Source organism: Lissotriton vulgaris, chromosome 3_1 (assembly GCF_964263255.1).
Source record: "Lissotriton vulgaris chromosome 3_1, aLisVul1.2, whole genome shotgun sequence".
Taxonomy (NCBI): domain Eukaryota; kingdom Metazoa; phylum Chordata; class Amphibia; order Caudata; family Salamandridae; genus Lissotriton; species Lissotriton vulgaris.
The window spans coordinates 1,626,673,811-1,626,817,989 of NC_141689.1; positions in this window are offsets into that span (position 1 = coordinate 1,626,673,811).

Consider the following 144,179-nt stretch of genomic DNA (forward strand, 5'->3'; position numbering starts at 1 on the left):
AGAGGCAAAAACTGATGAACCTGAACCTATGCAGATCGGTAGCATTAAAGGGCCCCTAAGTGAGTCCGAAAAACAGCATAGAAGAGAGAATAAGTTATGCTTATATTGTGGAAAAGCAGGACACTTTTTAAGAGAATGTCCTGTAAAACCCAGACAGTTTGGTAAGTCGGAAAACTAGTAGCCCCGAGGCTAGAGGAGACTGCGCCATTGGGTTATTCAGAACATATAGTCTCATCTTCGTTTTCACATAAAGGGCACTTCTTTACACTTGCACAATTACATTGGGATAAGAATACCATCAAAGTTCCTATTATGATAGACTCCGGAGCATCGGGTAATTTTGTAGACAAACAATGGGCTATCGAACACTCTATACCTGGCGTATCCAAAGAAGTCAGAGAAGAAGTATTTACCATCGATGGGAGTTCCCTGAAGTCAGGGCCTATTACCCATACCACCATTCTTTTAGAACTTTGTATCTCCTCCACTCATTGGGAAACCCTTACATTTGATTTGATTCAATCCCCACAATTCCCTGTAGTACTCGGGCTTCCGTGGTTAAGAAAACATAATCCTTGTATAGACTGGCAGCATTCACTAATCATGTTCAAACCTGAGAATTGTGTTAACCACATAAGAAGTAAATTAGACGAAAGTAAAAGGGTTGAGACAGTTGCTATGATTGCAACAAGCACTCCTGAGATAAAAGCACAGGAAAGGATTATGAACACGCTTCCCCCTATTTCTGATAGTCTCACTCTAGAGGAACCAGACACTGTATTACCTGCAGAGTATCAATCTTTTCAGTCTGTGTTTGATGAAGAACAAGCTACTAGCTACTAGTCTACCCCCTCACAGGGTGTATGACTGCCGTATGGATTTACAAGCTGGAGCACGCATACCTACAAGTAGGGTGTATTCCTTAACTGAGAAAGAAAACATCTATTTAAGAGAATATCTTGATAAAATGCTTGATTTGGGATTTATTCGTCCATCTAGGTCCCCTGCTTCATCAGCTCTCTTCTTTATTCCTACGAGGGAAGGTGGACTACGCTGTTGTATAGACTATAGATCACTTAACACTATTACCATCAAAAACAAATACCCATTACCACTCATCTCCTCTCTACTCAACCAGATTAAATATGCTAAATGGTTTACAAAATTGGATTTAAGGGGAGCATATCACCTTGTTAGAGTAAGAGAAGGAGATGAGTGGAAAATAGCATTCTGTACCAAGTACTGATTGTATGAATATCGTGATGCCCTTTGGGCTATGTAATGCTCCCGCCGCATTTCAACATTTCATCAACGAGGTATTGAAAGATCTCCTCGATAAATGCGTGATAGCTTACATTGATGACTTACTCATCTTTTCGAAATCATTGGAAGAACATATTTTGCAAGTACAGAGCGTTTTGAGTAAATTACAGAACAACCATTTGTTCTGTAAGTTAGACAAATATTTCTTCCACATACATCAAGTAGCCTTTTTAGGGTATATTGTTTCTGCTCAAGGTCTACAAATGGATCCTCAAAAGGTTACTGCCATACTGCAATGGCCCCCTCCTACAAATATTAAAGAAGTTCAGCGATTTATGGGTTCGCAAACTTCTACAGAAGATTCATCAGTCAATTTCCTGAAGTAGTTGCCCCAATTACCAAATTGTTACGTAAAGGTATACCTTTTCATTGGTCTAAAGAAGCTGACGAAGCCTTTGGGATATTGAAAACCGCTTTTACACAAGCACCGATTTTGAGACACCCTGATCCAAAAAGCCCTTTTGTAGTTGAGGTAGACGCTTCCCAGGTGGCAGTGGGGGTTGTACTTTCTAAAGCAGATTGAGATACAGGTGAATTACATCCTGTCGCCTATTATTCTCATAAACGTACTCCAGCAGAAACCAATTATGCAGTAGGAGAAATGGAACTTCTAGCCATTAAAAAGGTTTTGGAAGAATGGCGTCAGTATCTATTAGGCACCCACCATACCGTTACAATTCTCACAGACCATCAAAATCTGCAATATTTAAAGACTGCCAGAGCTTTATCAATGAGACAGTTACGATGGACTCAGTTTTTTAGTGAATACGACTTTGTCATCCATTTCAGAACAGGCAGAAAGAACGGAAAGGCTGACGCCTTATCCCGTATAGGGTTTGATCCTATCCCCGTTAATGAGCAGCCTCCTGTTATCATCAACTTCCAAAAGGTAATAGGTGCATTAACAGTGGAGGAACAGTTTATACAACAGACACAAATTGCACAACACGTCCCCTCAATGCAAACAATATTGGGGCAAAACACATCACAGATCAGAGATGGTTTAAATTATGTTCAAGGTGGGTTAGTCATTCCTACGCTACCATTACAACAGCAGGTGTTAGAGTGATGTCACACCGCTGGTGTAGCAGGTCATCCAGGCTACAAGAGAACTCTGGAACTAGTGAGAAGATATTGTTGGTGGCCTCATTTGGCTCATGATGTTCAACAATATGCGTGTACCTGCCATATATGCGCTCAAGGAAAAGCTTCTCATGAAGGACTCGTGGGATTGTTACAACCTATACCCACTCCTCCTACACCTTGGCACACTGTGTCCATGGATTTTATTATTGAACTACCATGTACCAAGGGAGGAAACAATACCCTTCTTGTTGTGGTGGAAATGTTCACAAAGACAGCCCATTGTATCCCCTTGAAAGGCCTTCCTTCTTCCGGCACCTTGGCAAACGTCGTCTTACAAAATATTGATAGGTTACATGGCCTACCCTCAGTGTTAATCACAGATAAAGGAACTCAATTTGTATAAAAATTCTGGAAATATTTATGTACACGCTTACATATTGAAGTACGGTTGTCATCTAGTCATCATCCGCAAACGGATGGACAGACTGAAAGAGTCAACCAAAGTCTTGAACAATTCCTCAGATGTCAAACACTGCAAACACTAACGGAATGGGATGAGTTGGTATGGCTTGCTGAATTATCTGACAACAATAGTCATCATTTCTCCACCCTCTACACACCCTTTTATGGGTCTCATGGTTTTCATCCTAGAGTTTTACCTATACCACTGTCAGTATCTTGTAACACCCCTCCTGTATCAGATCTTGTTAATCACATTCAAACCGTACTTTCAAGCATACATGATAACTTAGACAAAGCTAAGATTGAGTATAAAAAAAGACACTCGCAGAAAACCTGAACCCATCTATAAGCTTGGAGAGAAGGTATGGTTATCTACTAAATATCTCGCCTTGAAAGGATCCTGTAAATTTAAGCCCAAATTTGTAGGTCCCTTTGTCATTAGCAAAATAGTGAATTCTGTCGCTATGAAATTGACACTGCCACACTCCATGAAGATACATCCTGTGTTTCATGTTTCCCTCCTGAAACCTGTAGTACCTGGAACCCGTCTTCCTACTGTACCTGTTCCCACACTGATTGATGATAATGAAGAATAAGAAATGGGGGCTATAATTAATTCTAGAAGAGTAAGGCGTCACCTTCAATACTTGATCCATTGGAAAGGCTATGGCATCGAGGAACGCACTTGGGATCCTGCGAGTCAGGTACATGCTCCCCGTCTGGTTCGAGCCTTTCATAGGAGATATCCTCACAAGCCCAAACCGGTGGGAGGCATTGTGGGAGGGGTGTTCTGTCATGTCTGCAAACGCGGTTGGCAGGAAAGCCGTGGAAAGGGTTGGCAAAATCCCGACAGTGCCTCTGTAGTGCATGCACAAGGGTCAGCGCATGCGTTGGGAATAGAGAGCGAGATTTAAACCCGCCTCTCATCCACGGAAATGCTTTGCGTTCGTGTTAGGTTCCTGCGTCTTTGTCCGGGTCACGGTGGTGGCGTCCGAGGTGATACGGCGGCTGCGTTTTGTGAAGCGTTCGAGGATACTCGGCAGGCAGAGTTATTGTGAGTAACTTGCCTGGTGTCTGCTTGATACACCTATTTTTTGCATTAGTTTGTTCCGTTGTGCAGATGCTTCTAGTTTGGGGCATTGCTCTCTTGTTTATTGGCGCGCCCGTGATTGGACTTATGTTTGTATTCTTAAGGCAGGGATTGCTGCTTTGTACTTTATGGTGATTCCGATGTTAGGAAATCAGTGTACTTTTGTCGGGCGTTAGTTTTATGGTCTTTGTGATTTCGAATAGACCACGACCTTGAATTACTCATAGAGCGTTTTTGTGAATGTTGATGATAAGCATTCCTGGCTCATGCTCATTGATATTTGGATTCCTTTTGTATTCATTATTCCTTTTTCACAAGGTGAGCTAGAAATCGAGATCTGCAATAGATATATTTAATATGCTTTACTGCAAAGACACAACTAATTCCAAGTGATTTATTAAAGAGTCAGAGATCTCTCACATCCAGAAGATACTGTATATGCACAGTTGTACTAAAGAAAGAGAAAGATGAAAACCAACACAGTACACTAAGGTCTATATGAAATAGGCGAAACACACATTGTAGACTAGCTATAGGTAGGGACTGATATTAATTATTTGTTGTCTCTTTATGCAGTATCCTTCCCCCGAAGATTTGCAGGTATCCTGACCTTAGTGAAGAGCGAAGAATCCTTGTTTTCCCCTTCTATCCTGGTTATGTTTTCCCTCCTTCCCCCTATTCACCAGTAGATGTATCAGTTTCTACTCTGGCATGTGGTGGTGATAGGGTGAAGTTGTGGACCTAACTTCGAACTCCGTGACACTCCTGAGGCAACAAGGTGAGAGCATGACAGGTTCTGAGTCTTGTAAGGTTAAAGGATGGGAAGTTGCTAAATTATAATTATTCAATAAATGTTTTTTGGTTAATAAATAACTAAAATCGAAATAATTATTTATATAAAAATTATTTCTGTATTTTAGTTATAAAAACAATTGTAGGTATTTGTGATATGTATTTGGCATTGTAATATGTTTTTCTTTTAATATTATTTATATTTGTCTTTTTTCACAACATATTTATATTTTTCCTTATTGACTAAGTTTTGTAAATTTTTTTGTTTTGTTCAAGATTTTTTGTTTCTTTTTAATGTTGCATGAACTGGAGTGCGATTAGTAAATTTCACTTCTCTGCAATCCAACACTTTCCCTACTGCTGCACTGACTAGAGTAGGAATAGTACATTTTTCCCCACTGCTATCCAACATTTTCCCTACTGTTGTAGTGACTGGATTGGGAATAGCAATGTTACCCATCATCTAGCCAACATTTTCCCTACTGTTGTACTGATTGGAGTGGCAATAGTACATTTTCCCCTCTGCACTCTAATAGTTTATTTACTATTGTACTGGCTGGAATGGGTATAGTAAATACTATCTATCTGTAATCCAACACTTTCATTACTGTTGTATTTACTGGAGTTAGATTTGTAAATTTTAGTTAGTTTTATTATGTTTGCATTGTGTAAAGTGGGATTAGTACATTGTATATATATCTACTATGATTATTTTTGTAGTTTTGTTTAAATTGTAGTCACAATAGTACACATACTAAATATTATATTTAATCATGTATTTTAAATTGCAATAATTTCTAGTATGTTTTTGTTAATTTAAAATTATATATAACTTTTAATTAAATATGGTTTTAATGTGTAAAATAGGTGTCACTAAATGTTAAGATGTATAAGTGGTTTCCTTTTTAAATTTAGTTACAATGGTTTATTATTTAAAGATTAGGGCCTACGATGTCGGGCGGATGCTGTTTCGGTGTTTGAACTTACTGATCATAGGTCAGTGGTTCTGATCACTAAATTACAATGCGACCGCACATGGTGGCCCATTAGGATAGCGGGCGGATTGCCCCCACCAGGCTGGCGGTAGCTACCGCCAGCCTGGCGGGGGCAATCCGCCCGCCATCCGCACCTATATTCCCCCCGCCATAATAGTATGGCGGGGGACTGCGGCGGACGGAAAGGCCGTCCGCCGCTTTTCCACCCGGTCGCCTTGCGGCCGGGGTGGAAAAGTATTAATATGGTGGCGGTGTCTATTAGACACCGCCAGCCATGTTACAATATTACAATGGGCTTAGTTAGATGCTTTTCCGTGGAGGCATGCGGTCTTCAGTCTGTGGGCCCCCAGTGGGCCCCCAGAGTGAAGTAGAGGTGGGTGGTGCACACGGGGGGAACCGTGGTACCTGTGGTACCCCCCAGAATTTGCATACACGAAGCGGCAGGCACCGCGCGGTGCCTGCCGCTTCGTGTATGCAAATGCATACATGCATTTATAGCATTTCGGCGGGCGGTGCAGAGAACACCACATGACACAATGTTAAAAATGAGGGATGCGCCCGTCATTGTGGTGGGCACATCCTAATCCCCACCACAGGACCCCCGTCCTTATGGCTGGCGGTCCCAATCCCTGTGAGGATGGTGGGCGGGCAAAGTCCGCCCGCCATCCTAATGACCTCCATGGTGTGGTCGCAAACTCCCATTTCTCTATGGGAGCTTTTGCTGCCGGAGTTTTCCACCCGTAGCTCAAGCTCTCATAGATAAATGGGATTCTGCGTAAATCCTTGCACCATGTGGCATGCACCTCATGGTGCCTGCCACATGGTGCAGGGATTTAGGGGTACCAAAGGTGCCCCCTCTGCCCCCTCCCGGAGGCCACAGGAAGAAGGGGGCCCTGCTAGGGGCCCCCACAGTCACTTCTTTTCAGACTTTTCATATCAGAAATCCTGACATGAAAAGCCTGTCAGAAACCGACATCATAATTCCATGAACCAATCGAAAGCCAACCGGAACGACCGTCCGGTTTTACTTCTGACCGCCGTCATTATGATAAGATAAAGTAAAATAATTAGTTTTTAAGCAGATATATGTAAATATATATATTAATTATCATATATTTATGTTTAAACTTTTTAAATTAAGTTAATTTGTTATATTTGTTACAATATATATTAAATAAATATATTTTTCCAATTAATGTTACTATTTAATATTTAATATTTTATAGCTATATTAACGACATTGTTATTTTTATTCTATATTTTATGTACTTACCATTATAAGCATAGGATGTCGATATTTTTGTCACAAAGGGCCATATTATCAATAAAGGGCGATACATTATTGCCGCTTTTATTGGCAGGAAACTGCCGCTAAAGCGTCGATAATGAGCTTGATAATATGCCATTGTGAATTTCCATAGAAGCCCAGGTTCTGGTGTTAACCCTTTCTTGATAATATGGCCCAATATTTCTTTGGGGAAATATTTTATGTGTTGATATTCTATCAGTGAAACGTTTATTCTAGCCAAATACATTTGGTTCATTTAATTGGCCTCAAAAGGATAAAAACATAATTACACAAGTATTGCAGAAAGATCTCTGCACCATGCACATGCATCCACTTAGCAATACTGCCCAAGAGAGTACTGCTTGAAACTGAAAGATATGTTAGCAAATTAAGGATCAGTGCTGCTGTTTTATATATCTAGTATTATTTCCAGTTTTATAGAACATGGGGTTGTGTCGTTTTTTGTAAGTGACACAGTGGCCCCACGTGATAGAGAGAACATGTTTCAGGTGTCTCTCCGGTCCATGATCGACCTTCTTACTTCCATACCTCTGAGCTTTTTATTTCCCATTATCCACTGCTGAAAGTCCTGCTGTTTGAGGAAGGTATTTCAGCACCACCAAGTGGCAGCTGTTTGTCCTGAGTAGCAGAAGGGGAGGAGCCTTTTCTTAGGAGTAAATGCCCTGTAGCCTGATGTCCCAGACATCTTGGCAGGTACATCAGAGCATTAATCTTTTTCTCTTTGGAGATCTGTTATTTCGCCAAGTTCATTGGAGAAGCTTTAAATTAACTTCTCACCTCCTCCCCAATGAGCAGCTAGTTAGCCCTCTCAATACACATATCTTGGTAATGCTTTAGAAGTTAAAAAATGTCTGGTTTACATTAGTGCCAAGTTTTCACTCTCCAGACCATTACGAACATTTCGAAAAATGATTGCCAGGTATGTTGGTAATATCACACACCTCATGTAGTTTTTCTAAAATATTTCCAGAAAAGTTTCTAGCATTGCTGGCAGTCAATAACTGCCATTAGAGTTTTGTGTCTGTGCTTAATGATCAGCGATAACAAAGCTGCTGTTGGTTATTATGCCAACATTTTGGAGAGGTTCGAAACATGGCAGAAGTTACTGCTGATAAAGTTAATACAGGAACAGCCATATCCACCAAATTGAATGGAGACTGTCTGTTGTTTTAAGTAAAGAAGAGTTACTAAGAAAATCAAATCTGATCTTAATGTTCAATATGTAACAAAAAACGTCCAACTTCGGGGCATATTATCAAGCAAGGCATTAACATTATCGCCGGTTTAGAGGCAGAAAACTGCAGCTAAAGTGGCAATAATGGGCTTGATAATATGCCCTGGAGAATTCCAATAGAAGCCTATGTTCACACCAAAACATGGACTTCTATTGGAATTCTCAAGGGTGATCTCCAGGACCAACAATGGGCTGGGAGGGAGGTCACGCTGCCCCCTCCCTTTTTTTATTTAAGTTAGAAAAAAAAGAAGGCCGGGTCCTGGGGAATGGGGTCCCTGGGGCCCAAATTGGACTCAGGAGGGCGGCCACGCAGGCCCACTCCAAGATAAAAAAAAGACTGGGTATGCCAAACTTGGCCCAGGTAATGCAGAGAAGGGAGGCCACACAGCCCCCATTCCATAAAATAAAAAAGAAAAAAGAAACCGGCAACTTGCCGGAGGCCCCACCCCCTCCCTGCACGACTCTGCAAACATGCCTCCTGGTGCAGTCTGGGTTGGGGAATAAAGTCCTCATCGCTGCGGAGGGTCCGTGGGGGTGAACTAGGCCACCAGGGACCTCCTGTAAGCCCCACGCAGTGGGATTGCTGAGATGTGGTACGAGGCCATGCCCCTTTTTACACCACTCTGAAAATGTGCCTCTTGGCACACTGCTGGTGGGGAGATGAGGTCCTCTTGTGTCCTGAGGACCTCAGGGCTAAAGTGAACGTCTTGCCCAAACACAAGTGCAGTAGGAGGCATGTTTGCAGAGTAGTATAAAAAGGGGGCATGTCCTCGGACCACTCTCAGCAATCCAGCTGTTTGGGGCTTAATAGAGATAACAGGAGGGCTAGTTCGCCCCAGGAACCCTCAGGGGGCAAGGGGACTTCATCCCTCAACCAAGAGCACACCAGGAGGTGCGTTTGCAGAGTGGTGCAGAAAGGGGGCATGGGCTGTGTCCACCTCTCAGCAATCCCACTGTGTGGGGCTTACTGGAGATCTCAGGTAGGCTAGTTGGCCCCTAAGAACCCCCAGCATCGAGGGGGACTCTAATCCCCATCCATAAGCGCTCCAGAAGGTGCATTGTTGCAGAGTTCTGGGCAAAGGGGGCATGGTCTGCTATGAGTACTTACCAATGCTGCTGTGTGGGACTTACTGGAGGTAATACGAGGGGTAGTTGACCACCAAGGACGTCCTTGAGGTGCAACTACCCCTCCTGTTACCCCCAGTAAGTCCCACACAGTGGTAATGCTAAGAGGTCTTTGGAGGCCATGCCCCCTTTCTCCACCACTCTGCAAACGTGCCTCCTGGCACACTACAGGTTGGGAGATGAAGTCTGCTTTACTCCTGAGGGATTTTGGGAGCCAAGAAGTCCTCCTGGTACCTCCTGTAAGCCCTATGCAGTGGAATACCCGAGCGCTGGTTGGAGGCCCAGCCCACTTTCTCCACCACTTTCCAAATATGACTACTGGCTAAAAAAGCATTTTTAATGTAATAGGTCTTGCATTTTCAAGAGTTAGAGCTATTGGAATTGTAAATGTAAAAGTTTTTTGCAAATGTTTTTTGGAGTGGAGTGGATTACGTTGTGTGTAGTGGAATTATGTGGTATGTTGTGCAGTGAAATTATGTGGATAGGAAGTATGTGTTATTTAGTGTATAAGAATTATGTAGAGTGAGATTATGTGTTATGGAGAGTAAATATGTTGTATGGTGGTGTGTGTTGTGGAGCGGTAACTTCAGGTTTAGTCTTCCTCGTTTCCATAGAAGGTCAACTATAAAGTATAAATTGGTACCAATGGGGTGCAAGCCACTCTTGCTTCTTTCTGCACCTCTCTTGCCTCTTTATTCACCTCTGTTTCTCCTTTCTGCACTTCTTCTGTTTCTTTCTGCAGCTCTCTTGCTTCTTTCTGCACCCCTTGGCTCTTTCTCCGCCCATCTACCCTCTTTCTGCACCCTGTTGTCTCTTCCTGCACCTCTGTTCTTTCTTTCTGTACTTCTTTTGTTTCTTTCTGCACCTCTTGCTTCTTTCTGCACCCCTCGTGCCTCTTTCTGCACCCTTCTTCCCTCTTTTTGCACTCCTCTTACCTCTTTCCACACCTTTGTTGCTTCTTTTTCCACTATTCTTGTTTCTTTCTACACCTCTCTTGCTTCTTTCTGCACTACTCGTGCCTCTATCTGCACCCCTCATCCCTCTTTCTGCACCCCTCAAGCCTCTTTCTGCACCTCTGTTCGTTCTTTCGACACTTCTTTTGTTTCTTTCTTCACCTTTCTTGCTTTTTTCTGCACCTCTCTTGCCACTTTCTCCAACCCTGTTCCCCCTTTTTGCATCTCTGTTGAATCTTTCTGCATTACTCTTGCCTCATTCTCTATCCCTCATCTCTCTTCCTGTACCTCAGTTGCTTCTTTCTGCACTTCTCTTGCTTCTTTCTGCACATCTGTCCCTTCTTTCTGCAACGCTTGTGCCTCTTTCTGCACCCCTTTTTCCTTTTTCTGCACCCTTCTTTCCGCACCTGTATTCCTTCTTTCTGCACTTCTTTTATTTCTTTCTGCAATTTTCGTGCTTCTTTCTGCATCTCTCCTTCTTCTTTGTGCACCCCTCTTGCCTCTTTCTCCACCCTTCTTCCCTCTTTCTGCATATCTCTTGCTCCTCGGAAACTTGGAACGCTACATGTCGTGAGCACCGGCGTTTTTCATTTCACAGAGGCATGACGCTTTCCCCCTGAAGAAGAGCCCAGCTCGAAATGCATTGGGGTGACTTTCACAACGTTATGCCACTGTAGTAATTTCAACCATCGTGTTTGTACAATCATTTTGGAATTGTCTACAATCCTGATTCTGCATAGATCATATGAAATAATATGAGTCTATCTAAGGGGGGCACCTTGCCAAAACTGCATAACGCGCCGTGAGGGAAACGGCAGTCCTGTCATCGCCACCAGCACCCAGGCAGCTTCACTTGCCGTGAGGCAAACGGCAAACACCACCGGCACCGGCACCATACCGCTGGAAACTACATCTCCCAGCAGCACCGCGGCAGGCGTGGCGGGAGCAACGTCAGCAACGCGACAGGTGGCGCCTTAAGAGAAGGGCGCGCCTCCCATCCCGCGGGACGTGCGCAGGCAGCACCGGGCTGAACCCGGGCAGAGGGCGGGCCGTCTGTGTCCGTCAGTGGACTACAGAGGTCGGGCAGGCCACCCCTCTAACACTGTGACTGCGGTGAGTGAGTTAATACTTTTTAGCCATGGAATCAATTGACAAAATTGCTGGCCAGGACGATTTCCCATTTCCCCCTCCCACGTTGGAGACTTTACTCGAAAATGCCCTTAACCTGGTTACTAACAAAATTGCTGACAAGGAAAGAAGAATGTCTTTGAGCTGCACCAATATAACCACACAGTCTATATCTCCGCAAATAAACCCCAGAATCCCGCTATCGCCAACAGTTGTAATTTCCAAACCCGCATTAGTATCTATACTTTCTGAGCCTCTGTTGCCAGAGGCGGTTCCCACTATAACAATCAGTTCACAGGCTGACGTTACTGCTAACGGGACATTGGTAACTAACAATAAACTGGGTGGGGAAAAGCGCAAAAGAGGCACAGCTAAACCAAGCGCTAATAAAAGGAAACAACCGTCAATTAATAAGAGCCAGCCCACACCACAGAGCTTGTGGAACAAACAAAAATCATCTGGGGTAGAAATCATTCACATTGATGATAAAGTCGCAGCGGACATGGATGGCATCTCTACTGCAACCACTAGTAACCAAATGGGTAACTCTAATACGATATGGACACAGACTACATTAATGGGAGAAAATAATACCATATCGAAACTAAATAGTAACCTCATCGAGACTATAGTTGATACCATTTTTAACCGCTTAGAGAAGCAAATGATCAAACAGTTTAATAATGTTTTTAAAAGACTGGACAGATTAGAAAACCTGGTAAAAAACAAAGAGGCAAAAAGAAAGGGGTCTGTTACCCTGGATCAGATCAGGGCAGATCGCCTGTTGAAAGAACTTGAGACAGTTAGTAACACCTTATTGCAAGGAAAGAATGATGTTTGTTTTAAACCAGCCGGGGGTCATAGTATTCCCGGACCTAAACCACCCACTATACCACCTACTACCCTACCTAGTCGCACTAATGGTACGAATAATAAGGTATTAGCCAATCCACCATCTAAACCCCCTCCACCACCCATACCCACAAATCCGCCTCCACCAGCCACTGTTAATTCTAGTTTTAATAACCGGAACAGTGGCACTACGCAGCCAACTACGGCAGTAGGGTCCACCTCTGACAACAATAGGGGCGCGGGGCAATTTGGGCAGAATAGGCCATTTAAACATCAAGGGCCTGCCCTGCATTTACCACCTGACGCCTGCCCCTTTGTTCTGGTTCTAGCAGGCGTACCACCATTGAGGGAGGGTCAGGGAGAATCTTGGGTCCAACTGCACAATAAATGCATCGATTGGCTAACCAAGCACAAAGGGGTTGGAAATGATATCTCTAGAGAGATTCTATCAGCCGTAGGGTGTCTTGGGTGGGGCCGTTATTCAAAGACACAGAAGGTGACTGTATAGTGCTTAATTTCAAAAATCCTGGCACTGTAAGATTCTTGCTTAACAGAAATAACAACTGTTCTGGTATTTCTACTGTTGCAACTTTACTACCTTTAAGCTTTTTCTATAGACCACCAATAGGGCAATTCCAACCAGCTCCTTTCCCTCTCAAGATGTATAATAGGTTTGAACCCCTATCGGATTTGGACTTGCTAGACTGACCATCAGTGACCAATTCGGACATCACGAATATGGATGACCCACCCTTGGTACCCAATCTTGAATCATCACTGGACATTTTACCACCGTTTCCGCTTACTGTAACCAGTCAACAATCTTCCAACCAAAGAACTATTGTACAGGGCTCTGAACTATCCCTTGTGAGTTGGAATATAGCTGGGTCTAAGTTCTAAACTAAATATCAAAGAGTGGTCAGATTGGGTTAACACAAACTGTGATATACTGATGTTACAGGAGACTTGGTGCACGACCATGCCCACATTAGAGGGTTTCAGCTGCCATAATTTAATGGCATCTGCTTTATCTATGGGCCGCCCCAGTGGGGGCCTCTCCACTTGGGTCAAAATAAAAACAGGTGTACAAACTAAACTGATCCAGACCCAGGGCAAATGTTTTATGGCTGTAAAATACACTACAGGTTGAAATTATGTTTAATTAATTTTTATAATAATGATTTTGTGACCCACCCTAATAATAATTTTTTGACTTTATTTAACTTTATTGATGAAATTATAGTGGGGCAGAAACATGGAACCTTTGACGGAATCAGTATTGGAGGAGATTTCAATGCCCATATGTACCGTAATAATCCCCCATGTAGAAATGGCGTGGAACTGAGAGATTATTTAGCATCCAGAGACTTAGTGAATGCCATGGAAATCGCCGGAACAGGAGAAAATAACATGTTGACACCTACTTATATTGGCCAGGGGTGTGCCTCTACAATAGATTACATGTTTATTTCTCCCTCACTGAACGACATAACTTTAAAAGTGGAAGTTATTTGTTCTGTCTATAGTGACCACTACCCAATTAGAGTGCATATAAAAAACCTGGGGAATATAAAGGATGTGAAAAGTATTGAAACGGGGGTACGAAACCTAGAAGTATCCACTGACAGACTAAGACTGGTATGGAAAGGGGTCGAAAACAAAGATATTTTAGCAAGGGTCATCAACAAACATCCAACAGTAATTGATAATTGTCTGTCCCATGATAGATTGGCCCAAGTTGTGGTTGCTTCCTTTAGTACTCTCTGTTTGGCTATTAAAAGAGAATCTTCGAAACCTGCTCGGGCCAGCAAAGACTGTGGCCCCCGCTGGTTCGACTCTTCATGTTCTAGGGCAAATAGAGAACTGAGGGAGGCCCTAAAAACCAAACCAAGGGACTCGCAACTTGTAAGTGAAATGAGATCTAAGTATAAAACCACGCTACGTATTCGATCTGAGGCCTTAGTGATTGACCACTGGGAATCTCTAGCCCGTACCGCAGCACTGAAAGACACCACGGGATTCTGGAGAGAGGTTAAGTCTCTGAGATCCTTTGGTTCTAATATTAAACCAATCACTTGTAATATAACAGGAGAGGCCTGGGTGGAGCACTTTTCCAAAATGTATGCTGTATCAGGACCCCCCTCAGCCACTGTTTCTCCTGCTATGACTCCTAGACCCCTAAATATTGCATTATCCGAGGTCGAGTATGCCATAGTTGAAAGTGCGAGTAACAAAGCCCCCGGACCAGATGGTATTTCAATAGATCAAATTAAATTCGAAATTAACTTTTGGGCCCCTTTATTATGCAACCTATTTAATAATTTATCCGATAGCTCAATCCCCGAATCATGGTCAAATAGTGTTATCGTACCTATATTCAAAAAGGGTGACAGACTGGACCCTGCCTGTTATCGCCCGATATCACTGATTGACAATACATTAAAGGTTCTCGGGAGAGTAATTTTTAATAGGATTAGGAGCTGGGCAGAGGACAATAATGTCTTACACTGTTGTCAACTGGGTTTTAGAAGCCATGTGGGCACTGTTGAACAATGTTTGAATTTGAATCTGATAATGGCCAAGTACACTATTGTAAAAAAATCTCCGCTGTATCTTGGATTCATGGACTTAAGTTCAGCATTTGATTTCGTTAATCGTTCTAGTCTGTGGTCACTTTTGCTTAGTTATGGTTTGGATGATTTTTTGGTGTATTTTCTTTCTTATTTACATAGGGACTTAAAGGCCAGAGTACGCATCAATAATGAGGGTGAAGTCTCAGATGACATTTTAATCGGCAGGGGTGTTAGACAGGGCTGCGTACTCGCCCCTTTGCTTTTTATTTTATACATTAATGGGTTGAGCAGCAGCCTGAGTAAGGTAACTAAGGATGTTTCAATCATAAACGGCAACCCCATCACTGCTCTGCTGTATGCGGACGACGCAGTGCTAATAGGGCGTACTCCCAATGCACTGCGCATTTTAATTTCTGGGTTTGTCGATTTTATGTCAGATTTGGGCCTCAATACTAACTTTAAAAAATCATTCATTATGAATTGCGGACCCAAAAAACTATAATATCACCTCAATCAAGTCAGGTGAAAACATCCTAAAATGCACAAGCACTTTTCCCTATTTAGGACTGCTATTCTCTAATACAGGTTCATGGCAGCCGCATGTTGCTCAAGGAAGAAATAAAATTGGCAAATCTATCAATTCAATCTTATCACTTCGGCAACCCAAACAGGCTGATGTTGTTAGTTCTTTGTTAAACATCTACCGCACCCAATGTCAACCTACGGGAACCTACGGAGCTGAAGTGTGGGGCTATTCCAATTGTACACCCATCCAGATAGAGGAAAACAGATTTTGCAGAAAGGTTCTGGGGGGCACTCCTTGCGCCCCTACATTCATTTGTCATAACGAGCTAAAATTATTGTATGTTGAGGATTTTATCCGATCAAGGCCCGCCCTTTTTTGGTTAAAAATATGGCTAAACCCGGCAGCCCATCTAACCCGCAGCATAATATCCGACTGCCTACAAAGTGAAAGATCACACCTTGTACCATGGTTGAAAGCTGTTGAGAACAGCCTATCTAGTGTGGGCATGGGCCCTCTGTTTAGTTCCCCAAATACTATTGTCCATGGACACAAGAACATAGTTAAATGGGCCTTGTATGCCTTATATAGGGAGGAACAGATAAGATCAGAATATCTTAAAATCTCAGTTATTAAATACACTTCCCAAGTTGAACCTGGAAATGAAACTTTAATTTCACCACATAGATATCTGTTATTAACATTAGGAAGATGGAACAGGAGTCTCCTGTTCCGATTTCGGGATGGAAGTGTTGTAAACCTATTAGGCTTCCGCCTAGGTTATAATAAAAATGTGAAACAGTTGGCTTGTCCTTGTTCCAAGGGAGGTAAACAAGGTTTGATACATTACTTCTTTTTCTGCGGTTTTTATAAAATCTATACTCTTCAATATTTAATGCCGTATTGCCGCAAATATGACCTAAGAGATTTTAAACAGGCAATGAGAACTTTCCAAATGCTGCCCTCAGATGAGGTGATTTTTACTGTAAGCTGTTTCCTTAAAGCTAGTGTGCGATCAAGGAGGAGTATGGAATATGCTTGATGAACATTAGTATTCTGCACTTTCTGCACTTTATGCTCTTTGTATATTAGAGCACGGTTTATTTGCACGTAGACACTTGGACGTTTGGTTTGATGCAAATGATTTCTTTCGTGAAAACTATAAATTGTAAGTAAAATATTTATATATTGTAATTTTTTGTAGCACTGTAATTCGCACTTTCTCTGCTTTATATATGGCAGTTCCAACACTACTGGAAAATGTTATTTTAATGTAATAGTAAAATGAATGTTTTTATCAATTTTATTGTGATTTAACCTGTGTGTACTTTTATGGATGTATTAATTCCGAATAAAGATCATTTGACTTGACTTTGATATCTCTTGCTTCTTTCTGCACTTCTGTTGCTTCTTCTGTATTTTTCATACTTCTTTGTGCAGCACTCGTGCCTCTTTGTGCACCCCTTCTGCTTCTTTATGAACCCCTCTTCTCTCTTTCTGCACTCCTCTTGCTTTTTTCTGGACATCTGTTCCTTCTTTTTGCACTTCTTTTACTTCTTTCTGCACCTCTGTTCCTTCTTTCTGTACTCCCTTTGTTTCTTTCCACAGGTCTCTTGCTTCTTTCGACACCCCCTTGCCTCTTTCTCCACCCCTCTTCCCTCTTTCTGCACCCCTGTTGCCTCTCTGCAGCCCTGTTGCCTCTTTATGCACCTCTGTTCCTTCTTTCTGCACTTCTTTTGCTTCTTTCTGCACCTCTTTTGCTTCTCTCTGCTACCCTCTTGCTTCTTTCTCCATCCCTCTTCCCTCTTTCTGCATTTCTGTTACTTCTTTCTGCACTTCTCCTGCCCCTTTCTGCACCCCTCTTCCCTCTTTCTGTACCTTTGTTGCTTATTTCTGCACTTCTCTTGCTTCTTTCGACACCCGCTTGCCTCTTTCTCGACTCCTCTTTCTTCTTTCTGCACCCCTGTTGCCTTTCTGCAGCCCTGTTGCCTCTTTAAGCACCTCTGTTCCTTCTTTCTGCACTTCTTTGGTTTCTTTCTGAACCTCTCTTGCTTATTTCTGCACCCCTATGCCTCTTTCTGTATCCCTGTTGTTTCTTACTGCACTGCTCTTGCTTCTTTCTGTACCTCTCCTGCAAATTTCTACATCCCTCATACCGCTTTCTGTATCCCTCTTGCCTCCTGCCCATCTGTTGGTTCTTTTTGCAATGCTCTTGCTTCTTTCTGCACCTCTGTTCCACATTTCTACATACCTCTTGCCTCTTTCAGTACCCATGTTACCTATTTCTGCACTTCTCTTGCCTCTGTCTGTAGTACCCTGTTCCCGCTTTATGTACCTCTTTTGCCTGTTTCTACAACTCTCTTGCCTCTTTCTGCTGTTGTCTTGCCTCCTTCTGCATCTCAGTTGCTTCTCTCTGCAATTCTCTTGCCCCTTTCTGCCCCCCCTGTTGCATCATTCTGGACTTTCCATGCTTCTTTCGGTATGTTTTTTTCCTGTGTCTGTACCTCAATTGCCTCTTTCTGTACCACTCTTGCTTCTTATTGAACCTCTCTTGGTTCTTTCTGAACTGCTCTTGCCTCTTTCTGCACTCCTCTTGACTCCTTCTGTACCTCTGTTGTTTCATACTGCATTTCTCTTGCTTCTTGCTGCACCTCTTGCAAATTTCTGCACCCCCATACCTCTTTCTGCATCCCTCTTGCCTCCTTCTGTACCTCTGTTGGTTCTTTATGCACTGCTCTTGCTTCTTTCTGCACCTATTCTGCCTGTTTCCGTCACTCTCTTGCCTCTTTCTGCAATTTCCTTGCCTCTATCTGCACCTCTGTTGCTTAGTTCTGCACTTTTTATTCTTCTTTCTCCACCCCTCATGCTTCTTTGTGCACCCATTGTGCCTCTTTCTGCAACCCTCTTCTCTCTTTCTGCACTCCTCTTTCCTCTTTCTTCACATATTTTCCTTCTTTCTGCACTGCTTTTGTCTCTTTCTGCACCGCTCTTGCATCTCTCTCTGCTTCTCTCTTGCCTCTTTCGCCACCCTCTTCCTTCTTTCTGCATCTCTGTTACTTCTTCCTGCACTTCTCTTGCCCCTTTCTGCTCCCCTCTTCCCTCTTTCTGTACCACTCTTGCTTCTTATTGCACCTCTCTTGGTTCTTTCTGAACTGCTCTTGCCTCTTTCTGCACTTCTCTTGCCTCCTTCTGTACCTCTGTTGTTTCATACTTCACTGCTCTTGCTTCTTTCTGCACCTCTCTTGCCTCTTTCTGCATCCCTCTTACCACTTTCGCATTCCTTTTGCCTCCTTCTGCACCACTACTGGTTCTTTCTGCACTGCTCTTGCTTCTTTCTGCAGCTCTTTTGCCTGATTCTGTCACTCTCTTGCCTCTTTCTGCAATTCTCTTGCCTCCATCTGCACCTCTGTTGCTTCGTTCTGGATTTTTTATGCTTCTTTCTCCACCCCCCATGCCTCTTTGTGCACCCATTGTGCCTCTTTCTGTAACCCCCTTCTCTCTTTCTGCACTCCTCTTGCCTCTTTCTGCACATCTTTTCCTTATTTCTGCACTTCTTTTGTCTGTTTCTGCACCACTCTTGCTTCTTTCTGCTTCCTTCTTACCTCTTTCCCCACCCCTCTTCCCTCTCTCTGCATCTCTGTTACTTCTTTCTGCACTTCTCTTGCCCCTCTCTGCACCCCTCTTCACTCTTTCTGTACCACTCTTGCTTCTTATTGCACCTCTCTTGGTTCTTTCTGAACTGCTCTTGCCTCTTTCTGCACTCCACTTGCCTCCTTTAGTACCTCTGTTGTTTCATACTGCACTGCTCTTGCTTCTTTCTGCACCTCGCCTGCCTCTTTCTGCATCCCTCTTACCGCTTTCAGCATCCCTTTTGCCTCCTTCCGCAACTCTATTGGTTCTTTCTGCACTGCTCTTGCTTCTTTTTGCACCTCTTCTGCCTGTTTCTGTCACTCTCTTGCCTCTTTCTGCAATTCTCTTGCCTCCATCTGCACCTCTGTTGCTTCTTTCTGCTCTTTTTATACTTCTTTCTGCATCCCTTATGCCTCTTTGTGAACCCATTGTGCCTCTTTCTGTACCCCTCTTCTCTCTTTCTTCACTCCTCTTCCCTCTTTCAGCACTTCTTTTCCTTCTTTCTGTACTTCTTTTGTCTCTTTCTGCACCACTCTTGCTTCTCTCTGCTTCCTTCTTACCTCTTTCCCTACCCATCTTCACTCTTTCTGCATCTCTGTTACTTCTTTCTGCACTTCTCTTGCCCCTTTCTGCACCCTTCTTCCCTCTTTCTGCACCCCTGTTGCCTCTTTCTGGACCTCGTTGCCTCTTTATTCACCTCTGTTCCTTCTTTCTGCACTTCTTTGGTTTCTTTCAGCACTTCATTTGCTTCTTTCTGTACCCCTCTTGCATTTTTCTGCACGTCTGTTGGTTTTTTTCTGGACTGCTCCTTCCTCTTTCTGCACCTATGTTCCACATTTCTGCATCCCTCTTGCCTCTTTCTGTACCCATCTCATCTATTTCTGCATCTCTCTTGCCTCTGTCTGCACCCCTGTTCCCGCTTTATGTGCCTCTTGTGCTTGTTTCTACAACTCTCTTGCCTCTTTCTGCAGTTGTCTTGTCTCCTTAAACATCTCAGTTGCTTCCCTATGCAATTCTCTTCCCCCTTTCTGCACCCCTATTGCTTCATTCTGCACTTCCCATGCTTCCTTCTGCATGCCTCTCTCCTGTTTTTGTACCTCTCTTTACACTTTCTGTACCACTCTTTCTTCTTATTGTACCTCTCTTGCTTCCTTCTGCATGCCCTGTGCCTCTTTCTGCACTGTTCTTCTCTTTCCCTGCACATCTCTTGGTTCTTTCTGCACTGCTCTTGCCTCTTTCTGCACCCCACTTGCCTCCTTCTGAACCTCTGTTGTTTCTTACTGCACTGCTCTTGCTTCTTTCTGCACCTCTCTTGCCAATTTCTGCATCTCTCGTACCGCTTTTTGTATCCCTCTTGCCTCCTTCTGCACCTCTGTTGGTTCTTTCTGCACCACTCTTGCTTCTCTCTGCTTCCTTCTTACCTCTTTCCCCACCCCTCTTCCCTCTTTCTGCATCTCTGTTACTTCTTTCTGCACTTCTCTTGCCCCTTACTGCACCACTCTTCCCTCTTTCTGCAACTCTGTTGCTTCTTTCTGCCCTTCTCTTTCTTCTTTCTGCACCGGTCGAGCCTCTTTCTGCAACCCTGTTGCCTCTTTCTGCACCTTACTTGCTCTTTTGTTTCTTTCCACAGGTCTTTTGCTTCTTTTGACACCCCCTTGCCTCTTTCTCCACACCTCTTCCCTCTTTCTGCACCCCTGTTGCCTCTTTTTGAAGCCCTGTTGCCTCTTTATGCACCTTTGTTCCTTCTTTCTGCACTTCTTTGGTTTCTGCACCTCTCCTGCTTCTTTCTGCACCCCTCTGCTTCTTTCTGTACCCCTCATGCCTCTTTTTGCACCTCTTTTGGTTTTTTATGCACCTTTTTTGCTCTGTTCTGCACTACACGTGCCTCTTTCTGTATGCCTCCTGCATCTTTCTGCATCTCTGTTACTACTTTCTGCACTTCTCTTGCCCCTTTATGCACCCCTCTTCCCTCTTTTTGCACCCCTTTTACCTCTTTCTGAAGCCTTGTTGCCTCTTTATGCACCTCTGTTCCTTTTTTCTGCACTTTTTTGGTTTCTTTTAAGCCCTTCACTTGCTTCTTTCTGTACCCCTCTTGCATCTTTCTGCACATCTGTTAGTTTTTCTGCACTGCTCTTGCTTCTTTCTGCACCTATGTTCTACATTTCTGCATCCCTCTTGCCTCTTTTTGTACCCATCTTATCTATTTCTGCATCTCTATTGCCTCTGTCTGCACTCCTGTTCCCGCTTTGTGCCTCTTTAGCTTGTTTCTACAACTCTCTTGCCTCTTTCTGCAGTTGTCTTGTCTCCTTCTGCATCTCAGTTGCTTCCCTCTGCAATTCTCTTGCCCCTTTCTGCACCCCTATTGTTTCATTTTGCACTTCCCATGCTTCCTTCTGCGCGTCTCTTTCCTGTTTCTGTACCTCTCTTGCCACTTTCTGTACCACTCTTGCTTCTTATTGTACCTCTCTTGCTTCTTTCTGTACCCCTTGAGCCTCTTTCTGCACTGTTCTTCTCTTTACCTGCACATCTCTTGGTTCTTTCTGCACTGCTCTTGCCTCGTTCTGCACCGCTCTTGCCTCCTTCTGTACCTCTGTAGTTTCTTACTGCACTGCTCTTGCTTCTTTCTGCACCTCTCTTGCAAATTTCTACACCCCTCGTACCGCATTCTGTATCCCTCTTGCCTCCTTCTGCACCTCTGTTGGTTCTTTCTGCACTGACCTTGCTTCTTTCTATACCTCTTTTGCCTGTTTCTGTCACTCTCTTGCCTCTTTCCTCACTTCTCTTGCCTCCATCCGCACCTCTTTTGTTTTGTTCTGCACTTTTTATGCTTCTTTCTGCACCCCTCATGCCTCTTTGTGCACCCATTGTGCCTCTTTCTGCACCCCTTTACTCTCTTTCTGCACTCCTCTTGCCTCTTTCTACACATCTTATCCTTTTTTCTGCACTTCATTTGTCTCTTTCTGCATCACTCCTGCTTCTCTCTGCTTCCATCTTACCTCTCTCTCCACCCCTCTTCCCTCTTTCTGGATCTCTGTTACTTCTTTCTGCACTTCTCTTGCCCCTTTCTGCACCACTCTTCCCTCTTTCTGCAGCTCTGTTGCTTCTTTCTACCCTTCTCTTGCTTCTTTCTGCACCGGTCAAGCCTCTTTCTGCAACCCTGTTGCCTCTTTCTGCACCTTTCTTGCCTCTCTTTGCACCTCTGTTCCTTCGTTCTGCACTTCTTTTGTTTCTTTCCACAGGTCTTTTTCTTCTTTTGACACCCCCTTGCCTCTTTCCCTACCCCTCTTCCCTCTTTCTGCACCCCTGTTGCCTCTTTTGGAAGCCCTGTTGCCTCTTTATGCATCTTTTTTCCTTCTTTCTGTACTTCTTTGGTTTATTTCTGCACCTCTCTTGCTTCTTTCTGCACCCCTCTGCTTCTTTCTGTACCCCTCATGCCTCTTTTTGCACCTCTTTTGGTTCTTTATGCACCTTTTTTGCTTTGTTCTGCACTTCACTTGCCTCTTTCTGTTCCCCTCTTGCATCTTTCTGCACGTCTTTTGGTTCTTTCTGCACTGCTCTTGCTTCTTTCTGTGCCTATGTTCCACATTTCTGCATCTCTCTTGCCTCTTTCTGTACCCATTATATCTATTTCTGAATCTCTCTTTCCTCTGTCTGCACCCCTGTTCCCGCTTTATGTGTCTCTTTTGCTTGTTTCTACAACTCTCTTGCCTCTTTCTGCAGTTGTCTTGCCTCCTTCTGCATCTCGGTTGCTTCCCTCTGCAATTTTTTTGCCCCTTTCTGCACCCCTATTGCTTCATTCTGCACTTCCCATGCTTCCTTCTGCACGTCTCTTTCCTGTTTCTGTACCTCTCTTGCCACTTTCTGTACCACTCTTGCTTCTTATTGTACCTCTCTTGCTTCTTTCTGCACTTCTCTTCCTTCCTTCTGCACCCCTTGTGCCTCTTTCTGCACTCTTCGTCTCTTTTCCTGCATATCTTCTGGTTCTGGTTGGACTGCTCTTGCCTCTTTGTGTACCCCTGTTGCCTCCTTCTGTACCTCTGTTGTTTCTTACTGTACTGCTCTTGCTTCTTTCTGCACCTCTCTTGCACATTTCTGCACCCCTCGTACCTCTTTCTGCATCCCTCTTGCCTCCTTCTGCACCTCTGTTGGTTCTTTCTGCAGTGCTCTTGCTTCTTTCTGCACCTCTTTTGCTTGTTTCTGTCACTCTCTTGCCTCTTTCTGCAATTCTCTTGCCTCCATCTGCACCTCTGTTGCTTCGTTCTGCACTTTATATGCTTCTTTCTCCGCCCCTCATGCCTCTTTGTGCACCCATTGTGCCTCTTTCTGCAACCCTCCTCTCTTTCTGCACATCTTTTCCTTCTTTCTGTACTGCTTTTGTCTCTTTCTGCACCGCTCTTGCATCTCTCTCTGCTTCTCTCTTGCCTCTTTCTCCACCCCTCTTCCCTCCTTCTGCATCTCTGTTACTTCTTTCTGCACTTCTTTTGCCCCTTTCTGCACCCTCTTCCCTCTTTCTGCACCCCTGGTGCCTCTTTCTGCACCTTTGTTGCTTCTTTCTGCACTTTTTATACTTCTTTCTGTACCCCTCATGCCTCTTTGTGCATCCATTGTGCCTCTTTCTGTACCCCTCTTCTCTCTTTCTGCACTATACTTGCCTATTTCTGCAATCTGTTCCATCTTTCTGCACTTCTTTTGTCTCTTTCTGCACCGCTCTTGCATCACTCTCTGCTTCTCTCTTGCCTCTTTCTTCACCCCTCTTCCCTCTTTCTGCACCTCTGTTGCTTCTTTCAGCACTTCTCTTGCTTGTTTCTTCACCGGTCGTGCCTCTTTGTGCTCCCAGTTGCCTCTCTCTGCACCATTGTTGCTCCTTTCTGTACCTTTCTTGCCTCTCTCTGCACCTCTGTTCCTTCTTTCTGCACTTCCTTTGTTTCTTTCTACAGGCCTCTTGCTTATTTCTATACCCCCTTGCCTCTTTCTACACCCCCTTCCCTCTTTCTGCACCCCTGTTGGTTGTTTTCTGCAGCCCTGTTGCCTCTTTCTGTACCTCTGTTCTTTCTTTCTGCACTTCTTTGGTTCTTTCTGCACCTCTCTTGCTTCTTTCTGCATCCCCCCTGCCTCTTACTGTACCCCTCTTGCATCTTTATGCACATCTGTTGGCTCTTTCTGCACTGCTCTTGCTTCTTTCTGCACCTATGTTCCACATTTCTGCATCCCTCTTGCCTCTTTCTGTACTCATTATATCTATTTCTGCATCTCTCTTGCCTCTGTCTGCATGCCTGTTCCCACTTTATGTGCCTCTTTTGCTTGTTTCTACAACTCTTATGCCTCTTTCTGCAGTTGTCTTGCCTCCTTCTGCATCTCAGTTGCTTCCCTCTGCAATTCTCTTGCCCCTTTCTGCACCCCTATGGCTTCATTCTGCACTTCCCATGCTTCCTTCTGCACGCCTCCTTGCTGTTTCTGGACCTCTCCTGCCACTTTCTGTACCACTCTTGCTTCCTATTGTACCTCTCTTGCTTCTTTCTGCACTGCTCTTGCCTCTTTCTGTACCCTTCATGTCTCTTTCAGCACCACCGTTGCTTCTGTCTGCACTTCTCTTCCTTCCTTCTGTAGCCCTGGTGCCTCTTTCTGCACTCTTCTTCTCATTTCCTGCACATCTCTTGGTTCTTGCTGCACTGCTCTTGCCTCTTTCTGCACCCCTCTTGCCTCCTTCTGTACCTCTGTTGTTTCTTACTGCACTGCTCTTGCTTCTTTCAGCACCTCTCTTGCAAATTTCTGCACCCCTCGTACCGCTTTCTGCATCCCTCTTGCCTCCTTCTGGACTTCTGTTAGTTCTTTCTGCAATGCTCTTTCTTCTTTCTGCACCTCTTTTGCCTGTTTCTGTCAATCTCTTGCCTTTTCCTGCAATTTTCTTGCCTCCATCTGCACCTCTGTTGCTTCGTTCTGCACTTTTTATGCTTCTTTCACCACCCTTCATGCCTCTTGGTGCACCATTGTGTCTCTTTCTGCAACCCTGTTCTCTCTTTCTGCACGCCTCCTGCCTCTTTCTGCACATCTTTTCCTTCTTTCTGTACTGCTTTTGTCTCTTTCTGCACCGCTCCTGCATCTCTCTCTGCTTCTCTCTTGCCTCTTTCTCCACTCCTCTTCCCTCTTTCTGCATCTCTGTTACTTCTTTCTGCACTTCTTTTGCCCCTTTCTGCACCCTCTTCCCTCTTTCTGCACCCCTGGTGCCTCTTTGTGCACCTTTGTTGCTTCTTTCTGCACTTTTTATACTTCTTTCTGCACCCCTCATGCCTCTTTGTGCATCCATGGTGCCTCTTTCTGTACCCTTCTTTTCTCTTTCTGCACTACTCTTGCCTGTTTCTGCACATCTGTTCCTTCTTTCTGCATTCCTTTTGGCTCTTTTTGCACCACTCTTGCATCTCTCTCTGCTTCTTTCTTGCCTCTTTCTCCACCCCTCTCCCCTCTTTCTGCACCTCTGTTGCTTCTTTCTGCACTTCTCTTGCTTCATTCTGCACCAGTCATGCCTCTTTGTGCACCCCTCTTGCCTCTTTCTGCTCCTTTATTGCTACTTTCTGCACTTCTTTTGTTTCTTTCTATACCTCTCTTGCTTCTTTCTGCACCCCCTCATGTATCTTTTTGCACCCTTCTTTCTTTTTCCTGCAGGTCTCTTGCTTCTTTCTGTACTGCTCTTGCCTCTTTCTGCACCCCTATTGCCTCTTTCTGCACATCTCTTGCCTCTTTATGCACCCCTCTTGCTTCTTTCTGTACTTCTGTTGGTTCTTTCTGCACTGTTCATGCTTTTTTCTATACACCTCTTGCTTCTTTCTGTACCCCACTTGCCTCTTTCTGTGCCCTTCTTCCCTCTTTGTGCTCCTCTCTTGCCTCTTTCAGCATTTCTCTTGCCTCTAACTGCACTCCTCTAGCCTCTTTCCGCATCTCTTTTGTTTGTTTCTGGTCTTCTTTTACCTCTTTCAGCACCCTTCTTACCTCTTTCTGCACCCTTCTTCCCTCTTTCTGCACCACTCTTGAGTGGGGGCCAAGAAAAAAGGGGGGTCCCAACACGTGTTTTCCCCATGCAATTTTCCATAGGGACCTTTAGCCAGGGCTACAGCCCGAACGGCTGAACGAAATTACACCAAATTTGGTAGACAGGTACAGTTCGGTTCGCAGATTGTGCTTTTTGTTAAATGGTGTAAATCTGTTCAGTAGTTCCTGAGAAAATCATAGTGATATCTAGAGACAAAGTACTGCACGCGCACGGAAATTCGTACAATTACGAGCACGAGCTGCATGCTGATTGGATGTCAACACTCGAAACCAGAAAGTGTGGCAGCCATCTTGTGCCTCGGTAGAACCGAGGCACAAGAAAACAGTAAAACAAAGTTGAAAATAAGGAAAGGGGGCAGTTTAAAAACATCCTGACCTTCTAGGCCTGCTCAGGGGGTCCCACATCGATCTTTAGGCCCAAAATGTTTTCTTTTAAAAAAAATAAAAAATCACGGGGTATGCATATAGTACGCATGCACGGTTGAAAAAGGAAAAAAACTAGTAGTCCCTCCTATTCTTAATTAGCCCCCGGGATCAATTTATTTCCATAATGGGGGGCTTTTAAGGCCCCCTGCAGCCACGGGGACCGCCACCCCCTCGGGTATTTTTTTAAAGTATGTTTTCAGCTCCCCCTCCCCCTGTACACGCCCCGGGGACTGCCAAGTTCCTGGGGCAGTAATATGTAAAATGACCTTTCAGCCCCGGGGACCTGCACCCCCGGGGCTTTTTAATGTTGGGAGGGGGTCGTGCGGCCCCCCTCCTGTAGCCCTTGATGGCCCTGGGGATCACCGCCTCCCAGGGCCGGCTCCTGCAGTGTCTCGGGGTACCTACCCCCGGGACACTGCTGTTTGCTATGGTAGGGCGGGAGCGTCGCGGTTCCCACTTTACCACAGCAAACCGCTTTCCTGTTTGAAAGAGAGAGCAAGTTAATCTGCTCTCTCTTTCAAGTAGGAAAGCAGATTGCTTTTCGTTAGAGAGAGCAGCATGTAAGCTGCTCTCTCTGACGAAGCAATTCCTGCTCTCGAAGGACGCGGGGAGCCGTCTGGGATCATGGGGGTATTGGTGAACAAAAGAGCTATATTTCTATGATAGTATGTGAAACTTTCCGTTTTTGTGTGTACCAGTTGTACTCTCTATGCATGAGCAGCCTCGTTTCCAAGCCCATGTTTATTTCTTTTTCTTCAAGTTCGCCAAGCAAAGCTGTCCTCATTTCATGTATTAAATTTGCCGCTTTCTTTTCACGGGCTGTGTGTGCCATTTGTTGCTATACTTTTGTAATATATTAATAATTATTTTCTATCTATATTTATTTGAAACGTATTGCCGAGGCGCCAAACGTTGATTACATACTCCGTGCACCACCATATTAGTAGTTTTCCTCCGTTATTTTTTATTATACCTGTTACTTTCATTTTACCCTCCACCTATCTTCTCTGTGATCGATGAGATTTCCTGCCACAGACACCACGGTATTTGTCCTTGGCCTCCGATGTTATCAGACTTGGTCACACGCATACCTAAAAACTAATTTGAAGCACATAGGCCACAGCCGTTACAACGCGTGTCCGTCACCAGAAAGCCATTATCATGCTTATGCCTTTATCATGGGTGGTAAATGTATACTAGTTGTAAAAGCATGCGTGGTAAAGCCATTTGCGTGCTAATGGCTTCGGGGTGACGATCACACGTGCTTATGACAGCGTTGTAATGGCTGTTTACCCCCAATGGACACTGCAGCAACCCGGTCTGGGCGTCGTGGACTCCAGGGCACTAGGCGGAGGGCCGGGCAGCACCTCTCATACAAAATAGAAATCTTTTGGGGTTGATTTTTTCCGTGTTTTGAAGGGCGTTTTTGAGGCCCACACACTTAATTTTGTAGGGGGGTAGGTTTGCACGGGAAAATGTCGCAAGAGGTTTGTAACTGTGGTACACATTGTTATGTTTTAGTTTGATTTCTTTTCTAAGTTGTAGTCTATCCAGAGAAAAATAACTTATTGTACAGTTAGTACTTTTCAACCCTACTCTTGAACATTTTACTATAGTACTTCAAATTATAAATATAATTTTTATTGTGGACCGTCACCCCACCTCCCCCCAAAAAAGAAGTATGTCATTTTTTTTATTAACTTTTATTAAAACAACAATAACTGTAAATGTAACTTAATGCTAACAATATAATAAACAAGTACAAAAATAACTTTAATAAAACATTATAAACAAATTGTGATGTGGACTCCAAAAGACGTACAATAGGTAATCTGCAAAAAAAAAAGAAAATTTGAGTTTAAAATTATGTAGATGTGAGTAAATGAGGTGAAACATTACAAGTCAAGGTAACACTACGATTTTACGTATGCACTGTGCCTAGTACATTTCACTTCTGTTATAGTCCCAAGTTCAAGTGGTGTCTATATGGAAGTGCCTATAGTGTTACTGACACAAAAGTGGCACAACGGGTTTGTAAATACGCAGATGTATTTCTAATGCATTGCAGTGGAGGCATTGTATATGTAGGCCGCTGTGCTTACCTTGTATAAACACTGCGGCCACCAGAGTTCACAACTTCAATTCAACTCTGCTTCTGCACATCAAAGTAGACAGCAGTGTCTATAACTTTAAAAGAGAAAGAGAAATGATGTCACAGAGAGTGAGAGAGAGAAAGAGAGAGAAAACAACATTAAAACTGTCTTGCAGAGTCTGGAGTTGAGAGGTTTTTTAAAAAAGTTAGACGCAGATTAACAAGCTCCTTGCGCCACTTTTCCTATGTTAAAAGTGACACAAAAGTGGTACAATAAGCTTGTAGATCTGTTCCTCAGATTGTTGTAACCTATCTATTGTCACTGCTCTGTGGTAATTATACATTTCTACACAGTCAAGCTGCTGCACACTATATACTCTCTTGTTTCACAGATAATTTGTTGTTGTTTCGGAAACAAGTTTGTTTGCTCACCTAGTGTCATAGACATGATGAAAAGAGGGTGGAAGCAGGCTTCACTTTAGCCAAAAGAGTGCACCACTTAAACTCGGGTAAGGTTTTATACGGCACAGTGGAGACAGCAGCGTCCATAACTGTAAAAAAGAAAAGAAAACGATGTGAGAGACAGTAAGAAAGAGAGAGATAAAAGGACATTAAAACGTGGAAACAACACACACAGACGATGGGTGGGGGGGCTTAAGCCCCGTTGGCCTAATGGGTATTGCGCGCCTGCTGCATACTACATATTCTCTCCTTTGACAGATAACTTGTCGTTGTTTCGGAAACAAGCTTTACGTTCAACCATATACGATCAATTAGAATAGAGGCCTGGGAAGGCCACGTGAGGTAGCAATAAACATTAAAAGTTGCGGGAGGATTAGGAAGGAGCAAGTACGATGAAGCACAAAGCATATACCCCGCAAAAATAAAGTAAAACAGAGCTGGTAGGGGCACTTGACGCAGTAAAAAATAATACTATTATGAGCACACAATTTATAACAATACAGGCTAAATCACGTCAAAAATACGACACAGAAATTCATGCACACAGAATTTATTTTAAAAAGGCCTAGGAGGGCCCGGTGACGCAGTTGGAAATATTCCGATCAGCAATATACGATAAATTAGAATACAGGCCTGAGAAGGCCATATGAGGCAGTAATAAATATTAAAAGTCACGGGAGGATTAGGGGGGAGCAAATACGAAGAAGCACAAAGCATGTTGCGCACACAAATAAAGTAAAACAGAGCTGGGAGGGATACATGACGCAGTAAAAAAATAATACTATTATGAACGCACAATTTATAACAATACAGGCTAAATCACGTGACACAGTTAAAAAATACAACACAGAAATTCATGCATGCCCAATTTATTTAAAATAGGCCTAGGAGGGCCCTGTGACACAGTTGGAAATATTCCAATCAGCAATATACGATCAATTAGAATAGAGGCCTGGGAAGGCCATATGAGGCAGTAATAAATATTAAAAGTCATGGGAGGATTAGAGGGGAGCAAATACGAAGAAGCATAAAGCATGTTGCGCACAAAAAGAAAGTAAAACAGAGCTGGGAGGGGCACGTGACACAGTAAAAAAATAATATAATTATGAACGCACAATTTATAACAATACAGGCTAAATCACGTGACATAATTCAAAAATACGACACAGAAATTCATGCATGCACAATTTATTTAAAAATGGCCTAGGAGGGCCCCATGAGGCAGTTGGAAATATTCCGATCAGTAATGTACGATCAATAAGAATAGAGGCCTGGGAAGGGCACATGAGGTAGCAATAAATATTAAAAGTCATGGGAGGATTAGGAGGGAGCAAATACGATGAAGCACAAAGCATGTTGCGCACAAAAATAAAGCAAAACAGAGCTGAGAGGGCCACGTGACGCAGTAAAAAAAATACAATCATGCAGGTATAATTTACAGCGGATGCTGATGTTGTGACGGCTTCTCTTACCTTCGCTTCTGTCGTCTCTTGTCTTGTCTTCAAAGGTTGGGGCTTTGGCTGGGCCTGGATTGGGCTGGGCGCGGGCGCCGCCACCGCGCCTATGGTGGCCTGGCTGGGCAGCAGCAGCAGTGACACCACGTCGACTGTCACGAGTCCTCCTTCTTTTGAGCAAACAATTCGTAGTACAATCGACGATGACAGTATTTCTGTCATCGCAGCACAGGTAGGCAATAGAGAGCGTGCTCACGCTAGTGCCCGCATTATATGGGAACCACGGGGGCTGACCAACCAAGCCCAGGGCTGTCATTGGTAGCGTTTTCGCGCTCTACAAGAATGACGGCCCTGGGGGACCTCCCATTGGCTAATGTATTGGCTTCCAGGCTTAGTAATAGCAAGAAAGCTAGGAGGTGACATATGGGGAGTGTGGGCGGGCGTGCACCACGCATGTGCAAGTGTGAGTGTGTGCACCAAGAATTAATAGCAGAGAGAGACGGGATGGGGTTATCATGTGCGCAGAGGCAGGGCCAGAATCGGATCTCCAATGAGTGACCACTTGTAATCATTCTCGTAGCGTGCCCTGTGCTCTGATTTGACACTTAAAGGGTGATCGCACCATACTTTGTACTGCTAATGATACTCAGCGCGTACCTGAGCATATGCTACAAATACGCTTTGAGGTTACGCGTCGGATCAAATCTTCCATGTGACGTCATGTACGGCGCCCTGTACGCGAAAGGCGCCAATATTTTTAATTGTTTAAAAACATATATTTATGTATTATTAAATACTGAGGGTAGAAATTATCTGGGATAATTATGAAAACAGTTTTTAAAAACTTTTCACAATCGTATATTACTTTTAAAAACAATTGCACAAATTGCGGCGGATCGTCATGCGTACTCACATCGAAAGAGCACCATAAGAGCACAGTAAGCACACCGTAAGCGTATGCAAAGCCATGTTACATTAAAAGAAGAGATTTGATTGGTTCATAACACTTCCTATTCCAACTATTGAAAGTTCCGTCCAATTTTAATCATTCTATTTTGACTTTCTAAGAAGCATTTCTTCTGAGAATCCTGTCAAATAGAAGGAAGATCACCAAAATAATAGCAATGGAGTCATCTTCCGGCCATTCTTCAGAGGGAGATTTAATTCCTGAAGAACCTCCAAAGAAGAGGAAAGAAGCTCTAATTTGGAAGTTTTTTACTTTTCCTGAAGGGCAAAAAAAGGTGAATGCTCCAAAAGTAACCTGTAAAATTTGCCAAACAATTCTTTCAAGGTTTGATCCATCTAAAAAATACTCCTTTGGCACAGCAAATATGGTGCGACACGTGAAGAACTTGCACCCCAACAACTTTGCTCGAGCTGCAAGATGGAGGTTGCAGGACAACCCACCTGCTACTGCACCAAGTACATCAACTGCGGCAGCAGTATTTTCAGCAAGCAGTCCACGTCAACAAATTGATGCTGATTTTGGTGAAGTTAAAATTCTATGCATTTATTGCGATAAACTTTTTTGTTATGGGGAACAGTCTATTGACCTGATAAAACGCAGGAAGCCGGAACATCGCTGTCCTCAACATTAGTTTTTTTTTTCATTCTTTTGTACCTGTTGGACACTTTTTGGGTTCCAGTTTCATTTTTTTGGTTTTAAAAAAAAATTGTTGAAAAAACACAAAAACAAATAGAAAACTAAAAACACACAAAAAAAAGTTCTTCTCAGAACTACCTCCACTGGTCAAAGAAAGAGCTATATTTCTATGATAGTGTGTAAAACCTTGTCTGAATGAATGTGTAGTGCATAAATGAATTAATGAATACATTAATAGTGTATGGTGAATGTGAAAGTGCAGAACTATAAGGAACTGCTACAGCATAAATCTATCAGCAGTTTACCTATAGTATACTGTAGTACCTCCGAAGCACTTGAATGTAACATATGTACATAAATATGTTACAAGTCTATGCTTCAATTTGCACTGCTGGTGACACTGCTTGGATGAATTTCTATGTGTTACAGGTGGATTTACAACCCCCTTGTGCCTCTTTTAACACAGCCGTTGTGTCACTTTTGTGAAGCACTGGTGATGCAAAAGATGTGCCATGGTGTGTAGTATTTACAATGTGACACATGTGGGAGGTGCATCACATTATAAAGCCCTACGCCAGAAGGAGGTGATATCACAATACGCAATAACTGGCATATCTGTGGGGATGTACCACTTATTGTACATCTGCATATTAGTGTTTTAATGTCGTGAATGGATTCTTTTACAACAGTGTATAGATAAGCGCATAGTGCTGTATGGTCTCTACAATACTGAAACAGAAGTGTGATAGTGTTTACTGGAAGTGTAAGGATACAGATTGGGGAATTGTAGATATATAAGACAGGTTTCCTGGGGCATAGAACACTACATGCATAGTCTATAGGGGTTTTCTCAGGAACTACTGAACGGATTTACACCATTTAACAAAAAGCACAATCTGAGAACTGAACTCTACCTCTCTGCCAAATTTGGTGTAATTCCCTTACCGTACACGTACGGTACAATTACCAAAAAACCAATGAAAAAGGAATTATATAGAATGCAATTTTAATATATTGGGGAAAAAATAATCTAAAAAATAATTTGGAATTTAGTTTTGTTATTATTTTACAATAAGAATATGAAATATAATTTAAAAAATAAAATAAATATAAATATTTATATTAAAAATGTAAGAAATTAGTATAAAAAGAAAGAAATATAATAATTAATACAGTTAAAAATTTTCATTTATAAAACCTTTGAAATTCACTGAAAAAACCATAGGTTTCACACACGTTACAGTTAGGAATTAGCATTTATAGTTAGCTGGACATTTCACTCCTAAAAACCATTGAAAATCCCTTGTTATAGTTAGTTCAGCTAACTATAACTCGAGCGCCCGCAATGCACTGCTGATGATGTCACATATTATATCACTCATGACATGGTCAGTGACATCACTGATGACATCTCAAATGACATCACTGGTAACATCACTGATGACATCATCCTTGTGAAAGAGTGGCAGACCTCCTCTCGCCGTAATATAAACTTTGATACACACATTCAAAAATAGAAACTAAAATTTTCAAAAAAATTGAGATACCAATACCAGTTACAACAACCGATTCAGTAATTCCACCATCTACATACACATCCACTCATTCACCAACAGTTCTATATAGTCACTCATACATGTACTCACTCATCATATGTATTCATAAACCTATACATCCTGTTACACACCGACACTCATCCATAGAGTTACTCACACATGCAAATAAACTATCAAACATCCAATTACTTGCATATACAGCTATACACACACCACTACACTTACTTTTACAGAAACGTACACATACTTACTGTTTTCAAACAATCACTTATAGAAACACATACTTATTTATACAGGAACTCTTCCAATCTCTCACTCACACATATACTCACTTATATACATCAATACTCACATATACTAGATTAAAACATATGTAGTTACTCATAAAGATACTACTGAGACAGTCATTCACTCACTAACACACCCATACACACACTCATCCACCCATACAGTCCTGCACACATGCTGTCTTCAAAACACATACAAACAGTGAGTCACTCATTCATGCATCTATGCGCTAAGTAAAACCCCCACCAAACCATTCAGACACTCATACTGATACTAAAAAAAAACAACTAATAAACCCATATACACACTCATTCAGCTACTCACCAACCCATGTGGCCACTTATACACAAAGTGAGACACTGATACTGATATTTACATATTTAAACATTACTCGTGAATACATGTATTCACTAAGATACACTTAATAAGTCAGTATATACAATCAATTTTACAAAAAACATCCATTTAGGCAGTTATTTACCCATTTATTCTTCCATCGACCTTTAGATATACATATATAAAACATATTTATTTTTCAGAAAGACACACAGTCACCTGGTGATGTCATGTGTGATGTTATCAGTGATGTCATTTGAGATGTCATCAGTGATGTCATGAGTGATGCCACTGACCATGTCATGAGTGATGTAATATGTGACATCATCAGCAGTGCATTGTTGGTGCGCGAGTTATAGTTAGCTGAACTAACTATAACGAGGGAATTTCAATGTTTTGTATGAGTGAAATGTCCAGCTAACTATAACATGTGTGAAACCTATGGTTTGTTCAGTGAATATATATATATATATATATATATATATATATATATATATATATATATATATATATATATATATATATATATATATATATATATATATATATATATTCACTGAACAAACCATAGGTTATAGACCATATATAGTTAGGAATTAGCATTTACAAAACCTTGAAAATTCACTGAAAAAACCATAGGTTATAGACCATATATAGTTAGGGATTAGCATTTACAAAACCTTATTTTACTCGCACAAAACCATTGAAATTCCATATATAGTTAGTTGCACTAACTATATATCGCGCACCCGCAATCCACTGCTGATGATGTCACATATTACATCATTCATGACATGGTCAGTGACATCACTGATGACATCACTGATGACATCTCAAATGACATCACTGATGACATCACTGATGACAACATCCAGTGACTGTATGTTTCTGTAAAGTTAAAATATGTCTTACATATTGAAGAATGAGTGGATGTATAAGTGTCTGGATGAAGGATTTAGTAGGTGCATGACTGACTGTATGAGTGAGTGATTAAATGTGTCTCACTGAGTACATGAGTTAGTGACTAAACTGTCTTAATTTGTGCATCATTATGTCTGTTGTTCTGTAAACTGTTGCATGTGTTGATAAGTAGCTATATGAGTAACTATATGGGTTATTGATTGGTTGCCCAAGTATTTGTATGGGAGACTGAGTGTGTGTGTGGGTGGCTGGGAGGTGTATGACTCTGTGCATAGATGTGTGAGCAGTTGATTCACTAGATGTATGGTTTCAAAAGTGCATGTGGAAACAGCTGTATGGGCGGTTGACTGTGTGCATGAGTGTATTGGTGAGTGAATGGATATCTCAGTGCTACATGTCAAAGTAAGTACATATGTAAAACACAGTACATGTAAGAGTTGACATATATAAATAACTGTGCATAAGAGCCAGTGAATGTGTGAGTGGCTGTATGGATCATTGTGAACTTGTATCAGGGATTGTATAAGAGAGTAAATATGTGTTAGTATATGTTTGAATAAGTAAAGTTTGTATAACTGTATAGTTGAGGAAATGGAGGTGTGATTGATTCTTTGCATGAGTGACAGTCTGTGAGTGTCTGTTTACACTGATTGTATCTAAGGTTATATTAGAGTCTGAAGAGGTTCATCGTATTATCACATGAATGATATCATCAGTGATGTGATCAGTAATGTCAAATGAGATGTCATCAGTGATGCCATCAGTGATGTCATTTGAGATGTCATCAGTGATGTCATTTGAGATGTCATCAGTGATGTCATCAGTGATGTCACTGACCATGTCATGAATGATGTAATATGTGACATCATCAGCAGTGGATTGCGGGTGCGCGATATATAGTTAGTGCAACTGACTATATATGGAATTTCAATGGTTTTGTGCGAGTAAAATAAGGTTTTGTAAATGCTAATCCCTAACTATATATGGTCTATAACCTATGTTTTTTTCAGTGAATTTTCAAGGTTTTGTAAATGCTAATTCCTAACTATATATGGTCTATAACCTATGGTTTTTTCAGTGAATTTTCAAGGTTTTGTAAATGCAAATTCCTAACTATATATGGCCTAAAACCTATGGTTTTTTCTGTGAATTTCAATGGTTTTTTAATAGCAAATATCAAAAGCTGTCAAATGTCAAGTACGTGGTAGGTAAAAACTTTTTCGTGTTTATGCACGCTGATGTGCTTTGAACGCTGCCCCCCCCCTCCCCTCTTTTCTCTTAGTAGTACTCTCTCTTTGCAGATAGTGAAGGGTAGTTAACGCAGGCCTTTACCCCCGTTGTAATCTGTCGTGCCTGCTTGTCTCTCCATTTGATTGATTGTTATCCAAGTATTTACTGTTCTACAATTGATTCTCTTTGGTCCATTCTCTATTTTCAAACAAGCACAAAGTCGCAATACTCTGTTTAGTCTTTTCAGATAGTGAAAAATCGTATAAAAAAAAAAGGAATCAAGCAAAATCAGTAGGCCACTAATTGGATCTCTTTTTGACCTCGCTAAAATAGAAATATTAAGAACAACCCTTCATGAGAAATACGAAAATAGTGAGATGAACTGAGCTCCACACCATGAGGGCTGCAAGACAGCTCGGCTCCGTCACCCACCCCGCCCAAAATAACGACAAACCCTATGCAAATATTAAAAATATATACAACACACCAGCAAAGTAACAGGGTAAAACATTTTATTAAATAACTATTTACATAACTATTTTATACTTTTTGTTGCCCGATCCGGCTAGCTCAATCGATCGAGCATGAAACTCATGCACTCTGATAGCAAGCGTTGCTACTGATGCTATGCAGACCAAAACTGGTTTTCAGTTTGTACATTTTTCTAGATTTTTCCATCCAAGGTTGGTTGAGTTTGTAGAACGATGGCTTCAGATTTTCAACATACGGTGTGGTGGCGCGGACTGGGAGGGGGCGCTTCGCTCCTGCCCCCTCCCCAAGTAAGATTTTCATACGTGAAAGTACGTTAATGGTTTTGGTCCCTGAGTTGCTTCGATGTCACTGCCATTCTCAAATGGCATAAGTTCTGGATGTTGGGTGCCATAGTTCAGAGTTCTGAGCAGCGCTTGTAACACTGTCTGAAGCTTATTTCCACCTACTGCAGCTTCACTATTCTCAAAGTAAGTGAGGGTCGTTTGTGGACCTGACTGCATTTGAAAACAATGTGATATGGTACCTCCCTAAACCGCTTGACGGAGGCCCCCGAGGGGCGGTGTGATGGCACAGACTCGGAGAAGACGCTTGGCTCCGACCCCCTCCCCAAGTCTTATAGCACTGGTGTAGCCTGAGATCGCCCCCGACATAGGCGGCCGGCTCCCGGGGTCCGGCGGAACTTTTTGCCTTTTGATGACTCTTCTATTCTGGACCTTGTCCCACAATCCATTTGACCTGAAGACACGCTGTAGTGGGGCGCCCTTTTACCGTTTTAGTTGCCATTCCGCCCGCTTTTGCTACACTGTGCCTCTTCCGCCATTCAGCTGTTTACCGCCCGCTCTTGCGACTACAGCGTCTCGCTCACCATGTAGTTGAGTTGCTCCCGCTCTTGCGATGCAACGATAGGCGACTGCCACAGGACTCTCAAAATGGCGGCCGGCTCTTCAGATTTGGGCGTGGTCCACTAAAATGGCCCTGGGACACCTTGGAACTCGGACGCTTCCCTGATAGGGCTTGGGTCCCATTCTCGAAAGCATCCCCTCAGCCGTGAAGATTCTACAAAAGTCTTGGGGGCCCCCGACTCCCGCAGGCTTCTGGTGGGGAGCGGCTGCCATGTTTGCTCGTGGAATGGCCACGACGGAGCTACGAGATGGTGGTGCTCTCATGCTGACGCCAGCTTCAGTCTGAAACATCCAGAAACACTGTAGACTACCAATTCGATCAGTTCCGGTAGCGCCCCAACATGACCCGGTAGAGAAGAACTTGCCCTCCCCTCTTTGACTGATGGTTCTTGTTGCCTGTCCCCTCTGTTGTCATTTAACAGAACTTTTTGGACTGCTGAAAAGGGTTGTGTTCCGAACGCTGGTTGGTGGAGACATTTTGACTATATTCTTGACCTACGTTGTCGCGTAATGCGTTATATGACACGCCGCGTTAGCGCACCCGGAAGTGATCCGGGGCGCGGCGCGCAGCGCGTAACGTAAGCATAGCAGGTCATGTGACTTGTTAATAAAACTTTTTATTGGTTCATTTTACTTTTGTTATTTTAATAATGAAAAGCTTGGTCATATGACCTAAAAAATACGCTTTTTATTGATTTCGAACATTTTTTTTTTAAACATATATGTTATAATGTTCCAGGCTAATGTACCTTCCCGGAAAATTTACAACTGTCCTGCAAGTAAAATATATTCCTTTTTCGAGAAAAAGGGCGTTTCTTCGTCCCATGACGGAGCAGTTGAGTAAAAGAGGCTCGGCCTGCTGTCTTACTCGCCGATACGCCTGATTATCAGATTCTTATCGATCACTTTATGTTGCAGGAGTGGAAAACACAACTGCCCTTGACCATTTATCTTTACTGCGTTCCTACGTATTATACCTTTTATCCGTCATGTAATTGGACTGCTTTATTTCAGTTGCCTTTTACTGATTCGAAAACAGTGACTAAAAGTAAAAACTTTACCAATGTAAATACTACTACCATGTTTCGTTTTAAAAACCTTTATTGTGAAAATGTCAGTATACAAATACGGGCCTATAACCACGTGGGCCGGCCACGGAGCAAACTGAAATCGTATATGATGAGGAGACATTTACACTGTAGAGGAACGTAACAAGCGGGCCATTAGGTTGCAAGAACTAAGGTGTCTAACAGTTGCGGAATCGGTGGACGTACATTTTGTAATTAAAATACGACAAAGCCACTTACAAAAAAATCATCTAGATATACATTTGCGGGCAAGTACCATGGGTGACGTTAATTCGAACTTTCAATAGTACAGTAATCAATAACACATCAGAACTTAATATCAATAGGGATGTCGAAATATTCAATCAATTCTCGTCCCCGCCCGCCATGAGCATCAAAACTGCATTCATATCTCGTGATATCAAGGTTGTTCAACCAGTACACAACAAGTAGTTACGAGTCCCATTTATACCGGCGCCATTTTGGGCGAGGGTGGGCAGGTCCAAGATATAGTCAAAATGTCTCCACCAACTATCGGCCAGACCAGAACCCCTTTCGGCCCTTTATGCTACAAGATGGTGTCTTCCATTCAGAAAATATTGTTGGCAGCATTTTGAAAGGAAAGATAAACAGCCGTTCTCCTAGTGAGTCTCACATTGTTACATTTAGGAAGAATGTTGAAGAGTAGTATGTTGAAAATCTGAAGCCATTTTTCTACAAACTCTCAATCAGCCTTGGATGGAAAAAAAAATCCTGAAGAATGTACAAACTGAAAACCAATTTTTGTCTGTATAGCATCAACAGCAACGCTTGAGTCAGCTTTGTGTGAAGCCGCCATTTTGATTCAATCAATAACGTCCCCCTGCACACATTCAGGGACCTGGTCGTGTCTTCAGGTCAAACGGATTGTGGGACAAGATGCAGAAAGGAAAAGGAAAAAAGTTCCGCCGGACCTCGGGAGCCGGCCGCCTATGTCATGGGCGATCTTTGGCCACACCAGGGCAATAGTGAAGCTGCAGCAGGTGCAAATAAGCTTCAGACAGTCTTACAAGCACTGCTCAGAACTCTCAACTATGGCACTCAACATCCAGGACTTGCCATCCGGATCTTGGCGCCTTGTGCTGGTTCCGACCTATTCACACATCGGTCCACTACTGACATCACCTCATAAGCCAACGGGGCACCTCACGCCGACTTTCGGCGCAGCATTGTAGGATGGCCACACCCGTGCGGCAACTTGCTGGACACCACCTCGGTGCCATCCGGATCTCGGCGCGTTCGAGTCACTGTACCGCAAGAGTGACCGGAACTCAGCTGGACACGCCGTCTTTCGGCGCAGCATTGTAGGATGGCCACACCAGTGCGGCAATTTGCTGGACACCACCTCGGTGCCATCCGGATCTCGGCGCGTTCGAGTCACTGTACCGCAAGAGTGACCGGAAGTCAGCTGGACACGCCCTCTTTCGGCGCAGCATTGTAGGATGGCCACACCAGTGCGGCAACTTGCTGGACACCACCTTGGTGCCATCTGGATCTCGGCGCGCTGTGCTGCCGTCGGCCTACTGTAGCCGCAAGTGCGGACGCAACTCAGTTGGACGGCGAGTGAAAAGATAAGGGGCGCAGCACTGCAGCCGAGGAGCCTCCATCTTGGGAGAGACGTACAGCCCCCACTGACTGACGCGACCTTACAGGCCAACGGGGCGCCCCACGCCGACTTTCGGCGCAGCATTGTAGGATAGCCACACCAGTGCAGCAACTTGCTGGACAACAACTCGGTGCCATCCGGATCTCGGCGCGCTGTGCTGCCTTCGGCCTATTCGCACATCGGTCCGCTACTGACGCCGCCTCACGTGCCAACGGATTTTCTACGCTTTTTGTAGCCCTATGCCGCATAACAGGTCATGTGACTTGTTTATAAAACTTTTCATTGGTTCATTTTACTTTTGGTTTCCTAATGATGGAAGGCTTGGTCATATGACCTAAAAATAACACTTTTCATTGGTTTAGAACATTTTTTTTTCCCAAACGATGAAAGCCCCACCTTGTTTCTGGATGTTTCAGACTGAAGCTGGCGTCAGCATGAGAGCACCACCATCTCGTGGCTCCGTCGTGGTCATTCCGCGAGCAATCATGGCAGCCGCTCCCCACCGGAAGCCTGCAGGAGTCGAGGGTCCCCAAGACTTTTGTAGAATCTTCACGGCTGAGGGGACGCTTTCGAGAATGGAGCCCAAGCCCTAGCAGGCAAGCGTCCGAGCGTCCGGACACCTTGGAACTCGGACGCTTGCCTGCTAGGGCTTGGGCTCCATTCTCGAAAGCGTCCCCTCAGCCGTGAAGATTCTACAAAATTCTTGGGGGCCCTCGACTCCTGCAGGCTTCTGGTGGGGAGCGGCTGCCATGATTGCTCGCGGAATGACCACAACGGAGCCACGAGATGGTGGTGCTTTCATGCTGACCCCAGCTTCAGTCTGAAACATCCAGAAACAAGGTGGGGCTTTCATCGTTTGGGAATTTTTTTTTTTCTAAACCAATGAAAAATTTTATTTTTAGGTCATATGACCAAGCCTTCCATCATTAGGAAACCAAAAGTAAAATGAACCAATGAAAAGTTTTATAAACAAGTCACATGACCTGTTATGCGGCATAGGGCTACAAAAAGCGTAGAAAATCCGTTGGCACGTGAGGCGGCGTCAGTAGCGGACCGATGTGCGAATAGGCCAAAGGCAGCACAACGCGCCGAGATCCGGATGGCACCGAGTTGGTGTCCAGCAAGTTGCTGCACTGGTGTGGCTATCCTACAATGCTGCGCCGAAAGTCGGCGTGGGGCGCCCCGTTGGCCTGTGAGGTCGCGTCAGCCAGTGGGGGCTTTGCGTCTCCCCCAAGATGGAGGCTCCTCGGCTGCAGTGGGGCGCCCCTTAGCGTTTCACTCGCCGTCCAACTGAGTTGCGTCCGCACTTGCGGCTACAGTAGGCCGAAGGCAGCACAGCGCGCCGAGATCTGGATGGCACCGAGGTGGTGTCCAGCAAATTGCCGCACTGGTGTTGCCATCCTACAATGCTGCGCCGAAAGACGGCGTGTCCAGCTGAGTTTCTCCCGCTCTTGCGGTACAGTGACTCGAACGCGCCGAGATCCGGATGGCACCGAGGTGGTGTCCAGCAATTTGCCGCACTGGTGTGGCCATCCTACAATGCTGCGCCGAAAGTCGGCGTGGGGTGCCCCGTTGGCTTTTGAGGTGATGTCAGTAGTGGACCGATGTGTGAATAGGTCGGAACCAGCACAAGGCGCCAAGATCCGAATGGCAAGTCCTGGATGTTGAGTGCCATAGTTGAGAGTTCTGAGCAGTGTTTGTAACACTGTCTGACGCTTATTTGCACCTGCTGCAGCTTCACTATTGCCCTGGTGTGGCCAAAGATCGCCCATGACATAGGCGGCCGGCTCCCGAGGTCCGGCGGAAGTTTTTTCCTTTTCCTTTCTGCATCTTGTCCCACAATCCGTTTGACCTGAAGACACGACCAGGTCCCTGAATGTGTGCAGGGGGACGTTATTGATTGAATCAAAATGGTGGCTTCACACAAAGCTGACTCAAGCGTTGCTGTTGATGCTATACAGACAAAAATTGGTTTTCAGTTTGTACATTCTTCAGGATTTTTTTTTCCATCCAAGGCTGATTGAGAGTTTGTATAACAATGGCTTCAGATTTTCAACATACTACTCTTCAACATTCTTCCTAAATGTAACAATGTGAGACTCACTAGGAGAACGGCTGTTTATCTTTCCTTTCAAAATGCTGCCAACAATATTTTCTGAATGGAAGACACCATCTTGTAGCATAAAGGGCCGAAAGGGGTTCTGGTCTGGCCGATGGTTGGTGGAGACATTTTGACTATATCTTGGACCTGCCCGGCCTCGCCCAAAATGGCGCCGGTATAAATGGGACTCGTAACTCCTTGTTGTGTACTGGTTGAACAACCTTGATATCACGAGATATGAATGCAGTTTTGATGCTCATGGCGGGCGGGGACGAGAATTGATTGAATATTTTGACATCCCTATTGATATTAAGTTCTGATGTGTTATTGATTACTGTACTATTGAAAGTTCGAATTAACGTCACCCATGGTACTTGCCCGCAAATGTATATCTAGATAATTTTTTTGTAAGTGGCCCTGTCGTAGTTTAATTACAAAATGTACGTCCACCGATTCTGCAACTGTTAGACACCTTAGTTCTTGCAACCTAATGGCCCGCTCTTTACGTTCCTCTACAGTGTAAATGTCTCCTCATCATATACGATTTCAGTTTGCTCCGTGGCCGGCCCACGTGGTTATAGGCCCGTATTTGTATACTGACATTTTCACAATAAATGTTTTTAAAACAAAACATGGTAGTAGTATTTACATTGGTAAAGTTTTTACTTTTAGTCACTGTTTTCGAATCAGTAAAAGGCAAGTGAAATAAAGCAGTCCAATTACATGACGGATAAAAGGTATAATACGTAGGAACGCAGTAAAGATAAATGGTCAAGGGCAGTTGTGTTTTCCACTCCTGCAACATAAAGTGATCGATAAGAATCTGATAATCAGGCGTATCGGCGACTAAGACAGCAGGCCGAGCCTCTTTTACTCAACGGCTCCGTCATGGGACGAAGAAACGCCCTTTTTCTCGAAAAAGGAATATATTTTACTTGCAGGACAGTTGTAAATTTTCGGGGAAAGTACATTAGCCTGGAACATTATAACATATATGTTTAAAAAAAAATAATGTTCGAAACCAATAAAAAGCGTAATTTTTAGGTCATATGACCAAGCTTTTCATCATTAAAATAACAAAAGTAAAATGAACCAATGAAAAGTTTTATTAACAAGTCACATGACCTGTTATGCTTACGTTACGCGCTGCGCGCCGCGCCCCGGATCGCTTCCGGGAAGCTGCACTTCCCGCACCGGAGCACTTCCGGGTGCGCTAACGCGGCGTGTCATATAACGCATTACGCGACAACGTAGGTCAAGAATATAGTCAAAATGTTTCCACCAACCAGCGTTCGGAACACAACCCCTTTCAGCAGTCCAAAAAGTTCTGTTAAATGACAACAGAGGGGACAGGCAACAAGAACCATCAGTCAAAGAGGGGAGGGCAAGTTCTTCTCTACCGGGTCATGTTGGGGCGCTACCGGAACTGATCGAATTGGTAGTCTACAGTGTTTCTGGATGTTTCAGACTGAAGCTGGCATCAGCATGAGAGCACCACCATCTCGTAGCTCCGTCGTGGCCATTCCACGAGCAATCATGGCAGCCGCTCCCTACCAGAAGCCTGCGGGAGTCGGGGGCCCCCAAGACTTTTGTAGAATCTTCACGGCTGAGGGGACGCTTTCGAGAATGGGACCCAAGCCCTATCAGGCAAGCGTCCGAGTTCCAAGGTGTCCCAGGGCCATTTTAGTGGACCACGCCCAAATCTCAAGAGCCGGCCGCCATTTTGAGAGTCCTGTGGCAGTCGCCTATCGTTGCATCGCAAGAGCGGGAGCGGGAGCAACTCAACTACATGGTGAGCGAGACGCTGTAGTCGCAAGAACGGGTAAGAGAGTACTACTAAGAGAAAAGAGGGGAGGGGGGGGCAGCGTTCAAAGCACATCAGCGTGCATAAATACGAAAAAGTTTTTACCTATCACGTACTTGACATTTGACAGCTTTTGATATTTGCTATTAAAAAACCATTGAAATTCACAGAAAAAACCATAGGTTTTAGGCCATATATAGTTAGGAATTTGCATTTACAAAACCTTGAAAATTCACTGAAAAAACCATTGGTTATAGACCATATATAGTTAGGGATTAGCCTTTTCAAAACCTTATTTTACTCACACAAAACCATTGAAATTTCATATATAGTTAGTTGCACTAACTATATATCGCGCACCCGCAATCCACTGCTGATGATGTCACATATTACATCATTCATGGCATGGTTAGTGACATCACTGATGACATCACTGATGACATCTCAAATGACATCACTGATGACATCTCAAATGACATCACTGATGACATCTCAAATGACATCACTGATAAAATCACTGATAACATCTCATTTGACATTACTGATTACATCACTGATGATATCATTCATGTGATAATACCATGAACCTCTTAAGACTCTAATATAACCTTAGATACAATCAGTGTAAACAGACAGTCACAGACTGTCACTCATCCATGGAGTTACTCACACACTTAGTCAGTTATGCAAAAAATCAATCACACCTCCATTTTCTTAACTATACAGTTATACACACCTTACTTATTCAAACATATACTAACACATATTTACTCTCTTATGCAATCCCTGATACATGTTCACAATGATCCATACAGCCACTCACACATTCACTGGCTCTTATGCACAGTTATTTATATATGTCAACTCTCACATGTACTGTGTTTTACATATGTACTTCCTTTGACATGTAGCACTGAGATATCCATTCACTCACCAATACACTCATGCACAGTCAACCGCCCATACAGCTGTTTCCACATGCACTTTTGAACCCATACATATAGTGAATCAACTACTCACACATCTATGTACAGAGTCACACACCTCCCAGCCACCCATACACACACACTCAGTTTCCCATACAAATACTTGGACAACCAATGAATAACCCATACAGTTACTCATATAGCTACTGATTAACACATGCAGCAGTTTGTAGAACAACAGATATAATGATGCACAAATTAAGACAGTTTAGTCACTAACCCATGCACTCAGTAAGACACATTTAATCATTCTCTCATACAGTCAGTCATGCACCTACTAAATCCTTCTTCCAGACACTTATACATCCACTCATTCTTCAATATGTAAGACATATTTTAACTTTACAGAAACATACAGTCACTGGATGTTGTCATCAGTGATGTCATCAGTGATGTCACTAACCATGTCATGAATGATGTAATATGTGACATCATCAGCAGTGGATTGCGGGTGCGCGATATATAGTTAGTGCAACTAACTATATATGAAATTTCAATGGTTTTGTGTGAGTAAAATAAGGTTTTGAAAAGGCTAATCCCTAACTATATATGGTCTATAACCTATGGTTTTTTCAGTGAATATATATATATATATATATATATTCACTGAAAAAACCATAGGTTATAGACCATATATAGTTAGGGATTAGCATTTACAAAACCTTATTTTACTCGCATAAAACCATTGAAATTCGCATATATAGTTAGTTGCGCTAACTATATATCGCGCACCCGCAATCCACTGCCGATGATGTCACATATTACATCATTCATGACATGGTCAGTGACATCACTGATGACATCACGGATGACATCTCAAATGACATCACTGATGACATCACTGATGACATCTCAAATGACATCACCGATGACATCACTGATGACAACTCAAATGACATCACAGACAACATCACTGATGACATCAATCATGTGATAATACGATTAACCTCTTCAGACTCTAATATTACCTTAGATACACTCAGAGTAAACAGACTCTCACAGACTGTCACTCATCCATGGAGTTACTCACACACCTAGCCAGTCATGCAAAGAATCAATCACACCTCCATTTCCTCAACTATACAATTATACACACCTTACTTATTCGAACATATACTAACACATATTTACTCTTTTATACAATCCCTGATACAAGTTCACAATGATCCATACAGCCACTCACACATTCACTGGCTCTTATGCACAGTAATTTATATATGTGAACTCTCACATGTACTGTGTTTTACATATGTACTTACTTTGACATGTAGCACTGAGATATCCATTCACTCACCAATACACTCGTACACAGTCAACCACCCATACAGCTGTTTCAACATGCAGTTTTGAACCCATAGATCTAGTGAATCAACTGTTCACACATGTATGCACAGAGTCACACACCTCCCAGCCACCCCCACACACACACTCACTCTCCCATACAAATACTTGGACAACCAATCAATAACCCATACAGTTACTCATATAGCTACTGATCAACACATGCAGCAGTTTATAGAACAACAGATATAATGATTCACAAATTAAGACAGTTTAGTCACTAGCCCATGCACTCAGTGAGACACATTTAATCACTCTCTCATACAGTCAATCCTGCACCTACTAAATCCTTCATCCAGACACTTATACATCCACTCATTCTTCAATATGTAAGACATATTTTAACTTTACAGAAACAGACAGCCACTGGATGATGTCATCAGTGATGTCACTGACCATGTCATGAATGATGTAATATGTGACATCATCAGCAGTGGATTGCGGGTGCGCGATATATAGTTAGTGCAACTAACTATATATGGAATTTCAATGGTTTTGTGTGAGTAAAATAAGGTTTTGTAAATGCGAATTCCTAACTATATATGGTCTATAACCTATGGTTTTTTCAGTGAATTTTCAAGGGTTTGTAAATGCTAATTCCTAACTATATATGGTCTATAACCTATGATTTTTTCAGTGAATTTTCAAGGTTTTGTAAATGCTAATTCCTAACTATATATGGTCTATAACCTATGGTTTTTTCAGTGAATATATATATATACATACATATATAAACATATATCATCTGTATATCTATATAAATACAAACATAAATGCATGCATACATATACTTATATGCATACAGATGCATGTTATTTACATGAAAGTTGAAAAAACACTAATAAAAGCAAAGCTAAAAAGCCACCTCATTACAAACAGAATGGCTTTAACTTAAACGAGGGCGAGATCTATTGCATTTTCAATGCTTGTTTACTTTGGTTCCATCAAGAAGGCATTCAGATGTGTCACACATTTGCCATAAATTCTGAATGTTAGCACTCTAGTTGCACATTAGATCACTGTAGTAAAGCTACTGCTCACCAGGGACGTCTGCTGCTGGTATTCAAAGTGCATGTTTCAGTCTGCATGTCAGAATTTTTTTAATGAAATAGAAGAGGATTTGAGAAGTCACTCAAAATGATCCCTAATTTTTCTTTCTGAAGCACAAATCATACTTTCTATGGCAAAATTAACCCCCTCATGTTGTTCCTTTTTAAATTGAGTGTTTTCAGACTTACCACTTCATTCCAATCAAGATGGCTTCTGGTGTGCCATACTTTTGTCATAAGTAAGACTGTTAGCGCTCTAGTTGTTCTTTAGAACACTCTGGGACATTCTGTCATTGGGCTATACTTGGGGTACATCTGGGTGATATTTGGGCTACATTTAGGCTCTTTTGTCTCTGGTGGCCATCTTGGGAGACTGTATGTCAGAATTTTTTAATGAAATTGAAGAGGGTTTGAGAAGTCACTCAAAATGTGCCCTAATTTTTCTTTCTGCAGCACTAATCATAATTCATATGGCAAAATATACCCCCTCATTTTGTTCCTTTTTAAATTAAATGTTTTAAGAGTTACCACTTTATTCCAATCAAGATGGCTTCAGGTGTGCCATACCTTTGTAATAAGTAGGACTGTTAGCGCTCTAGTTGTTCTTTAGAACACTCTGGGACATTCTGTCATTGGGCTATACTTGGGCTACATCTGGGTGATATTTGGGCTACATTTGGGCTCTTTTGTCTCTGGTGGCCATTTTGGGAGACTGCATGTCAGAATTTTTTAATGAAATAGAAGAGGATTTGAAAAGTCACTCAAAATGTGCCCTAATTTTTCTTTCTGCAGCACTAATAATACCTTCTATTGCATAATATACCCCCTCATTTTGTTCCTTTTTAAATTAAATGTTTTAAGAGTTACCACTTTATTCCCATCACGATGGCTCCAGGTGTGCTATACCTTTGTAATAAGTAGGACTGTTAGCGCTCTAGTTGTTCTTTAGAACACTCTGGGACATTCTGTCATTGGGCTATACTTGGGCTACATCTGGGTGATATTTGGGCTACATTTGGGCTCTTTTGTCTCTGGTGGCCATTTTGGGAGACTGCATGTCAGAATGTTTTAATGAAATAGAAAAGGATTTGAGAAGTCACTCAAAATGTGCCCTAATTTTTCATTCTGCAGCACTAATCATACTTTCTATGGCAAAATATACCCCCTCATGTTGTTTCTTTTTAAATTAAATGTTTTAAGAGTTACCACTTTATTCCAATCAAGATGGCTTCAGGTGTGCCATACCTTTGTAATAAGTAGGACTGTTAGCGCTCTAGTTGTTCTTTAGAACACTCTGGGACATTCTGTCATTGGGCTATACTTGGGCTACATCTGGGTGATATTTGGGCTACATTTGGGCTCTTTTGTCTCTGGTGGCCATTTTGGGAGACTGCATGTCAGAATCTTTTAATGAAATAGAAGAGGATTTGAAAAGTCACTCAAAATGTGCCCTAATTTTTCTTTCTGCAGCACTAATAATACCTTCTATTGCATAATATACCCCCTCATTTTGTTCCTTTTTAAATTAAATGTTTTAAGAGTTACCACTTTATTCCCATCACGATGGCTCCAGGTGTGCTATACCTTTGTAATACGTAGGACTGTTAGCGCTCTAGTTGTTCTTTAGAACACTTTAGGAGGCTGCAGTAGAGCACAAAGGAATCAACTTACAGTCTCTGTCCTTGTTGGATGTACATGTTTTACTGAGAATGTCAGACTTCATTTTCACATGACTGAGAAAGATAATGTGAATTTACAGAAAATATGCTTTCAGTTTAGCTTATAGATCCCCTTCCAAACCACTGTGGGAAAATCATGAGATATTAGTTTTCTTTCAAACAATATTCATGATATCACAGCAGAAGGCTTTTTCACATGGTAAAATCACCTTAGAACCCACCACAATTCCTAAAACGAGTATGGTACCATCAACAAATGATTTATAATGTAACTAAAGTCCTAAAACCCTCTATTAACTACAATGCTTTTTAATGAGGTGCTATCATGTATATTGGTCCCAAGATGGCTGCCAACACTTCTTGGATGAAGTGCTGACAGCCAATCAGATCAGATGTGTGATTAGGCTCCGCCCAGATATATATATATTTTTGAACCTAAATTACTCAAAATCCACTGGAGCACATATATTGAGACCTAGCAAAGGCACATCAGGCTAACAGTCCCTACAATTTTGCCAAGTTTCGTGCAAATCCATTCAGCCGTTCGAGCTAAAAGTGAGGCCAACCGCCCTATGGAAATTAACATGGGAAAAATGCGTTTTGGGACTCCCCTTTTTTCTCGGCCCCCCCTTTATGAAACCCCCCCAAATTGTCAGGGGCTGCTCAGAAACAAAATGTTCCATTTTCCTGAAAATTTTAGCCAATTCCGTCCACAAACGCCAAAGTTATTAGACATAGAATTTTCAAAAATCCCATAGAGAAAAAATCCTAACTATATATACCTACTGGTGACCGCCAGTCGGTAATATATATATATATATATTGCCTACTGGCGGTCGCCAGTAGGTAGTTATAGTTAGGATTATTTTATATAGGGAAATCGCAACATTCTATTGTGAATAACTTTGGCGCCGGTTGAGGAATCTGCCTGAAAATTTCCTCAAATTTGCCTGGCAGCGCTCCGGTCCTTCCCTGAAAAGTTGGGGGGGATTTGTCAAGCGGGGGCCGAAATAAAAGGGGGGTCCCAAAACGTGTTTTCCCCATGTTCATTTCCATAGGGCGGTCAACCTCACTTTTAGCCCGAACGGCTGAATGGATTTCCACCAAACTTGGCAAAATTGTAGGGACTGGTAGCCCAATGTGCCTTCTGCTATGTCTCAAGATATGTGCTCCAGTGGATTTTGAGTAATTTAGGTAAAAAAAATATATATATCTATAAGCGCGCCCCGTTACGCGCACCGGGGCGCGCACCAGCGCACTACGCGAGTTCGCGAGCGGAAAGCTGATTGGCTCTCGGGTGTCCGTCAACATTCCAAACAGTCCGGAGCGGCCGCCATCTTGTGTCTCGGTAGGATCGAGACACAAGAGGTGGCAAAAACAAAGGGGGAAATGACCATAAGGGGGCAAAGTAGACCCCCCCCTGACCCCGTAGGTTTGATGTGCGGGCCATAAAAGGGCCCAGCGGGCCAAATACAAAAAAAAAAATTCCGATTTGTGTGGGGGGAGCGCCCGATACGCGCGCCGGGGCGCGTACTTTGGGGGAAAATGAATGACAGAGTTTTTAAAAAATGTAGCATTTTTTTTATAAATTAGAGGTAGTTCTAAAAAGAACAGTTTTTTTCTTCTTTTTGTTGTTTTATATATATATATATATATATATTTTTGGAACATTTTATACTTTTTTTGGCTTTTATGAACAGTTTTATATTTTTTTTGTATTTTTTATGGGGACAAACAAAAAACAGGGAATTGTAAACAGCTCAACTGGAGCAAAAAAAAACAGGAAAAAATTAAGGGTTATTTTGGCACCGGTGGTTGTCTCCAGCACGGTTTATAAGTTTGATGCTCTGCTCCCCATATGAAATGGTAGTCCCACAAAATATACAAGTAATCTTGTATTCTCCAAACTGGCGTTGCATGCATGGGACCATCTCTCTAGTTTCAGGACCCGATGGAGTGGGTTGTTTAGAGGTGCTCGGAGAACATTGAAGAGGGTTTCTGGTCAGTTCTCTGACCTCTGCTGCAGAATAGTTATTGGGGTGCTTTCGTTCCATGTGGCGTAGCATTGTGTGATTCCCAAATGAATATTTTTTTGCAGGGTTCCCCCTGGAAAGTTCAGCGCCACAGATGAGACAGGTCACCTTTGCAGCATTAACTTTTTTGAAACCCCTTGGGATTTTAAAAAACTCCCATATAAAGTGCTCCTTAGGTTTATATGGGGGATTGTCTTCATGCAGGAACTGCCTTCCCTCCTCTTCCTCCTCCTCCTCCTCCTCCTCTTCTTCTTCACCACCAATGTGATGTTGTGGTGGTCCTTTTGGTGGTGGTGTTGGTGGTGGTGCAGATGCTCCAGCTGCTGCTGCTACTGTAGCAATTTCTCTATCAATAGAAGCAGGTCTTCCTCATTCAAAGAATAAAGTGAGAATGAGGAAAAAAGGTGGGGGCTTTCATCATTTGGAAAACAAAACTGTTCTGAACCAATGAAAAGTGTTATTTTCAGGTCACATGAGCCGGGCTTTTATCATTTGGAAACCAAAACTGTTCTGAACCAATGAAAAGTGTTATTTTCAGGTCACATGACCCGACACGCTTACGCTACGCGGGCTTGCTTACGTAGCGCGTTCGCATGCGCGTGGATGCTTCCGGGTGCGCTTACGCTGTGCGTATCACGCGGACGCGGTTACACGATACGTCACGATGATGTTTTTGTTCGCGGCAATAGCGCTAACGGGACGCTCACCGGTACGCGCCTTGGGGCGTGCCGCAAGACTGCGCTTACCGGTGCGCTCACCGGGACGCGCACCGGGAGCGCTCAAGGGCAAAAAAATAAAAAAAATAACAATGAAGAATATACATATAAAAAATAGTATTACATAAATATACAATATAGGATTCATTAAAAAAAATATAATATATTTCATAGCTATAGAAATTTGCTATTAAAAAACCTATAAAATTCATTGAAAAAACCATAGGTTTCACATCAGTTATAGTTAGGAATTAGCATTTAAAAAACCTATGAAATTCACTGAAAAAAAACATAGGTTTCACACCAGTTATAGTTAGGAATTAGCATTTAAAAAACCTATTAAATTCACTGAAAAAAACATAGGTTTCACACCAGTTATAGTTAGCGGGAAATTTTACAGACATAAAACCATTGAAATTCCCACATTATAGTAAGTTGGACTCACTATAACTTGCGTGCCTGCAATGCACTGCTGATGACGTCACATATTACATCACTCATGACATGGTCAGTGACATCACTCATGACATCACTGATGACACCATCCTTGTGACAGAGTGACAGACCTCCTTTCAGTGTAATGTAACTCTTAAAACACATATTTAAAAATAGAAAATAACATTTTCAAAACAATGGAGATACCCATACCAGTTACAACAACCAATTTAGTAATACCACCATCTATATACACATCCACTCATTCACCAACAGTTCTATATAGTCACTCATACATATATTCACTCATCATATGTAGTGAAACACCTAGACATCCTGTTACACACCAACAGTCATCCAAAAGTTACTCACACATGCAAATAAAGTAATGAACATCCATTTATTTGCATACACAGCTATACACACACTAGCACATTACTTCTAAGGAAACTTACACATACTTACTCTCTTAAGCAATCACTTATAGAAAGACATACTTATTTAATCAGGGACTCTTTCAATCTCTCACTCTCACATATACTCACTTATATACATCAATACTCACATATACTAGATTAAAACATATGTAGTTACTCATAAAGACACTAGTGAGGTAGGCATTCACTCACTAACACACACATATACACACTCATCCATCCATACAGTCCTGCACATATGCTGTCTTCAAAACACATACAAACAGTGAGTCAGTCATTGATGCATCTATGTGCTAAGTAATACCCCCACCAAACCATACAGACACTCATACTGATACTAAAAAAAACATCTATTAACCCATATACACACACATGTAGCTACTCACCAACCCATGCAGCCACTTATACACAAAGTGAAACACTGATACATATATTTAAATATTTAAACATTACTCGCTAATATATGTATTCACTAAGATACACTTAATAAGCCAGTTAACCAATCAATTGTTTTTTAAAAAATACATCTATTTAGACACGTATTTAAACATTTATTCTTCAATCAACCTTTACATATACATATATAAAACATATTGATTTTTCAGAAAGACACACATTCACTGGATGGTGTCATCAGTGATGTCATGAGTGATGTTACTGACCATGTCATGAGTGATGTAATATGTGACGTCATCAGCAGTGCATTGCAGGCGCACAAGTTATAGTGAGTCCAACTAACTATAACGTGGGAATTTCAATGGTTTTATGTCTGCAAAAATTTCCAGCTAACTATAACTGGTGTGAAACCTATGGTTTTTTCAGTGAATATATATATTCAGTGAATATATATATATATATATATATATATATATATATATATATACCTACTGGCGGTCACCAGTAGGTATATATAGTTAGGATTTTTTCTCTATGGAACTTTTGAAAATTCTATGTCTAATAACTTTGGCGTTTGTGGACGGAATCAGCTGAAATTTTCAGGAAAATGGCACATTTTGTTTCTGATCAGCCCCAGAAAATTTGGGGGGGTTCATCAAGGGGGGGCTGAGAAAAAAGGGGGGTCCCAAAACGCGTTTTTCCCATTCATTTTTCCATAGGGCGTTTGGCCTCACTTTTAGCTCGAACGGCTGAATGGATTTACACGAAACTTGGCAAAATTGTAGGGACTGTTAGCCCGATGTGCCTTTGCTGGGTCTCAATATATGTGCTCCAGTGGATTTTGAGAAATTAACGTTTTAAAAAACAGATATGTCTGTGACAGCGTCCCGGATAGCGCTCCAGTTCGCGTACTTTTCGCGTAACGGAGCTTTGCGAAGCGAAGCTGATTGGCTCTCCGGCGTCTGTCAACATTCTAAACAGTCCGGTGCGGCCGCCATCTTGTCTCTCGGTAGGATCGAGAGACAAGAAGAGGAGAAAAACGAAGGGCGAATTTAATGAAAGGGGGCAAGGTAGACCCTTCTTGACCCCCTAGGAATGATGTTGGCGTTATTAAAGGGTCCCGTGGGGCAAATAAAAAAAATTTGATTTTTTGCGGAAGAAGCGCTTTCCGGTTCGCCAATCAGGACGCGAAACGGTAATTAGCCATTTTGTGTTTCGTTTTAATTAAATTACAAGATTGAGGAAAAACAATGTGAGAAATGGGTATAAGGGGGTATGGGAGACGTATCCTGACCCCCTATGTTTTCTGAGGGTGGCTGAGGTTGCTCATATATGTTGATACTTGTCTTCCAGTGGCTGCGCGTGAGCGTTTTTTTTTTTTTTTGCTGCGTGACGTCTGTTAACGTTCGATTCGAAGGAAATCAGGAAGTGTTGACCGCCATTTTGACACTGCGAGTAAATATATTGTTAAAAATAATTGTTATAAATTAATCCGTATTGATAAACATTGTCTGCGCCATCTTGCTTTTTTTCCAATGCCACACTTTTGTCGTGCACGGCAGCCATTTTAGATGCCTTGACCAGACCCACTCTCTGAACGCCGCCGATCCTCAGCATGGCTCCCCACCCTCGCAAGCATCTCCCCCACGCACTGGTCACCCCCGTTCTCTGTCTTATGCATGGGCCATAAACCTCCCCCCATCTGCGCTGCTCTTCCCTGAGAATCACACCCTGTGCCCGTCCGACACCACCCTTTCACCCTATTCACTACCGCACCCTCTGACACTCCTCTTCCTCTGTGTCCGATTGTCCAGGCCGGTCCCAGGCTATCACCTAGCCCTGCGGATGTAGTTTATAGCCCCAACTGTAAAGAATCACCCCTCTTCAAAGGAGTTACAGTAGATCAAGGCCCCCACCCCATGAGATCCGTCACACCACACGCGTTCCTACTATCTGATAACGATCCTGTATTGTGATTGGGGAGGGGATTCTCACTGTAAGGGTGTGTGAGACCGAGCCTGAAGCGGAAGATTCCAGGGATGCCATTTTGTACATCAAAGTCTTCACAATTATGTGTCACATTAAAAATATATAGCACTCCAACAAAGTAGTAGGATTATAACACTTTAATAACTTATAAATATATACATCGCAACAAAAACAGTAAAGACCTTAAATTTTTTTTATTAAAACAGAAGCAACAATGGTCAGTAGCGGTCTGTTGTGCGAATAGTTCCAAGGCAGCACAATGTGCTGAGTTGTGGACGGCACCCAGGTGAAGAACCATCCCTTCTTTAAACCCCATGGTGACCAACTATAGTTTATTCTCTATTTCGTTCCCTTGCCATAACAAAATAAAAGTCTTGGGTTATTTATGGAAGGGAAGACTTTTTGTTTCTTACAATTTTTTTTTAAAAACAAAGGTTTAAGGAAAGGCAACCCTTAATGTGCATGTTTTCCACAGAAAAGTGACAACTTCCTCATCCTTAATTTGTCTTTCTTTGTTCCTTAAGATGTCATCTGTGTCAACCTCTTCCGAGAATGCTGATGCGTTAGGGATTTCCTTGTGTTTCTTAATAGCATTGGTGTCTGCAAACTTCTTTGTCAATTCTGTGAACATGACAGCTGCTTCATAGACAGACGATATCTTTGTTAAGTCATTAGTGTTAAGTGTGTCTGAAACTACAGTGCCCTTCTGTTTTACTTTCCTCAGACACTACAGAGTTTTGTGTGTTGTTCTTCTGAGCGACAATTATTCCAGAGGTTTCAGGTTTACTTGTTTTGTCCTGCAGTGAGTTAACAGCTTCAGAGACTTCATGTTTATTTGCTATGTCCTGCTGTGCGTCAACTGCTTCAGAGACGTCAGCCTCATTTGTTATGCTTGACTATATCCTGGACCTGCCCGGCAGCGCCCAAAATGGCGCCGGTATAAATGGGACTCGTAACTCCTTGTTGTGCACTGGTTGCCCAACCTTGATATCACGAGATACGTATGCACCGTATGCGCCCCTGGGTGCTGCACTGGTTTTGGTATCCTACAATGCTGCTCCGAAAAATGGCGTGGGGCGCCCGGGTGGGGGGTGGGGGGGAGGCGGCGTGAACGGGCCTCCCCAAGTGGAGGCTCGTCTGTTGTAGTGGGGCGCCCCTTTAGCGTTTCACTTGCCATTCAGCGGTTTTCCGCCCGCTTTTGCTGCACTGTGCCTCGTCAGTAGCGGTCTGTTGTGCGAATAGTCCCAAGGCAGCAGAATGCGCTGAGATCTGGACGGCACCCAGGTGATGTCCAGTAAGTTGCCGCACTGGTTTTGGTATCCTACAATGCTGCTCCAAAAAACGGCGTGGGGCGCCCGGGGGGGGGGGGGGAGGTGGCGTGAATGGGCCTCCCCAGGTGGAGGCTCGTCTGCTGTAGTGGGGCGCCCCTTTACCTTTACAGTTGCCATTCCGCCCGCTTTTGCTACACTGTGCCTCTTCCGCCATTCAGCTGTTTACCGCCCGCTCTTGCGGCTACAGCGTCTCGCTCACCATGTAGTTGAGTTGCTCCCACTCTTGCGGTGCAGCGATAGGCGGCTGCCACAGGACTCTTAAAATGGCGGCCGGCTCTTCGGATTTGGGCCTGGTCCACTAAAATAGCCCTGGGACACCTTGGAACTCGGACGCTTGTCTGCTAGGGCTTGGGCTCCATTCTCGAAAGCGTCCCCTCAGCCTTGAAGATTCTACAAAAGTCTTGGGGGCCCCCGACTCCCGCAGGTTTCCGGTGGGGAGCGGCTGCCATGATTGCTTGCGGAATGGCCACGACGGAGCTACGAGATGGTGGTGCTCTCATGCTGACGCCAGCTTTAGTCTGAAACATCCAGAAACACTGTAGACTATCAATTCGATGAGTTCCGGTGGAGCCCCAACGTGACCCGGTAGGGAAGAACTTGCCCTCCCCTTTTTTGAGTGATGGTTCTTGTTGCCTGTCCCCTCTGTTGTCATCTAACGGAACCTTTTTTGATTGCCGAGTGAGAAAAAAAAAGGTGGGCCTTTCATCATTTGGGAAAAAAATGTTTTAATCCAATGAAAAGTGTTATTTTTAGGTCATATGATCAAGCCTCCCATCATTAGGAAAACAAAAGTAAAATGAACCAATGAAAAGTTTTATAAACAAGTCACATGATCTGTTATGCGGCTTTGGGTTATAAAAAGCATACAAAACCTGTTGGCCCATGAGGCGGCGTCAGTAGCGAGCTTTTATGCCCAAATTACGCAAAGATTTAGCTAATCTGCTAAAGGGGGGAGTCGCCATTTCTTTTGATAATTTATTCACCCATCCGTAGCCTCTCTAATCTCCATTACAATGTGTTTGTTGCTGTTGCTAGCTGATGAAAAAACTAAAGTGACAACTTCCTCATCCTTAATTTGTCTTTCTTTGTTCCTTAAGATGTCATCTGTGTCAATCTCTTCCGAGAATGCTGATGCGTTAGGGATTTCCTTGTGTTTCTTAATAGCATTGGTGTCTGCAAACTTCTTTGTCAATTCTGTGAACATGACAGCTGCTTCATAGACAGACGATATCTTTGTTAAGTCATTAGTGTTAAGTGTGTCTGAAACTACAGTGCCCTTCTGTTTTACTTTCCTCAGACACTACAGAGTTTTGTGTGTTGTTCTTCTGAGCGACAATTATTCCAGAGGTTTCAGGTTCACTTGTTTTGTCCTGCAGTGAGTTAACAGCTTCAGAGACTTCATGTTTATTTGCTATTTCCTGCTGTGCGTCAACTGCTTCAGAGACGTCAGCCTCATTTGTTATGTTTGACTATATCCTGGACCTGCCCGGCCGCGCCCAAAATAGCGCCGGTATAAATGGGACTCGTAACTCCTTGTTGTGTACTAGTTGCCCAACCTTGATATCATAAGATACGTATGCAGTTTTGAAGCACGTGGCGAGCAGGGACGAGAATTGATTGAACATTTTGACATCCCTATTGATATTAAGTTCTGATGTGTTATTGATTACTGTACTATTGAAAGTTCGAATTAACGTCACCCATGGTACTTGCCCGCAAATGTATATCTAGATAATTTTATTGTAACTGGCCCTGTCGTACTCTAATTATAAAATGTACGTCCACCGATTCCGTAAATGGTAGACACATTAGTTCTTGCAATCTAATGGGTCACCCGTTACGTTCTTCTACAGTGTAAATGTGCCCTCATCATATACGATTCCAGTTTGCTCCGTGGCCGGCCTATGTGGTTATAGGCCTGTATTTGTATACTATTCAGAAATGGGGGTGGTGATGAACAGAGTGTCTGAATTAAGCAGACCACTCTTACCCAGTCCAAAGATCAGGGCTTGATCCATCACCGTTATTTATCTCACTGCACCATCCCAGTTCAGAACCTGGCTATATGCAAATCAGTCTGTCCCTGGCCCAGTGCATCATGGGAACAGGGCAGACTAAACTACCAAGCCAATTCTTCACCAGAAAGGAGACAAGCTACCGGGGACCGGTTTCTGGCATTTCAGCCGTCGTCGGCCCGGCTTGCTTGAATCCTGATGGTGCAGTGAGAAAGGGACTCATGTCTGAGTATACCCTGCCACACCTATAGTGGCCAAAAACGATTCAGAAATGGGGGTGGTGATGAACAGAGTGTCTGAATTAAGCAGACCACTCTTACCCAGTCCAAAGATCAGGGCTTGATCCATCACCGTTATTTATCTCACTGCACCATCCCAGTTCAGAACCTGGCTATATGCAAATCAGTCTGTCCCTGGCCCAGTGCATCATGGGAACAGGGCAGACTAAACTACCAAGCCAATTCTTCACCAGAAAGGAGACAAGCTACCGGGGACCGGTTTCTGGCATTTCAGCCATCGTCGGCCCGGCTTGCTTGAATCCTGATGGTGCAGTGAGAAAGGGACTCATGTCTGAGTATACCCTGCCACACCTATAGTGGCCAAAAACGATTCAGAAATGGGGGTGGTGATGAACAGAGTGTCTGAATTAAGCAGACCACTCTTACCCAGTCCAAAGATCAGGGCTTGATCCATCACCGTTATTTATCTCACTGCACCATCCCAGTTCAGAACCTGGCTATATGCAAATCAGTCTGTCCCTGGCCCAGTGCATCATGGGAACAGGGCAGACTAAACTACCAAGCCAATTCTTCACCAGAAAGGAGACAAGCTACCGGGGACCGGTTTCTGGCATTTCAGCCGTCGTCGGCCCGGCTTGCTTGAATCCTGATGGTGCAGTGAGAAAGGGACTCATGTCTGAGTATACCCTGCCACACCTATAGTGGCAAAAAACGATTCAGAAATGGGGGTGGTGATGAACAGAGTGTCTGAATTAGGCAGACCACTCTTACCCAGTCCAAAGATCAGGGCTTGATCCATCACCGTTATTTATCTCACTGCACCATCCCAGTTCAGAACGTGGCTATATGCAAATCAGTCTGTCCCTGGCCCAGTGCATCATGGGAACAGGGCAGACTAAACTACCAAGCCAATTCTTCACCAGAAAGGAGACAAGCTACCGGGGACCGGTTTCTGGCATTTCAGCCGTCGTCGGCCCGGCTTGCTTGAATCCTGATGGTGCAGTGAGAAAGGGACTCATGTCTGAGTATACCCTGCCACACCTATAGTGGCCAAAAACGATTCAGAAATGGGGGTGGTGATGAACAGAGTGTCTGAATTAAGCAGACCACTCTTACCCAGTCCAAAGATCAGGGCTTGATCCATCACCGTTATTTATCTCACTGCACCATCCCAGTTCAGAACCTGGCTATATGCAAATCAGTCTGTCCCTGGCCCAGTGCATCATGGGAACAGGGCAGACTAAACTACCAAGCCAATTCTTCACCAGAAAGGAGACAAGCTACCGGGGACCGGTTTCTGGCATTTCAGCCGTCGTCGGCCCGGCTTGCTTGAATCCTGATGGTGCAGTGAGAAAGGGACTCATGTCTGAGTATACCCTGCCACACCTATAGTGGCCAAAAACGATTCAGAAATGGGGGTGGTGATGAACAGAGTGTCTGAATTAAGCAGACCACTCTTACCCAGTCCAAAGATCAGGGCTTGATCCATCACCGTTATTTATCTCACTGCACCATCCCAGTTCAGAACCTGGCTATATGCAAATCAGTCTGTCCCTGGCCCAGTGCATCATGGGAAGAGGGCAGACTAAACTACCAAGCCAATTCTTCACCAGAAAGGAGACAAGCTACCGGGGACCAGTTTCTGGCATTTCAGCCGTCGTCGGCCCGGCTTGCTTGAATCCTGATGGTGCAGTGAGAAAGGGACTCATGTCTGAGTATACCCTGCCACACCTATAGTGGCCAAAAACGATTCAGAAATGGGGGTGGTGATGAACAGAGTGTCTGAATTAAGCAGACCACTCTTACCCAGTCCAAAGATCAGGGCTTGATCCATCACCGTTATTTATCTCACTGCACCATCCCAGTTCAGAACCTGGCTATATGCAAATCAGTCTGTCCCTGGCCCAGTGCAACATGGGAACAGGGCAGACTAAACTACCAAGCCAATTCTTCACCAGAAAGGAGACAAGCTACCGGGGACCGGTTTCTGGCATTTCAGCCGTCGTCGGCCCGGCTTGCTTGAATCCTGATGGTGCAGTGAGAAAGGGACTCATGTCTGAGTATACCCTGCCACACCTATAGTGGCCAAAAACGATTCAGAAATGGGGGTGGTGATGAACAGAGTGTCTGAATTAAGCAGACCACTCTTACCCAGTCCAAAGATCAGGGCTTGATCCATCACCGTTATTTATCTCACTGCACCATCCCAGTTCAGAACCTGGCTATATGCAAATCAGTCTGTCCCTGGCCCAGTGCATCATGGGAAGAGGGCAGACTAAACTACCAAGCCAATTCTTCACCAGAAAGGAGACAAGCTACCGGGGACCGGTTTCTGGCATTTCAGCCGTCGTCGGCCCGGCTTGCTTGAATCCTGATGGTGCAGTGAGAAAGGGACTCATGTCTGAGTATACCCTGCCACACCTATAGTGGCCAAAAACGATTCAGAAATGGGGGTGGTGATGAACAGAGTGTCTGAATTAAGCAGACCACTCTTACCCAGTCCAAAGATCAGGGCTTGATCCATCACCGTTATTTATCTCACTGCACCATCCCAGTTCAGAACCTGGCTATATGCAAATCAGTCTGTCCCTGGCCCAGTGCATCATGGGAACAGGGCAGACTAAACTACCAAGCCAATTCTTCACCAGAAAGGAGACAAGCTACCGGGGACCGGTTTCTGGCATTTCAGCCGTCGTCGGCCCGGCTTGCTTGAATCCTGATGGTGCAGTGAGAAAGGGACTCATGTCTGAGTATACCCTGCCACACCTATAGTGGCCAAAAACGATTCAGAAATGGGGGTGGTGAGGAACAGAGTGTCTGAATTAAGCAGACCACTCTTACCCAGTCCAAAGATCAGGGCTTGATCAATCACCGTTATTTATCTCACTGCACCATCCCAGTTCAGAACCTGGCTATATGCAAATCAGTCTGTCCCTGGCCCAGTGTATCATGGGAACAGGGCAGACTAAACTACCAAGCCAATTCTTCACCAGAAAGGAGACAAGCTACCGGGGACCGGTTTCTGGCATTTCAGCCGTCGTCGGCCCGGCTTGCTTGAATCCTGATGGTGCAGTGAGAAAGGGACTCATGTCTGAGTATACCCTGCCACACCTATAGTGGCCAAAAACGATTCAGAAATGGGGGTGGTGATGAACAGAGTGTCTGAATTAAGCAGACCACTCTTACCCATGACCATGTCATGAATGATGTAATATGTGACATCATCAGCAGTGGATTGCGGGTGCGCGATATATAGTTATTGCAACTAACTATACATGCGAATTTCTATGGTTTTGTGCGAGTAGAATAAGGTTTTGTAAATGCTAATTCCTAACTATATATGGTCTATAACCTATGGTTTTTTCTGTGAATATATGTATATATATATGTATATATATATATATATATATATATATATATATATATATATATATATATATATATTTATATATATATATATATATATATATATATATATATATATTCACTGAAAAAACCATAGGTTATAGACCATATATAGTTAGGGATTTGCATTTACAAAACCTTATTTTACTCGCATAAAACCATTGAAATTCCATATATAGTTAGTTGCGCTAACTATATATCGCGCACCCGCAATCCACTGCTGATGATGTCACATATTACATCATTCATGACATGGTCAGTGACATCACTGATGACATCACTGATGACAACATCCAGTGACTGTGTGTTTCTGTAAAGTGTAAATATGTCTTACATATTGAAGAATGAGTGGATGTATAAGTGTCTGGATGAAGGATTTAGTAGGTGCATGACTGACTGTATGAGTGAGTGATTAAATATGTCTCACTGAGTGCATGGGTTAGTGACTAAACTGTCTTAATTTGTGCATTATTATGTCTGTTGTTCTGTAAACTGCTGCATGTGTTGATAAGTAGCTATGTGAGTAACTATATGGGTTATTGATTGGTAGCCCAGGTATTTGTATGGGAGACTGAGTGTGTGTGTGGGTGGCTGGGAGGTGTATGACTCTGTGCATAGATGTGTGAGCAGTTGATTCACTAGATGTATGGTTTCAAAAGTGCATGTGGAAACAGCTGTATGGGCGGTTGACTGTGTGCATGAGTGTATTGGTGAGTGAATGGATATCTCAGTGCTACATGTCAAAGTAAGTACATATGTAAAACACAGTACAAGTGAGAGTTGACATATATAAATAACATAAGAGCCAGTGAATGTGTGAGTGGCTGTATGGATCATTGTGAACTTGTATCAGGGATTGTATAAGAGAGTAAATATGTGTTAGTATATGTTTGAATAAGTAAAGTTTGTATAACTGTATAGTTGAGGAAATGGAGGTGCGATTGATTCTTTGCATGACTGACTAGGTGTGTGAGTAACTCCATGGATGAGTGACAGTCTGTGAGTGTCTGTTTACACTGATTGTATCTAAGGTTATATTAGAGTCTGAAGAGGTTCATCGTATTATCACATGAATGATATCATCAGTGATGTGATCAGTAATGTCAAATGAGATGTCATCAGTGATGTCATTTGAGATGTCATCAGTGATGTCATCAGTGATGTCACTGACCATGTCATGAATGATGTAATATGTGACATCATCAGCAGTGGATTGCGGGTGCGCGATATATAGTTAGCGCAACTAACTATATATGGAATTTCAATGGTTTTATGCGAGTAAAATAAGGTTTTGTAAATGCAAATCCCTAACTATATATGGTCTATAACCTATGGTTTTTTCAGTGAATTTTCAAGGTTTTGTAAATGCAAATTCCTAACTATATATGGTCTATAACCTATGGTTTTTTCTGTGAATTTCATTGGTTTTTTAAAAGCTAACATCTGTAACTGTAAAATGTATTCTAAAGGTATGCTGAGAACAGAAATTTATCTAACCTCAATTTACAAGATGTGGAAATTAAGTGGTTGGGCCAAAGAGGATTAAAATGTCACCAATTGATACCATTGGTGAAAACCTTTATGCATTTGCCAAAACCTGACCTGTTAATAGTGCACTGTGGAGGTAATGATTTGGGCACTTTGACAGGGGTAGGTCTGGAAATGCTTTTAAAGGACACCTTTGAGCAATTAATGGCACTTTTTCCTCAAACTGCCTTGGTATATTCCAATATATGCCAAAGACAGAAATGGAGGTGGTCCAACCAATTTTGTCCACAAATTGAGAAAGCGAGGAAGCATGTAAACAAATCTGTTTCAGCTTACATGAGAGACCATGGAATGGGCTCTCTGTACAACAATAACTTGCGTTACTACATGCAAGATATCTACAGAGGAGATGGAGTTCACTTTTCAGATGAGGGCAACAGAATTTTCATTCTGAATTTAAGACTGTGCATTGGTACCTACTTATAAGTACCTAAATGTACCATAAACCCAAAAGCTCTTCTCAGAGCTACCCTACATCTGATCACTCACAATTATTATTTTTCTCTAACTTTTTTCACTAATTTTCCACAAAATACGCTCCCCGGAGCGCTACCCGGTTCGCTAACCGAAAGCTAACCTCGCCGATTTTTTTAAAAAATGTTTTTTTTCCGCACATATAAGCCTCCTCAGCCACCCTCAGAAAACCTAGAGGGTCAAGATAAGTCTACCATGACCCCTTCTACCCATTCTAAACATTATTTGCCCTCCATCTTGGATCTTAATGCGACCGAAACACAAAATGGTGGACTCCCGTGACGCTTAAGGTTCGCTAACCGGGCCGCTTTCCGGAAAGCGGTCCTAAAAAAAGGTGGGAAAGTAATTTACAGAAAAACGACTAGAGACACTCTCACCAAATATAGATTAGCTCATACTACATAACAATCCCTTTCATTTTCACAAATTTGATTGAAATTCCAAAAAAACACACAGAGCAGTTTTTAGCCATGTTATCCAATGGAAGGTGGATAACATGGCTAAGAGCATTTGCTGGATAATGCATGAATATCGCTGACTTTTCAGCGATATTCATGCATTGTGGCCGATGTGCGGCGATAATTTTTGTCTCTAAACAATTAAAACGAAGCACAAAATGGCGAATTCCCGTTTCGCTACCAGTTTGCGGCCCAGTTCGCGGCCCGTGAAGCGCTTCTACCGTGAAAAATCATTTTTTTTTTATTTTCCCCACGGGACCCTTTAATAACCCCAACAACATTCCTAGGGGGTCAAGAGGGGGATACCTTGCCCCCTTTCATTAAATTCCCCCTTAGTTTTTCACCTTTTCTTCTCTCTCGATCCTACCGAGAGACAAGATGGCGGCCGCTACCAGTTTGCGGCCCAGTTCGCGGCCCGTGAAGCGCTTCTACCGTGAAAAAGTGAGGCGGTTGGCCTCACTTTTAGCCCGAACGGCTGAATGGATTTGCACGAAACTTGGCAAAATTGTAGGGACTGTTAGCCCGATGTGCCTTTGCTAGGTCTCAATATATGTGCTCCAGTGGATTTTGAGAAATTAACGTTTAAAACAAGATATATATCTGTAACAGCGGTCCGGGCAGCGATCCGGTTCGCGTACTTTTCGCTTTACGGAACTTTGCGCACGGAAAGCTGATTGGCTCTTCGGTGTCTGTCAACATTCTAAACAGTCCGGAGCGGCCGCCATCTTGTCTCTCGGTAGGATCGAGAGACAGAGGAGGCCAAAACAAAGGGGGAAATTTCCATAAGGGGGCATAGTAGATCCTCCCTGACCCCCTAGGTTTTATGTGGAGGTTGTAAAAGGTTCCAGCAGGGCAAAAAAATAAAAAAAAAATTTTGCGTGGTGAGCGCCTAGTACGCGAACCGGAAAGCGTTCTGGACAGCGTACTATAAGGATATTAGAATGATAGACTTTTTTAATACTGAATGTTAATTGTTTGTTGTTTTTGTTTTTTTTTGTTTTTTGTTTTCTTTATGTTTAATTTTTTTTTTATTATGATTGTGTTTCATACTTCATTAAACTTTCTAACATTTCAGTGTCAGAAATGTCAAAATTGAATATAGGGTGTAACTCTTTTTCATTTTGAAGCAGGCTATCCACTGCTTCAACACATTGTAGAAGTTCGTGGTCTCTACTTTGATCCATGAAATCATCAATTTTGTCTTGGCTGCTCTCCTTCAGTTCAATTGAAAATGTAACTTGTTGCTCGCCTTCCATTTTGCCTGAAATTTTGAATAAAAAAATATATATTAGTAGAGATAGGGCACTGTTGGGATTAATGTTAGATAGGCAGTTTTTATCTGTGAATTCTTCTTTTGGTAGTGAATAGTATCAGAGTGGAAATAGGACTATAAAAAAGTGTATGTGATTTAACCAAGAGAAGCCTAACTCCATTCATAACTATAACAGAGAAGTCTATCTAAATCCATAACTACTACAGAGGGATAGTGTATATCTATCAGAAAAAGTCTACTATATTAAGTTATAGTGCACAATATATTTCATTTTTAAAAATTATAACTTACCTTCACAAAGAAGTTGAAGTTTTTGGAAGCTATTGAAATGTGATGTACAACAAGAAGTAGTAGTCAAAATGGCTGTGTTTTCTTCTCTTCCTTTATATATATTCAGGTATTTAACCAATCAAATGTCAGGTAATAAAAGTAGAAAATGAAAGTAACATTTTCATTGGTTGTCAATTCCAACACTTCAGATGTGTTTTGTGAAGTAATTTACCTCACGGTATTTAGAGAGGTCTATAGACTTAATGGCTAAATGGAATTTCAATCAAATTTGTGAAAAAGAAAGGGATTGTTATGTAGTATAAGCTAATCTATATTTGGTGAGAGTGTCTCCAGTCTTTTTTCTGTGAATTACTTTCCCACCTTTTTTTTGGACCGTTTCCTGGGAAGCGGTCCGGTCCGCGAACTAGGAGCGTAACGGGAGTCCACCATTTTGTGTTTCGGTCGAATTAAGATATAAAATGGAGGGTAAAGAATGTTCAGAATGGGTAGAAGGGGACACGGTACAAGTCTTTTGACCCCCTAGGTTTTCTGAGGGTGGCTGAGGAGGACCATATGTGCGGAGAAAAAATTTTTTTTTTAAATTTTGCGCGGTTAGCTTTCAGTTCGTGTACCGGGTAGCGCTCTTTGAGCGTAGTTTGTTGAAAATTACAGAAATAAGTTAGAGAAAAATATTAATTGTGAGTGATCAGATGAAGGGTAGCTCTGAGAAGAGCTTTTGGGTTTATGGTACATTTAGGTACTTATAAGTAGGTACCAATGCACAGTCTTAAATTCAGAATGAAAATTCTGTTGCCCTCATCTGAGAAGTGAACTCCATCTCCTCTGTAGATATCTTGCATGTAGTAACACAAGTTATTGTTGTACAAGGAGCCCATTCCATGGTCTCCCATGTAAGCTGAAACAGATTTGTTTACATGCTTCCTCGCTTTCTCAATTTGTGGACAAAATTGGTTGGACCACCTCCATTTCTGTCTTTGGCATATATTGGAATATACCAAGGCAGTTTGAGGAAAAAGTGCCATTAATTGCTCAAAGGTGTCCTTTAAAAGCATTTCCAGACCTACCCCAGTCAAAGTGCCCAAATCATTACCTCCCAGTGCACTATTAACAGGTCAGGTTTTGGCAAATGCATAAAGGTTTTCACCAATAGTATCAATTGGTGACATTTTAATCCTCTTTGGCCCAACCACTTAATTTCCACATCTTGTAAATTGAGGTTGTGTAAATTTCTGTTCGCAGCATACCTTTGAGCCCAACGGATGTAACTATGTCCAACAATCCAGACCTTAAACATGGTGGGAGAAGGTTGGGCTGCAGTCAGATGAAGTGTGGTAATGAAAGGGCAGTTGAAACAGTAGGAGTTTGTAAAGAAAAAAAACTGTGGATTTCCAATGCTAATGATTCATTAGCAGTGATTGGTGCATTTCCATTTCTGAAAACAGAAAGTTAGGGTGCATGGATGTGTTCTTTGAAAGATGTAATTTGAATGGTCAAGGAAGAAACTTTTAATGAAAGATTGCACTGGATACGCAGGTGCACTGAGAGTTCAGAGTTCAATTGAAACATTGTTGTGTGAATTTGCAAACATGAGAGGTCTTCCAGGAGGTCGTTGCTATGGAAAAAAGGCAGAGAGGGCAGAGGGGGGAAGGGTTTTGATTTGAAAAAAGTGAGGGAAGAGTTATGATTGGCTAATATGAGAGATATGTGAAATGAATATCTGTATTTCTGTGCTTTCAATAGCTGCAGACTCTGGAGTGCATCCTTTTTCTTCTGCTGAAGACAATTTGGTGTATTTCTGAGACTGTTTTCAAAACTCAAAAAGTATTTGCTAAGGTGAGAAAAGATTTATTTATTTTAGATAGAGAATAGTATGAATTAAGGAGAAAATGATGAAGAAAGCTGTGTTTTTAAACTGTGGCTTTGTCTGTAGTGATATAGAAATAGATTTTGTTACTTTGAGAAATTGTAATTGCATATTCGGTGTAGCATTCTGGAATGCAGTAACACAAGTTATTGTTGTATATGAAGCCCATTCCATGGTTTATGTAAGCTGAAACAGATATGTTGTTTATAAAAACCATTTTTGAAATCAATTACATTTCTGGATATGTACTGCTAGAGCTTCATAGGTTGTTTTGGGTCATATTTATAAGGCATTTGAGTGTCTTTGATGTAATTTTTTCCTTTTTAAATGGAAAGCATTCCTAATGGGGCAAGTGTCTTGTAAATACGCTCCCACCTGCGCTTGGCAAATTTAGATTTTGATTATGGGAGTTACATAGCCATGTTAATAATGTCTAAAAAATGGTGCTAGGGCATTCCAGAAAACGCTTTCATGTGTCTCAAGGACATTTTCAGTCATTTCCTCTTGAATGCAGGTATACAATTGATTTATATGCTGTGTTTAAAAACGATTCTTTTCTATGATGTTATTTTTTCCTTTTTAAATGGAAAGCGTTCCTCATGGGGCCCTGAGCAGTTCTTAGCCATGTTATTTAATGGGAGGTGGATAGCATGGCTAAGAGCATTTGCTGGAAAATGCATGAATATCGCTGACTTTTCAGCGATATTCATGCATTGCGGCCGTTTTTTTTCGCATTTGCGAGCAGTTCTTAGCCATGTTATCCAATGGGAGGTGGATAACATGGCTAAGAGCATTTGCTGGATAATGCATGAATATCGCTGACTTTTCAGCGATATTCATGCATTGCGGCCGTTTTTTATCGCATTTGCGATAAACCTTGCTAAGGAGAAAATGATGAAGAAAGCTGTGTTTTTAAACTGTGGCTTTGTCTGTAGTGATATAGAAATAGATTTTGTTACTTTGAGAAATTGTAATTGCATATTCGGTGTAGCATTCTGGCATGCAGTAACACAAGTTATTGTTGTATATGAAGCCCATTCCATGGTCTCTTATGTAAGCTGAAACAGATATGTTGTTTTTAAAAACCATTTTTGAAATCAATTACATTTCTGGATATGTACTGCTAGAGCTTCATAGGTTGTTTTGGGTCATTTTTATAAGGCATTTGAATGTCTTTGATGTTACTTATTTTTTCCTTTTTAAATGGAAAGCATTCCTCATGGGGCAAGTGTGTTGTAAATACGCTCCTACCTGCGCTTGGCAAATTTAGATTTTGATTATGGGAGTTACATAGCCATGTTAATAATGTCCAAAAAATGGTGCTAGGGCATTCCAGAAAACGCTTTCATGTGTCTCAAGGACATTTTCAGTCATTTCCTCTTGAATGCAGGTATACAATTGATTTATATGTTGTGTTTAAAAACGATTCTTTTCTATGATGTTATTTTTTCCTTTTTAAATGGAAAGCGTTCCTCATGGGGCCCTGAGCAGTTCTTAGCCATGTTATCCAATGGGAGGTGGATAACATGGCTAAGAGCATTTGCTGGATAATGCATGAATATCGCTGACTTTTCAGCGATATTGATGCATTGCGGCCGTTTTTTATTGCATTTGCGAGCAGTTCTTAGCCATGTTATCCAATGGGAGGTGGATAACATGGCTAAGAGCATTTGCTGGATAATGCATGAATATCGCTGACTTTTCAGCGATATTCATGCATTGCGGCCGTTTTTTATCGCATTTGCGATAAACCTTGCTAATAGCAAGGTTTATCTGCGATAAAAATCGCCGATGTGCGGCGATAATTTTTGTCTCTAAACAAGTTATCGCTAGTTGTTGGTAATATGCCCCCGGGTTTTTGTTTGCAGGAATCGGGAGGCGGGAGAGTAGCACTGAAATCAGTAGTCTGACGCCTGAATCGGGAGGGTTGGCATGTCTGGATTCTCTACAGCTGGGGCCATAAACTACATCCGCAGGGCTAGGTGATAGCCTGGGACCGGCCTGGCATGTAAAATGGCTGCCGTGCACGACAAAATTGTGGCATTGTAAAAAAGGCAAGATGGCGCAGACAATGTTTATCAATAAGGATTCATTTATAACAAAATATTTTATCGCACTGACAAATTGGTGGTCAACACTTCCTGATTTCCTTCGAATCGAACGTTAACAGACGTCACGCAGCAAAAAAAAAAAAAAAAGCTCTCGCACAGCCGCTGGAACACATGTATCAACATATATGAGCCTCCTCAGCCACCCTCAGAAAACATAAGGGATTAGGATACGTCTCCCGCACCCCCTTATACCTAGTAATTTAATTAAAACGAAGCACAAAATGGTCTCCCGCACCCCCTTATACCTAGTAATTTAATTAAAACGAAGCACAAAATGGCGAATTCCCGTTTCGCCAGCAGTTTGCGGCCCAGTTCGGTGTTCGGGAAGCGCTTCTACCGTGAAAAATATATATTTTTTATTTTCCCCACGGGACTCTTTAAAAACCCCAACAACATTCCTAGGGGGTCAAGAGGGGTATACCTTGCCCCCTTTCATTAAATTCCCCCTTCGTTTTTCACCTCTTCTTCTCTCTCGATCCTACCGAGAGATAAGATGGCGGCCGCTCCGGACTGTTTAGAATGTTGACAGACACCGGGGAGCCAATCAGCTTCGCATCGCAAAGTTCCGTTTCGCAGGTGGGAGCGTATTTACAAGAAACTTGCACCATGAAGAACGCTTTCCATTTAAAAAGGAAAAATAACATCATACACACTCATATGCCTTATAAATATGACCCAAAACAACGTATGAAGCTTTAGCAGTACATATCCAGAAATGTAATTGATTTCAAATAATGACTTACTTCATTGGTAGGCCTTCACATGTATTATCTCCTTTGTTTTCTTCAGTGAAAATCTTATCTGCAACCATGTGTTGGCCTCACCTCAAATAAACAAAACAGGCGATGGACTGAATGAGGATCAATGACATACATTCACCCCAGTCCAAAGATCTGGGCCTAAACAAACCTTTAGATAGGCCACACCTTATCGTCATCCTGAATTAATCATTTAAAATATTAGGGAGAGATTTATGATTGTTGTATGCCTGTTTTGTACCACTGTGTGTCATTTTTGTGATGCAGTGCTGGTGCAAAAGATTTGCTATGTTAAATAATAAGTAGGGCATTAAGTTTTTGATGACTGTTATTCATTTACTGTTTGGTAATAGTGGTTAATAACATTTTTTATTATATTTTTCCACAGATTCAACTGCAGATCTTTTCATATTTTGAAAAATGCCTACGAAAAATAGAATTAGAAAGGCTAGAAAACGTCAAAGACAGCAGGATGATCTTTTATTGCAGCAGTCCTCTTCCCCAAATACTTATCAAAACACCAAGAAAGCTCCGGGTAAGAGCACAAAATCATTCTTAAGAAATATTTTTAGTAAAAAAAGTATTTATCGCAAAAATGTTTCAGTTCACAAAAAGAAGAGTAATTTAAATGGAAAGGAAAGACCCATCAAAAATGTTACTGGTAGAGGAAGAGATAACTCTGTGCATGATAGTAGAAGGAAACAACAGTTTAGGGACATTCGAAAACGAATGTTTCGTAACAGGATAATAGTTAATTTATTAAAAAATATTAAGAAAGGCCAACAGAAAGCGGCATTTTATAAGAAGAAGAAAAATGTAGAGAAAATTATTGATCATGCTTTTGAAATTAAGCGAAAGTTGTTTATTTTGGTAATCAATAGAATTAGGAAACTAAGCAAGGTAATTTCTGATTTCAAAACAAACAGTAGAAGGAAGAGAGTAGTAAATCGTAGTAACTTTTGTGAAGTTTTTTCCGGAGAATGGATGCATAGTTCAAGTTCTGAGGCATTTTTTAATGAGGAGAGTTATTTTCAGGATAATGATTTGGTGTTTGCAGTTGACACCAGTGGTCGAGCTTATGAAGTGAAGGATGGTTGTCCAGTTGAAAAAGAAAAACTTGTGACAACAGAGACAGAAGAGGTGCTAAGTGATGAGGTTTTAGGAAGACGTCCTAAGGGTCCTGTGTACATTTGGAAGTGTAGTTCTATTTGCAGTGTGCGACAGGTTTCCATCAATTTGCTTTGTGATTTTATACGGACATTTAATAAGAAAAGTTTGAAGCAGAAAATGAAGTTGTTGCAAGAATTAGATCCTTGCAGAGTGAGACAAATGACAGGTTTGCGTGGTCATTCACTGGCTTGTCTTTCCAGGAGAGTGTGCCAGAGTGTTTTTCATCATTTCAGGATGCTAGCAGTGCATCATAATAAAGTGAGAAAATTAGTGAGAATGTTGTATTATGCTAAGAGTCCAGCACTTATGCTTAAACAATTATGTGCTGCACTTTTGCATGGTTCTGAAATAGATGTGAAGAATATTTGTGAAGAAATTGAGTTTTGTTACTTTAGTAGTAAAGATGAGAATGTTCAAATTGACCCTGAAGTAGAGGGTAATGTTGAAGATAATGTACAGGTTTCCAGTACAGATAATTTTCAGAAGGAAATTGCCACGTTTCAGATGAAATCAAGTGAGAGGCCTAATTTCATTTGTGTATGTTGTCGACGCACTTATTATAAGAATCAGACTAAGGTAGTGGATTTATATGCAAAAAGTGAAAGGGAAAATAATAGTGAATGGAAGGATTTTGCCACATACTTGATGGTAGAAAATTATTTTGATTTGGGATCGGATCAACGTGTGTGTACTTATTGTTGTAATAAATTAAACCAAAACCAGATGCCTGCTAGGGCAGTTCATAATAATCTGGAATTGGTTGAGATTCCTTCTGAATTGAAGGATTTAAATACTTATGAATCTATTTTGATTCAAAGTATCCATCCCTTTCAGGCTATTGTAAGAATGGAGCCAAAGACAGGGAAGTTGCCTCCAGCAGATTTACAGAGAGGATTAAAGGGAAGAGTTGTTTATTTGCCTCTAGATTTGAACAAAAACATTAACACAATTGGAATAGAAAAAGTGGAAGAGGAACCTCTGGTTATCTTGGTTAATGGGGTTCCGACAAAGAATAAGAAAATATGGCAAGATTTAGTGGATGTTAGGAAAGTCAAAAAGGCAACAGTGTATTTGAAGAAAAATAATAAGTACTATAAGAATGTATATGTTGCAGAAGAGGAAGTAAGTGATGAAGAGGATAGCGATTTGTGTGCTGGCCAAATTGAGAAAGTAGAGGCCTCTAAAAGTGAAGAAATATATGAACATTATAGTGTTCATCCTTTGCATTCCAAGGAAGTCATGGGGAATGCTATTGAGTTGTTTCAAATGAAACAAGCCAAAGGGAGTCCCATTAGTGTTTGGGAGGAAAGTTTGGAAGCTCGGTGTTTCCCACAGCTATTTCCCACAGGTCGAGGAGGAAGATATGATGAGCGATCTCATCAAATTCCTGCGTCTGAATACCGGACTTTACGATTGTATGCAGAAGATCCTAGGTTTCGTCAATGCATTCCCTATTTGTTTCATCTCCTGTTTGAAAGCGATCTGTCTGGACTGTCATATGCAGTGAACCACATCTTAAAAAGTGGTATACAGATGCGAAATATCTCGGCAAGGGACTTTATGCATAAAGTCAATGTCCAAGACAGTATTTTGGATTCTCACTTAATTAATCTCATGGCGTGTCAGCGTGGTACTAATGAGTACTGGTACCGTCGTCATGGTGATTTAAAATGTATGCTGAGGAACTTAGGAACTCTGACATGGTTCCTCACTCTGAGCTGTGCCGAGTATGGCTGGGAAGACTTACTTGAATTTCTACGAGAGGCAAATGGAAATATTGAAAACATTGAATTCAAGACACCTGGAGAACTGTGTTCTTTGGATCCTGTGAATGTATGCAGGTACTTCAATCATAGATTTGAAGCTATGATGTCTTTCATCACAAATAAGAAGAATCCACCTCTTGGAGAGGTGTTGGATTTCTTCTGGAGAAAGGAGTACCAAGCAAGAGGTGCTCCTCATATACATATGTTGTTGTGGATCAAGGATGCACCTAAATTTGGAACAGATCCGGATGACTTAGTGATGAATTTCATAGAACAGTATTCTATGTGTGCTGTTCCAAACGCAACGGAGAAGAAAAGCCTAAGAGAACAAGTTCTACGTTTCCAAAGCCATCGTTGTGGAAAGTACTGTCGTCGTAAATTCAGAAACAAGGACAAGTTCTACACCAAATGTCGTTTCAACTTTCCACGACCGGTGATTTCTAAAGGAAGAGTGAACAGTTTGATGTCTTCACTGCGACATAATGTGACGAGGAAATCACCCAAAAATACATACAATTTGAAAAGGAACGAAGAGTCCAAGTACATCAACGACTACAACCCAGTGATTTTGTCCATGTGGAAAGCTAACATGGATATACAGTTTGTGGGTGACAACTGTATGGCTGTGGCTCGGTATGTGACATCTTACATCACCAAAAAAGAAACGACAGAACTGAAGGATATGTGGGAGGACATTTCCCATGAAAAGAGCCTCAGCAAGAAGTTGTACAGTTTCAGTCTGAAGATGTTGTCGCATCGAGAAATCGGAGCTTACGAATGTTCAGATCGATTGTCTTCAGCAAGTCTCTATGCCAAATCCAGGAGTATTGTTTGGGCGAGTCTTGGTCTTGCTGCAACGCGAAATCGAGTTCTAAAACCTGTCCAAGCAAATTGAGCATGGATTAAGTCATGAGAAGAAAGAGTGCTCATGTACATCGTTGAAGCCTGTCCGACTGTATGTGAGTGGAGAAGCGGGAACTGGAAAAAGTTTCCTCATTAAAGCAATTTCATGCTATCTGCAGGAAAGGACTGAGTCATCGCTGTCTTGTGTTGTCACCGCTCCTACTGGACTTGCAGCACATAACATTAAAGGTATTACTTTGCATCGTCTACTGATGCTGCCGGTGGAGCATGACAACAAATTACAATACCACAAGTTATCTGGGGATGCTTGCTGTGAAGTTTCAAGAGTCTTGAGGAAAATGAAACTACTTATCATTGACGAAGTAAGCATGGTTTCCAATGTCATGCTTGTCTTTCTTGTAACATAACTGTCTGTTTCCTTTCCTTATACTTACTGTTTTTAAAAAAAAAAAAAAATTTGGTTCGCTCCTGGTTCGCGTACCGGAGTGCGAACTGGGAGCGAACTAAAAGAAATAGAGCTTGGCAGAGTTCCAAAAATTCTACCAATTTTTTTTATAATGGGAGGAAGTTCTGAAAAGAACTTTTTTTTTGGTTTTTGTTGTTTTAATTTTTTTTAATTATTTTTCTGAACATTTTTTATATTTTTTTGTTTTTTTCTGAACATTTTGTAATTTTTTTTATTTTTTGGGGGGAGGGGGGAAACAAAAATGATTCATTGAAAAGGGCTCAACAGGAGCAACAAAAAAAAAAAGAATTTATTTTTTGGGGCGTTTTGGACATACATGATTTTTGATTGCTCTTATTATAAGAGTAATGCTACTTTCTCGGTAGCATAATATTTGATTGCACCACACGCACATTTGTTTCACTTCCCCCATGTCCATTTGAATATTCGGGATCAACTCCCTTGCCTCTGGTCCCGATATTTCCGGCACGACAGATCTTCTTGCTATTGCCGGGGGATTTTGTTGTTCGTTGCGAAGCTGAGCAGCACTATAATTATTTGGGTGCCACCTACTCATGTGCCTGTGCATTGTAAAATTTCCAAAACTATATTTTTTGTCCGTCCCCCTTGAAAGGCGTTCATCACAGATACGGCAAAAGACATATCTTGCGTTGACTTTCTTTTGCCCTGGTGGAAATTTAAAAAATTGCCAGATGAAATTTTCCTTTCTGTTGTACCTACTGGGCTCCTCAGGCAAAAATTCAGGCTCTTCCTCCTCTTCCTGGTCTTCCTCTTCTTCAAAGATTGGTTGAGTAGGTGGTCCTTTCTTTCCATGAGGAGGTGGAGGTGGTGGTGGGGGAACACTACCAGAAGCAACAACTGAAGCCATTTCTCTAGAATGTAAAAGGGTCTTTCTCTCACCAAGATGAAAGTCAGAGTGAGGAAAGAAGGAGGGGTTTTCATCATTTGGGAAAAGCAAAAGTTCTAAACCAATGAAAAGTGTTAATTTTAGATCACATGTCCTAGTATTACATCATTAGGAAACCAAAAGTGAAATGAACCAATGAAAAGTCACATGACGTGCTGTCTTTACGTTTCGCGCTTTGCGCCGCTTTCCGGACCGCTTCCGGGTCCGCTAAATTGGCGCGTCGGATAACGTATTACGCGACAACGCAAAACGTCATGATAACGTAACAGTTACGCTAAAGGAACGATTACCGGTTTGCGCACCAAGTCGCGGCTTTAAATTGAGCTAACAGGAAGCTGACCGGTTCGCGGACTAGGAGCGCAACAAAATTTTTTTTTTTTAAATGTATAAAAAACATGTAAAATATATTTTAAGATTTAAAGAAGAATACGTTTTACAGATACAGATATTAGCTTTCAAAAAACCATTGAAATTCAATGAAAAAACCATAGGTTATAGTCCATATATAGTTAGGAATTTGCATTTACAAAACCTTGAAAATTCAATGAAAAAACCATTGGTTATAGAACATATATAGTTAGGAATTTGCATTTACAAAACCTTATTTTACTCGCATAAAACCATTGAAATTCCATATATAGTTAGATGCGCTAACTATATATCGCGCACCCGCAATCCACTGCTGATGATGTCACATATTACATCATTCATGACATGGTCAGTGACATCACTGATGACATCACTGATGACAACTCAAATGACATCACTGATGACATCTCAAATGACATCACTGATGACATCACTGATGACAACTCAAATGACATCACTGACAACATCACAGATGACATCATTCATGTGTTAATACGATGAACCTCTACAGGCTCTGATATATCCTTAGATACACTCAGTGAAAACAGACACTCACAGATTGTCACTCATCCATGGAGTTACTCATACACCTAGACAGTCATGCAAAGAATCAATCACACCTCCAATTCCTCAACTATACAGTTATACACACCTTACTTATTGAAACATATTCTAACACATATTTACTCTCTTATACAATCACTGATACAAGTTTTCAATGATCCATGCAGCCACTCACACATTCACTGGCTCTTAAACACAGTAATTTATATATGTCAACTCTCGCATGTACTGTGTTTTACATATGTACTTACTTTGACATGTAGCATTGAGATATCCAATCACTCACCAATACACTCATGCACACAGTCAACCACCCATACAGCTGTTTCCACATGCAGTTTTGAACCCATACATCTAGTGAATCAGCTGTTCACACATCTATGCACAGAGTCACACACCTCCCAGCCACTCACACACATACTCAGTCTCCCATACAAATACTTGAGCAACCAATCAATAACCCATATAGTTACTCATATAGCTACTGATCAACACATGCAGCAGTTTACAGAACAACAGATATAATGATGCACAAATTAATACAGTTTAATCACTAACCCATGCACTCAGTGAGACACATTTAATCACTCCCTCATACAATCAGTCATGCACCTACTAAATCCTTCATCCAGACATTTATACATCCACTCATTCTTCAATATGTAAGACATATTTTAACTTTACAGAAACATACAGTCACTGGATGTTGTGATCAGTGATGTCATCAGTGATGTCACTGACCATGTCATGAATGATGTAATATGTGACATCATCAGCAGTGGATTGCGGGTGCGCGATATATAGTTAGCGCATCTAACTATATATGGACTTTCAATGGTTTTATGCGAGTAAAATAAGGTTTTGTAAATGCAAATTCCTAACTATATATGTTCTATAACCAATGGTTTTTTCATTGAATATATATATATATATATATATATATATATATATATATATATATATATATATATATATATATATATATATATATATATATATATATATCCAAAGAACAAAGTTTGTTTGCAATGAGGGGGCCCAAACAAGGAAGTACGTATCGCCTTTCATTAATTAAAAAATGCAGTGGGAAAAACAGCCTGGGGTTTTACTGTGAACACTTGACGCATCGATGTGACAGCTCACTGTAGAAAACCTCAGCACTACAAGGTCCAGCAGGCCACAAGGCTGGCCACGGCCACTGAGGCAGGTGCTCTTTACATCAAATAGTGGTGCCGAAAAGTGTTGTGTTTATGCCTTCGTCCAGAGCCTTTGAAGACGTGGCAACACGAAACGCATTAGGCTTGGGCTGGACTTGATTCCTGTGTTGCATGGCGATGTCCTCGCTGTACCTGCAATAATTGAATGTTGCCAAATTACTCACCTGTTGTGTGGCTACTCTACAGTAGTTAATCTTGTGGTTGGAAATATATATATATATATATATATATATATATATATATATATATATATATATATATATATATATTACCTACTGGCGGTCGCCAGTAGGTATATATAGTTAGGATTTTTTCCCTATGGGATTTCTGAAAATTCTATGCCTAATAACTTTTGCGTTTGTGGACGGAATTGGCTGAAATTTTCAGGAAAATGGCACATTTTGTTTCTGAGCAGCCCCTGAAAATCTGGTGGGGTTTCGTCAAGGGGGGGCTGAGAAAAAAGGGGGGTCCCAAAACGCGTTTTTTGCATTGAGTTTTCCATAGGGCGGTTGGACTCACTTTTAGCCCGAACGGCTGAATGGATTTTCACGAAACTTGGCAAAATTGTAGGGACTGTTAGCCCGATGTGCCTTTGCTAGGTCTCAATATATGTGCTTCAGTGGATTTTGAGAAATTAACGTTTAAATCAAGATATATATCTGTAACAGCGCTCCGGGCAGCGATCCGGTTAGCGAACCTTTCGCGTATCGGAACTTTGCGATGCGAAGCTGATTGGCCCTCCGGTGTCTGTCAACATTCTAAACAGTCCGGAGCGGCCGCCATCTTGTCTCTCGGTAGGATCGAGAGACAAGAGGAGGCCAAAACAAAGGGGGAAATTACCATAAGGGGGCATAGTAGATCCTCGTTGACCCCCTAGGTTTTATGTGGAGGTTTTAAAAGGGCCTAGGAGGGTCCAAAAAAAAAAAAAAAAAAATTTTTTTTTTGCGTGGTAAGCGCCAAGTTCGCGAACCGGAAAGCGTTCTGGGCAGCGAACTTTATGGATAAAAGAATGAAAGACTTTTCTAATACTGTATGTTAATTATTTGTTGGTTTTGTTGATTATTTTTTAATTTTTTTATTTTTTAAGCAATTTTTTATTGTTGTGATTGTGTTTCAAAATTTAATAACATTTCTAACATTTAACTAGTTTATGAATTACATATAAAAATGATTAAAGACTCAAACAATTTTTTAATATTACATACAATTTTATTTTTCGGATTGTTTTTCGAAATTTAATACAACGTCTAGCATTTCACTGTCTGATATGTGTTCTTGTTCAGTGAACATAAGTTCAAACATTTGACCGTCATCATAATGAAGTAAATGATCCACTGATTCTACACATTGAACTAATTCATGGTCCCGTGATTCATCCATGAAATCTGAGTCATCATTGTCCGCAATAACTTTTTCTGTGTTGGTTTCTCTATAGCTGTCTTTCTTTTTACATTATTCTCTGTTTACTTCCCTTATACTAACTCTTCTTTTTTTAAAAAAAATATTTTTTTAGTTCGCTTAAAGTTCGCGAACCGGTCAGCGAACTTGAAGCGAACCAAAAGAAATAGAGCTTGCCAGAGTGATAAACATTCTAGCAATTTTGTTTGAAAGGGGAGGTAGTTCTGAAAAGAACTGTTTTTTTTTGTTTTTGTTGTTTTATTTATTTATTTTTTTTTGAACATTTTTTGATTTTTTTGTATTTTTAGAACTGTTTTATGTTTTTTTTGTGTTTTTTATGGAGGGGAGACAACAAAAAACAGGCATTGAAAACGGCTCAACTGGAGCAAAAAAAAAATTACTTCTTGGGTGCATTAGGGCATTTATGATTTTCGAACGCCATGTTCATCAGGTTGACGCTCATGTTGCCATACGACAGCATACCACCACAGTATATACAAGTTAACTTCATATGCTGGAAGTTGGGTTGAATGTTTGGCACAGTTTCTTGTGCCTCTCTTCCCGTCAAAGACATTGTGGAGGTAGATCTGGCCACAGGAGTTGTCGTGGGATTGTCTTGAAGATCCCTTAACTCAGCCCGGCTGTAGTTTAAGGGATGCCACCTGCTCATGTGTCGATGCATCGTATAGTTGCCCATACTGTATTTCTTATCTGTGCCTCTCGACAATCTGTAATCACAGATGAGGCAGGTGGCATATTTAGCATTCACCTTCTTTGATCCAGGAGGGATGGAGAAAAACTGCCAGATGAAACTTGTTTTTCGCTTTGAAACCCGGGGCAACTCTTGGACAAATTGTTGTTCCTCTCTGTCCTCTTCTTCTTCTTCCTCCTCTTCCTCCTCTCTGTTAGTGATAAATTGACTAGGTGGTCCTCTCTTCTTATGAGGAGGTGGAGGTGGTGGTGGGGTTCCACCAGCTGCAGCAAGTACAGAAGCCATTGTTCAATTCTAGCTAAATGGTCTTTCTCTCACCAAGATGAAAGTCAGAGTGAGGAAATAAGGAGGGGTTTACATGATTTGGGGAAAGCAAAAGTTCTGAACCAATGAAAAGTGTTATTTTTAGGTCACATGACCTAGTCATACATCATTTGGAAACCAAAAGTGAAATGAACCAATGAAAAGTTTGATAAACAAGTCACATGACCTGTTCCGCTTACGTTACGCGGCGCGCGCCGCGTCCCAGATCGCTTCCGGTTCGCGGTCCGGAGCACTTCCGGGAGCGCTAACGCGGCGCGTCATTAGACGCATTACGCGATAACGTGATACGTCGCGCTTCCGCGACGCGTCACAGTTCCGCTAACGTAACGTTGACCGGTTCGCGGACTAGATCGCGGCATCAAGATGAGCTAACGGAAAGCTTCCCGGTTCGCGAACTAGAAGCGAAGAAAAAAAATATTTAAAAAAAAATTATCAATAAACATCTAAATATATTTTGGGATTTAAAGAAGAATACATTTTACAGCTACAGATGTTAGCTTTTAAAAAACCAATGAAATTCACAGAAAAAACCATAGGTTATAGACCATATATAGTTAGAAATTTGCATTTAAAAAACCATTGAAATTCAATGAAAAAACCATAGGTTATAGACCATATATAGTTAGGGATTTGCATTTACAAAACCTTATTTTACTCGCATAAAACCATTGAAATTCCATATATAGTTAGTTGCGCTAACTATATATCGCGCACCCGCAATCCACTGCTGATGATGTCACATATTACATCATTCATGACATGGTCAGTGACATCACTGATGACATCACTGATGACAACATCCAGTGACTGTATGTTTCTGTGAAGTTAAAATATGTCTTACATATTGAAGAATGAGTGGATGTATAAGTGTCTGGATGAAGGATTTAGTAGGTGCATGACTGACTGTATGAGTGAGTGATTAAATGTGTCTCACTGAGTGCATGGGTTAGTGACTAAACTGTCTTAATTTGTGCATCATTATGTCTGTTGTTCTGTAAACTGCTGCATGTGTTGATCAGTAGCTATATGAGTAACTATATGGATTATTGATTGGTTGCCCAAGTATTTGTATGGGAGACTGAGTGTGTGTGTGGGTGGCTGGGAGGTGTATGACTCTGTGCATAGATGTGTGAGCAGTTGATACACTAGATGTATGGGTTCAAAAGTGCATGTGGAAACAGCTGTATGGGCGGTTGACTGTGTGCATGAGTGTATTGGTGAGTGAATGGATATCTCAGTGCTACATGTCAAAGTAAGTACATATTTAAAACACAGTACATGTGAGAGTTGACATATATAAATAACTGTGCATAAGAGCCAGTGAATGTGTGAGTGGCTGTATTGATCATTGTGAACTTGTATCAGGGATTGTATAAGAGAGTAAATATGTGTTAGTATATGTTTGAATAAGTAAGGTGTGTATAACTGTATAGTTGAGGAATTGGAGGTGTGATTGATTCTTTGCATGACTGTCTAGGTGTATGAGTAACTCCATGGATGAGTGACAATCTGTGAGTGTCTGTTTTCACTGAGTGTATCTAAGGTTATATCAGAGTCTGTAGAGGTTCATCGTATTAACACATGAATGATGTCATCTGTGATGTTGTCAGGGATGTCATTTGAGTTGTCATCAGTGATGTCATCAGTGATGTCACTGACCATGTCATGAATGATGTAATATGTGACATCATCAGCAGTGGATTGCGGGTGCGCGATATATAGTTAGCGCAACTAACTATATATGGAATTTCAATGGTTTTATGCGAGTAAAATAAGGTTTTGTAAATGCAAATCCCTAACTATATATGGTCTATAACCTATGGTTTTTTCATTGAATATATATATATATATAAAACTTATTTAACCTTTACAGAAACACACAGTCACTGGATGATGTCATTTGCGATGTCATCAGTGATGTCATTGACCATGTGATGAATGATGTAATAGGTGACGTCATCAGCAGTGTATTGCATGGGTGCAAGTTATAGTTAGCTCAACTAACTATAACGGCCAAATTTCTCTGGTTTTGTACAAGTGAAATGTCCAACTAACTATAACGTCCCTGAAACCTGTGTTTTTTTCTGTGAATTTCTAATGATTTTTAAATGCTAATGTCTAACTATAACCTCTCTGAAACCTATGGTATTTTCAGTGGGAAAATATATATATATATATATATATATATATATATATATATATATATATATATATATATATATATATATATATATATATCTATCTCACATACATCACATATATATCACATATATTTCACTTATATATATATATGTCTCTAACACACACAAATACACATATATATATATATATATATATATATATATATATATATATATATATATATATATATATATATATATATATGAACATATTTACATGACACCTTATAAGTAGTAACAATTTAATTCCAAAACATTGAACAAATGACTAAATAATTATAATAAAAATAAAAAAGGCCATTTACAGAAAAATAAAAATATATTTGAAACAAATACAATTGGGAATAGTGCATATACTATTACAACTCCAGTTTATGCAACAGTAGAAAAAGTGTTAGACTTTGAAGAGGAACAAGATTTATTATTCTCACTCCAGTCTGTGCAACAATAGGGAAAGTGTTGGACTTCAGAGAGGATAAAATTACTATTCCCACTCCAATCTTAGCAATAGAAGGTAAACTTCTTCCTTTTTGGACACATTACATATTTGAATAACCATATTAATTTAGAAAAAATATGAAACTCATAGATATTTATATATAAATTATGTTAAATAATAATGTTTTATTTATTATAGAATATAAAACAATTAACCAATTTACAATATTCATGAAAAATGTCCTATTTAATTTTCAAATAAAACATAATGTTTATTTAATTATTACTTAATCATCTTGCCACCCTGTACCGCTACAAACCTAGCCATCCAAACGAATATATAAATAAATAAATACATATAACACAATTTACATATTTGGAGATCAATTACATGATTGTGGCCCAACAGCTAGAGCAGTCAACCTCGAAGCTGGGAAGAGTCGTGCCAGGGACACTCAACATACTGTGATTCTGGGCAAATCACTTAATCTCCCTGTGCCTCACAAAAAATAAATGTGTCCATCTGTAATGCAACTGGTGCTCATGTAAACCACTCTGATACCTTCGGGTCTAGTTCATGCTATATAAAACTCCCCCAAAAATTTTAAACAAACTAATAATTAATTATTAATTAATAATTTCATAATGAATTCCCGTCCAACAACCCAACAAACCCAGCATCCCACATTTATAACTAAAAAATATATAATTATTACACAATGTACATATTTATTGATCAATAAAATATTTAATTATACATCAATAATCATTTTTTAATTAACTTCCCACTGTACACCCCTACACCCCTACAAACGTAGAAACCCACAACTGAAATATAACTAAAACAAGTCATTATTACATATTTACATAATTAATAAACAATTAAATAATGTACGATACATTGAAAAATGTATTAATAAATAATTATTACCTAATTAACTTCCCACTTTGTACCCCTACAAACATAGCAACCGACACCTAAAATATCAGTAAATTAAATCACTACTACATAATATACATATTTAATATCATTCACACACTTAATTAAAAATAATTAATTATTCATTATCTTCCCACCCTACCCACCTACAAACCCAACCTAATATGACACTATAAATTACTATTAGCAGTTGAGGTAAAAATTCTAAATCACTTCAAATTACAATCTATATTTAAAAAAATAACAATTATACAAACAATAATAACACATTAAATTAATATAAATACTAAAACACATTAAAATAATTGAAAACACTATTATTTACAACAATATTATTGGAAACAATATTAATGACATTCTTTATAACTATTACTTACCTGAAAAAATGATATTCCTGCATCACAATATTTTTGAATTACAATATTTTGTTTCCGATATTTCTGTCTCCGCAAATGTACTATTAGTGGTAGACCTAAGAATGTGTAACAAGGAAAATTATCTTTATTTCTCCTCGTTTTTTCCTCTTTCAATGTGTGTTGCATACTGCAGCACACATAGAAAGATGGAATGCCTCTCAGGATTGTTTATGTACACAAAGGTATCCTTTCCTGCATAAAAACATTCTTACAGACAATGGCGGCACCCTTGCAGCATGACGCAAGGGTGCCTGCATTGGAGATTGGCAACCAAAGTGCGCCAGTGCAGTGAAAGGACAGGAAGGTGCCGTATGATGTTAAATATGGCATATTCCTGCCCTTTCACGCAGCACAGCGCAGCAAGGTGGCTTTCTGAGTTATATTATGCGAAAGTATGATAAATATGACCCTAATCGTTTCACTTAAGCCCGTGTTAGTTATCTTTTCAAAAGTGGCCAGTAGCCAAGACTTACTTAACAGAATACATGTGGAGTAATTATTTGAACAGATTGTGGCAGCCAGGGAAACTTGTGCTGCACTACCCGATGTAATCACTACCGGCCTGATTACGATGGCGGCGAGACCTCCACCGACAGGCTATTGGTGGAGGTCTCCCCGCCACCGAACACATGTTTCCCGTCCACTATATTACGATGGCGGGCGGGGAGAAGGTGATCCTTGAGCCCGTCAGTGCGGTGGAGGGGTTTGTAGTCCCTACCAGTGGTGGCTCGCCGATGGAGTGCTGCGGGGTGGTGGACGGGGCGGGGGAGTGGCAGGGTGGGGGGGTAGTTGAGTCTGACATATGGCAGACAGGAGTGAGGCAAGTAATTAAATAAATAAAACAATTTACCTTGCCCGTGCTGCATCTCTGAGGTGGCGATTGTTAGAACTGGGGGTCTCTAGTTGGCAGAGGTAGGTACCACTGTCCAAATAGGGACCCTTGCTTTTAGTCAGGGCAAGGAGGAAACCCTCTAAGATAACCCCTGCTCACCCTCTAGATAGCTTGGCACGAGCAGTCAAGGCTAATCAGAAGGCAATGTGTAAAGTATTTGTACCAACACTCACAGTAACACAGTGAAAACACCACAAACTGACTCCACGACAGTTTAGAAAAATAAAGGTATTTAATCTAAACCACACAAGACCAAAACGACAAAAATCCAACGTACACAGTTCAAGAATATGGTTTCAAAAGAGTTCTTAAGGTTGCATTAAAAAGTTCCACAGTTGCTTGAAAAGTTCACAGTTGCGTCACGTTTCAGACACAGTACCTTTAGTTGCGACAAATTCCAAAAGCAGAAGCTGGTGCGGTGGAAAACAAGCGATGCGTTGCTCCTGAGACCCTGGGGAGGCGTTTGCGACAGCCCCGCTGCAGCAGCTGGCATGTTGCGACAAATCCGGTCTGTATGGGGAGGAAGGCCACTTGTATGGATTCCGGTGCGTAGGTTCCGTAGGAAGTTTGTTCTCGAAAAGGCACGATGCGACGATCTCGTAGGGGCTGCGACGATCTCCGGGGCGACGATGCGCGATCCAGCGGCGATCTCTCTCTCGCAGCTCCTCGATGCGATGGTTCTGCGACGATGCTCGCAGTGACGTGATGCTGTTCGCAAGCAAGTGGTGCAGCGATCTCACCCAGCGACGACAGGCTCTGCGACGACACTCGCAGCAATGGTAGTCTTCCCGCACTGGGCTGGTGCGTCCCGCAAACGAAGGATGCAATGGCTCTGGCAGCAGCAACAGGTGCTGCGACGATCTCGACCTACGCAGCAGCGGGAATTTCCTCGCACTATCGGGGATGCGCTCTGCAGCGAGCGATGCGATAACTTTTCTGTAGCAAAGTCTCTCAAATCTTAGTTTCCAGCTTCCCAGCACAGGTACAACTTACAGAGGCACCACACATGGGCCAAGCACTCCAGGAAGGACAGAACTCTCTCAGTAGAGCTCAGGGGAAGCTGGAGGAGAAGTCCTTTTGTTCCTGGGACTTCAGAACAGGGAGCCAGCTCTTCTCAGGCCCTTGGAGATTCCTTCAAGCAAGGGGACACAGCACAGCAAAGTCCTTCCCCTCTCCTTGGCAGCAAAGCAACAACAGGGCAATCCAGCAGAGCAACAGCTGTACAATCTTCCTTCTTCAGTTTCAGCTTTCTCCTTGGCAGAGGTTCCTTCTTGATTCCAGGATGGTTTAATTTTCTGTTGTCATGGGTCCTGTACTTATACCCCTAAAAGTCTTTGTTCTCTTTGTGCAAGTGGGCCCTGAGCCCGGTCTGAACCAGTTATGGGTGTTTCTTGTGCACTTTGTTTTCCTGGCTTTGCCTTTCCTTTCAGAGTGAGGGGCCGGGTCGTCAGCCGCCCAGCAGGAGGTGGAGCCAGCATTGTGGAAGGCAGGCACAGCCCTATTCAGGCCCAGGTGCTATCTCCTCCCACCATTAAAGTTGCAAATGCAGTCATTCAGCCTAGGGCTGACTCAGCCAGCCTCCTGGGGAATCCCCAGCCCCTGTCACTCTCAAACCAGACAGTCAATACACAATGTGTTTTTTAGTGTTTTTTATATTTATGCTTATGCATAGATAAAGGTTGATCTTATGACCAATAAAGGTATTAATAGGGTGAATTAGGCAGCAGCTGAAAAGTCAACGCAGCCCTGCAGTTGTCATAGAAGACTTGGCCCACAGGGGAGCAGAAAGCCGGTCAGAAGACCAGGAGCTGCTGGTGCTAGTTTATCACATTTGGGGACCCTATTATTTCTGATACGCCTTAAAAATGCCCCTGCTAGACCCATTGCCCTGATCTACTTGTCCTATGGAACGGATTGTTGCATTATGCATTGTTTCAATTATAATATAATGCTAATTTCCCATTGCCATTCATTCTGATCCATCTTCCAGTTAATCAGGTTTTGGTTTTTTTAAAACATATTCAGTTGTATTTCCAATTAGCACATCCTCAAAAAACTTCTCTTGCCAGAGTTAATGGTATGTGACTAGCCTCCCACGGGAAAAACTGAGCATGAACATCATTTGAGGCGTGTTAGGGGTCACAGCAGCGAACTCTGACTTACTCCCTGCTACTCCTGGCACTTCCTTTGCAACGGAGTGAATGGAGAACCACAAAGGAGAGGAAGCTCAGAAAGAAAGACTAAAGAATGCTTGGAAAAGTACCCATCAGCCCACTCAATAGCGGACATTCGTCATCTGGGTTTTTTTTGGTTGGAATAATGGTGTCCAGTATGCCCTTCCTCAGGGAAAACCCGGGGCTAGCAAACTTGGAGCCACATGATTGACCCCCAACCATAGAGGATGAGTGAGTATAGGCTGTAGGGGCAGAGTTGCAGTGCTCAAAAGAAAAGTAAAGATAAGGAAAAATTGTGATCCAAGTGTGATAAAAATACCTATCTTGATGTCATAAGTATAACTTTATTGGGTCTGTCCATCAAGATGGTATGGTTAAAAACAGAGTGATAATAGCATGCAAGGAATTGCTATTTACCAAGATTATAAGTTGGTCAACATGTTTCAGCCCAGATGGGCTTTCTTCAGGACCTATGGTTCACTACTGCAACAATTACTTACTATATTGTGAGAAAAACAAATCCAATCTCTTGAATAAGAGAAGTGGTATATCCTCTCCTGTTTGGAAAAAACAAATAAACATAAGCTCAAGTTAGAGTTCTTGTTCTCAGGACTACCTTTTGTCCTGATCAACATTCTAGTGACATTATGTTCAACTCACCCAAATTGTAGGGAGGAACCGCCTCACCTCACCTGGCGCCCGCTCAGGAAAAGGGAGGCCACGCGCTGGAAAAATAATAATAATAATAATAATAAAAACTATTCAATTCATCTTAAAAATGAGGGTTTTTTTTTGATAAAGAACCCCCCATAGTTTCTTTCAACAGTGACATATGAACAGCAGGTCAGGAGACCGTAGGCAAGATAATATTCTTCCTATCTGGGTGAGTCACAACCCTCTGTAAGCAGTCTGGAAACTGCCTCAGGTCAGAGACCCAGATATTGTCTGACCTAGAAGCCCCAAGCATGTCCACATAGGACAGAGACTATTTGTCATCCAAATGAGATCTTTTAAGTACTTTAATCCCAAATTTAAGTTCTAACAAAATGAATTGCTGCTATACAGGAGGCTATCTCAAAAGAGCTCCTATTTTATAGAGGACTGACTCCATGTTCTTTTCCTTAGGACTCTCAACTCCCTGCGCAGCTAATTGTGCCCTTCATATTCTATCTAGAGCGCTCTCACCTTTCCGTCGTTGCCTCGGTCTTTGTGCTGAGCCGAGGGGGAGGTGGAGACGCTGTGTGTTGAACCGCGTCATATACAGCTCATGCGGACCTAAGAGGGAGCCAGAAACAATCATGTTACGATTGGAGGATCATCAGCCAATCGTCTCGCTCGGTTGTCAAAATTATCCAATGCAGCCCCGGCTTACATCTAGAGCTGTAAATAGCAAGTTGTGTCAACCTCGAAATGGAAAACTGTGTGATTGGTCCATTGACCAAAGCCGGAAACAAAGAAACCGGAAATAAAACAACATACCAACCCGCTTTGTTTACATCGGAGTAACTCAAAGAAAACGGGAATAAGGGTGACAAAGACGTAATAACGACTCTCTTTGTTTGTGCGCGAGTATTTGTAGTTGTGAATGACAGACAGAATGGGAGCTAAAAACTGATTCACAAAAGGTACGCGGTGTTTGTGCATCCCTTGACATGTGTTTTAACTACCCGGATAAACATTGGGTCAACTTGACCGGAGCCTTAGTTACATGTGTCACAACCTTGTGTGCTCGTTAGGAAAAGAAATATTTGTCCCGTTTAAACATAACTCTGAGATAGATATTATATCGAATATTTTATCGAGTTACCTTATGTTCAAATTTGCTAAAGAATGCGTGTATCGATTCAAATGTCGAATGTCTACAAACCCTGACTAAATGCTCGCAGGATCTAATTGTAGCGTAGATGTTAAATGGAATGTAGTACATTTAAGATACAGCATTCTTAATGTCTAAATATGTGCCCTTAATGTATAGTACATATCCTCACAATTCAATTATGTGTTCATCATTTGGACATTGGGTACATTGTTATCACCAGCCGATGTAACCTTGTATTGGTCCCTGAGATTACAATGAAATCCCAATAATCAAACGAGTACATGTGGCAAGTATGAACTACCAGAGATTCCCTGCTATTGTGTTGGACAAACATATTCTAGATGGTGACCGAGTCAGATGGACTAAGTGGATGCCGTGCCAGTGTCAGTGTAGAAATGTCCTGGCAGATATCTTCACTAAGAGCTGTAACTTATTATTTCAGCGTGTACAAGCCATATGACTATAAGAGTGCAGGTGACAAGATCCTTTATAGTAAGGGATCAACAGTTGGAATAAAGTAGGGTCATCGTATTTTGTTGTCCCAATCATATCATGTCAAGAGATACCAACTGAAAAATCAGTTTATAGTGTCAACCAAGGGATCTCATTGTTTAATCCTTCCGTGTCACTTCTGAGTTTAAATACCCATCTTTGTTCCTTTCTCAGTAGAAACTGAGAAATGTCTGTAATATGGGTGGGTATGAATGGTTGTTCCAAAATTACCCACTTGAGGTCTTCTGCCTGATGTTTCTCAGTTAAGAAATGGGAAGTGAGCCGAGTCGCCTGCTTACTGCGCCTAATCGTACTCTTATGTTCTTGTATGCGCAATTTAATTTTTCTCGTTGTCATCCCAACGTATCTTAAACCGCATGGACAAGTGATTAAATATACGACTTTCTCACTATTGCAGTTTGTGTGTCGCTTGAGCAACCATGGTCGGTTGGTGCCTATGTCAACTGATACGGTTTTCTCAGTCTGTGGGCACACCGAGCAATTGCCGCACGGATGATGCCCTTGTACCGGAGGGAGATTCCACAAAGTAGATGTGGAGTCCTCCGAGTTTTGTCGGGGTCTGGTGTGAACCAGTTCATCCTTCAGATTCATCCCTCTTTTGAACGAGAACAATGGTAGAGGAATGTTCTCACCTGAGCTATTCAAAATCTTCCACTTTTGTCTTATGATTTTCTGAAGTTTAGACGAGGAAGTGTTGAAGGTGGTGACGCAGACTAGTTTGTTCAGTGGTGGCTTTTCCACTGGAGGTTCTAAGAGTGATTCACGATGGTTGTTTGAGGCACGTTTCAGTGATCTTCTAATTAGATGGCCAGGATACCGGCGCATCTTCAATTTTGTAGAAAGATCTTTTGCCTGAGAATGGAAATCTACAATGTCTGAACAGTTTCTCCTCACCCTCAGGAACTGTCCGAAGGGGAGGTTTTCTCGTAGAGATCGAGGATGATAACTATCGAATCTCAGTAATGCATTGCGTGCCATAGGTTTTCGATATAAAGAGCTGGCTAGATGCCCATCTTCTGGGAAGATCAATAGATCTAAAAACGGGAGTCTCGTCTTGCTATGTTCTAAGGTAAACCTCAGGTAAGGATTCTGGCCATTGAGCCATGCATGAAAAGCCTGTAGAGAGTCTTCATCTCCACGCCACACCACCAGGATGTCGTCAATGTACCTCTTCCACACCATCAACTGTTGATGATGTGGATTGGTGGTCGTGAGGATACATTGAGTTTCAAATTGGTGGACGTAGAGGTTTGCTAAACTAGGCGCAAATTTGCTGCCCATTGAGGTCCCAGACCTCTGGAGATACAGGGAATCCTCAAAGGCGAAGAAATTTTCTGTCATAGCAATCCTTGCCAATTCTATTATGAAATGGACTGGTGTCACACTCTCAAGAGAAGAATTCTCCAGGAGTTCTTGGATCGTTTGTAGAGTCTCTCTTTGAGGTATACAGGTATACAGTGATTCTACATCGAAGCTTACTAGTATGTCAGAATCTGTATTAAACTGTACCTCTGGCAGTAGACGTAAAACGTCTTTTGTATCCTGGAGATATGTCGGCATCATTTTGACAAGAGGATGTAAAAAAACATCAACAAATGACGATAAGGGTTCTAGTAACGAACCGATACCCGAGATAATGGGCCAACCTGGAGGTGGTCTGGTCGGCTTGTGAATCTTGGGTAATGTGTAGAAGTAAGGGGTAGTTGGAAACCTTGCCACCAAATATACGGCCTCTTGTGGTGTGATCCACCCCTCAGTACTTGCTTCTTCTACTAGATGTTTGATCTCATTTGTGAGTCTGACAGTTGGGTCCTCAGTGAGACGGATGTAACAATGAGTGTTCTCTAATTGTCTCAAGCATTCTGTGCGGTAGGCTGTGGTGTCTTGGATTACAATGGCCCCACCCTTGTCCGCTGATTTGATTATGATATTAGTATCACTGGACAAATTCTCAAGTGCAGTCCTTTCTATTTTCGATAGATTTTGATACTCCCCTTGTTTAGTGAAATTGAGGGACTTCATTTCATGTAAGACTGCGGCCTCAAAAGCACCAACTTTCGAAGGCACTTGCTGGAGCATTGGCATAAAGGTAGATTTTACCTTTAGTCCTGTGTTTGTATCCACCGGCATTTCATGTTCCTTGTTTTTGAAGAAATAATGTAATCTTACATTTCTGAAGAATCGTTCAATCTCTTTTCTTACTTGGAACGGTTCTCCAGTATTGGTGGGAACAAAACCCAGGCCTTTGTTCAGTACTGCTTGCTCCATAGGGGTTAGAACACGGGTGCTGAAATTGACTACCAGGTCATCAGTGGAGTCAGAAGTCGTATTAGTTGGTCTAGTGTTTTGCGGGTCATTCAAAGTTATTGATTGTCCGCCCACTGTACCTGGCCTTGACCTTGCCCTCTCCGCCTTCCTCGGTTCCCTCCACGGCCTTGTCCTAAAAAAGACTGATTGTAAGGATATTGAGGCTGCATTGGATAGCCTGACATTGGCATGGGAAATTGGGGATACCCCCAAGGGGCTGGTGGCCACCATGGTCCAGGTTGGAACATATTCCCTCGACCATTGTATCTCCGATTAGATCGGCTGCCTCGACCTCTTCCTTTCCCCTGACTTGTGCCACTGCTGTCAGAATCAGATGATTCCGGATCTGAGGATGTGGCATAAGAGGAACCATGTGTATATTTCTGTTTACTCAAGTCAGTCGGGTGTAATTGTCGCTTGTATAGGGGTATACTCTCTCATGTGAGAACTTTGCCAAATCTTTTTTGAATTTTTCTATTTTAGCAAAAAAGATCGGATCTTTGTATTCTTTATTGGCTTTATTTGAATCCTCTTGCTGTTTCTCAAATTTCTTGGCTGTTAATGTTGTTTTTATCTGCCCTTCTAAGACTTGAATTTCATTTAGAATGGCGTCTGCAATCCTTTTCGCAGTGGTGATTATAAGGATCAACCAGTCCCTGGTACAGCGCCAGGCTATTAAGGACCAGTCTTTGATGAAGGTTTTGTCAGTTAGAAACAGCCTAGGCGCATTGGTGACTATCAGGCCCGTAGGTGCGCATTTTCCATGAAGGTACTCAGCCATTATCTGACCATGTATTATGGTCCGAGAGTGGCTTTTCTTTAAATTCAGTACTGTATCCCAATCACCTATAGGTGTCGAAGTGGTGGTTGGAATTTGATCTAACATACTGGGATTTTCAGTTAAGATGGATGATAAGGTATCATCATCAAAGCCGAGACCACCAAAGTCTGCCATCTGGTCACTGTGAAAGAAACAGATGAAGAGGTCGAATGATGCACTAAGTAGTTGGTGCACTTTGTTCTGAAGGAGGCCCGCAGCCTTGGCTGCACATAAATCACAAACAACTAAGAGTAATGGAGGGCCTGAGGGGAAAATTATTTATAGACCTCTAGGTACCTTGTCCCCCAACTTGACAGTAAAAAACACGAAAGGTGCCAAAAGTCTGAGTTTGTTGGGACCTATATAGTATCCCTTCTATAAGACAAAACCAATAGGTTAATGTATCAGAAAAACATTCCAAAAGCGTGAATGGAGTACCACAAAGGAGAGGAAGCTCAGAAAGAAAGACTAAAGAATGCTTGGAAAAGTACCCATCAGCCCACTCAATAGCGGAACTTCGTCATCTGGGTTTTTTTTGGTTGGAATAATGGTGTCCAGTATGCCCTTCCTCAGGGAAAACCCGGGGCTAGCAAACTTGGAGCCACATGATTGACCCCCAACCATAGAGGATGAGCGAGTATAGGCTGTAGGGGCAGAGTTGCAGTGCTCAAAAGAAAAGTAAAGATAAGGAAAAATTGTGATCCAAGTGTGATAAAAATACCTATCTTGATGTCATAAGTATAACTTTATTGGGTCTGTCCATCAAGATGGTATGGTTAAAAACAGAGTGATAATAGCATGCAAGGAATTGCTATTTACCAAGATTATAAGTTGGTCAACATGTTTCAGCCCAGATGGGCTTTCTTCAGGACCTATGGTTCACTACTGCAACAATTACTTACTATATTGTGAGAAAAACAAATCCAATCTCTTGAATAAGAGAAGTGGTATATCCTCTCCTGTGTGGAAAAAACAAATAAACATAAGCTCAAGTTAGAGTTCTTGTTCTCAGGACTACCTTTTGTCCTGATCAACATTCTAGTGACATTATGTTCAACTCACCCAAATTGTAGGGAGGAACCGCCTCACCTCACCTGGCGCCCGCTCAGGAAAAGGGAGGCCACGCGCTGGAAAAATAATAATAATAATAATAATAATAAAAACTATTCAATTCATCTTAAAAATGAGGGTTTTCTTTTGATAAAGAACCCCCCATAGTTTCTTTCAACAGTGACATATGAACAGCAGGTCAGGAGACCGTAGGCAAGATAATATTCTTCCTATCTGGGTGAGTCACAACCCTCTGTAAGCAGCCTGGAAACTGCCTCAGGTCAGAGACCCAGATATTGTCTGACCTAGAAGCCCCAAGCATGTCCACATAGGACAGAGACTCCTAAGTAGTGAGGAGATTTTGTCATCCAAATGAGATCTTTTAAGTACTTTAATCCCAAATTTAAGTTCTAACAAAATGAATTGCTGCTATACAGGAGGCTATCTCAAAAGAGCTCCTATTTTATAGAGGACTGACTCCATGTTCTTTTCCTTAGGACTCTCAACTCCCTGCGCAGCTAATTGTGCCCTTCATATTCTATCTAGAGCGCTCTCACCTTTCCGTCGTTGCCTCGGTCTTTGTGCTAAGCCGAGGGGGAGGTGGAGACGCTGTGTGTTGAACCGCGTCATATATGGCTCATGCGGACCTAAGAGGGAGCCAGAAACAATCATGTTACGATTGGAGGATCATCAGCCAATCGTCTCGCTCGGTTGTCAAAATTATCCAATGCAGCCCCGGCTTACATCTAGAGCTGTAAATAGCAAGTTGTGTCAACCTCGAAATGGAAAACTGTGTGATTGGTCCATTGACCAAAGCCGGAAACAAAGAAACCGGAAATAAAACAGCATACCAACCCGCTTTGTTTACATCGGAGTAACTCAAAGAAAACGGGAATAAGGGTGACAAAGACGTAATAACGACTCGCTTTGTTTGTGCGCGAGTATTTGTAGTTGTGAATGACAGACAGAATGGGAGCTAAAAACTGATTCACAAAAGGAACGCAGTGTTTGTGCATCCCTTGACCTGTGTTTTAACTACCCGGATAAACATTGGGTCAACTTGACCGGAGCCTTAGTTACATGTGTCACAACCTTGTGTGCTCGTTAGGAAAAGAAATATTTGTCCCGTTTAAACATAACTCTGAGATAGATATTATATCGAATATTTTATCGAGTTACCTTATGTTCAAATTTGCTAAAGAATGCGTGTATCGATTCAAATGTCGAATGTCTACAAACACTGACTAAATGCTCGCAGGATCTAATTGTAGCGTAGATGTTAAATGGAATGTAGTACATTTAAGATACAGCATTCTTAATGTCTAAATATGTGCCCTTAATGTATAGTACATATCCTCACAATTCGATTATGTGTTCATCATTTGGACATTGGGTACATTGTTATCACCAGCCGATGTAACCTTGTATTGGTCCCTGAGATTACAATGAAATCCCAATAATCAAACGAGTACATGTGGCAAGTATGAACTACCAGAGATTCCCTGCTATTGTGTTGGACAAACATATTCTAGATGGTGACCGAGTCAGATGGACTAAGTGGATGCCGTGCCAGTGTCAGTGTAGAAATGTCCTGGCAGATATCTTCACTAAGAGCTGTAACTTATTATTTCAGCGTCTACAAGCCATATGACTATAAGAGTGCAGGTGACAAGATCCTTTATAATAAGGGATCAACAGTTGGAATAAAGTAGGGTCATCGTATTTTGTTGTCCCAATCATATCATGTCAAGAGATACCAACTGAAAAATCAGTTTATAGTGTCAACCAAGGGATCTCATCGTTTAATCCTTCCGTGTCACTTCTGAGTTTGAATACCCATCTTTGTTCTTTTCTCAGTAGAAACTGAGAAATGTCTGTAATATGGGTGGGTATGAATGGTTGTTCCAAAATTACCCACTTGAGGTCTTCTGCCTGATGTTTCTCAGTTAAGAAATGGGAAGTGAGCCGAGTCGCCTGCTTACTGCGCCTAATCGTACTCTTATGTTCTTGTATGCGCAATTTAATTTTTCTCGTTGTCATCCCAACGTATCTTAAACCGCATGGACAAGTGATTAAATATACGACTTTCTCACTATTGCAGTTCGTGTGTCGCTTGAGCAACCATGGTCGGTTGGTGCCTATGTCAACTGATACGGTTTTCCTAGTCTGTGGGCACACCGAGCAATTGCCGCACGGATGATGCCCTTGTACCGGAGGGAGATTCCACAAAGTAGATGTGGAGTCCTCCGAGTTTTGTCGGGGTCTGGTGTGAACCAGTTCATCCTTCAGATTCATCCCTCTTTTGAACGAGAACAATGGTAGAGGAATGTTCTCACCTGAGCTATTCAAAATCTTCCACTTTTGTCTTATGATTTTCTGAAGTTTAGACGAGGAAGTGTTGAAGGTGGTGACGCAGACTAGTTTGTTCAGTGGTGGTTTTTCCACTGGAGGTTCTAAGAGTGATTCACGATGGTTGTTTGAGGCACGTTTCAGTGATCTTCTAATTAGATGGCCAGGATACCGGCGCATCTTCAATTTTGTAAAAAGATCTTTTGCCTGAGAATGGAAATCTACAATGTCTGAACAGTTTCTCCTCACCCTCAGGAACTGTCCGAAGGGGAGGTTTTCTCGTAGAGATCGAGGATGATAACTATCGAATCTCAGTAATGCATTGCGTGCCATAGGTTTTCGATATAAAGAGCTGGCTAGATGCCCATCTTCTGGGAAGATCAATAGATCTAAAAACGGGAGTCTCGTCTTGCTATGTTCTAAGGTAAACCTCAGGTAAGGATTCTGGCCATTGAGCCATGCATGAAAAGCCTGTAGAGAGTCTTCATCTCCACGCCACACCACCAGGATGTCGTCAATGTACCTCTTCCACACCATCAACTGTTGATGATGTGGATTGGTGGTCGTGAGGATACATTGAGTTTCAAATTGGTGGACGTAGAGGTTTGCTAAACTAGGCGCCAATTTGCTGCCCATTGAGGTCCCAGACCTCTGGAGATACAGGGAATCCTCAAAGGCGAAGACATTTTCTGTCATAGCAATCCTTGCCAATTCTATTATGAAATGGACTGGTGTCACACTCTCAAGAGAAGAATTCTCCAGGAGTTCATGGATCGTTTGTAGAGTCTCTCTTTGAGGTATACAGGTATACAGTGATTCTACATCGAAGCTTACTAGTATGTCAGAATCTGTATTAAACTGTACCTCTGACAGTAGACGTAAAACGTCTTTTGTATCCTGGAGATATGTCGGCATCATTTTGACAAGAGGATGTAAAAAAACATCAACAAATGACGATAAGGGTTCTAGTAACGAACCGATACCCGAGATAATGGGCCGACCTGGAGGTGGTCTGGTCGGCTTGTGAATCTTGGGTAATGTGTAGAAGTAAGGGGTAGTTGGAAACCTTGCCACCAAATATACGGCCTCTTGTGGTGTGATCCACCCCTCAGTACTTGCTTCTTCTACTAGATGTTTGATCTCATTTGTGAGTCTGACAGTTGGGTCCTCAGTGAGACGGATGTAACAATGAGTGTTCTCTAATTGTCTCAAGCATTCTGTGTGGTGGGCTGTGGTGTCTTGGATTACAATGGCCCCACCCTTGTCCGCTGATTTGATTATGATATTAGTATCACTGGACAAATTCTCAAGTGCAGTCCTTTCTATTTTCGATAGATTTTGATACTCCCCTTGTTTAGTGAAATTGAGGGACTTCATTTCATGTAAGACTGCGGCCTCAAAAGCACCAACTTTCGAAGGCACTTGCTGGAGCATTGGCATAAAGGTAGATTTTACCTTTAGTCCTGTGTTTGTATCCACCGGCATTTCATGTTCCTTGTTTTTGAAGAAATAATGTAATCTTACAGTTCTGAAGAATCGTTCAATCTCTTTTCTTACTTGGAACGGTTCTCCAGTATTGGTGGGAACAAAACCCAGGCCTATGTTCAGTACTGCTTGCTCCATAGGGGTTAGAACACGGGTGCTGAGATTGACCACCAGGTCATCAGTGGAGTCAGAAGTCGTATTAGTTGGTCTAGTGTTTTGCGGGTCATTCAAAGTTATTGATTGTCCGCCCACTGTACCTGGCCTTGACCTTGCCCTCTCCGCCTTCCTCGGTTCCCTCCACGGCCTTGTCCTAAAAAAGACTGATTGTAAGGATATTGAGGCTGCATTGGATAGCCTGACATTGGCATGGGAAATTAGGGATACCCCCAAGGCCCTGTTGGCACCATGGTCCAGGTTGGAACATATTCCCTCGACCATTGTATCTCCGATTCGATCGGCTGCCTCGACCTCTTCCTTTCCCCTGACTTGTGCCACTGCTGTCAGAATCAGATGATTCCGGATCTGAGGATGTGGCATAAGAGGAACCATGTGTATATTTCTGTTTACTCAAGTCAGTCGGGGTGTAATTGTCGCTTGTATAGGGGTATACTCTCTCATGTGAGAACTTTGCCAAATCTTTTTTGAATTTTTCTATTTTAGCAAAAAAGATCGGATCTTTGTATTCTTTATTGGCTTTATTTGAATCCTCTTGCTGTTTCTCAAATTTCTTGGTTGTTAATGTTGTTTTTATCTGCCCTTCTAAGACTTGAATTTCAATTAGAATGGCGTCTGCAATCCTTTTCGCAGTGGTGATTATAAGGATCAACCAGTCCCTGGTACAGCGCCAGGCTATTAAGGACCAGTCTTTGATGAAGGTTTTGTCAGTTAGAAACAGCCTAGGCGCATTGGTGACTATCAGGCCCGTAGGTGCGCATTTTCCATGAAGGAAAATCAGTTTTTAGCTCCCATTCTGTCTGTCATTCACAACCACAAATACTCGTGCACAAACAAAGCGAGTAATTATTACGTCTTTGTCACCCTTATTCCCGTTTTCTTTGAGTTACTCCGATGTAAACAAAGCGGGTTGGTATGTTGTTTTATTTCCGGTTTCTTTTTGTTTTCGGCTTTGGTCAATGGACCAATCACACAGTTTTCCATTTCGAGGTTGACACAACTTGCTATTTACAGCTCTAGATGTAAGCCGGGGCTGCATTGGATAATTTTGACAACCGAGCGAGACGATTGGCTGATGATCCTCCAATCGTAACATGATTGTTTCAGGCTCCCTCTTAGGTCCGCATGAGCCGTATATGACGCAGTTCAACACACAGCATCTCCACCTCCCCCTCGGCTCAGCACAAAGACCGAGGCAACGACGGAAAGGTGAGAGCGCTCTAGATAGAATATGAAGGGCACAATTAGCTGCGCAGGGAGTTGAGAGTCCTAAGGAAAAGAACATGGAGTCAGTCCTCTATAAAATAGGAGCTCTTTTGAGATAGCCTCCTGTATAGCAGCAATTCATTTTGTTAGAACTTAAATTTGGGATTAAAGTACTTAAAAGATCTCATTTGGATGACAAAATCTCCTCACTACTTAGGAGTCTCTGTCCTATGTGGACATGCTTGGGGCTTCTAGGTCAGACAATATCTGGGTCTCTGACCTGAGGCAGTCTCCAGACTGCTTACAGAGGGTTGTGACTCACCCAGATAGGAAGAATATTATCTTGCCTACGGTCTCCTGACCTGCTGTTCATATGTCACTGTTGAAAGAAACTATGGGGGGTTCTTTATAAAAAAAAAACCCTAATTTTTAAGATGAATTGAATAGTTTTTAATATTATTATTATTATTATTTTTCCAGCGCGTGGCCTCCCTTTTCCTGAGCGGGCGCCAGGTGAGGTGAGGCGGTTCCTCCCTACAATTTGGGTGAGTTGAACATAATGTCACTAGAATGTTGATCAGGACAAAAGGTAGTCCTGAGAACAAGAACTCTAACTTGAGCTTATGTTTATTTGTTTTTTCCACACAGGAGAGGATATACCACTTCTCTTATTCAAGAGATTGGATTTGTTTTTCTCACAATATAGTAAGTAATTGTTGCAGTAGTGAACCATAGGTCCTGAAGAAAGCCCATCTGGGCTGAAACATGTCGACCAACTTATAATCTTGGTAAATAGCAATTCCTTGCATGCTATTATCACTCTGTTTTTAACCATACCATCTTGATGGACAGACCCAATAAAGTTATACTTATGACATCAAGATAGGTATTTTTATCACACTTGGATCACGATTTTTCCTTATCTTTACTTTTCTTTTGAGCACTGCAACTCTGCCCCTACAGCCTATACTCGCTCATCCTCTATGGTTGGGGGTCAATCATGTGGCTCCAAGTTTGCTAGCCCCAGGTTTTCCCTGAGGAAGGGCATACTGGACACCATATGGCTGAGATACCCGCCACCCCCTCTCAACACAATCCCCAAGGATGGGAAACCGGAAACGGTTCTGAACTTTTGGAAGGCGGGAGGGAGTGACCCTCCCGGCCGTATTTATTAAAATATGAAACAAAATCAAAACATTAAAATAACAGTTTCATGTTATGTACAATTTCATTTCCATATTACGATGTTTGGCTAACCTTAACAGATCTCTAATACAAAGGTTCTCCTAGCCGAACTAGCATCCTACAAACATTTGACTTGAAATTGTACATCCTAACGTTAAGGGCCAACGGCAAGGTCGTAACCGGTGTCAGATCCCTAAACCAGAAATACCACCCTCACTTGTGAGGGGACCAACCGCACAGAGGCGTACCTCAAGTGCATCTACCAATTTCCCTTGGACTTGACGGGGGCCCCAATGAACTCGACGCCATTTAACGGTCGTCCGAGGACTCGTGTGAGGTGTCTAAGAGGTAGCGTAAACCCCCTCCCGAACCCCACACAACTTACCCATCTGCCGTCGCAGATGTCCTGGCCCCGGGAAATTCCCCAGGAGGGCCCGTAGCCCCTCCTATCCAGGAAGGGGCCTTGACCACCTTTCCTTTCCTTCCGGCGGCAGCCTATCCTTAGACGGGACCGCCTCCCCGTTGAGGGGCCAATGGCCACCTCCCCCGAGCGCTCCCATCCGTAATGGGTGACGCCCCCCCATAGGGATCTTCCAATTACTGCTCACCGATCATGACCTTACCGCCCGACAATAAATACGACAATCTACCTAAATTCATAAATTACAAAACAAGTATAACTTATTACAAGCATGATTACTGATCAACACTAGTGCAAAATACTTTATTTGCAAAACATACTGAAAATGACCATCTTTATTGCATATTCAAAAAATTTCACGACAATCATCACAACCTGCAAGAAAATGGAGTTACCACATCGAAACTTTATTCAAAAACAACTAGCTGTCCTCAGGGGCTGGTGGGTGGGTCAAAATTGTCTCTTCGTTCCGTCTCGAGCTCACGTGCAGCGGGGAGGTGCAGCTACAGAGCACAGGAACAAGAGGATGCTTTCTTGGCTTGTTGTTCCTTTTATCCGTCTTCAGGGCGGGCGTAAACCCGCCCCCGCCTGCCTCCGAGGGCGTGGCCAGTCGCGTCAGTGTCTAGGACAACCCACTTCTGGGCGGGAAAAGGCGCGCCCCGGCTACGCCGCTTCGGGCATACCAGCCGAGACTCACCTCCCGCCCAAGATGGCTTCCCGGGGGGATCGTGGTACTCCACCATACGTTCGGGGGGACCGAATGGTCGCCCCTTTCCATATGGCTGAGATACCCGCCACCCCCTCTCAACACAATCCCCAAGGATGGGAAACCGGAAACGGTTCTGAACTTTTGGAAGGCGGGAGGGAGTGACCCTCCCGGCCGTATTTATTAAAATATGAAACAAAATCAAAACATTAAAATAACAGTTTCATATTATGTACAATTTCATTTCCATATTACGATGTTTGGCTAACCTTAACAGATCTCTAATACAAAGGTTCTCCTAGCCGAACTAACATCCTACAAACATTTGACTTGAAATTGTACATCCTAACGTTAAGGGCCAACGGCAAGGTCGTAACCGGTGTCAGATCCCTAAACCAGAAATACCACCCTCACTTGTGAGGGGACCAACCGCACAGAGGCGTACCTCAAGTGCATCTACCAATTTCCCTTGGACTTGACGGGGGCCCCAATGAACTCGACGCCATTTAACGGTCGTCCGAGGACTCGTGTGAGGTGTCTAAGAGGTAGCGTAAACCCCCTCCCGAACCCCACACAACTTACCCATCTGCCGTCGCAGATGTCCTGGCCCCGGGAAATTCCCCAGGAGGGCCCGTAGCCCCTCCTATCCAGGAAGGGGCCTTGACCACCTTTCCTTTCCTTCCGGCGGCGGCCTATCCTTAGACGGGACCGCCTCCCCGTTGAGGGGCCAATGGCCACCTCCCCCGAGCGCTCCCATCCGTAATGGGTGACGCCCCCCCATAGGGATCTTCCAATTACTGCTCACCGATCATGACCTTACCGCCACAGGCCGGATAGTTGACCGGCTATCCGGACTCCCCACACCACTCCTGCCTAAAGGTCATGTTTTAAACTCTTTAGCCAAGCTATGAGGTCTCCTATGAGTAACTCATTCCCCACCCGGGACAAATGAACACCATCCCCCAAATACATACTGTCCCCTTTGATACAACCATGCGAAACAGAATGCAATGTACTTGAACGAAACAATCTACTCACTTTGTTATTTATTTTCCTTACTGAATGATTCAGAGCAGAAACAGAAATAGCCCCCCGCCACACTTTTCGTGGGATCATATGGGACCATGCAATTGTGCACCCTGGAACTCTTCTTGCCAACCAACTTACTGTGGAAAGCATTGCCTCAAGAAGAAGTCGTCTACCAGTGGCCACCAAATCGTTGCCCCCAAGATGGACTATGATTATAGACGGCGGTGACCTTGTCCGCCCTAACAAACCCTCAAAAAAGGATTGAAACTGGTCAATACAGAGCCCGCCCTTTCCGTAGAAGGACACACTGTACCCGTATTCCCCAGCCACGTGAATCATGTCACCTGCTTTGAATACGTCCGCGGCACGCCTCACGTATGAGTGGCCCACGACCCACACCTCCTTTTTCACAGCCGGTGATGTCAGACCGCTGGTCCCCAGGTGTCGGGTCGACTGCACAGTCCGCCCCGCCTCGTAGGCTTGCGCAACTGAAAACCAAACAAAACAAGAAGCGTGAGTACATCATTACAGCTTCACAACATGTGCAACCGCACATACCTTTTATAACAGTTCGAGGACCAACGCCCCACACGTTTTACTTCATCTACACTCAGACCCCTGGCTGTAGCCTCTGTAGCAGCCCCTATCCGAAAGGAATGGGTCCCAAACTCGCCGGGGTTCAAGCCCGCGGCCGAAATCGACATCGCAAGCACCCGCTGGAACTGAAACCTCGTCAGTGGGGTGGCGTCAGCGTGTCTCAACAAGGTCCCCCCCCATGATGCCACCCTTTGCGCTAAATATTCCTCTACGCAAACCACAGGGCACATGGACGACCCGGGAATCCTTTGTATGATTATGCAGTCCCCATTCGCACCCTGATCGGTCTTGGACCTGACAAACGAGACAGTCATCGTCTCCCCCTTGACCTGAATGTGCTCTCGGCACAGTCCCCCCATCGTATCCTGCTTGTTCCTCGCCACTAGTTCGCTTACCCGCATAGCCCCATGGAATGCTAGCGCAAAATCGGCTCGGAATAACACCGTTTCATACTGTGATGAACAAGTTGCAGGGAGTACGGATAATAACAGGGCCAACCTGTCCAGACCTATCGGGTGCCTCTCATCTACTCTGCGACCTTCAAGGCGTTGCCACCCACATAGCGCTTTCTGTACCACGAAAGACGCTGTCGGGTCCTGGATCCCATGAGCCCTTGCCATAAAGGAAATGGCGGCCCGATGCCTCTGGGCCGTAGCTACTGATTTGCCTGCCTGATGTAAAGACAGCAAAAATGTTACGACAAGCTCCTCCTAGCCCCAAAGCTCCCCCCTAGCCAAACCCAAAAAGGACCAATAGGAACGGAACGCCCCTTCGTATGCCTTCCTTGTCCTGGGTGCTAAACTCTCTCCCACGAGGTTTTGTAGTTCGGGGCACCGAGAGACCAGAGAGCTTCGGGAAAGGGTGCTGCCACTGGGTCCGCTGTGGGCAGAAAAACCCAAAAAAGCCTGCATACGGAAATGAGAAAGCGCATCAGCCGCTTGGTTCAGTACCCCCGGGACATGTCTCGCCCTAAAGAGCACATTCAACTGCATGCACAATAACACAATTTCTTTAAGCAGTCTCAGCATCCATTTGCAACGTGCTGCCTGACTATTGATACTTTCAACCACGGTCATGTTGTCAGACCAAAACACCACAGACTGATCCCGGAACCCCTCAGGCCAAGTTTTCAAGGCCACCAAAATAGGGAAAAGCTCGAGAAAAGCAATGTTCTTCGTCAATCCGCACTCATGCCACCATGACGGCCATTTTTGGGCCGACCATTGTGTGCCGAATATGGCACCAAAACCTACACTCCCCGCCGAGTCTGTCCACAGCCCCAGCTCCTCAGAGGACACCGCCGGTTTGTTCCAGACAATTCGACCATTGAAATCCGCCAGAAATGCCAACCAAATGCGCATGTCCTGGCGAACCTCTGCCGAGAGCCTCGTGCGGTGATGACCCTCCTTCAGGCCGACCATGGCTTGTGCAATCGAGCGGGAAAAGGGGCGGGCCATCGGCATTACTCTCAGGGCAAAATTCAACTGGCCCACCACTTGTTGCAATTGATGCAGTTTTACCTTAATCTCACCAATACATGTTTCCAGGGATGCCCTGAATTTTAAAACCTTTTCTTTTGGTAATCGAAAACAACCCACTGCCGAGTCGAGCTCGATCCCCAGAAACTCGAGGGAAGTCGAGGGACCCACGGTCTTACCTGGCGCCAATGGCACACCAAATTGGTTCATTAAGACACAAAATTCATTTAAAGCCTGTCCACATTCTGGATCCCCGGCTGCCCCCAGGAACAGAAAATCATCGAGATAATGCATAACATGTCGAAAACCCGTCTTCTTTGTGAAGACCCATTGCAGAAAACAACTGAACTTTTCAAAATAGGCACAAGATATGGAACATCCCATTGGCATACATCTGCCCATGTAATAGCGACCCTGAAACCTGAAACCAAGGAGACGCTGATCGTCTGGGTGTACCGGGAGCAACCGGAACGCTGACTCGATGTCTGACTTTGCCATCAGCGCCCCGGGCCCCAGGCGATTCAACATGGCGACGGCCTCATCGAAAGATGCGTACCGCACCGAACACACTTCCGGGTCTATCGCATCATTCACGGAAAGACCACGTGGGGCTGACAAGTTATGTATCAGCCGAAACTCACCCGGGTCCTTCTTGGGGACCACCCCTAGAGGGGAACAAACAAAATTAGCAACCGGTGGCAAATCAAATGGACCGGCGACACGACCTCGAGTCACCTCCTTCCCAATCTTTACCTGTACCACAGCCATATGCTGCAAGACCGATAGTTGATTCTTACAGTTTGCTACACCCTGAAAATCCCCCACTGGGATACGGAAACCATATGTAAACCCGTTTCGCAACACCCCAGCGGAAGCATGATCCGGGTATTCACTGAGCCAAGGAATCATTGCCATGGTATCAATCGGGGTAGGTAAAGGCGCCCCTCGGACTATTTCAGACCTGTTTGGCGCTCCCCTTACCACCGTTATCACCCGCTTTGGCTCTGCACATGGACTCGGGATGGGATGGCTGCCCACACCCCCCACATTCATGTCTGAACTTTCATGACCCCTGGGGCCTTGTACATTTACCTCTGTTAAAATTCCAACAAATCCCCCTTTTACCTGCGTTGCCACTCGGCTTCGAGTGGTACTCGTTACCTGCACCCGTCCGAAAGGGTGTCCCAGAGTGTTGGCGGGAAGATTCACCCCCGCTACTCCCTGACAATGGTACTTTTAACATTCCTGTACTCTCCATTTTTTGCCATGACACGGAGTGGTAACAATCCCAAGTCAGAACTGGGTCGTGTTCCTTAGCTTTTCTAAAAATATTGTCATAGCAGAACCACTGATTGCCCCCATACGCTACGGAATACTCCATGATACGTGATTGATAAATCGGCAACTCGGTCAGCAACTCGGGCCTGCGCTCGCCCATGATGGAAGTAAAAATGCCCCACGCTCTGCCCCAAGTACCAATGTTTTCGTCAACCTTAAAGGCGGCCATTTTTGCGCGCCAAACACTCGGATGCATGAGCTCCTTTTGGCTCTTAACATGCTTCATCTCATAATGGTCGGTAAGCAAAGAGAATATATTAACATACTTATTCGCCCAAATCTTTTCCTTAATTTCCATTGGAACATGCTGAGCCACCTTCTCCCTTCGTGAAGGTACAGACCCTTCCCCCGCGATCGGCAATGGCCGCTTACCTGAACCAGAAGCTGCAACAGAAGATGGTCCCTTCACAGCCTCCCTAGATTCCCGCAGTTGTCTCATTACTGCCCGGGCGTCGTCAGCCGTGGTGCCCTCGCTATCTTTTCCCAACCACGCTGCCAGTTGTGCCGCTAACTCGGGAGGCATATCTTCCCCGATCACGGGGGTGACCACCACGGGGATCGGATTCCCCTCCTTCGGCACCGGGGTCGGCTCCTCAAGCGGGGTATCGGGAACCGGGGTTTCCCCCCCAAGCGCCCCCCTTCTGGACCTCTTGCCTCTCCCACCGGGGACTACTCCCGGCAAAGGCCGTTTCGGTCCTCCCTCCCCGTTTTTAGCCGCCATCTGCTTCTTCAAATCGGCTACCTCCTTCATGAGCATGCGGAGCATCTGATCGGTACTGACCCGCTTTCCGACTTTCTTGGGCATTCTCAGACGGGATATCTGTAAGACAAAAAGAAAGATTACAACGCTCAAAATTGTCTCTTCGTTCCGTCTCGAGCTCACGTGCAGCGGGGAGGTGCAGCTACAGAGCACAGGAACAAGAGGATGCTTTCTTGGCTTGTTGTTCCTTTTATCCGTCTTCAGGGCGGGCGTAAACCCGCCCCCGCCTGCCTCCGAGGGCGTGGCCAGTCGCGTCAGTGTCTAGGACAACCCACTCCTGGGCGGGAAAAGGCTCGCTCCGGCTACGCCGCTTCGGGCATACCAGCCGAGACTCACCTCCCGCCCAAGATGGCTTCCCGGGGGGATCGTGGTACTCCACCATACGTTCGGGGGGACCGAATGGTCGCCCCTTTCCATTATTCCAACCAAAAAAAACCCAGATGACGAAGTTCCGCTATTGAGAGGGCTGATGGGTACTTTTCCAAGCATTCTTTAGTCTTTCTTTCTGAGCTTCCTCTCCTTTGTGGTTCTCCATTCAGGCTTTTGGAATGTTTTTGTGATACATTAACCTATTGGTTTTGTCTTATAGAAGGGATACTATATAGGTCCCAACAAACTCAGACTTTTGGCACCTTTCGTGTTTTTTACTGTCAAGTTGGGGGACAAGGTACCTAGAGGTCTATAAATAATTTTCCCCTCAGGCCCTCCATTACTCTTAGTTGTTTGTGACTTCCTTTGCAACCCCTTGGCCTAGAAGAGGCACCATGTTTGCCCACTCTAAGGCCAGGGGTCGCAAAGGAAGAGCTAGGAGTAGCATGGAGCAAGGTAGAGGTCGTAGCTGCTACCTCTAACTAGCCTGAAATGGCGTCCATGTATAAGAGGGAGAAAACAAAAAATACGTGAAATATGCACGACCCAATAATTGCAGTATATATGAGAATATGCTCAAGCGAATTCAAATTTCACCTGGACAGCCATCACATCATAAAGAAAATAACTCTTCCCATTATACTGACTTCAGGAAACACTGGACCACCATAGTGCAATTTATCATAGGCATAGTAAGGTTTCAATTACTAGTACATCATAATTGCATCTCCATTTATTGCCCTCTATCAATAACAATGCCCTTGGGTCCAATATTTGTGAAAAATTATGGCAATTACAAGTTTTATCATGAAAATTGATATTTGGTCCTTACTGAACCAAAATCCACATATACTGGACATTTTTCATGTAATGCATTTTAGCTGACATTAATTGTGTGAAAATTGTAACTATTGGAAAAATGCGGCATGCTCAAAATTCTGACACCCAAGTAAACATCGGTTTAAACGAGTTTCAGAATTTTAAGTCACACTCATAATCAGTCATCACACAGCCTCCTACGCGACTCACTCACATTAATGGCCTGCTTCTCAAGACATCGCACTTCATCCTAATGGCAATAATCACTCTACCCACTCTACCAAGAAACTTAAGCCCATGTAATGTTTGCTTGTCCGCTATATGCGATGCCGAAAAAACTGTTGGGAACTAATAACCACAGGGATGCACTGAGAATTTTGAAGTCTCTTGCCAGCCGCCTGTTTGCCTGTGTGGTGGCCACGTTTTTGGGCCAAATGTGGGGTTTCAGGAGAAGAGCCCAGAGGGTGAATGACAGTTCACCCTATATAATGGTTTTAATAGCCTATTTGACCTTTAGCATTTGAGGCGTGGTGGTTTACATGGACACATTTTATGTATTACGCTGCAAGTATTTTTCTGTTCCACTGTACATTTTATTTATGGTTATTTTATGTAACTCCCTTGGGCAGTTTTGAGGAATGGTGGTTTATATGGATAACATTTAAGGGCAGATTTACAAGCCTCTTGCGCCGCTTTTACGCCCCTGTTGCGTCACTTTTGTGACGCAGCGGCGGCGCAAAAGATGCACCATGGTGCGGGGTATTTACAACGTGACGCATCTCCCAGATGCGTCACGTTGTAAAGCCCTGCGCCAGAAGAGGCGTACCATCGCAGGGATAGGCGGTCTGGCGCAGGAACGCCTCCCAAAAGTGGCTGAGTGAAATCTACAAGATTTCACTCAGTCACTTTTGGGCCCATGCTGCGTCAAAACCCTGGGGAAGATTTACAATACCTGGCGCATCCCCAGGGATGCGCCGGTTATTGTGCACCGCAGCTCCGCCACCCATGGTGCGCCGCATTTACAATGCGGTGCACCATGGGGCAAAAACGGCACAGATGCGTGACGCATCTGTGCCGTAAAGGTGACGCATTGCTGGAGTTGCGTTGCAAGCGCGATGCAGCTCCAGCAAGGCTCGGGGGTGCCCTATCTGTCCAATGCTGTGTCAAGCCTTACGCTTGCTTCAAGCAGGCGCAGGGTTTTGACGCAGCATTGGCCTAAAAGTGACTGAGTGAAATCTTGTAGATTTCAGTCAGCCACTTTTGCAAGGCGCACCTGCCCCGGAACGCCCACATGTGGCGCAAGGCTTTACAACGTGACGCATCTGCCTAGATGTGTCACGTTGTAAATAGGTCTCAGGGATGCGCCACGTTTACGCCGCCGTTGCGTGACGCAAATGTGGAGCAAGTCCAACATAAATCTGCCCCCCTGTGCCTGCTTGAAGCAGGCGTAAGGATTGATGCAGCATTGTGCACATAGGGCCCCCCTGATAATTGCTGGAGCTGCGTCGCGCTTGCGACGCAACTCCAGCAATGCGCCGCTTTTACAGCACCGATGCATGACGCATCTGTGCTGTTTTTGCCCCATGGTGTGCCGCATCAAGGGTGGGGGAGCTGCGGCGCACAATTACTGGCGCATCCCTGTCGATGTGCAGGGATGCGCCAGTAATTGTAAATCTGCACCTTAATGTATTACATTACAAGTGTTCATTATTCCACTGTACATTTCACTTACTGTCATTTTTATAAAACACCGTTGGCCCGTTTTTATTGATTTTATTAGAGTTGTGAACAATTCATGCTTATATTGCATTATAAGAGATACACGTTGTAATTTGTATGTTGGTAGTGGAGCTTTTAAGACAAGATGTAAAACAAAAGTAAAGCAATGGCAACGATTAAGGTTGCGATCGTTGATAAGCTGACTGTTCTGAGTGCTCCAGCAGGACCTTCTCTTTGAATTATTACACCGACCTTCTTTGATTTCTTTGATTTCTTTGATTTCACTGGGGAACAGGGCAGGCCTAGACCATTAGGACAACATCATTTTGACATGGATGCATACTGATGAAAACATGGGGGCAGATTTATGTTAATTGGCGCATCCCCAGGGATGCGCCAGTTAACATGCGCCACAGTGCGCCACAGCTCCGCCAGCCATGGTGCGCCGCATTTATAATGCGGCGCACCATGGTGCCGGAAATGTGGCGCATTGCTGGAGTTGCGTCGCAAGCGCGACGCAGCTCCAGCAAGGCTCGGGGGTGCCCCATTTTAACAATGCTGCGTCAAAATGGGGCACTATGCTATTTAGCCACGCCCTTCCCATAAGCGCGCAGCGGTTGCGCGCAGGGGGCGCCTTCGAGCGCGCCTAAGAAGCGCCGAAGAAAAGCCCGTCTGCACCCGTCCGCGACAGGACGGGGCGAGGGGCGATGGACCCTGGTCCCTCTCCACAAACCGTCATCGGTAAGGATTCCCATTCCCTCTATTATTCATCCCTAAGTTTACGCAGTCTTAGACCTTCTACATGTTGTAGTACAGTCATACCTTGGCATCGCATTGAGGCTGCCTACTCCTGCCCTCAATGTCGACGCCTATCCAACAACAACGCGTCCCCCCCAGATTCTCATACCTCTGGGTATAAGATTAAGCACCTAGACAGAGACATTAAAACCGGAGGCGGATTAGCAATTATATATAGGGACCATATACAATGTACTATTATTGAACAACACTCAAACGCACTACTAGAAACTCTGCTTTTTAAAATTCACCTAACTAATCATTTCACCTGGAAAGGGGCCCTGGTTTATCGACCCTCGGGAGCAGATCCTAATTTTGCACTCACTCTTCAAGAAATTTTAGCCCCACATATAAATTCTAAAGAAGATTTTTTGCTTCTAGGTAAATTTTAACATACACGTTGACCAGCCAATGCTGACCGAATCCACGGCTCTAATCACAGATCTATTGAATCTGGGCTTGGAATTAAAAAATCATGGACCCACTCATATAGGAGGACACATGCTTGACCTTATTTTCTCTAATTCTACCAAAATAAATTGTTCCCTGGCTACAAGCATATCGTGGACTGACCACTCTTTGTTGGAATTCACACTACCAACCCCCGCGAGACTCATAAAGAATGCCCCTTCCCCCCCCTCCTGGAGACGTCAATGGCACAAAGTTAATGCCAATACGGCTCAAGAGGCATGGACAGATCCTAACTTTTTGGAATCTGACACAGCAGACACTGCTTTAGCCAAGCTGAATGAATCTATCAAAAAAACCATTGACACCATTGCTCCTCTAAAAAGACATAAACAACATCCAGTGTCAAAACAAGAAAAATGGTATACAAAAGAATTGAGAGCAGAGAAACAAAAATGTAGACGTATGGAGAAAGCCTGGAGAAAAACTAAAACTGAAAACAACCGACTGATCTTTCTAAAGGCCCAATCAGAATACTACAAAAATATAAAGTCAGCGAGGAAACTACAATTGACACAACAAATAGCAGAAGCAGGCAATAGCCCTAAAGAACTCTTTAATATCCTGCAAAACTTTATAAAACCTACGGCTTGTGAAAGTTCAGATGACCTCTCACAGGATCTGTGCGATAAAGTCTCGCTGTTTTTCGAGGATAAAATCAACATTATCTATGAAAAATATTAGCCGCCAACAATTCCAGCAAAAATCAAACTAAAATCTGCCCCACCACAATCCCCGCCTTAGACAATAAACCTTCTTTGACGTCTTTCCCCTCCATCACTCACACAGAGCTTCTTACTCTTTGTAACCACATAAAAACAGGATCCCCCAATGACCTTGTACCAGCTAAAATGGTTGGTCCTTTGATCCCTTTATTAGGTCCCCATATACTGGAAATGGTAAACATCTCCCTCAGAACAGGCCAGGTCCCGGCTGATTGGAAAAAGGCAGTGGTGACCCCGATAAGAAAGAAGGCATCATCTCCCTGGACAGACCTATCCAACCTACGTCCCATCTCTCTCCTACCTTACCTGGGCAAGATCACGGAGAAGCACGTGAACACCTATCTCTCTCAACACCTTGAAGCGACGGAAGGCCTGGACCATTCTCAATCTGGGTTCAGGCCGAACCACAGCACAGAATCAGCACTTCAAACAGTGACCAATAACATCAAAATGGCACTGGATGATGGTTGCTCTATGATTCTGGTGCTGTTGGACCTTTCCGCCGCATTTGATACGGTGTCTCACAAGGTGCTTCTCCATCGCCTAAAGGAGGTGGGAATAGAGGGAGAGGCTTTGACATGGTTGGAGAGTTTCCTGTCCGGGCGCTCCCAAGAGGTCAGGCTAGGCTCCCACAAATCCACCCACAGGGAGCTCAATAAGGGGGTGCCGCAGGGCTCTTGTCTGAGCCCCACACTTTTCAACATATATGTGGCCCCCCTTGCCAACCTAGCAAGATCTTTCGGGTTCACCCCTGTATCGTACGCTGACGACACCCAACTTCTTTTTCCCTTTAAAACTCTTACACCTGCAAAATTAAGATCTTTTGCAGATGGCATGAGAGCCATTGCAGACTGGATGTCATCAAACTGTCTGCAGTGTAATGTCGGGAAAACCGAAGTTATGTTGTTCGGTCAAGCGATGACACACTGGTCATCAGACTGGTGGCCTCTGGAACTAGGTCCTGTTCCCACCCCCAAAAGTAAGGTCAAGAACTTGGGAGTATTATTCGACCAACAACTTACTTTCAAGGACCACGTCAATCAAGTAGCCGGCACCTGTTTCCGGGCTATAGGGATGCTAAGACGTGTTTTTCCCTATCTCCCGGATCACCACAGAAAAACTCTGGTGCAGGCTCTTGTTATCAGTAGGGTCGACTATTGCAATGGATTGCTCCACGGAGCCAATGAGGAGCAACTCAAGAAACTGCAGGTCATTCAAAATACTGCCGCAAGGATCGTCATGAATGCTCCACCCAGGACACCATCCTGCCCCCTACTGTCTCAGCTTCACTGGCTTCCTGTGAAGAAGCGAGTTCAGTTCAAGATTCTGTGTATTATACACAAGAGCCTAATGGGGATGGGCCCTAAGTATTTCATAGACATCTTTCAGCCCTACATCCCAGGACGCTCTTTGCGCTCCAGCAATCAGCAATTACTCAAAATACCCAGAATTAAGAAAACCAGACAAGGTGGCCGTGCACTGGCCCACACCGGACCTACCCTATGGAACTCACTGCCGTTCATACTGAGGTCAATCACCAACCACATGATGTTTAGAAAAAACTTAAAAACCCATCTGTTTCCCAGCTATTAATTGTCATTCTATCCCTGGACACATTTTTACTCTCATTTCCATCTGCAGTCATAGCGCGGAGATACCCCTTCGGGGGTCTAGTCTGGCGCTCTATAAGCATATAAAATAAATAAATAAATAAAATAAGACCTACGCCTGCTTGAAGCAGGCGCAGGCTTTTGACGCAGCATTGGCTTAAAAGTGACTGAGTGAAATCTCATAGATTTCACTCAGCCACTTTTGCGAGGCGCACCTGCCCCGGAACGCCCACCCTGCGCCGGAACGCCCACAAGCGGCGCAGGGCTTTACAACGTGACGCATCTGCCTAGATGCGTCACGTTGTAAATCGTTCGTAGGGATGCGCCACGTTTACGCCGCCTTGCGTGACGCAACAGCGGCGTAAACGTGGAGAAAGGGCCTCACAAATCTGCCCCTTGGTCTATTTCCTAAGCACTATGGACACGTTAGCTGTACTTTATTCAACAATGGAGAAGTATGGCTCAATGATTAGAGCGGCAGACCCTGATGCAGAGGTCTAGCCCGGGACCAGGGTTCAATTCCCCGCCTCGGCGGGTCTTGGGCTCAAAATTCCACGGACCTGATACTTCTCGCCTTGGTGCCTATTCCAATCATGGAGTCCCACTCTGCAACTCTAGGCAATAGCTTGCTTAATCTCCATAATGGCCCCCTCAACGCTAAGGATGCCTGGCCTCCACCTTGGGGGTGCCCAGGAGTGGACGCCTCACAGGGAAAGCCAGGATGGGCTCCACAGCGGTATTCGTACAAGCGCCTTGAGACCCTTGCGGGTGAGTAGTGTGCTATACAAGTATCAATTTACAATGTGTCACGCTGCCAGAGGCAGAAGCTCCACTTGAAGTGATTTAGCTATATTTACTTGATTGTTCTTATACACCCAGCTTCCACCTATAGTTAGTTTATATGTTGGGCCACTTGGCTTTTGGAAGTCTACAATGAGAGAGACCCACAACTGGAGTTTCACCCTCTGTAAGCTACTTTCAAAATGGTTTTGAGTGGCAACTAACATGCCCATATTTTAAAAGGCTCTGCACTTGTTATATATGTTTACACGCTTGGGCACCCATGTTCAGGCTGAGTGAAGGAGAATGGTATCTGAATCAGCAAGGTGGTGTATTGCACTAGTGCTTACCTATATTTACTTTTTAGCTGAATAATGTACAAAATATAATTTTGTATTATGCGACATTAGAAAAATGATTGATGTGGCTTTCTTGTCCATTGTTTAAAAGCGTCCCACATGCATATAAGATATTAATTTGGTCATATGCATACTCCTTGATGTCCTTTGAAAAGCCAGCCCTAATGAGTGTTTGGTTTTGAACTACCCTCCCATGCCAAGTTAATTCTTTTCTGGCCATCTGGCAAACCTTCGCTGAATAATAGGCTTAATAGTGAATCGATTAGTCTTCTATCAGTACAGGAAGAGGGCTGGGGGGAACTTTGTATAGTGTGATAATCTGACAATAAATGGAAAGCCTGTGCTTGACTTTTTATAGGAACAAAGGAGGGAAGAGAACAGAGCTCTGGCCTGTCTCGCCATTACTTCTCTTGGAGGTCTTGGATGGAAAAAAACAATTTTACACTGGCAGTTGGGGAGGTCTTAAGCTGCAGCAGAGGTTTTTCAGACTATCAATACATTGAGGTGATTTCAAAAATCTCCAGATATGGAGGGTGATGGGCCAGGTATTTTGCCTGCTCCCAATAAATGTCATTCAGGGGTGGAGTGGTGATGGGGCATCTCTTGTTGAAGAAGAGTCTCCCACGCCTGGAACCTTCAATGTCCAGCGTTAAACAACGGCACAAGAGCAGAGAGAAGAATAGAACACAGAAGAGGAAATGCAATGAGTTCACTATCTGGAGGAGGCCTGTCTGTAGTGGAGGAACACTGGAATTGTAAGCATGGACTCTAGTAGACTCTCCTATTGGCCAGTGCACTGGTTCCGCACTATATCTGGGGAACAGTAGAGGTTGTGCTTGCGGTTGATCTAGAAGGAATGGGTCCTGCCTGAAGGTATCATATGAAAGGGTACCCTGCCTGGACTCCTGCAAGACAAAGAGGGGAATTCAGGCAGGCAGATAGTTTAGTCTTTTTTTGAGGGCGGAGCAAGGTGCTGTAGCTGGAAGGCTCCAGTCAGGCTGCTACTAGGAGCTGTGTGGCCGGTAAACAGGTCTCCAAGCTCTTTCTTATTGGAGGAAGAGCAGCTTAAGATTTTCCAATGTTTTTTCTGTAGACTTAATTTAGAAGCCATTGGGGAGCACCTCGATTATCTGAAGGCTGTACCAAGGAGTACAAAAGGGAAATCCCCATGTCAAAGGGTCCCGGGCCACAATATATTGCTCCTTATCCTGACCACACACGTCCAGATTCACTGGATAATCTCCAGAGACTGCCAGGCTGAGAAAAATAAAGCTTTGTCCAGCGGGTTCTGTTGAGCAGTGTGGTTCCTCAGGTGAGCCATCAGAATTGGAGCTCTTATGCATCCAGTGATGAATGATCTCAGCTGCTGCAATTGGATGCCAGATCCTTGTGACTGATTTGGGTCTCTGCAACCCAGATTTCTGAAACACAGCAACGTACATGGGGCATGCCAGCTGTACTTCCTGCCCAGCCCAGCACCCGGATCGTTTCGTTTCTCATTACCCATGTGGGATATGTACTTTACTTTCTCAAGTAAGTTCAGAGATCTTTTCTCTCCCCTAACTCTTGACATGAACACCCCCTTTTTCCTATTGTTAATGGGCACTTTTTAATTTTCCCTACCCAGGATTGAATGCTTATATTGACCTCAACAAATTAATATAACCTAGCAACACTGATAAAATCAGGTTAGTCTGGATAACATGTATACCCTTATGTAACTTATCAAGTACCTAGTTCTGAAAATAATTTACTGATCCTCAATATTTACTCCAATTTAGGTTGCCTGCCCCGCTACCCTCTTCCCGTCCTGATGAAGACCCACCTGCAAGGATTTTAATGTTTCCTGCCCCCTTGGGTCGAAACGTCGACTTTCTCAGCTCCTACACAGCCTCCTCCTACCCCAAATTTTGTACAGTATGGACTTTGGGGCATGTGTATTTTGAACTCTCAAGCTGATTCAATATCTATATGCTGTCCATTTGACATTGAACCTATGATAATGTCTGAATAATACGTGTTTTTATTGTCACTAATTCCCCCCCACACTACCCTCACGACTGCACGTCCCCCTTACCCCCAGGGGCACTAATACAATTGTGTATTGTACATTTGGTTTTGACAACTTTTCCCTATAATGTGAATAAAACATTATAGATGCACTTATTTCTATTTACTTTGTCTAAATTCTCTCTATTCATACGTCCTTCTTACTGGGACCCCTTCTTCTTAACCTCTATGACCAGGCACATTGTGGGAGCAATTCGAAAGTTAGCGTTTCAACTAATGCAGGGGCAGTCCTAGACATATCAAAACAGATGTTGTTTTTAGTATTACCTCAAGGTTCACTGTATCAAATCTCTCCAAAAAATCCATGAGGGTTTGTACCAACTTGTTGGTCTAATTATTTATGCTCCTGTTTAAGCACAGAAACTCAATCAGGTTTAACTTGCAAACTGCCCCAACTTTGCCCTTCTAGGCAATCCTCAAACTAATTTAATCAGCACATACAAAAAGCAACATGAAGATAGTGGAAATTCACATGTATTTGTACCTCAGTTAAACAATTCTTAGCTGAAATTATTGGAGGCTAAGAGTAATTGTTCAACTTCACAGTGGCTAATATGACCCAGTCTCCTTTGCGCTGCTAATTATTTCTAGTCTTAAAGTTAAAAGGGGCACCCAGTTTAACCCTGAAATAAGATATTCACAAATAGTTAAGGGTCCCAACCGTACATAGCTGGGTACCGCCCATTTGATAGGACTTACTCTTGGTATTTTAGGGGCCACTAGTCATAATAAATGATTTTGAAAAACGTGCCTTAAGATCCAAACATTAAATGAAAGACAAGAATAAGTTAAGCAACAATTGTAGACCGTTTGCTGTTCTTCCAATTAGGACTGCAGCACCTACATGAAGCAACATTGGAATTGGGCTATTCCCCGTCTAGGGCAGGTCCTTTCCTTCAAGAGATTGATGTTGGTCCATCCTATTAATATATAATAAAAGGGTGAAAGGGTATTAGGGTATGGGTAGTAGGTTAACTATAATGTGGAGAGAAGTCATCGTTATGAACCTCTAGATGCCCACAACAATATTAAGCGACTCTCGAATTCCTCTACAAATGCTTACACCCTACAAAGACAATGTTAGTAAATTGTAGCCAACCAATTACCTCCCAAACTTTCATAGACTCTTTGGAGTTACCACCAGGCAAAATGACAACCACTTACTTGAGGGCTTGAGCCTAATTTCATGGAATGTAGCTCATGCCCTCTCTGAGCTGTCAGATACTGATTGGATAGCGTTTGCTAGTGACTGTCATATAATTTGTTGTCAAGAGACAAGGATGACTGATACATTTTACATAGAGGATATTTAGATGTTTTGTCAACTGGCAATATCTTCCATGGTGAATTGGGCAAAATGGGATCTGGCTAAATGTATCTCTGTCAAATCCACCTCCATGCGAGCTGGAGAAATTTGGAACATGCCATAATTTATAGCTATAGTTTTATATTGTCATCCCTCCCGGGTAATTTTGACATCTTACTCGTAAACATTTATTGTAATGTTTTCAACCAGTAGTCCAACAATGTGATTGATCAATCATCTGTATCTTTAGAGAGTTTTGGTACTAGATGTAAACCTAATATTTTGTTTTTCTGGCCTGGATGTTTAGCATTTCACTTTGTGAGTATAGGGGTATGCCTGTTTGTGGTTTCAGAGATTCAAGTTCTGAGGATGTGACTCAATTTAGGCATTTAGCATAAGGGAAAGACGTTAACAGTTTAATTTTGAAATATCACTTAGTCTTTGCTAGCAAAATAGGAATGGGCAATATATCAACCTATAATGGGAACTGCAATAGTAGTGCTATTGATTATGTCTTAGATTCCTTGGACCTTTTTCCTTCGCTTAATAATTTAAAGTGATATTTAAGTATATGAGCGATCAAATTCAAGTTGCTATTTCTTTAAATCTAATGTTGAAGGATGATTGTTTACAGAGAGAGGTTGGGTCAATTTAGCATGCAAAGAATAAGTGTGAAAGCATGAAATAGGACAAAATTGATCCTGCTCCATTCTTGCATATATTTAACAATAATCAGTCATTTTGGCTTGTTTATCTGAACGGGCAGTCCACATTGTATTTTAAACAGTTTTGATACAATATGTGCCTCAGTATCAAACATACAAACGCAGTCATAATGATTTATTAATAGTGCAACATTGAAAGGCTTAATAACATCAAGGCTTTATTGTGCTCTGTGGAAATAGGAACAAATTTAGTAGTTGTATAGTAAAAATGCAATGTTAAGAATATGAGCAGGTGTTCCGGTTAGCTGTCAAAGGGGCTACAATCATTGTGTTGCATATGAAAAGCAATTTTTCACATTTTGTCTCCCAAATGGGTAGCATACATTTATATGTAGGCCTCATCCAAAAAATCGAAAGGAACTACTTTTAATCTAACTTAGCTGAGAAAAATAACATTCAAAACGTTCATAAAAAAGGGCAGAAAGGAATTTCATTGAAATCATGCTATGGATTTTGTGTTAGTGCATCTTGCCCTGAATTACTAAGATCACTATTCTCTCACAGGATAGGAGTACGAGTCCCATACTGGGCAAACCAAAATAATCACTGGAATTTCCAGCTGTTTGCGTTCAGACTTAGGGGTCGATTACGATGCCGTCCGGAAATGCTCCAAACTGGATTCGGATTAGTTGAATCCGATTCGGAACATATGTTTCCGGCTGAATTGGACACCTTTCCGGATGACTGATTATGATGCATGTAAACCACTCAGGCTGTCCGAATCGGTTTGAATTGCATTCGGACAGACCGAGCCGCTTGGAGCCTAATCGTACAACTCTATGGACATGGTTTCCAAACAAGTGATTACGATGACTGATTCAGACAGCGGTTAATGATTCGGTTTGCCCGACATGAAAAGGCTGTGCGGAATCTGGCGCCAGGGGCCCGTAGCAGGCTCCCATTCACCCTGCGGTCCCAGTTGGGCCCCTGAGGATACCCATGGGACTCCTCTTTATAACCATGCACCATCTGGCAGGCACCATTGGGGTGCCAACCACAGGGTGCAAGGTTTTCCCCAACCCCGATGTTGGGAAGCATCACAATTAGTCGTTCGGACTCGCAAAACTCGATTTGTTCGGAAACGATTTCGAGACAGATTCGGTCAGAAGAGTTTCCTTACAAGATTGTAATCGGCCCCTTTCAGTGTTGAATTAATTATGCAAAAGAGAAGCAGAGATCTCTGGATAGTTCCCCAGTTTAGGTAGAAAGCAGTTGCTGTACAGAGCACCCTATAACAACACAGACACTCTGAATCTGCTCACCTCAAATGTCTGTTTTTCTAGCAAAGTTTTTAAGCATAGAATTTAGACAATGTCATCCATGCTAAGCTCGAAAGGGACAAAGTCTTTTGCCAATTCTATAGCAAAGTCTTTAAGCATAGGAATAACACAGTGCCATCCAAGATGAGCTGTAAAATGGTAAAAGCCTTTTACCACTCCAGGCACAATATTACAGCTCCCAGAGTTCTATGCTTCTGTTTTTCATAATTTATGCGCCACTTTAAGCCTGAAAGGGTTTTGTTTTGACTTATATTGAGTGCTTCCTTGTTTCTGGACAAAGTTAAACCTCTCTGAAGAGCTATAATGATAGCAAACCTCTGTTAGGGGATGCTTTCTTCCTTCCAGAATGCCTTGGATAATAGTTTACCAATCCAGAGCTGTAAAACTGTGCCTGTAGTAGTAAAAGACTTTTGCCAGTTAACAGCTCAGCGTGGATGGCAATGTGCAGCCACCATTCCTATGACTTTAGTAATTGGGAAGCCCAGGAAAATGGGACCCCAGGGTTCACACTTGGGAAGGTGGGTTGTGTGCCCCATTTTCAATATGGCTGGGGATGAGGTCCACTGGTCTGACATCAGCTGAGGGAGGGGTGGCTGCTTGCCCCCTCCACCATAGATATAATTGTGGGCCCCAGGGATTGGGACCAAGGGACCAAAATGGACCAGGAGGGGGGCACATACCCCCTACCCTAGAAATATGCCCTGGGCGCTAGGCAATGGGGTCCCTGGCACCAAAATTGGCTCAAGGAGAGGGATATGTGACCCCTCTCCCTCTACAATATGGCTAGGCCCTGGTAGATTGAGTCAACAGGGTCGAAATCAGTCTGGTGAGAGGGGCTGCGTGAAACCCTCTTCCATTAGAACACAGCCTAGTCCCAGGAGATGGGGTCCCTGGGACTGTAATTAGCCTGTTGATGGGAGCTGCGTGCCACTGTGTCCAATAAATATAATTGTGGGCCCCCAGGGATGAGGTCCAAGGGTCCAAAAGAGACTCTAGAGAGTTGCCCGTGCCCCCTCACACTGGAAACATGCACTAGGACCCAGATGATGGGATCCTAGGGACCAGGGCGGCTCGGGGAGGAGGACCATGGAATGGCTACCTTTGGGATTTTGATAACAAGGCCAGACCGCCGCAGGCCAGGCCTTGTGGTCAACTTCCCGCTGAGCACATCTGAAGGGCTTGTGCACCAGCAGTTGGAATAGCGTATGGTAATTAAATAATACTTTACTTTTAAAAAAAACTAGAAATTAATTGGAAAAACTAAAGGTTACAGTGACTTTAGTTTGGAAACAGAATTAGATTAACCTAAGAAATTCACCAAAAAACCCAAAGGTTACAGGGTTCAGATTTTACACACACAAAACCATGAAATTCAGCAGTTATGTTTGAGATATCTCAAGTAACTATAACTTGTGCACCTAAGGTAAGTATAACTCGTGCCCTCACCATGCAGTGCTAATTATGCCACATGTTACATCACTCATAACATCTTCTATGACATCATTGATAATATCAGTACAACAGTTGCTGTTAAATTATTGATGATAAAACATTGCATGGTGGAGATGCAAGTTATAGTTACCTTAGGGCATGAGTTATAGTTACTTGAAGTAACTCTATCTAGAACTGCTTAATTTCTATGGTTGTGTGTGTGTAAAATCTGAACCTAACTATGAGGTCTCTGTAACCTTTAACAAGGGTTACTAGGATGGTATAATTAGGCTCAGATTCCACTCATACACAACTATTGAAATTCTGAAGTTATAGTTTCCTGAGCTTACTATAACTTATGAACCCGCATTACACTGCTTATAACCTCACATATTACATCACTCATGACATGGTCAGTGACATGACTGATGACATCTCAAATGACGTCTCCGGAATTTAATGGGGAGGGGACATGCAGCCCACCTCCCCGGGCTGATTTTGGCCCAAGGGACCCCATTCTCTGGGGCCTACCCAGGGCACCCAGTGTATTGTCTTGGGGACTGCAGGGGGAGCCTCAAGGCCCCTGCGGTCCCAGCTGGCTCCCTGCCTCCTGCTTGAGCCGGCATTGCTCCTGCACACAGGGAGCTGTTACAAATGCAGCTCCCTTTGTGCTGTAGCAATCATTTAATCTATTTCCCTGCCTGCATGGCAGGAAGGGAAACAGACAAAAGCTCTGCTTGGAGAAAACGGGAGCAGATTGACAGCTTCCGCTTGCTGGAAGCAGAGTTAAGTTTGCCCTTGCTTGGTGGGAGTTGTAAGCTTCCACCAAGCAAATGCTAAAAGCTATCTACCTAGGGTGTGTTCTTCTGGAGATAGCAGAATTATGTAACCTTATTGCTCAGAGATCACTGCAATAGGCTAACTTCACAGCTTTAGGAGATTTCAATCTCCACACAGATGATCCCAATTGCTCCCAGGCCTCTCAGTTAATAATGACACTCAATCGTGCTAACCTCATGCAGCTCCTGGACTCTCCCACTAACAGAGCTGGCCATACTCTAGATCTGATCTTCTCAAACATTCCAACTTTGAGAGTGGAGGAGCCTCTGTTTATGGTCTGGACTGACCACTTCCATGGCTCCTTCTCTTTCAATCTGGACACCAAACAGCTGATTGGGGGAAAACACTTTGAATAAAAAAAGAATTTGAAAAAGGTAACAGCTGACAACTTCGGATCAGCGTTCCAAGCGAGGGGGCCAATCTTTAAGATTGCTAGATGTTTCATCAATCCATCAGCTCTGGAGGGAATAATTAATCCCTCTCTCTCCCAGTGCACAAACTTATCTGATTTCTTTTGGGGAAAAAATTCAGAAAGTATGTTTCTCATTTTCAGTTGGGGCTGGGGCTGAGACTGCGGCGTCACAACTAACTGTAGGCACGACCTCCTATCGCACTTTCTCGAATTTTCTCCCTATTACACTGGAGGAATCACTGATCGAAATCCTGAGATGCAAGTCAAGTTTCTCAGAGGATCCCTGCCCCCCAAGCTTTTTAGCTCATTGGCCCACATGAGTAACTCAGTCAGCCAGTCTCAAAGCTTTATTCAACAAATTGTCAAAAAAGTTGAATCAGATACATAATGAATATCCAATTATATAAAACTGTTCAAAAAGAAAATTATCCCTCAAGTATAAAAAAATCCATAAGAATATAAAAACAACAGTGATAAAAATTAATATACGCCTCTCATTAACATATCCCTATATACAAGTAATAAAGGATGCAGCATACAATCTGAATTCAATAAAATGCTGCCATCACATGTGATCTTAACTGTGTACATATATATAAAGATTAGGAAAATACATTATGCAATATACATAGGTTATAATGGAGCAATCGCCTTAGATCTTATAATCCATACCCAACCTAAAAATTTGGCTATGGCTATGAGAAGTGGTAACCATGTTTCGGTACAAATTATTCTAAGTGCAACCTCACATTTTCGAGTGCCCAAGGCTCGACAAATAGGGGCCAACCATGTGCGCCGTTGGACTTTATAGGCAGGGCACACAAATAACAAATGGGCCAAAGACTCCGGAATTGCATGGCAAATAGGGCAGGAAGTAACATCTACTGCCACCCAACTTGCGGTGAAGGATTAAACAGGTAATATGCCCACTCTCAGTTGAAACAAAAGCTTTCTATCATGAGGCTTTGTGATAGCGTCCCAGTAAGCTTCAAGCTTTTGTGTTGGTTTAGTCATAAGAAATTGGGTCATCAATGTTAAGGGAACGCTATTCTAGAAAGTGTTGGCATCCACCCATCCACCCATCCCCAGTACCTTTCCTTCAATTGTACTTTCGACTGGAACCGGATGTTCTCAGGATTCTCCCAAAGGGCAACCATACCAATGTTTACTAGTATAGATCTAACATGCTGTAACCATGTAATTTTCTTATAATGGTCAGCACTTATTAGATCTTTAAGGCCCTCAACATATTGTGACAATTCAGGAGTTGTCCACATTCTCTGCGAGTACAGCAAGGGGCCTGGTATGGCACTGTCAGCCAAAGCCTCCTACCTAGATCACAAAGTAATGGCTGTGCTGGGGTTCTTTGCGGAAGGTTAGTTATTTTTCCGTAGGAAGCTATTTTCCGCTACTGTGAGTTTAGAGAGATTTTTGAAGTTCCCAGAGCTCTGCCCCATATAAAACTGCGCTAACAACTTTCATATTGTAAATGGTCAGGACTGGACTGTGAAGGATGCATTAAACTCGGCTAGTAGGATACCAGCTAACTGGCGATGTTTCAATGTGGCAATGTCCAGTTGCTTACCCCATCTCATGTCGCCCTGTATGATGACCCCTAGGTATGTAAAATCTTTGACCTGCTCCAACGGGCGCTTATTCAGCAGCATCGCTCCTCTTGAGGATCTATGGGGATTAAATATCATATATTTGGTTTTAGAGACATTTATCTCTAGACCCCGAAGAAGGCAAAATTCCTTGAAAAGCGTTAAGGCTTGCTGTAAGCCGCTCAGTGTTTTTGCAATTAGGAGCGTATCGTCGGCGAACATAAGAACTGTAATTTTTATACCCAGCAATTTAGGAGTGTCCGTTGGGATGTCTTCCAAGAATTTTACGACCACATTAATGAAGATGGAAAACAAAGTTGGGGTCATAACACAGCCTTGTCTTACCCCTCCTATCCACTCAGAATAGGGGGGTAACCTGTCCCTGTCTTCCCCACCTGATTTTTGAGTAACTTGATATTGAACCATATCTGAAATACCTTGCTAAACACTGGCATTTTTCCAGATATGTGGAAACAAGCATTTCTACTACCCTTACTGAAAAGATTTCATGCGGATCCTATGGAGCCTAGTAATTATCGTCCGAGTTTGCTTTTACCAGCATGTGCAAAAATGCTAGAAAAACTGGTGCAACAACAACTAGCCAAGTTCATTGAGAAACATAGATGATATCCAGCATGATACTTAGTCGGGATTCTGATCAAGATATGGCACTGAGACAGCGCTGGTGGAGGTGGTGGAATCTGTGAGAATGACTATAGACGCAGGCACATCAGTGATGCTAGTCTTATTAGATCTATCTGCAGCATTCGACACTGTAACACACCCAATCCTACTGGACAGACTAAAACAGCTGGGCTTTCGGGGATGGCACTCTCTTAGTTCCAGTCCTATCTTAAAGACCGCTCCCAAAGGGACTTTTTTCGACCTTTTCAATCTGAATCTAAACCACTTAGGTGTGGAGTGCCTCAGGGCTCTGCCTTGAGTCCACTGCTTTTTAATGCCTATCTGGTGCCACCATTCACTCTCATTGAATCATGGGTAGTGAAGGCATTCTCCTATGTGGATGACACCCAGTTGGTGTTCTTGTTTAAGGATCATTCTGTTGATACTTTCGCTAGATTAAAGGAGTGTCTGAGGGACATCTTGAGCTGAATGAATAGAAACTGCATAAAATTAAATGCTGACAAGACAGAGGTCCTGTTCTTTAGTCAGGCTCACCCCCTCCGTAAGACTATGGTGGCCAGTAGAAATGGGCTCTCTGAGATACCGGCAAAAACCGCAAGGAATCTGGGCATCAAATAGAAATGTGACTTATCCTGTGTTGCCCAAGTTCGTCATATTTCCTCCTAATGTTTTAGGAAGTTGAGAAGCATAAGGAAATTCTTGCACCTACTGCCGGAAGAAAGCGAATGCTATGGTGACCTCTCAGTTGGCCCATGCCAACAGTCTGTACTCAGGGTTGCCTACATACTTGATTAATGGACAACAGATGGTACAGAATGATGCAGCAAGCCTAATATAAAGGGTCCCTTTCCACCATCATATATCCCCTCATATCGGACAACTTCACTGGCTCCTGGTAGCTAAAAGGATAGAGTTCAAGGCTTTGACCTTGGCCTTTTGAGCCATCCATGACAGGGGCCCTAGCTACCTTAGGTGCAGGCTTTGTCCATATCAACAGAAACACACCTTGAGTTCCAACTTCCAGCACCTGCTTTGAGTTCCTCGCTATGCAAAGACTCGAATGGGAGAGAGGTCTTTCACGGTCAGGACCGCCCGGCTTTGGAACTCTATGCCCCCCATATACACCTGATTGAGTCAGAACAAGAGTTTAGGAAGACCTTAAAAACGTAGGGGCATATTAGCAACAAATAGCGATATTTATTGCTAAATGCGCTTACCATATTTTTTTATCACTGTCTATCGCCGGATATTATCGCAGAGATAACATGCTATTAGCAACGTTTATCTCTAATGCGATAAAATATCCGGCGATAGCGGCTCAAAGCGTAAATATCGCTGGAAATCCAGCGATATTCAGGCATTAGCGCTAATGGGGACTTAACCTAAACCTGAATATCCACCTCCCATTGGATATACAGGTTAAGTCATGGTCTGAGCAGGCGTTAGATTCTGGCGATAATCGCACTTAGTGTGACTTTTTTAATCACACAGTCTGCCTTGCTAATAGGCGATAGCTGTGTTAGCGACTGCTTTCAGTCGCGAACAGGTTGGGTACACCCACTTTGCATGTCATTAGAGATAAATATCGCTGACATGCAAAGTGGGCCCCAAACGGGTCGCTATCGCCTAAAAGCTGTTGCTAACTGCTATTAGCGACAGCTTGCTAATAGGGCGATAAAATGATCGCCACTTTAGCGGGAAAAAATCCTGCTAAAGCGGCAATACTGCCCTTGCTAATATGCCCAGTAGCTCTTTAGTCTAGGTTAGCTCCATTGGTTGGCCAGATCACCGCTTGTAATAATCATAAAGCGCCGGGACAACTCTGTTTTTATTATTATTATTATTATTATTATTATTATTATTATTATTATTATTATTATTATTAATTGTCGTACCCAGGAAGAATATGAAGGGAAAAAGGGGGTATTGACTAAAAGATTTAGGGAACGAGGATACAGCAATAAAATAATTAAACAAGCGATTAATAAGGCTGATACCCTCCAGAGATCTAATCTACCCCAAAGCTAGTACAACAGACATGGAAAAGGACCAGATTAGATGTATTACAACTTTGAAGATAAACTGCATATTAGAGATGCAAATGCAAATGTAACCCTGTAAAACTGCAAAACAAAGCAAATGATATGTTTTAGTGTATTGGATTTTCAATGGTCCTAATCACTTGACAATTGTGTGGTATACATACTAAGATGGCGATGATCTTATTGTGTTTCTCCTGCACTAAGCACTTTAGTAGCCCTTTGTTAATGTTTATGGCTATGTGTGTGTATGTAATCGAGTAAGCCAGCCCTCGAACCACACTGGGATCAAGGTGAAAGCCAGAAAGCATTGGTGTGGAGGCGTTTTTACAAATAAATATTTCAAGCATCCCAGAGTGTCCTGGTAATTTCTAAAATGCTGGGAGTTTTATTTTTTTTTAATCAAACAAATAACATAATGCTAAACATATTTTTAATAATTGTATTACTATATATACATACATTTATATATCTGTGAGAGCAATGACTTTTGACTGCTATCTGCCTCTGAAGAAGGAGCGCTTTGATCTGAAACGCGTAAGGGAAGATATTTTACTCAGGACCTGGCACGCTGATTACCATTAAAATTGGATTTTAATTCACCCGGCAGTGAGTGTCCTCTCGCCTCAGGGCAAATTTGTGAATGAATTTATATGCGACTGCCCGACTGCAGAGAAGACGCCACCACGGCATCACATCGTGGGGCCCCCGACTTTTGAAGTGTTCGAGTTGGAATGGGGCACAGCGATGCATGAACTTAAAGGACCAGCGTTCCCGGTCTGGAGGCCCACTAGGGTGTTATGGAACTTTTAAACAGATGCAGATTCAACGGAACCCCCTGGGGTATTATGTGGCTCTGGTATTGAAGGACTATAGGTACCAGCATGCAGAGAGTGTGCCCAGGTGTGGGTAATCAAAGCAAGCGCATGCGTTACAAGTACCAGTGAGAGCAATGACTGTTGACTGCTATCTGCCTCTGATGAAGGAGCGATTTGCTCTGAAACGCGTAAGGGAAGATGTTTTACTTAGGACCTGGCACGCTGATTACCATTAAAATTGGATTTTAATTCACCCAGCAGTGAGTGTCTTCTCGCCTCAGGGCAACTTTGTGAATGGATTTATATGCGGCAGCCCGGCCGCAGAGAAGACGCCACCACAGCATCACATCATGGGGCCCCAGACTTTTGAAGTGTTTGAGTTGGAATGGAGCACAGCGGTCATGAAGTTGAAGGACCAGCGTTCCCGGTCTTGAGGCCCACTTGGGTGTTATGGACTTTTAAACAGATGCAGATTCAACGGAACCCACTGGGGTATTTTTTGGCTCTGGTATTGAAGGATTACAGGTACCAGCATGCAGAGAGTGTGCCCAGGTGTGGGTATTCAAAGTAAGCGCATGCGTTATAAGTACCTATGAGAGCAATGACTGTTGACTGCTATCTGCCTCTGACAAAGGAGCAATTGGCTCTGAAACGCGTAAGGGAAGATGTTTTACTCAGGACCTGGGACACTGATTACCATTAAAATTGGATTTCAATTCACCCGGCAGTAACGTAAGTGTCTTCTCGCCTCAGGGCAACTTTGTGAGACTGGCCACCTAGGGTGCATACTCCTTTGCATGAGGGCTACAGCAGTCTCGTGGTTACCTCTCGTCACCAGTTTCTGGCCCTATGCGTTTCGAGCGTGAGCTCTTAATCAGGAGCCATCACCAACAAACAGAACAACTCCCAATAAGTTTGCACACCTACTGCATATAATCACATTTCCGCCTCAGTGGGCGTGTCTTTATTTAAAAACAATGCTTCTCAGCATTCTGGTAAATGTAGTTCCAAAATTACAATATTCATACCCCAGTGGGTGGTGTTGTAAACAGTTCATCAGTTAAATTAAAATCACAGTGGATTGGTGTACGTGATTAAAACAGTCTGTTCTCATATTCCCGCTCCTCACATGGAAACACTCTGCTCCCTTTGCGCGGGGGTCTCTGTTGTTGGACACCGAGGGATCCGATGCTACACAGAGGGCCATCCTCGGGGCTGGACAAAGCCTCTAAATAACACAAAGAAAAGGTTGCCCCAGTGAGGCTTGCCACCTGGCCTGCATACTCCTTTACATGAGGGGACTACAGCAGTCTTGTGGTTACCTCTAATCACCAGTTTCTGGCCCTATGCGTTTCGAGCGTGAGCTCTTGATCACGAGCCATCCCCGAAAAACAGAATCACTCCTGGTAAGTATGGACACCTGCTGCATATAATCACATTTCCGCCTCAGTGAGTGTGTCTTTATTGAAAAACGATTCTTCTCAGCATTCTGGCAAATGCAGTTTCAAAATAACAATATTCATACCCCAGTGGGTGGCGTTGTACACAGTTCATCAGTTCAATTAAAATCACAGTGGATTGGTGAGCGTGATTAAAACACAGTCTGTTGTCATATTACCGCTCCTTTCATGGAAACACTCTGCTCCATTTGCGCCTGGTTCCTGTTGTTGGACACCGAGGGATCCGTTGCTACACAGCGGGCCATCCTCACGGCTGGACAAAGCCGCTAAATACCACAAAGAAAAAGTTGCCCCAGTGAGGCTGGACACCCGGGGTGCATACTCCTTTACATGAGGGCTACAGCAGTCTTGTTGCTACCTCTCGTTACCAGTTTCTGGCCCTAAGCGTTTCGAGCATAAGCTCTTGATCACGAGCCATCACGGACAAGAAGAACAACTCCTGGTAAGTTTGGACACATGCTGCATATAATCACATTTCTGCCGCAGTGGGAGTTTCTTTATTCAAAAAAGAAGCTTCCCAGCATTCTGGTAAATGCAGTTTCAAAAATACAATATTCATGCCCCAGTGGGTGGCGTTGTAAACAGTTCATCAGTTCAATTAAAATCACAGTGGACTGGTGAACATGATTAAAACAGAGTCTGTTGTCATATTACCGCTCCTCACATGGAAACACTCCTCTCCCTTTGCGCATCGTTCCCTGTTGTTGCACACTTAAACTGCTGTAGCCCTCATGTAAAGGAGTATGCACCTGGATGGCCAGCCTCACTGGTGCAACCTTTTCTTTGTGATATATATATATATATATATATAGATATATATATATATATTGCAGTACTCTACCCTTAAGGAATCCAGTTGAAGACACGGACTCGGATAGACAAAACGGACCCAATTTCTTTGTGCGTTTTTTCGTTTATTTAGAGTTTTCCGCCCTGCATCTTATGCCGCCATGACGCGTTTCGGTCCGACCTGGACCTTGATCACATTACGCGTTACCCATGGACCGGCGCCAAATTTAAAGTGCATAATTCTGTAAATTACAAGCAGCTGTGTCATCACATTCATAGAGCTAAAAAACAGACTATGCAATGCACCATACAAAAACCAGACTGCAAAACATATAAAACGATCTTCAGTGGTATGTACAAAGTTTAAAATCATCATAAATAGATTTCATTAATGTACACCTTCATATATACTAAAATATGTATATTATTTAAAATATATATTTCTAAATAAATAAAGTTTATATGATACTCCTCACATGATTTTACGGAGATTCAAACACATCAATTCTTGTGTAAAATAACCACTGGCCATACAGTATGCGTATGTATAGATGCAGTCTGCAAGTTGCTGCTGATATAATAATGCCCAAGTGGGCGAGCACTTCAAAGATAGGCAACCAAATCCAAGTATTGAAAGATCGAATATATCAGCTACCTAAAATTTATAGGCGAGAAATATCGTGATATGCTCAAAAGTGAAAAAGTGAACCCAAAATGAATCAAAATAAATCCTAACATATAAACACCAATGTGTTAAGTGATAATGAATTTAAAAAACAATACTTAGTTTCAGTAAAGCGCAGATGTATAGGTAGAGAACCAGATTTGGGCATATAATTGGAATTAAACTTTAGCAGTGCCACATAAGTGTGTTTTTCAATTGTATATGTAAAACATTCCAAACAAATTGGCAATTCAGTGCTATACACATCATAATGTCCCCCAGTGTAGATTAAATCGGGACAAAAATAAATTCTTTCATACCAGTGCTGAAAACACCAGATTCATATACAGGTATACAAATCCTCCGTGGTATTAAGACCCATAGGAGTTTTGGAATTAAATTCCAGGATATATTTGGTCTCCAATACCCGTAAGGCACTATCTCTGTTTCCACCCTTGCGTGACGGCGGTATACAGTCAATGGCAAAGTACTGAAGAAGAGTATTATCACTCCCATGTTTGGCCTCAAAATGCCGTGCAACAGGGTATGCTTGATCCTTGTTATTAATGGCCCGAAGGTGTTGCAGGATCCTCATGTGCACGGGTAACTTGGTACTGCCAATGTAGCGTAATGTGCAAGGGCACTCCAACACATAAACAACGTATTCAGTTTTACACGTGATACGTCGTTTGATTTTAACAGGTTGGGGCAAGAAAGGGGTATTATATTCCTTGATATTTTTCGCATGCTTGCAAGCTTTACAGGTAAAGCATTTGAAAAAGCCTTTTTGTTTGGAAAGCCAATTAGATGGGAGCCTGATTTCAGGATTACATTTATCAAGACAGTTTCCCATGGATCTGGCTTTGCGGAAAGTCAATTGTGGGGTATGATTATTCTTGATCATATCCTCACCGATGACAGGATCATATAACAATAAATCCCAATGCCTCCTGAGTATTTTTCTGATGGCCGCCTGCTGTTTGTTATAGGTGACAATAACCCTCACCTTTTTGCTGGCGCCATTATCTGTAATCGGGTTTTTAGGGGCCAAAGTGCTTTCACGTGTTAGTGACTCAGTCTTGTGAATAGCTTTCTCTATGATAGCTGGACTATAGCCTCTTGAAAGGAACCGTTCTTTGCAACTCTTTTGTGCCAATTTGCATTCCTCCACATAACTACAGATACGCTTGATCCTCAGCATCTCCCCATAGGGGATGCTGTTGATCAAATGCTGGGGATTGTGACTGGATGCGTGTAGCACCAAGTTTCCGGCAGTAGGTTTGCGATGAAGTCTAGTACATATATTGTTGTTACTTATGTACACTTCAACATCTAAGAAGACTACACACATCTTGCTCATGTGAGCAGTAAACTCTAGATTCAGTTGATTTTCATTTAACTTGTTGATAAAGTCCCTGGCTAGGTCCTCTGACCCTCTCCACAAAAGAAAGAGGTCATCAATATACCTCAGCCAAAGGGGGACATGTGCCTTCAAGGTAGCCTCATGCTCTATTTTCAGGACCTGCTCCTCCCACCAGCCCATATGTAGACAGGCGTAGCTGGGGGAGAAGCAGGCCCCCATGGCAACCCCCCTTATCTGCTGGAAGACAGTATTATCAAATGTGAAGTAGTTGTATCCCAAACACATTTTGATCATATCAACCAACATTTTGTTGTGGAGAGTGAAGCACGGTCTGCGATTGAGATAATGTTCAACTGTCCTTATCCCATCCCGATGGCTAATAGAGGTGTAGAGGGACGTAACGTCCATGGTAATTAAAATCAAGTCATCAGACTAGTTGTTGTCACAGATTTTTCTTAGGAAGTCAGAGGTGTCCCTGACATAAGATGGTAAAGTGAGCACCCATTCTTGTAGAAAGTAATCTACGTATTTGGAGGTATTTTCAGTTAAACTCCCAATGGCTGAAATTATGGGGCGACCAGGGTTTTTTTTGATGTTCTTATGCACCTTGGGAAGAAAATAAATAGAAGGTACAGTAGGATAATCATTGTGCAAGAAAAGATATTCGTCATTACTGATTAACCCACTGCTTTTCCAAGCTAACAACTTGCCATAATAATCCAACCAAGATGACTTCATCATTTGTAAATTACTACGTTTATAGCAAGATACATCATTTAGTTGGCTGTAAGCCTCCTCCATACATGGGTCATGGCCAGAGAACAATGTTGCCCCCCTTGTCCGATTGTTTAATGACAAGTTCCTCATTGGCCTGTAACCTCTTCATCAGTTCAATATAGCACAGTTTTTTGTAATTCATCTTGGTGCCACCTTGATTAATGACTCTGTATAGATCTTTCAAGTCAGAGGTTACCAAATCATGAAAGCGATCCAAGTTATCATGCAACATTATGGGCAAAAAAATCGATTTCGGTTTAAATGGCGTTTTTATAGTGCTACCAAAATCCATACCTTCCAATCCCAAAGCACCAATGGGTTCATTTTGATCTTTCTGTAATTGCTGTAAATCTAAGAACAAATCCACATCACCAGCAGATAGTAAAGGTGGACTGGTTGCATATTGAGGAGTCTTGGTACTTTCCTTATTCGTCTTGGTTTTATGATATTTCTGCAATTTCAATTTGCGGATAAATCGAAACACATCCATCCGGGTTTCAGAATAGTTGAAATTGCTTTCCGGGCTGAATGAAAGGCCAAGAGACAATATTTGACATTCAGCTTTATTTAATGCGACATCAGAGAGGTTGATTACTGTTTTGGTATTTTTATGGGGATAAACGAAAAAACAGGGAATTGAAAATGGCTCAACTGGAGCAGAAAAAAAAATAAGAAAAAAGTAGGTTTTTTTTGGGGCATTTGTGGTTGTCCCCAGCAAGGACGATGAGCTTTATGCTCAGTTCACCATAGGAGATGGTCTTACCACAATGTATACATGTTATACGGAAATCCCCAAACCGTGGCTGAATGCAAGGGATCGTCTCCCTTGCCTCTGGTCCCATTGGAGTGGGTTGATTTCTTTGGGAGGTGGAGCTTGAAGATTGGGGAAGGTTACTGGCCAGTTCCCTCATCTCTGCAGCAGAATAGTTGATTGGATGCCTGCCCTACATGTGGTGAATCATGGTGTTGTTTCCGAAAGAGTATTTCTTATTAGGATTTCCCCTGGAAAGTTCCATGCCACAGATTAGGCAAGTCACCTTGGCCGCATTTACTTTTTTCTTGCCCTCTAGGATCGAAAAAAACTACAATGTGTGGTTTTGGCTGGTATGGGGTATTGTGTTCTTGCAGCCATCTTCTCCTCCCCTCCTCCTCCTCCTCCTCCTCCTCTTGTTGACCACCAATGTAATCTTGTGGTGGTCCTCTTGGTGGTTGTGGTGGTGGTGGTGGTGGTGGTGGTGCAGATGCTCCAGCTGCTGCTGCTATTGAAGCCATTTCAAAGTACAAAATATACCTGAAAGATTGCAAAACAGGTCTTCCTAAGTCAAAGGACAAAGTCAGAATAAGGAAAAAAGGTGGGGTCTTTCATCATTTGGAAAAAAAAAGGCCTGAACCAATGAGAAGTGTTATTTTCAGGTCACAAGACCAGGGATTTCATCATTATGAAACCAAAACTGTTCAGCACCAATAAAAAGTGTTATTTTCAGGTCACATGACCAACGCACTCACGCGTCGCGCGCCCGGGGGCGCGCCCCCGGGCACGTCGAGTAAGCGCGTCACATGTTTACATTGCGCGATCGTATTCGCTCGAGTGCTTTCGGGTGCGCTTACGCCGTGCGTATCACGTGGACGCGGCTACGCGATACGTCACGATGATGTTTTCGTTCGCGGCAATAGCGCTAACATAACGCTCTCCGGAGCGCGCCCTGGGGCGCTTCAAAAGACTACGCTTTCCGGGGCGCTCACCGGGGCGCGCCCCGGAAGCGCTCCAGGGTAAAAAAAGAATATATATATATACATAAAAAAAATGTCAATACAAATAAAATATAGGATTCATTCTTTTTCAAAAATATTACATTTTATAGCTATAGACATTTGCTATTAACAAAATTTTGAAATTCAAAGAAAAAAATATAGGTTTTGGGCCTTATATATAGTTAGGAATCAGCATTTAAAAAACCTATGGAATTCACTGAAAAAAACCATAGGTTTCACATCCGTTATAGTTAGGAATTAGCTTTTAAAAAACCTATGAAATTCACCGAAAAAAACATCGGTTTCACACCAGTTATAGTTAGGAATTAGCATTTAAAAAACCTATTAAATTCACTGAAAAAACCATAGGTTTCACACCAGTTATAGTTAGCTGGAAATTTTACTGACATAAAACCATTGAAATTCCACGTTATAGTTAGTTGGACTCACTATAACTTGCGCGTGTAATGCACTGCTGATGACGTCACATATTACATCACTCATGAAATGGTCAGTGACATCACTCATGACATCACTGATGACACCATCCAGTGAATGTGTGCCTTTCTGAAAAATCGGTAATATTTAAGGGCCCTACATCTCAAACTCCAAATACTGGTCGGTAATGGCCGAAATTTGCCGTTACTGACTGGTATTTGGCCACCTACATCTGGCCCCTCAAAATCGGGGTGATTTGTCAAGCGGGGGCCGAGAAAAAATGGTGTTCCCAATTCGCATTTTCTCCATGTTAATTTCCATAGAAAACTTTGGACAAAGCTACAATCCCAAACTGCTAAACGGAATTACACCAAATTTGGCAAAAAGGTAGCTCTTGGTTCTTGGTTTTTTAATGGTATAAATCTGTTCAGTAATTTCTGAGAAATAATATAATAAAAAAATATTGATATCTGGTGACCGCGGCGGATCTGCGATCCCTTCCGAGCACAAGCTTTATTCTGATTGACTGCCAACACTTCAAACCAGAAAGTGATGGCAGCCATCTTGTGACTCGGTTCAACCAAGTCACAAGTTTTTGTTCAGTTCAGTTTTTGTTTGTCTTGTTTTTATTTGGTTTGCAAATGGATGAAGCATTTTCAAATACATGTTTTTTTGATTCCTGCATTGCAGTAGGAGTGAGAAACTGTAGGGAAACTGTTTTCATGGTAACATTTCAATCCTACAATTCTTGCATAGTAGCCTCCTCTAGCTAGCTTTGTATTCTTCCTATAGATGTCAGTGGGGTTAAACACTTTATGGTGATGTTGCATTGAAATTGTCCCTAATGCCCTTGTGTTACATTTAGTTACTAGTCTGATCTCTCTATAAGTGAGCAACACCATCAGCCACCTGTTTTATAGATCACTACAAGGCTGATATTATATCCTCATAAATGGGGTCACCAGGCAGGTATCAGTACTTATTCAGGTGTTCTTATTAAGGGCAGTTTTGGCTTCCATATGAATTTTTGTTGACTATTGACAATTGGTCATATGTCCTAACTTTAAACACATCAGTCAATCTATCGATTGATAGGTGGTGGATATTCACAGCTTTTTCATCCTAAATTGGAACTGGACACCATGGTTATTCTATTTACTTGACCGGATGCTTTGGGGTAGCTATTGTTAATTAGGAATGGGAATGGCATCCTTTATACTGAAGATCTGCCTAAACCCCAGGACTCTTGTCATTATTATTAGTTACATTTGCCCGGTGTTACAGTTGTTGGGTGTTCATTGTTTCGTTTACCCTCTGGACTATGGTTGATTGCAGCATATGTTTTGGAGATTCCCAGCTTTCAACCTCAGTTCCAGAGTGCTGGTGATTTCAGCTATTTTGCATCGAGGGGAGAGATTTTTAGGTGCTTCAGAGTATGTTTAGCTGAAGTTGTTTTCAATAGAAGCTCAGGGCCATACTGGCCGATGAGGACATCAGGCGTTTCCCCCGGAGGCTGGAAGGGTAGGGAGCGGTTTTGAAACCGTGGGGGCTGATTTTGATCCTGTGGTCCGTTTTTCAGTAGTGTTGCAATATCGGCCACCTGTAAGAAAAGCAGCGGTAATGGGGGTCGGTTTAGTTAAACAGCAGTGCTTCACACTAGCATCCTCGCCCATTTCCTGCCCCCCTCCCCCCACAGAGGGCTTGTCCGATAGAATTGCCAGGGCTGCCTTGTATTCTCAGTACGGCCCTGTAGAAGCTCAGGAATAAACACACAGGCATATTGGGTTCATATGAATATATATGATTGTTTTGTAGCATATATTTACATGTATATTTTTCAGGTGACCTGCAATTCCTCTTTTGCCTCTCGTATTAAGTTAAGTATGGCTGTGATGATTAGCTCACCTGTGTTCCTAGACACAGGGATGTCAATTTAATAGTTAAGTCCCCTTTTGATCTTGCAGCTGTTGAGTTTTATGTGGGAAGACCTGCAGCTTTGAACAGTACCACGCTAGACCCTCAGGTTTCATTCCATGCTCTTCTTTTAGGGTCTATAGCTTTTCACTTAATTGAAAATGTGGCTGATAAAAGTTGTATTTTGTAGATACATGTACTCCTTCAACAAGGACATCCTGGGTAGGTGTCAGCTCCTCTTCAAGGAACAGACCTGGTTTTATAGTGCAGTCATGTGTTATCTTCCAGAAGAGAACCTGACTAGAACCTGATTTTCAATAGGGCCTCTATGCTACAAAATAAAATAGGGGTGTGATATTGGATTTTTTATAATGGCATTTAATTGTGAATCTAGTCTGAACATAATAGCCTGCACTCACTAAGTAAGGTATTTACTTACTCGCCTGTGTTTTATATTGAATTTTGCAGCATTTTAGTCTTGATTCTTATGGTATCGAGAGTTATTTTGTAAATGCACCTGCTAGGTACTAATATTAGATATTTCAAAGCTCCAGAAATCCTTTCGACCTTTCCTGCGCAACGCAGAGGTTTCACTGACATGCATGTTTCTCTGCCACGTGAGACAGCTTCTGGAGTAAGTGCCAGGCTTTGCTCTTTCCATTTTAAAAGGCACCTTTTGGCGCTGTGTGCAGCAAAGGAATATTCATCCTGTAGGTTCCTTCTCAAATGGCTTGAGGCTGTACGTTAGAGACTCTTCCAAACAAAGAAGTTAACCCACTGCACAATAGTGTCACTAAATCACAATCTAATCAATGTTCTTGGAGATACTTACTACACTTCATTTCTTCACAAGGAACACTGACCGACTAACTTGCATGACACCTGTCGGTATTATGCAATCACTCCGAAGAACCCACAAATACCTTACTGTAAGCTAGTGGCTGTAATTAACTACAGCATATTGCATTCTAGTGGCACTGGCCCCACACTGCATAGTGTCCTGGCAATATTATCCAGCCTAGGGAACCGCAAGTCAGTCACTAACCCACCACTCTGCATTTCACTCTGTGGACATTAACCTGTGACAATAGTTCAAGTTCAAGTTCAGGTATTTGTATAGCGCACTGCTCACCCAGAGGGTCTCAAGGCGCTTGGGAAAGGGGTTCATTATTTGTCGAATAGCCAGGTTTTAAGTTCTTTTCTGAAGGAGATGTGGTTTTGAGTAAGGTGGAGATGAGTGGGGAGTGAGTTCCAGGTTTTGGCAGCAAGGAAGGAGAAGGATCTGCCACCCATGGTGGATTTTCGGATGCGCGGGACAGTGGCGCGGGCTTGACTGGACGATCTTAGTTGGCGGGTGGGCTTGTAGAAGGATAGTCGAGTGTTGAGGCATTCGGGTCCTAGATTGTAGAGGGCCTTGTGTGCGTGGGTGAGAAGGCAGAATGTAATTCTTTTGTTGACGCGAAGCCAGTGGAGGTCTTTTAGGTGTCCAGTGATGTGATCTTGGCGAGGGATGTTTAATATGAGTCTCGCTGATGCATTTTAGATGCGTTGGAGTTTTTTCTGTAGTTTTGCTGAGATTCCGGCGTATAGTGTGTTACCGTAATCCAGTCGACTCGTGACCAGTGCGTGAGTGACAGTCTTTCTTGTCTCAAGGGGGATCCAACGGAAGATCTTTTTGAGAATGCGAAGTACGTTGAAGCAGGAAGAGGAGACTGCGTTGACTTGTCTGGACATCGAGAGAGAGGAGTCTAGGATGAAGCCAAGGTTGCGTGCGTGGTCTGTGGGTGTGGGTGCTGTGCCCAGAGCGGAGGGCCACCAAGAGTTGTCCCAGGCAGAGGGGGAGGATCCTAGGATGAGCACCTCTGTTTTGTCTGAGTTGAGTTTTAGGCGGCTGTGTTTCATCCAATCGACTACTTCTTTCATGCCTTCGTGAAGATTTGTTTTGGCGGTGTTAGGGTCTTTGGTGAGGGAAAGGATAAGCTGGGTGTTGTCGACGTATGAGATGATGTTGAGGTTGTGTTGACGCTCGATGGAGGCGAGTGGGCTCATGTAAACGTTGAAGAGGGTGGGACTGAGTGAAGATCCTTGTGGTACGCCACAGATGACTTTAGTGGCTTCAGAGTTGTACGGGGGGGAGTCGGACTCTTTGAGTTCTCCCAGCGAGGAATGAGGTGATCCAGTCCAAGGCTTTTCCTTGGATGCCGATGTTGCTGAGGCGTTGTATAAGGGTGCTGTGGCAGACTGTGTCGAAAGCGGCGGAGAGGTCGAGTAGAATGAGGGCCACTGTTTCACCGTTGTCGAGTAGTGTTCGGATGTCGTCAGTTGCTGCAATGAGGGCAGTTTCGGTGCTGTGCTTGGCTCGAAACCCGGATTGAGATGGATCGAGGGATTTGTTGGATTCAAGGAAGGCGGCGAGTTGTTTGTTGATGGCTTTCTCGATGACTTTGGCCGGGAATGGGAAGAGGGATATGGGTCGGTAGTTTTTAAGTTCAGAGGGATCTGCTGTGGGTTTCTTCAGCAGGGCGCTGAGTTTGGCGTGTTTCCAGCTTTCTGGAAAGGTGGCAGAGTTGAACGAGCAGTTGATGACATCACGGAGATGGGGTGCGATGATTGAGTCTGCTTTGTTGAAGATGTGGTGGGGGCAGGGGTCAGTTGGTGAGCCAGAGTGGATGGAGTTCATTAGGCGGATGGTGTCTTCAGTGGTGAATGGGTTCCAGGCAGTAAGGTTGTTAGTTGGCGGCGTACGATCTAGGAGGGGTGGGGAGGGGTGAGCGCTGGGAGTATTATGGAAGCTGTTTTGGATGTCGGCAATTTTGTTGTAGAAGAAGGAGGATAATGCATCGCAGAGGTCTTGGGAGGGAGTGATGTCGTTGGATGCAGCGGTGGGGTTGGTGAATTCTTTGACGATGTTGAAAAGATCCTTGCTGTTGTGAGTGTTGTTGTCAAGACGATCCTTGAATGCTGATTTCTTGGCGGATCGAATCAGTTGGTGGTGTTTGCTGGTGGCTGCTTTGAGGGTGGACATGTTGGCGGTGGTTGGGTTTTTTCGCCATGTTTTCTCCAGGGTGCGACAAAGCTTCTTGGATTTTTTAAGGTCATCATTGAACCAGGGAGCCTTTTTGCTGGTTCATTTGATCTGGTGTTTTTTCAGGGGTGCTAATTCGTCAGCACTGTTGGTTATCCATTGCTTGAGGTTGGTGGCCGCTTGGTTTGGGTCCAATGCTTGAGGTTAGTGGCCGCTTGGTTTGGGTCCAATGCGAGGGTGGGAGGGTTTTGGTTGAGTGATGTGAGGAGTTGTTCGGAGGTCATTTTGTTCCAGTTTCTCCGAGGAATAGGTTGTGGGCGGTTGTGGGTCAGGGTGGTTTTATAGCTGAAGTGAACACAGCTGTGGTCCGTCCAATGGAGAGCTGTGGTGCGGTCGAAGGAGATGTGCTTGCTGGAAGTGAAGATAGGGTCGAGCGTGTGACCGGCTACATGAGTGGGGGTGTCAACAAGTTGTTTGAGTCCGAGATTGGCCAAGTTGTCCAGAAGGGAGGTGGTGTTACTGGCGTGTTTGTTTTCAAGGTGGAAGTTGAAGTCTCCTAAAAGAATGTAGTTCTCAGAAGCGAGGGCATGTGGGCTGACAAAGTCGGTGATGTCATCGCTGAATTGACTGCGGGTCCCTGGAGGTCTGTAGATGAGGGTGCCTCTAAGTGTGGTCCTAGGGTCAGTGTGGATCTGAAAGTGGAGATGTTCGGCGGTTGTAAGATTATCATCGGATCTGGTCGTGATTTTGATGGTGTTCTTATGGATGATGGCGATGCCTCCTCCTGTATGCTTGGTGCGGTCTTTACGGGTGATCTTGTAGGCGTCCGGTATGGCTATGGCGATGTCGGGTGATGATGATGTGTTCATCCATGTTTCTGTAAGGAAGGCGATGTCCGGTGACGCAGAGTCGAGTAGGTCCCAGAGTTCAGTGGCGTGTCTGTGGACCGAGCGGGTGTTGAGTAGGATGCACTTCAGGCGGTTGGAGTCGGGGTTGTGTGTGGAGGGAGGGGATTTGTTGAGGGTCCTGAAGCAGTTGAACTTGAAGGAGAGGCAGGTGAAAGGGCCGTGGGTGCGACGTGGGGTGGCTTGGCAGCATTGTGGAGCGCGTCCGGGGTTGAGGGCGAGGAGAGTTGCGGTATTATATGTGACTCTAGTGGGCTGGGAACGGTGGGGAACAGGGGGTCTGGCGCTGGGCGCGGTCCAGGCGCGGACGGGCGTAGACTGGCTTACCTTTGGCGCACCTTCGGGGCGCATGGGGCGTGAACGCTGCGCGTAGGTCCTTCTGTCATAAATGGAGAAGTGGAGGGGGGCGGAGCGTGGGAGGGGGAGCTGGGAGGTGGGAGCGTAGGGGGAGGGACGGGCTGCAGGCACAACAAAATGGACGAGGAGACAACAACAGGACCGGGTAATGCGAGCTGGCGGTGGGACACGGGCAAAATATCAATTTAAATAAAATGAAAGCAATGCGGAGCGTTCCTAAATGAAATATGCTAATCAGGCCAAGCAATGCAGAGATTTCACAGTTCAAGTATTCTAAGCAAACAAAGTAATGCTGAGCGCTACGCAACAGAGCGGGTGCAGATCCAATTAAAATAAATTTCAAGTATGGCAGTGGTGGGGGAGCAGCGCTACGATACCAGTAGTAGCGCTATGGATCGGAGAGGAAGGGTGGAGCGACCGCTTCACACGAAGTCAGGCAGGTCACCCTATGGACACCAACTCCTATATCTATTTACCCTTTAGAATGTTGTGGTTGTGCTTTGTCCTTTTTAAAACCCACAGTTGAGGATAGAGGAACTCTTCCATGGGGCAACGCTGGTTCATTTGAGTTCAGAAAATTTGAAAATAACTGGGCAATAATGTTAGAAACGGGAATGCCTTGTTCCTGAGCCATGTGCAATCCTTCCTACAAGTCGTGCTCTAATGATGTTAATCTTGCCCATACAAAGCCACTCATGGGTGCGTGAATTACTAGATACTTCAATTTTTTAGGCTCCACAAATTAGAGTGAAACTTTTCTCATTGAGATCTGAGTTTATCACAAGAGCCAGACAAAATCACAAAATCTGTACCCCAGAGAATTTACTACAAATGACCTCTTCAAAAAATTATTTTTTTCACACGATTTAAAGACATTCCCATTCCTAATGTAGGAGTGATCATGCATTCCTATCCCTCCAAGATGTTTGTTTTTGTATCCACTACTGTTAAGTTCATCTGCAATAGTTCATAAAATAAAACGTACGAAAACAATAATATTTCATCTTACCCTTTTCACGCTTCAAAAGAGTCTTACAAAGCCACACATAATAGCTTTGCTAGTGCTTGTAAATATCATATTATTTTGTTATTGTTTTGACTTTAAAAGTAGGGTTTTGAATGTCAGGAAGTGTGGTGCCTTGCTGTGTGTGAGTAATGTATGTGTGTTGGAGTGTGACACGGTGCAACCAGGTAAGGGGAGTTACCCTAAAACCCCTTTATGTGTGTGGGTAGAACCCGCACAAATTTCAGAAAAGCTGAGGGGGCATATCAAAAAGGGCCTTATCTCTGCTTTTTTGGCTCTAAAAGCCTGTTCTATGATGCTAGGAGAGTCAAATGTTGTACCCTTTGTTTTTAGTAGGTCAGGTCCCATTGCCTGTTCGGTTGAATATACACCATATGCGCCCTGAAGATGGTGATACCCAAATGAAAGGGTGTTTCACCGAAATGTGCGTCGACGCTTTGAATTAGTTCCCTCCATGAATACACCTGATTTATTTGTTTAGAAAGTGATGAACTATGTTGAAAAGTCTTCTTTTGATATGCACTGTTTAGTAGGGAATATCTGTTTTTTGAGCATTGATGTGAGGAGGCTTGGTGCATAGTGACGTTTTTTGCATATATGTGATGTATGTATCTGTGGTTTCGCATAAGTATGTTTTGAGTATGAAGGTGGCTGTGTGTGTTTGAGTGACAGTTGTGCATTGGGATCTGATTTTCTCAAAAACTTTGTAGTTATGGCATCTATTTATGAATGCGCCAATAATTTTGTATTGAAAAGATATTAAGCACTGAACACATTATCTTGAATGCCCTCAATATTTTTGCCTATAGTCTAGCCAGAGTGGTCAATATAATATATATTATGTATAGCACATTTTAAATTCAAATAGGTAGAGTCTTTCTTTTGTGAATTTTGGTCTTTTCCCCTGCTTCTCTACCTACATCCTGCCTCAGGGGTCCCTCTTTCTTATAGTGGTCGAATCTGTCATTCAATTGCTGTGTAAAGCGGGTAGCCTTGTAATGCCTGAAACTATGTGGTCTAGTACCAAGGGAAACTGGTGATCCTGGACAAAAGGGGCATTGCCCTGCCACCATTGGGAAGAGGCAAGAAGAGGGAAATAAACACAGAGCAGCTCAATGGAAATTACTGCTCTGAGGGTGGACTCTAGTGAACTTTGCAGATGTCCACTGCACAAGCGCCAGCCGGGTGACATCACATGAGAGGGGGTGCTGAATTAGAAAGCCATGGATCCAGTTGCTTTTGAGGCGTATGAAGAGTGGCCCTGGAAGGAGTTACAAAACTCCATGAACGTCAATGTCTGGAGGTGGGGCTGGCCGATGAGGACAAAGAGGGAGTGAGTGGCAACAATTTGTTGATTATCACAGAGGGGCCGGCTGTAGAACGGGTGCAGGGAGCTGCTCTCTAGGTCTGGGTGGAGTTTTACTCCTTGGAATTCTGCAGTATTACCAAAAAACTCTGCCATATTCTGTGGAGTTCCACAACCGGGTGGAGTATTGCTTGCCAATGGCCACCTGCACAATGTTTGTCTTGTTTG